This window comes from Hyperolius riggenbachi, chromosome 6 (genome assembly GCF_040937935.1).
Source record: "Hyperolius riggenbachi isolate aHypRig1 chromosome 6, aHypRig1.pri, whole genome shotgun sequence".
Classification (NCBI taxonomy): Eukaryota; Metazoa; Chordata; class Amphibia; order Anura; family Hyperoliidae; genus Hyperolius; species Hyperolius riggenbachi.
The window spans coordinates 329,577,984-329,686,618 of record NC_090651.1 but is presented as its reverse complement, the minus strand read 5'-3'; the positions used below and the strand labels follow the sequence as shown (position 1 = coordinate 329,686,618).

The window sequence follows — 108,635 nt, the reverse complement described above, 5'->3', positions numbered from 1 at the left end:
CAAAATGCACTCAGATTGGCTGCAGTTGTGCCATTAAAATGCAGTCAGAGTGGCCGCAGATTTGCCCACAAAATGCACTCAGATTGGCCACAGTTGTGCCCACAAAATGCAGTCAGAGTGGCCGCAGATTTGCCCACAAAATACACTCAGATTGGCCACAGTTGTGCCCACAAAATGCAGTCAGAGTGGCCGCAGATTTGCCCACAAAATGCCCTCACATTGGCCGCAGTTGTGCCCACAAAATGCACTCAGATTGGCCACAGTTGTGCCCACAAAATGCACTCAGATTGGCTGCAGTTGTGCCCACAAAATGCACTCAGATTGGCCGCAGTTGTGCCCACAAAATGCACTCAGACTGGCTGCAGTTGTGCCCACAAAATGCAGTCAGAGTGGCCGCAGATTTGCCCGCAAAATGCACTCAGATTGGCCACAGTTGTGCCCACAAAATGCAGTAAGAGTGGCCGCAGATTTGCCCACAAAATGCACTCAGATTGGCCGCAGTTGTGCCCACAAAATGCACTCAGATTTGCCGCAGTTGTGCCCACAAAATGCACTCAGATTGGCCGCAGTTGTGCCCACAAAATGCACTCAGATTGGCCGCAGTTGTGCCCACAAAATGCACTCAGATTGGCCGCAGTTGTGCCCACAAAATGCAGTCAGAGTGGCCCCAGATTTGCCCACAAAATTCACTCAGATTGGCCGCAGATTTGCCCACAAAATGCACTCAGATGTGCCCACAAAATGCACTGATTGGCCGTAGTTGTGCCCACAAAATGCACTCAGATTGGCCGCAGAGCTAAAATATTTACACACCCCCGCCCCCTCGTTGCCCCCCTTGTTGTCCCCCGTGCTGCCGCCTGTTTTCAAAACTCTTTCCCCCATGCTGCGGCCTATAAATATTTACAGCCTCCCCCCTCTTTTGTTCCCCGTGCTACCGCCTCTAATTCAGCTCAGATTGGCAGCGGAGGGCAGGAGATCGGAGCCAGTCAGACCGGCGCATAGCAGCGGTGAATTTGAATGGAGGACGTGACATCATCGGTCACGTCCAGCACTTAAAGTCCCCCGTGCGGCTGCCATGCGCTGGTGTGGCTGGTTCCTATCTTCTGCCGCCGCCGATCTGGGGTGTTAGAGGCGGCAGCACGGGGGACAAAGAGGGGGAGGCTGTAAATATTTATAGGCCGCAGCATGGGGGAAAGGGTTTAAAAAAAAAAAAGTTGCGCTGCCACAGCATGGAGCAGGCAGCAGGGGGCCGCAGCAGGAGGCCTGGTGGGCCGGATGCTGCCCGCGGGCCGCCAGTTGGACAGCACTGCTCTACATGAATGCCTTAGTGGATTTTGAGCAGTGTTTATGTTCGTTGTCTTGTTGAAAGATCCAGCCCTGGCGCAGTTTCAGCTTTGTCACTGATTCCTGGATATTGGTCTCCAAAATCTGCTGATATAATGAGTGGAATCCATGTGTCCCTCAACTTTGACAATATTCCCAGTCCCTGCCCTGGCCACACAGCCCCACAGCATGATGGAACCACCACCATATTTTACTGTAGGTAGCAGGTGTTTATCTTGAAATGCTGTGTTGTTTTTCCTCCATGCATAACTCCCCTTGTTATGCCCAAATAACTAAATTTTAGTTCAGCAGTCCACAGCACCTTATTCCAAAATTAAGCTGGCTTGTCCAAATGTGCTTTAGCATACCTCAAGTGGCTCTGTTTGTGCTGTGGGCGGAGAAAAGGCTTCCTTTGCATTCAGAATCTTCTTGTGTAAAGTGCGCCGAATGGTTGAATGATGCACAGTGACTCCATCTGCAGCAAGATGATGTTGTAGGTCTTTGGTGCTGGTCTGTGAGTTGACTCTGACTGTTCTTACCATTCGTCGCTTCTGTTTATCCGAGATTTCTCTTGGTCTGCCACTTCGAGCTTTAACTTGAACTGAGCCAGTGGTCTTCTATTTCCTCAATATGTTCCTAACTGTGGAAACAGACAGCTGAAATCTCTGAGACAGCTTTCTGTATCCTTCCCCTAAACTATGATGGTGAACAATCTTTGTCTTCAGGTCACTTGAGAGCAGGGATGCTCAAATCCGATCCGGATGAAATCTGGATAGTTGTGATCCGGTTTTCATTCGGTTAAAATTAAATCACCTGTGTGGGCTGGGCGGGGGATTTAATCTTACCTATCATGACGTCTTCTTCGTCCATCCCTCGGCACCTCCCACGATGCGGTCCAATCCGGCGTCACGCGACTATACACTTTCTCCTTCAACCCAGAAGGAGGAAGTGTTTATAGTCACGTGACGCCGGATTGGACCGCATCGTGGGAGGTGCCGAGGGACGGACGAAGAAGACGTCATGATAGGTAAGATTAAACCCCCCGCCCAGCCCGCACAGGTGATTTAATTTTAACCGGATGAAATCCGGATCACAACTATCTGGATTTCATCTGGATCGGATTTGAGCATCCCTCCTTGAGAGTTGTTTTGAGACCCCCATGTTGCTACTCTTCAGAGAAATTTAAAAGAGGAGGGAAACTTACAATTGACCCCCTTAAATACTCTTTCTTATAATTGGATTCCCCTGTGTATGTAGGTCAGGGGTCACTGAGCTTACCAAGGCAATTTGAGTTCAAATAATTAGTTCTAAAGGTTTTGGAATCAATGAAATGACAACAGTGCCCAAATTTATGCACCTGTCTAATTTTATTTAAACAATTATTGCACACTTTCTGTAAATCAAATAAACTTCATTTCACTTCTCAAATATCATTGTGTGTCTCCTATATGATATAATTAACTGACAATTTTTATTGTAACAACTAACGATTTATACAGGAAAATCATGACGATCAACAACGTTGCCCAAACTTTCGCATCCCACTGTACTACTTTCAGTAACAGCTAAATTACCTCTGCAACGGAGAGCATCTGACGTCACGGCGGATTCCGCCGCCGCCTCCTCGGCATCGCTTCCCACCAGGTCAGGTCTTTCCAGAGTCCATCAAAGCAGGGCAGCACTCGCGCGCACCAGGAGACAGGACCTTTATGCTTTGAGGAGGCGGGTCAGCTGACCTGCTGGTCAGCTGACAGGGCTGGGCTGACTTTTGGCACTGATTGGCTGGAATCTGCTGGGCGGAACTTGTGAATGCTCTGTCTGTATTTAAGACCTAAACTGTCAGTGCATCTTTGTCTGCTGTTGCTGAAACTTTGCAGTTAAGCTCTCAGACCTTAGTCAGATCCCAGTGTGCTTTGATCCAGCAGGAACCCGGGGATTTCACACATAGCTAGGAATTGTTTGATAGCTATAATTATAATCTGATATTATTGCCTTTATGTGTATGAACCTTGCCGGAACTTCTGACTATCCTTTGCCTCACGATTCTGTACCTTGCCTATCTGTCTTGTTGCCGACCCCGGCCCGACCTCGATTCTGTTCTTGCCTTCTGATTCTGTACTTCCACATATCTGATTGCTGCCGACCTAGGCTACCCTCTGACTACGTTTCTGTTTACTGATTTTGTACTGCGACCTGACCGATCAGTTACCGACCCTGCCTGGGAGTGCTCCTGAGCTACTGTGCACCTAAACACGTGTGATCACCTTTATTAAAATACTGACATTGCTGTACTCACTACTGTTGATATTTCTGCATTATTGGTGATTCTGCAGATCACCACATAATCAGATATAGTTTTCTGTATTATTGGTGATACTGCAGATCACCAAATAATCAAAACTCTGTCACTTGCTGACACTAACCGTTACAACTACACATACAAATCATTATATCATAAGTTTATTTTCACTTCAGATTCCCTGTAAAGCCTGACTTCACGACATACATTCATTTAGCTTTGGATGGTGTACAAGTGTTTCCTGTCTTCACATACATTCATTATCTTCTCCTTTTTATACAACAAGAAATAATTCCATTATTATTTTGATTTCTTCGATGAGTTGAGCTGCAGCGTATCCCTGCGTACAGCCAGCATTCTGAGTAGAGAGATGACAGGAAGATGAGGCCTCCGCTGGCACAGGATGTAGTGTGAGAACAGCTGCTACACACACTGAACTATCATCCACTCTCTGACCTCTCACCTTACAGGCCTGGGAAGAGACCAACCTCTAGCTCTGCTCTGCTCTGGAAGAACTACTAGTGTGAGATTCACAAATCATATGTTTTTTTCACCTAATCTCTTCACATTTTGCTGAAACATTTTACTGAAAGAATTGTTTTGGCATGATACGTTATTATTTGATTGGGAACTAAATAAAAAAAGCCTTTATAAAGAGAAATGATTTATTATGGCATAAGCATTATATTTATTTTTGTTGTAGGTGCTTGTTGTTTGTTTATATCTCTCATTTTGTTTTCACGCTCAATTAATACCCACAAAATCCCCAGGTCAAATTTCGGGGCTCCTTCCTGGAAGAGGCAGAGCTTTGGGCAGTAGCTCCGCTTCTACTCGCATCAATCTGCGCAGATCTCGGCCTCCACCCGCCCCTCTCAGTCCTCTTTCACTGAGAGGGGTGGGGAGAGGCGGAGAATGACGCAACTGGAGGCAGAGCTACAGCGCAAAGCTCTGCCTCCCCGGGCTGCAAAAACCATGACTTGGAAAGCCATGGAATTTTGCCCCGGGATTTCAGGGGTATTAATTGAGCATTCAACTGCAGGGATTCAGCTATGGCATTACGGCTAAAGAGGACTGTCAAGTAAAAACAGATATTTTTGGAGGCTTCAGACTCTCTTTAAGACACGCAGAAAGATGTAGTTTTATCATTCAGACCATGCTGATCCTTTCTATCATCATTCGTTTTTCTTCATTTTAACATTTGAAAATAAGAAATATAGTCCAATTTAGAGGATGGGAATAAAGTTCAGTCAATTAAACACATTTTTCAGTAGAAAAAATGCATACATTACACAGATCGGTACATCCGTCCTGAAAGAGGGACATATGAGGAGGAAAGAGGGTCAGATGGATTTGGTTCTTAAAGAGGAACTCCAGTGAAAATAATGTAATAAAAAAGTGCTTAATTTTTACTTATGTATAAATGATTTAGTCAGTGTTTGCCCATTGTAAACAAAATTAAATCCCTGATTTACCTTCTGACATTTATTACATGGTGACATTTTTACTGCAGGCAGGTGATGTAGCTGCTGCTTGCTTTTTGGCAGTTGGAAACACCTGTAAACAGCTATTTCCCACAATGCAACGAGGTTCACAGACAGGAAACTGCCAGGAGTACCACGGTCCTCAGAGTTTCCTGTGGGAGGGGTTTCACCACAATATCAGCCATATATAGCCCCCTGATGATCTGTTTGTGAAAAGGAAAAGATTTCTCATGGGAAAGGCGGTATCAGCTACTGATTGGGATGAAGTTCAATTCTTGTTCACGGTTTCTCTTTAAAGAGGGACTGTCCGTCCAAAAAGAAAGGCAGTTGGGAGCTTTGATACAGCGCAGAATAAGCTTATGACTGTTATTATCTGTTAATTATTATTAATGTAATTATGCATTCAGTTGGTCTATGTCACTGTCTAAATAAGCATACAAACATTCGCTAGATGGAACACTTTCAAGAATTGAGCATGTGTACAGGTGTCCCCCAAGCTTGCATAAAGGTCCAGAACACCGCACAAAACTCTTTGGATCTGATGGCCCATGCAAATCGATGGACTGTATCTTTTTAACGCACAAAAACAAAATGATGGCGTACTTCTTTATAAGGCCTGGTCGATCCCCAGCTTTCATAATCAGTCCAAATGTCCCAAACTCCTCCGTAGTCTACACTTTATGTGGCGCATCTCCACGTTATTTTTTTTTTCAAACAATAAGAATTAACAATTCAAGGATATATCATCGTAACAAAATGTCAGGGACAATGTTGAAAATCAATCCGTCCACACTGCAAAATCATTGGTACAGCCTACAATGGCCTCAATGTCAGATATATTTTATTGATTGTTTTTTTAAAGAATTTTACAGTTGTTTGTGTAGCAAATAATAAAAAAAAACCATAATAATTTGTGCTTGCTTACATAAAAACAAAAAACACAGAGAACGGAAATACATGACATAACTGTTGGGCTCCAGGCCCACAACCATAATAAACATACTCGTAAACAAGTAGTCACAATTCCCTGCAGCCTGCTAAGTACAGAGATATAAGAGGTAACTGAGCAATGAAGCATTCTGACAGTAAGGACAAGTTCAAATAATGAGGTTGATTCACTAACATAATAGCGCAAGTAACCTTCTGTTACTCACGCTATTTAATCAGTCTGCAGGCTACACCTGCTACTGCCAGTAGCCTACTGGCAGCATAGCACGTAATTAACATCACTCACCGAAGCACATGCTATACTGCTGTAGTGCAGTTACTTTACGCCCACTCCACTTGTCCCGCCCTTAGCCCCTGCGAGTCTGGTCACTTAAAAGGACGTTGATTCCCGCACTTTAATTGGCCCAATAGGCTGCCTTTCACTTGACATCACTTGACACGCAGCCTATTGGGCCAATCAAAGTGCGGGGATCAAGTACTTTGAAGTGACTGGACCCGCATGGGCTCAGGGCAGAGCGAGTATAGTGGGCATAAAGTAACTAGCGCTCGCTATGCAGCACTAAAGCAGTGAGTGATGTTAATTACGTGTGCTATGCGTAGCATGCGGACTGATTAAATAGAGTGTTTGTGAATCAACCCCTATATGTGTTGCTGTGCGCTGTTTTACTGCACGTAAAGGCAGTTGTATTTGCATGTTTAGATCTCTGTGTGATGTCAGCAGTCATTGGGGGCCACCTGTATACATGGTACATTTTCAGTTGCGATAGCCCCTCCCCCCTGCACACACACCAAAAAAGACCAAAAACCTGTTTAGCCCTCAGTCATTCACAAAGGTATGTCATTACTTCCACCTATTCCCACATATAGTAATAATTTTAGTAAACATTAAGAAAATAGTTTAATAAAAAATGGCCACAACCCCCACTACCTACCCCACCCATCATAAAATAAATATTGTGGTCCCTCATCTTAATACAAGTCTCTGTCCAATTCCAACCAATTTTGGGCTTTCTGTAAATCTTGAATGAAGTTTCCACAACTGTCTGTCTGGTAGAAATGCATCGGAGCTCCCACAAAAGATTATTTGGCTCTTCGTCAGGTATCATCTCAAACCAAAATCTACTGTACATAATAATTTAACTCAACAGTATCTAGCAGTTTTGTGCCTTCAATGCATTTCAATTGAACAGCACTACAGCTGGCAGGAACATTGCTAGCTCGTGACCCCCCAGTGATGGTGGAGACAATTTGAATTTCTACATAAACATAATTCCTAGAAATTTAGTTTTTTTTGTACAGCTTTTGTGAATAGAAAAGGTGCTTGAAATAAGAGGGATGAGGAGGCTGCCATATTTATTCCCTTGTAAACAATGCAGATTGCCTGGCTGCCCTGCTGATCTCTTTGGCTGCAGTAGTCTCTGAATCATACAGCTGAAACAAGCATGCAGCTTATCCAGTCAGACTTCAGTCAAAGCACCTGATCTGCATGCTTGTTCAAGGTCTATGGCTTGATAGAGCAGAGTGTTCTGTACACGCAGTTAGGCACCGGGTATAACAAGTGAGAACTCTTTACTGAAGAAAAGTACAGAGATAAATCGTACACAACCATCAGGTAATGCACCTTACTTAGAACAGAGAGGAACACAGGAAAAAATACAGGAAATCACAATACCATAGAGAGCATTGCAGCACTGTGCATACACAGTGACATCTTTTGGTTGCTTTACTATACTGCAGTTGAAGTAATGTTGCTAAATCCAACATGTAGCTAAGAGTATTCGAGGCAGAGGATTAGCAGGATAGCTATGCAAGTTACATTGCTTACAAGGAAATAAACATGCCAGCTTGCATATCCCTCTCAGTTTAGGTGTGCTTTAAGCTTTCTCTCAATGGGCTTGATTCCAGTGCTGCTCATCCAATATTCGGATATCCGAGTTACCCAGATAATCCGAACTTTTTCCACTATCCGAATCGGATTCAGATTCCGGATACCTGCACAAAATCCGAATAGCGCTATCCGAGTTAATGCGGTTAGCTATCGGAAATCCGGAATCCGGTCGGATACTAGGGTCGGATATCCGAATCCGGGTACTGTAACCATGGAGATGACGTCCATGACGTCATTGAGCCAAACAGAGGGCTCCCAGCCTAAGCCCAAGCAACCAATCACAGAGGGGAACTCTGGCCAGCCCCTCCTGTATATAAAGTGGCGGCCGTGATGAGAAAATCATCCTTGCTTGTGACTGCTCACTGAGAGACATCTCCAGTGCTGTTTGGCTAAGCAAGTGCATTATCACACTGTTAAACAGTTTTTGAGTGGAAACACCTTCACTACACTACTGTTATATTGTGTTATAGTTAGCTAGCCTGTGTAATTTGTCAGTGTCAGTCAGTCAGACTTTGAGCTGCAGCATCTGCTAGTTAGGTCCTGTGTCTGTGTGTGTGCTGTGCACAGTACATGCCTCCTGCTGCTGGCCTGCTATTAGCCTTAGCTAGCTACAGTATAGGTAGGATTACTGTGTTATATTGTGTAGTTACTGCAGTGCTAGTTAGTTGTTAGAGAGAGTAGTACTGTGTAGCTACTACAGATTACTGCAGTGCTGGTGTGCTGTTGAGCAGTGTCAGTGTGTCTTCTTCTACTCTGCTGTCTGTCACTCTTTGCTGATTTTATTCAAAGTCCAAGCCCAATATTAGTAAAGTACATGTACCCCACATCATCTGTAACATCACATATCTTGTGCTATGTCTGGCACTGGCAGCCGGAGGGAGGGTCAACAAGGCCAAGACGAGAGGGAGAAACATTGCGGCCTCCGCCAGCAGTTCTGTCGCGTCAGTCTCCATTCCGCCACTTGCCACTGACCGCCCACCTGTTAGGGAGAGTCACGCTGCAGAGATGCAGCAGCGTGTATCGGCCATTTTCAAGCAGGGTCGGCGGCACAAATTGGAGGAGAAAGACGCCGCGCCTGTGATGCAGCTGATGGTGGATGAGCAGGCCACCACCAGCTCTACAAAAGACATTCTGTGCGCAATGGGCTTTGGGGAAGAGTCAGTGACAGTGGTTGTTGGGGGGGGAGTCCGTCCATGATGTGTCAGCAGAAGAGGAGTTTGGGGCAGGGTCATCATCCCAGCAGTTGTTCAAGGAGGGGAAGTATGATGTTGATGATGAGATGAAGGACCAGGACTACCATCAACAGGAGGGGGATGTCAGCTCTGAGGAGGAGGATGCGTCAGTGGGTCTGGCACGGAGGATCACCATTGCAGGGACTGGCAGGAGCAGCAGTGGGCATGGAATGCGTGACCCACAGCCTGCTGTTTCATCTGCCACTACTACCACCAGCCGCACCACTCAATCCCAGGCCCCAACCACCACAGGGAGAAAATCAGCAGCAGCATCCCATTCTGGGCGTAAGGGAAAATTGCAATCCACAATCTGGCAGTTTTTTCATCTGCACTCACTGGAAAGCCAGTTTGTGATGTGTTATGTGTGCCATGTGAAGCTGATCAGGAGGTGTAACCCCTCCAACTATGGCATCTCCAGCTTCATCAACCATCTGGCCAAAAAGCACAAACATGAGCACGAGGCATTCAAGAGGCTGAAGGAAGCTGGTGCTGGCCCTTGCAGTGGTCAGAGCACCATAACCCCCTTTGCCACTCCTGCCGACACTGAGGCCTGTTCAGGCAGCCAGTCCTCCTCAGTGGTATCCTCTGCTCCCTCCTCAGCTTCCTGTGCAAGCCAAAAATGCCACCAGACCCTGCTAAGCGAGTCCTTCGTGGTCAGGTCTCAGCCTCCCGGCAGCCGTCGCATACGCCAGCTGAACGGCTTGCTTACACAGGCCATGTCCTCCCAGCTCCTCCCGTACTCGTTTGTGCAGGAGGGAATTCAGATGTGTGCGCTCCTGCAGTGTGCAGCACCGGATTGGCCAATCTGAAGCCGGCACTACGTCACACGCATGGCCATCCCAGCACTGCACCAGTTTGTAAAGGCCAACGTGGAACGTGGGCTTGATCCTGCGGTGGGTGAGCGGGTCCATGTGACAATGGACTCATGGTCAAGCCAGTTCAGGAAAGGCTGCTATCTGTCCTTCACCGCACACTGGGTCAGTTTGGTGGTAGTGGGTGAGGAGGGGACAGCAGCATCGGGCACAGCAGCAGCATCATCATCACCCCAGTGGGTGGTGCCATCCCGCAGTAGGGTCAGGGGAAGTGCAGCAGGTTCCAGCTCTGATCCGGTTCCATCCTCAGGCAAACCCACCACCAAACACCCCAGCCTCTGCAGCAGCAGAAGGCCCACCACTGCCAAGTGCTGCTGGAGATGGTCAGCCTGGGGAAGAACAGGCTGACGGCAGACCACGTCCTGGCCATACTTCGAGAGCAAGAGAGGAGTTGGCTGACCCCCAGAGGCCTGAAAGTCGGAGAGGTGGTGTCCGACAATGGGGCCAACCTGGTTGCTGCCATCCACCGGGGAAACCTCACCCACATCACCTGTCTGGCCCTGGTCATGAACGTGGTGGTGCATAAATTCCTGCGCACCTACCAGGGGATGGACACTCTTTTGGGAGCGGCAAGGAAAACTTTGGGTCATTTTCGCTGCCCAGCGTCCCTGGAAGCCGTGCAGCTGGAGATGATCCTCCCACAGCACCGGCTCATGATAGACGTTCCAACACGCTGGAATTCCACCCTAGCAATGTTGGAGCGTCTGGATGAACAGAAGCGGGCTGTCAACCAGTACCTGTCCAAAGCCATCATGGACGCCACCTTGTCTGGGACCGGCACCACCCACCTCCCAGACATCATGCTCAGTGCTGAGTGGGGAAAAATGCAGCTGGTGTGCTTGGTGCTGGCATCCTTTCTGGAGGCCACCAACATGGTCAGCCAGGACCGTGAGTCACTGTGTGAGTGGGTGACCATTGAGTGCATGCTGGACAAGGCCCTCTATACTCTGCTGGAAGTGGGAGAGGCAGCCTTGATCCAGCAGGAGCAGCAGCCACCTGCACAGTCCACCTCTGTGCAGCAGGAGGAGGAGGTTGAGGAGGACTTGCAGTTTGAGGAGTTGGAGGTCCCTGACCATGAAGATGAGGGGGCACAGCAGAGTGCAGCTGCAGTGGTGCAGGGGTGGAGAGAGCAGGAGAAGGCTCAAGAGTCAGAGGAGGAGGACAGCAGTGTTATCTCAGGGGGGTGCCTAAGATGATGTGTCAACAGAGATGACGTCCCTGTTCCCCATGGCAGCGCACATGCTGCAGTACCTGCGCAGTGACCCAAGGGTGAAGCAGATGCGTGCTCAGGAGGACACCTGGATCTCCCTGATGCTAGACCCATGGCTGAAGGGGAAGCTGGCTCAGTTCCTGCCTGTAAGAGGAGACCCTGTGCACCGAATGAGGGACTTGCAGTGGATTCTGGTTCAGCGCTTGGAGGAAGCCTTCCCCAAGCCTCCCACCTCCCCCCCCTGCTGTCACAGTCCATCCAGCACAGCAGCAGGTGCCTGCATCCAGCAGCAGCAGGCGCCCAACAAACCTGCTGTCTCTGACAAAGGCGCTCTTTGTTTTTGTTTTTGCCAAGAGGGGGAAATGAAGTGGCTGAGTGGGAATCACTATGCCTGCCTTACCACCACCCTTTACCACCACAACCTCCTGGCTCCGTCTTCAGTAATAAGACTGGTTCAAATTTTTTTTACAGCCGTGGTAGCAACACTAGGTGCCCTGGTGTTTATCTTAACACAATTGCTGTGTAATTTTTTGGAGGTGTCTAGGCTGATAACTGTGCTGTCCCAGTTGTGGGGAGGCCCCAACTGTGGCAGTACGACCGCTTCCTGGAACCTCTCCTTTTTAATGTTTTACCTGTGCCGTGGTACCAACACTAGATGCCATGGTGATTATCTTAACACAATTGCTGTGTACGTTTTTGGAGGTGTCTGGGCTGATAACTGTGCTGTCCCAGTTGTGCGGTTGGACTTTGGACACAATGTGGGCTGCACGACCGCTGTCTGGAACCTAGTCCTGATGTTAATTAACAGCCAATCAATTAGTGTTTCCCTTTAAAAAAAACATAATGCTACATGCCTTATTTACCATAAAAAACTTTTAGAAACAATTTAAAGGCCATTTCCGTTTTTTTATTCGGATATCCGAATCTGGGCGGATATCTCCGATACTGGATCCGAATATCCGATTCTATTCGGATACCAAAAAGTTCGAATTTGGATATCTGATTTGGATCGGATTTCTGGGTATCCGGATCCAAATTCAATTCGGATTTTGAAAAGGAGTATCCGAGCAGCACTGCTTGATTCACAAAGCAGTGATAACTGTTATCACGCTGTGAAAAGTGCTTTGTGCGAAATTCAGCGTGAAAACGGTTATCGAGCGAAAAATTCACGTCACCTGGATTTTCGCATGTTAACGTTCCATGTTCGTGCGATACATTTGCGTTATCGCACGAATACGAACATTAACACGCAAAAATTTGCGCTATCGTGTGAACTTTTGTGCGCGTTAACCGTTAAGCACTTTTTCACAGCCGTGATAACAGTTATCACTGCTTTGGGAATCAATCCCCATGTGTTCTATCTTTTTCATTTTTTTTCCCCAACCATGATGCAAATTGCAACCCACCTAACAGGCGGCTGAGGAAGCACATTATGATTTGTTAAGGTCATTCTAACAGAGTTGTGTTAGTAAAAAAAAAAATCACTTTTTATTGTGAATTTTGCTTTTCTTAAAAACAATTCTTTGTTCATGAATATTGGTATGCTGTTTTTATGACTCCTTAAGCTAAGGCAAACAATGTTTTTTTGTAACCAGTGCTACAATTACTGGGTTTCCGAAAACATGACAAATGTCCAGATGTGTTCTGAATTTAAAGGACTATATATAGAGGCAAACTCTAGGAATGTTTAGGATGCAGGGAATAAGGTTTGTATGTTTTCTGTTTTGGGCTGTCACAGCTACAATTTCTATAAACCACTATCTGTTCCTGTTAGTGTTGGCAATGTTCCTCAATAGCATCTTGTGGGTAGTCTTTCCCACATTCTGCTTAGGCCGCACTGTCTAAAGTAGATGAGGATTAGGGATGAGCGAACCTGCCACGGCCATATTTTCCAAACCAGTTAACATATCCCACAGTGTTATGGGGAGTTTGCTTACCAAATTTGAAAATCCTATTGCGGCAGCAGACTTGGCTATGGGTAAATGGCTGGGGTGAGGGGAAATGGGGCTGAAGAGTAAAACAGACTTTTGGGTTGTATATACTAATGTCATGGTGCAGGCATTGGGGCAGAGGGCAAGCAGGCATGTTGGCGAGGACAAGTCAGAAAGTAGATCGATGACCAGGTTTCCATCTGGATTTATGAAAACTTGCTTATTTATTAAAGCACCATAGTAAAAAAATGGACAACATTTCAGCCCAGCCAAACTCTACCAAGTGCACTTGATAAAAGTCTGGCTAGATGTTGTGCAGTTTGTTATTTGCATAAAGCCAGGGGAGACCCAGTCATCTTCTAATTTGTATAGTACTTTGCACCATGGTGGATCCAGATGCAGGCTGGTGGACTTCCTGGTATAAATTGGCATCAGTTGACGGATCAAGACACCCTTGGACTTTGTAGAGGACAAGCCATAAGCCAGAGCGCTAATAGGACACAATGCCTGGACAGGTGAGTTAAATAAACTCACCCACCACTCTGCCATGCTTCTCTGAATTAGGAGAGGGCAGAGTGGATGGGGAGCCCCTCAATCTCCTCACTCAGGACAGGTGCACAGGCAGACCATATGGAGAGCTTTTGAGGGTGCTTTTTATGAACTTTGATGATGAGAGGCAAACCATCACATTCCCAAGGGATCCGAAGTTTGCCGGACTGGATGCTCATGTTGAATGGGGAATGGTATCTATGTGCACATACGTATGGCTATAGTCTACAGTCAAATTGTATGCAGCGCAACACAGTCCTGCTATATGGGGGAAGCAGTGTCCCCCTCACCATCCAATGGTACAACAGTTTGTCAGTTAGTTCTTCTATGACGATCTTTTAGCTTGGTTCACACCTCCACCACACCAAATATTGGAAAGGGATTCACCCTTTGCTAAGACCACCAATTATTATTATTATTATTTATAGATTTATACAGCGCCAACATATTACACAGCGCTGTGCAATAAATAGGATTACAGACAATGATAACAGGGGTGACAGAACAATACAGGTAATAGACAATAGATACAACAATACAGGTAATAGCAATAAGATACACAACACAATGCAGATAGTAGTACAGTCTCAGTCACGCCTTGTGGTTATTTCCGGGTACCCCCGACCTCTACGACCTTAGGCTTTCTGTCCCCACCGTTGTCCGTGCGACTAATTAAGTGGTCTCAGCTGCTTGATTAGCACCCAGGGATGAGCAGAAACTATGCCAGTGCGAATTTACGCATCGTAGTTCGCATCCACTCATCGTAGTTCGTAAGCGTAGTTTCAAAACTACGCTTACGAATTTACGCGTAGTGAAGTACTGCTACGCATAGCTTATGCCCACTACATGTAGTTAACAAGTCTATTGCGTAGTGAACTACGAATGTGTTACTCACGGCTAATTTTCCGCGTACGATTGTATGCTTACAAAAGTACGCATTGGAAAGGGGAATGTACGCATAGAAGAGTTCCTGAGGGGAGCGATTAAGGAGCCGCATAAGCAACCGCATACACTATGCTTCATACTACACGTAATGACGTATTTTAACACGTAGTCTACGAAATGCATATGAAGCGAAAATTTGATTTCGAAGCCGTAGTTTGGCGAATCGTAATTGCGTAAAACTATGCGTACTTCCAGCGTAGCAAAGTTGGCTGACTACGACCATCCCTGTTAGTACCTCCAAATAAAAAACTCCTCATAGGCATAGCATAATACTGTTTGAACAATAAAACTTTAAAATGTATTGCACTTACAATATCCTTCCATAAAATTCCAGCATTCCAGCATGAGTTTTATAACGGGCTCTCCCCCATATCGGTGGCCTCCGGAGGGCTCTCTCGATCAGCGTAGCTGCAATGAATGGCTGCCGCTTGTGTCGCACCGTGTTAGCCCGCCTGTATCCACACTCCACGCCGTTGCATAGGGTCCCCTCCGGAGGCCACCGATACGGGGGAGAGCCCATTATAAAACTCATGCTGGAATTTTATGGAAGGATATTATAAGTGCAATAAATTTTAAAGGTTTAATTGTTCAAACAGTATTATGCTATGAGGAGTTCTTTATTTGGAGGTACTAATCAAGCAGCTGAGGCCTCTTAATTAGTCGCACAGACAACGGTGGGGACAAAGAGCCTAAGGTCGTAGAGGTCGGGGGTGACCTAGGAATAACCCCAAGGCATGACTAAGACCTAATTGGTGGTCTTAGCAAAGGGTGAGTCCCTTTCCAATATTTGGTGTGGTGGAGGTGTGAACCAAGCTAAAAGATCGCCATAGAAGAGCTAACTGACAAACTGTTGTACCATTGGATGGTAAGGGGGACACTGCTTCCCCCATATAATAGGACTGTGTTGCACTGCATACAATTTGACTGTTTCTGCAATATTAATATATGATATATAATTTTGATTACATTTGCGCATCCCAATCGATTATTATAGTCACTTATCTAGTTTGATGATACAGATTAGAGCAGTCAACAATATGGAAAGTGAATGGTTACTATGATCAGTTTACACATGGCACTTTACAGCATAAATTAAGATTGTTAATACAATTAGAAGGCTCAGTTTGAGGAAAACATTAAGTAGCTTTTTGTTGTTTTTGAATAACGGTTGTTTTTGTTTTGTTCTCCAGATCGAGGTGCAGGTTAACTACAGAGCAGATCTTTGTAGGCAGAACAGCTTGGATGTACAATGGTTTTCAGTGCAGATCCTGTAAAAGAGAGACAGATATTGTTATAGCTTTGTGAATTCTACTGTCCTGAAATTTTGTATATTTCTCTTATGTGACATTTAAAGTGGACCCAAATTAAAAATACAAGATTTCAGAAATAAAATCTATTTTCTAAATTATAATAATAAATAGCAGCCTTTTTTCATCTGCATGATGACAAATATAAAATATTTTACATTTATTAGAGGAACCCCTCCCTTCCTTTCATATTGCCGTGACAGAATCCGGCAGACTGGTGAAGTAGGTAGTGTCCAGCAAAGGAGGAATTGCTAATGGCTGCCACCTGTATATCCCTAGTTATGAAAAGAGAAGGGTGTAAAGCATGCACTGAATTGCTCATAGGCTTGAAGGAGTGTTCATTTATTTTTGTATGTGTCAGAGTGGTTAAAGAGTAACTGTCAGGCTGCAGAAGCTAATTTAAACCTCTATTCTCCTGTGTTAAACAGTTTAGAAGGAAGCCAAAAAGGCATTAGTGAAGATAAAAATCTCTCTTACCTTTGATGTGTGCTTATCAGAAAAGCTGTTAGACCCAAGCAGGACGCAAGCCGCATACTATACTGCAAAGCATTCTGGGGCCCTCCCCTCGGCTGCTAATGAGACGTTACAGCAGCTTGTAATCAGTCCAGCGCGTAGCACTGATAAATCTCCGGGCAGAGTACACTGCAGGAGTCAGCTATTGTTCCTAGCCACATGGCTCATTAATATTCACTGCACACTGTGTTATTCAGTACGAGCTTTTCTGTGATCAGGAAGCAGGCAGGACATGACGACACATTTGACAGAAAAACATGGAGCCTGCCATGAGCTGTCAGGAGCATCTATCTCTGCATATACTATATACAAATTCTGTGAAATCCAAACGTGGACAGTGAAATGCATATGTAATGTAAGTACAGCCTATATTTAGCTACTGATATATGTGTTTATTTTCTCTGAGACCTTATACCTAACAGCTCCTCTTTAAACTAAATATTTTGAATTAAAAAAATGTTTGGTTTGGGTCCATTTAATAACACCATATATTGGTAGCTATAACACCTATTATGAGTAACAAGAAACACAAGAAAATGAGGAATCCGGCTGCTATCCTGATTTCTCCTAGTCTACGTTCTGCCATCATTAAAAGTGGTTAAAAAAAAAGGAATTCAAAGAAACACAATTTTTGTAGAAGTTAACAGCAGTGGTGCTCAGATACCCCGAATCACAAATTATAGTGATCATGAATTCGACTTCTCCCACTTATGAACTGACTCGTGATTACGATCACGAGTAGAAAGGGATATCCGACTTGAGTGCGGTTTTGAGTCGAGTAACCGCATGTAATCACAAGTCACAAGTGGTATTCGTGATTAAAAACCTGCCGACTTTAACGGTTAATAGCAACATACAGTACATGCTAGAAACACCAAATTTGCCAGATATGTTAAGAAGGACAGTGGGAACAAGAGGAAAAAATACTTCAAAAATAATACATTTAAATGCGGTAAATACAATAACTGTTTTTTTTCTTTGAAACTTTAAAGAGAACCCGAGGTGTGTTTAAAGAATGTTATCTGCATACAGAGGCTGGATCTGCCTATACAGCCCAGCCTCTGTTGCTATCCCAAACTCCACTAAGGTCCCCCTGCACTCTGCAATCCCTCATAAATCCCAGCCATGCTGTGAGGCTGTGTTTACATCTGTAGTGTCAGTCTCAGCTGCTCCCCCGCCTCCTGCATAGCTCCGGTCCCTGCCCCCGTCCCTTCCCTCCAATCAGCAGGGAGGGAAGGGATGCAGGCGGGGACTGGAGTTCTGCAGGAGGCGGGGAGAGCAGCAGACTGACACTATAGAGATAAACACAGCCAGCTCTGACAAGCTGTTTGTCAGCAGCGTGGCTGTGATTTATGAGGGATTGCAGAGTGCAGGGGGACCTTAGGGGGGTTTGGGATAGCAACAGAGGCTGGGCTGTATAGGCAGATCCAGCCTCTGTATGCAGATAACATTCTTCAAACCCACCTCGGGTTCTCTTTAAAATCGATTTTCTCAAAAACTATAATACATATCTGGCAAATTTGGTGTTTCTAGCATGTAAAGGGGCTTTGCTATTAACCGCTAAAGTCGGCGGGTTTTTAATCACGAATACCGACTAGCAGGAGTGACTCGTGATCAGGAGTCGGGTAACGAGTGCAATCACAAGCGATCGAGAGCTGATCACTAATGCCGATTATGACCTCGTGATTGCAAAAAGTGGCTCGTGATCACGACCTCGTGATGAGCATCCCTGGTTAACAGACCTGCATGCTCTTATACAATCAGCTTCTTTAGTGACATAACAGGTAAATGTTCTACAGTATTCAGGCTCTCAAGGCAATGAGTGACCACAGATGAATAACTGTAATTCTAAGAGTAGGGGCTTGTGTTTGGATGTGTGCCAGTGGTTTGGACTTGGTGCCACATTTTATTCATGTGGTTCAGTTTGACTGATGTTTTGTTTTAATTGTTGACCATTTTAGTGTTTGTCCTCCATCATTGTCTCAACCTCAAGCTTTCTTTCAATGAAGCCCCCTGTCCCTGATGCCCACCTGTATTCTTACAGTTTGCACACCTCTGTGGAAAGCACATAAGCCCATCTTCCAGATACAAATAAGCTGCCGTGATGTATGGATGGATGTATATTCTGTGTGTATATATATATATATATATATATATATATATATATATATATATATATATATATATACTAGCTGACCCGCGGCGTAGCATACGCCGCATAAGAGGGTAGAGGGCAAGAAGGGGGTATTGGGCACAGCGGTGGGGAGGGGGATTGGACCCCCCCCTCAACTGGGTCCCCCATATGTGCTCTACCTCCAGCTTAAGCTCAGCAGGAACCCCCCCCCCCTCACCTGGGTCCCCCATGTGCACTCCCCCTCCAGCTTAAGCTCAGCAGGAACCCCCCCTCACCTTGGTCCCCCCGCCACTATTAGTAAGAGGCAGCGGGCGGGGATGACTCACCTCTACCGTATTCCATCATGCGTTCCACTGTCGTCACTTCCTGCAATGCCGCACACTGTATTGGTGTAATTTGACTTTTTAAAACAGAAGGAAATCTGCAATCTGCAATAAGTCAGCTATAAGTGAACATTTGTGGTTACCCACAATGCACTGCTACTAAATATGAAAATTACCCCTTTTCCCCCTTGGTAAGCCAAATAGACATTCCAGAGCTGCTGGTGTATAGCAAGCATATAGCTTTAAATTTTACACAGTCATATCAAACCCACATGTAGACAGCCTGTTTTAGACTTTTGGTCCTCATCAGTACATGGTAGGGATTGATACAGATGTATGCGATAGGGCTTGGACCAATACAACAGAGTAACCAAGCAGCTCAGAGTGACCCAAACCACTCGTAATGTATAGGGGGATAAAAGGGACCAAAAAGACCTCCTACTAAAAAAAGCAAAGCTTGGTGTAATTTGCCTTCCTAAAACAGAAAGAAATATGCAATTATTCAGCTATAAGTGAACATTTGTGGTCACCCACAATGCACTGCTACTAAATATGCAAATAATTTCTTTTTCCCCTTAGTAAGCATCCAGAACCACTGGTGTATAGCAAGCATATAGCTTTAAATTTTACACAGTCATATCAAACCCACATGTAGACAGCCTATTTCAGACTTTTGTTCCTCATCAGTACATGGCAGGAATTGATACAGCTGTAGGAGATAGGGCTTGGACCAATACAACAGAGTAACCAAGCAGCTCAGGGTGACCCAAACCACTCGGAATGTATAGGTGGATAAAAGGGACCAAAAAGACCTCCTACTAAAAAAAATCAAAGCTTGGTGTAATTTGCCTTCTTAAAGGACTTCCGAGGCCAAAATCTGCCCTCAAAACGTAAAAAAAAGTTTACTACCTGCATAACTTTGTAAGGCAAGGAGGACGCCGTCCACACCCTCCGTGCCGTTCCGCCTGGTCCCCTCTGCTCAATAGCCCCCCGAAAGGCTGCGACCCCATGGTCCGGGTTGGTATCTGCAGCCTGCATAAAGATGGCCGCTGGAGCTGGCCACGGCTACGCAGTCCGCATAGCCGCTACTGCGGCTACGCAGCTCTAGGGCCAACCCCCGATCCACGTAACAGGCAGCGTGGATCGGAGGGTTGGCCCTAGAGCTGCGCAGCCGTGGCCAGCTCCGGCGGCCATCTTTATGCAGGCTGCAGATACCGACCCGGACCGTGGGGTCGCAGTCTTTAGGGGGGCTATTGAGCAGAGGGGACCAGGCGGAATGGCACAGAGGGTGCGGACGGCAGCCTTCGTGCCTTACAAAGTTGTGCAGGTAGTTAACTTTTTTTTACGTTTTGGGGGCAGATTTTGGCCTCAGAAGTCCTTTAAAACAGAAGAAACTCTGCAATAATTCAGCTGTAAGTGAACATTTGTGATTACCCACAATGCACCACTACTAAATATGCAAATTATTCTTTTTCACCGTTAGTAAGCCAAGCAAGCCTATAGCTTTAAGACTTACACGGACATATCAAACCCACGTGCGACAGCCTATTTCAGACCTTTGGTTCTCATCAGTACATAGCAGGGATTGATATGGCTGTATGAGATAGGGCTTGGACCAGTACAACAGAGTAACCAAGCAGCTCAGGGTGACCCAAACTACTAAGAATGTATAGCGGGATAAAATAGACCAAAAATCCCTCCTACTAAAAAAAAGCAAAGCTTGGTGTAAATTTCCTTCTCAAAACTGAAGCAAATCTGCAATAATTCCGCTATAAGTGAACATTTGTGGTTACCCACAATGCACTGCTACTGAATATGCAAATTATCCCTCTTTGCCCTTGGTTTGATGTGGCACTACATCTTCTTGCTTGGACCAGCCCCTTCTTCTTGCTTGAACCGGCCCTGGGGGCTGGGCGCTACTTCTTCTTCTTGTTTGAAGGTTGAGGCACTTACTCTATTATATATATATATATATATATATATATATATATATATATATATATATATATATATATATATATATATATATATTCCTGTAATTTTGCTGTTACAACCTCCATTTCCCCATTTGTGATTGGGCTACCAAAGAGGTCTGTTTCAGTCCATTGGGGAGCCCCTGTGGTTTATTATGCTTTTGTTGGGGCTCCCATTCATATTGCAGCTCTTGTCTACAGTGGCAGCAGTGGTGACTTGGGATGCTCGGGTAGTATTTTTTAAAACCCGAATTGATACGGATCCGGGTACCCAGATATCTGGATCTGATTCGGATATCCGGATCCGACCGCATTATCTACGGATACCCGACCTATTCAGGTATCCGAATAGAAAAAACGGAAGTGCCCTTTAAATAGCTTTAAAAAGGGTTTTTAGGGTAAATGATGCTTGTAGTTTTTTTTAAAGGGAAACACTAATTTATTATTTGGTGGACATAAAAACAAAAAAAAGCCTGTAAATTATAAACAACAGGATAGGTTCTAGACAGCGGTCGACAGTCGTGCAGCCCACATTGTGTCCAAAGTCTAATCGCACAACTGGGACATGACAGTTTTCAACCCAGACACCTCCAAAAAATGACACCGCAATCGTGTTTTGGGTTAAATATAGGTGGTGGTATCAGCAGCAGTGGCCTGTGGCACCGTGGCGGTGGGAGCCAGCGCCAGCTTGCTTCAGCCTCTTGAACTCTTTTTTGGCCATATGGATGATGAAGCTGGAGGTGCCATACTTGTAGGGGCCACAGCCTCTGCTCATCTGTAGTTTGCACACATTGCATATGGCAACCTTGCTGTCCAATGAGGGCAGAGTGAAAAACCGCCAGATTGGCGAGGTGAAGATTCCCCTGCGGCCTGAATGGGATGCTGCTGCTTTTCTCCCTGTGGCAGTTGGGGGTTGAGTGGTGCGGCTGGTGCTAGCGGCAGAAGGATGCGGGTCCCGCATTCCACGGCCACTGTCTGCAATGCTGATCCTCCGTGCCAAACCCACCGACGCATCCTCCTCCTCAGAGCCAGAGCTGACATCCCCATCCTTCATCCCATCATCAACATCATACCCCCCCTCCTCAAAACCCAGAACATCCTCCTCAAACTCCTTGCAGCTAACAGCCCTGAGTTCAATCGTGGCGCCTGGAGCGAAAAGCTCGCTGACTGAGGCTGGGCTGCCTGCTGGGGTAGACACTGACACGGCATACCTTCTGAGGGTGGCCGTAATGTTGCTCCCAGTCCTCTTGCCCTTGCTGCCCCTCCCCCGGCTGCCGGTGCCAGCAGACATAGTACAACTTATACATGATGATGTCACCAGATGATGTGGGGTACTTTTACTTTAATAAAATCGGGGTTGAACTTTAAATCAAATCAGCACAGAGTGACAGACCGTAGAGTAGAGGACAGACAGTGCACACTATCTGTCTAACTGTCACACTGACAATGCTCAGCACAGCAGCAATGCAGTAATCTGTAGTAAGCTAACACAGTACTACTCTCTAACAACTAACTGCAGTACTAACTATACAATACAATAACACAGTAATCCTACTCCCTAACCTATACTGTCCTGCTGGCCTGCACAGCACACACAGACACAGCCAGGCCATAACTGAGTGAATAAAATCAAACAATTACACTAGCTAGCTAAAAAAAAACAATAGAACAATAGTGTAGTGAAGGTGTTTAGCACTCAAAGCTTTAAGGTGCGTACACACGCCGGACTGGAGGCAACGACGGGTCCATCGTTACCTCCCGCTGGGTGGGCGTGCCAACGACAGTCTGGCGTGTGTACGCACTGTCGGCGGACTGATACGGCTGCTTCTGAGCGATCCGCCGGGCGGATCGCTCAGAAGCAGCCGTATCAGTCCGCCGACAGTGCGTACACACGCCGGACTGTCGTTGGCACGCCCACCCAGCGGGAGGTAACGACGGACCCGTCGTTGCCTCCAGTCCGGCGTGTGTACGCACCTTTAGGTTTATCACTGTATACAGGCAGCACTTGCTAATCCAACAGCACTGGAGCAAGTCTGTCAGTGACCAGCCAGCCAACCACAACAGCAGGGCCGATCTGTCTCATCATGCCAGCCCTCCTTATTATACAGGGGGGCTGGCCAGGGTTCCCTTCTGTGATTGGGTGCTAGGGCTTAGTCTGGGAGCCCTCAGATTGGCTCAATGAGGTCGAGGGGGGGGGGGGTGGCTGTCCAGAGTTCCCCTCTGTGATTGGTTGCCAGGGCTTCTGCTGGGAGGCCTCTGATTGGCTCAATGACATCATCTCCTTAGTTACAGTACCCGGATCCGGATATCCGCGGATATCCGGGTTATGCGGCCAGATATCCGCATAGAGCTATCCGGATTTGGCCCCAGGTATCCGGAATCCGGATCCGACCGGATAGCGGAAAAATGGTCGGATGCCCGTGTTACCCGGGTATCCGGATGAGCATCCCTGGTGGTGACCCAATCAGTAGCAGTGATGTGACAGATGAAGGCACAAGGTGACAGGAGAAGGCAGAAGTTGTAGGTGACAGTTGAAGGAAAAAGGTGAAGGTGAGAAGGTGAGAGAAGAAGGCAGAAGTAACGGATAACGGCAGAAGAAAGTGACAGATACAGAAGAAATACATTAACGTATATGGCTAACCTGATTTTTGGTAAATATAACTGTTTTCTGCATTACCAAATGCGGTAATGCTTTGTGAATTGAGGCCACTGTCCATTCTCATTTGCTTTAATTGTTTCTGTTGGCTTTCACAGCGTATGCAGTGTCCAGAAAAATTGTGCATGTCAGCACTTTGTGGTCTGATTGCTGGAATGGATCCAACAGATCTGTTGAAAATGTGCAAGTGTGATCTAATCCTATACATAACGGAACAGAACCGTTGGAACATCCATTTCTACCTTTTGTGAAATCAACAAAATCAATTGTCAATTTTCAAAATAAGTTTGAACCAAGCCTTACACATCTTCTACTTTATTGACACATGCATTATAAACCGTGTGGATCCATTTCTGCTGCACTTCTTTCAATGTGTCCTCACCATGCCTCCCGTATGTCACCCATAATCACATTGGCTCTCAACACACATTGTCCCAAAATCAGACGGGTGGCACAAAAATCTGCAGCATAAAATAGCACTATCACAAATTTCACTTTGTGTACTCACGGATTTAGGTAGAGTCCCAGTCTAACAATCCATCAATCTGAAAAGGAAAAAAACAAATAAGACATAAAATAGCATTAACCACTTGAGGACCACAGTGGTAAACCCCCCTAAAGACCAAGCACATTTTTACTAAAATGGACACTGCAGCTTTAAGGCCAAGCTGCAGGGCCACACAACACAGCACACGAGTGATTTCTCCCCCCCCCCCCCCCTTTTCACTAACTTTTAGGTACCTCTTCAATTGTATAATGCTAAAAGTGTACCCGAGACTAGTGATGCTCAAATCCAGATCCAGGAGATACCCGGATAGTTGCTATCCGGATATCTCCCAGTAAACCTGTGCGGGGTGGGCGGGGGGGGGGTCAATCTTACCTGTCTGACGTCTTCTTCATCCGTCCCTGGCGCCTCCCTTGATGCGGTCCACGTGCATCACGTGACTACAAACACTTCCTCCTTCAACCCGGAAGGAGGAAGTGTTTGTAGTCACGTGACCGCCGCGTGAAACGCATCATGGGAGGCGCCATGGACGAACGAATAAAACGTCAGACGGATAAGATTGACCCCCCCCGCCCACCCTGCACAGGAGATATCCGGATAGCAATTAACCGGGGGTCTCCCGGATCCGGATTTGAGCATCACTTTGAGCATCCGGATTTGAGCATCACTTTGAGCATCATTTGACCTCCTCCTAGTGTTTCTCATACTGCTGTTATTTTAACATATGTACATGTACCAACCACATATCAACTATGTATGTATCTGTATTTACTCTATTCAATGTCATGACTGTACAGTGTCTTGTATTTCTTATGTATATTTGTTCCCCATTATTTGTTTGTACTATGTACAGCGCTACGGAAGATGTTGGCGCTATATAAATAAAAATAAATAAATAATAATAATCACTGCCTGAGACCAATAGGTATAAAAGTTTTATACATACCTGGGGCTTCCTTCATCCCCCTCCGCACCGATCGCTCCCATACCGTCTTCCTCCGCCTCCTCATTCTCCCAGTAGAAACCCCATAAGTTTGGGTTGGTCAGTCGGCGCATGTGCACTGTGGCTGCGTGCGCCCCCGTCTCGCTCTGGTGGCTGGAAGCATTCTGTGGCAGGTTGCGCGCACAAGGCTAGGCTGCAGATGTGCAGTATGCCCTGACTAGCCAAGCTATTGCTTCTTCTTCCCGGGAGAACGAGAAGAAGGAGGAAGACGGCATGGCAGTGATCTGTGCGTAGGGGGCTGGAGGAAGTCCCAGATAAGTATAAAACTTTTATACCTATTCATCTCAGGTTTCCTTTAAAAGTTATTTTAAAGAGAATATAAAAATTATCTCCTAGGAGATAACTCAGAAGAAATATGGGCCTTACTATCATAATATATGTGATTAATTACCAACTTACTTAAGTAAAATTTCTTTATTAGAAAGAATCCTCCAACTCCGATAAGGGCCACTCCAGCTAGTACTCCTATCACAATGCCAGCTATGGCTCCACCACTTAGTCCACCAGAAGAACCTGCAGAGTTGTAATACACAAGAACACAAATGAATATCATAAAACCCCCTCTTTAGCAGAACTTTAAGCTATTATAAACAGGCAGTCTTTTGATGGGGATAGTTATTCCTCAGTGTGGAAGCATGAGGAAGAGATGTCATAGGAGTTCAAAAGAGCACTCGTGTTTATCCAGAACCACTAGAAGGGGCTATGAGGGGCTCAAGGGAACCAAAAGCTGTCTCACTTAAAAAAAAACATGCTTTATATAAATGTGCCTCCTTAAAACAAGTGGTAGTTTTAGGTAACACAACTCTTGCACCTGTTAATGGCTTTAGCGCTTTCTCAACTGTGTTTTGGTGCTTGTAGCATGTATGGTGGCTTTGCTATTAACATTAAAGGAAAATCCCGATCATGGCAAAAATCGAGTCGAATTCGTAAGTCCATTTCAAATCCGGATCAAAATCACGACTTATCCGGATTTTGATTCCGCCGTGGCCGAATTTGGTGGAATCCGTGATCGGGGGTATCCGAGCATCACTAGAGCTCGCTGGTTGCACAGAATTTTTTTTTTTTATTAGTCCCAGTGCACTGGCAACATTATGATCTTGTCATATTTTGTGACATAACAGGTTCACTTTACATTGAAAACTTTAACCCAGTAGCCTGTAGTGCAAACTGATATTCAACTAGAGACCTTCTCCTTGTTCGGACTATTTTGAGCAAAGGTGTAACTACTAAAACGTCATAGTGAACACTGAAACTTTGAAAGGGCCCTCCGGTGGTCACACCTCCTCCTCCAGTTGTTACATCCACAGCCTGGCCACATTTGTCAAGAGTCATATTACAAGTGAGGCCACTATGATCCCCTCTCATAGCAGTGTGACCATTATGGCTCCATTCACTTATATAAGTGGGGCCACCATATCCCCTTCCCATAGCAAAGCATCTACTATAGCACCCTCCACCCATAATGTGTAGCCACCATAATCCTTTCCCATAATAGGGCACTCACCATGGGCATCTCCACCCATAACAAGTATGGCCACCATCATCCCTTGCCATAACAGAGCACCCACCATGGTTCCCTCCACCCATAATAAGATGTAGCCATTCACAATCCCTTCTCATAACAGTGCATTCACCATGGCCATCCCCACCCACAATGCATTTGACCACAATAATCCCTTCCTATAAAAGTGCACCAGCCATGGCCCTCTCCACCCATAACAACTGTGGCCACTGTAATCCCTTCCCATAACAGTTCACCCACCATAAGGCACTGTAGGTATGTGCCTACAGGCGCCTGATGATGGAGAGGCGGCTCCCCACCCCCATGTGCCTCCCTTCCTATGCAGAGTTCCGACAGGAGTGTAGAGGTTACTCACCTGGGTCTCGGCATTCCACTGATGAGATCCCCGGTTAGTCAGGCACCTCAACTACTTAATACTGAAGGTATCTTTGGCTACCTAATGCGAAAGGATACCTGTAGCTAGTTATGAGAGGCAAGGGACGTAAGAGAGAAGGGACAGCTGGGGCAGCCAGTATGCTTGCAGTGCGTTTCGGCGGGGGTTTGTAGATTCAGGAAGGGCAAAGTCTAGGGCACCAGGACATACGTGCCTATAGGCTCCAATTATGTAAATCCGGGCCTGGCGGCTACCATCGTCCTTTCCCATAACAGAGCAACCACCATGGTTCCCTCCACCCATAAGAAGATGTAGCAATCATAATCCCTTCTCATAACAGTTCACTCACCATGGCCATCTCCACCCATAACAAGTGTGACCACCATAATCCATCCACATTTTAGAGCAAACCAAATAATGCATTAACTCACCTTTTGATATAACTTGAAGACGAAATATAAAGCTTGTGCTTCCAATGACATTCCTGGCTCTGCACTCATAGGTACCATCTTCACTGCTTGTCACATTGGAGATGCGTAGAGTAGATTGAGAACCACTAGATTCCACTTCAAACTTTCCATCAGTTGGGTTGATAGGGTTAAGGTTAGGATTATGACGGTACCAGCCGAACTGAGGAAGGAGAATGTTCTGAGCCAAGCTCACTGTCATGGCTGCATTGTTTCCTTCTGTCACTGATGATACTACAGTACCACTGTGAGTCGTAGATTTTGGACGCTCTAAAAGAAGAACATGAGAAGAAATTTACCAGTTCAACCCTTAGTAAGGCCCCAAACAAAGATTGAGTAACCCCCTCCCCACATACAAACATACACACCCACCAGCAAATTCACCACCCAGTGCCCCCGAGCCGACTGTCACCCCATAACCACCCCCCAATTTTCCCTCAACTCTTCTGTGGTCCCTGGGGCCCTGCATGATAGCAGCATTGTACCGCAGCAGTCCCGACTGCTCCATTCTGCTGCCAATCTACTTCCTGCTGCCTGCCTCATGTGACTATGCACATGGTATTTGTACCATGTGAATATGCACAAGAGGCAGGCAGCAGGATGAAGACAGGGAACAGGATGGAACAGCCTTGACAGGTGAAATGCAATGTGCTGGCAGCGGGGGTACAAAAGCACTCCCCGGGGAGCACAGAGGGGTTAAGGGAGAGGTTGAGGGACCAGCAGTGCTAGAAGGCCCTGGGCAGCCAGTATGCTTGCAGTGCGTTTCGGCGGGGGTTTGTAGATTCAGGGAGGGCAAAGTCTAGGGCGCCAGGACATACGTGCCTATAGGCTCCAATTATGTAAATCCGGGCCTGACGGCTACCATCATCCTTTCCAATAACAGACATTGCATCCCATAACATTGCACCAGTTTCCTTAAAGAAAACCTGAACTGAAAATTCAAATTCAAAATAAACATACACAAGTCATACTTACCTCCTGTGTAGTCTACTCCTCAATCTCGTTTTCCTCTCCTGCGTCCTGTTTATCCACTGTGATCAATGGAATTCTCTGTCCTCCGTTTTGAAAATGGCCATTACCCCCTAACAGCTTTCTGGTCAGCACACAGTTAAACTGTAACATCGCCCACTTGAGCCATAGGGAAACATGGACACATCAGTTCTCCTCTCAGCTGTAACTGGCAGCCACTGATATATCTGATAGCAACTGATCTATTTCAGTTCTGACAAAATGTTGTCAGAACTGGAAGGGATCATTGTCAGAAGAAAATGGTGAGCTTCTGAGAGGAACTGATAGCAAGGTAACTATGTAATGTTCTTTTGAAGTTACCTCATGTGTTTATTTGAAAAAAATTTACTCAGTACAGGCTCCCTTTAATGAGAGTGATGGCCCTGTTGGTAACGTAATTTGCAAGTGTGTTGTGTACCTGACGTAGGTGTCGTTAAGGTTACAGTGCACTGCCTGCTTATTGTGAATTAACCTCATCATCAGTTACAGCTAACATCACAAATATACATGATGGTGATCTAACAGATCTGTTAAGGAGTAAATTAGCAATTTCTCACCAAAGTTGGTTTGGCACTCGGACTTCCTGCCCTCTTGGTCTCCTCGGCAGATCATCTGTGGCTGTTGCACCTCAGTGCCGGTTGTCACAGTTCTTGTTACAGAATTCTGTCCGCTGTTTGTTGTGCCATTAAATATCAGGTCAATGTTTGCTGCAGGATTCCCTCCTGCCCAGGAACAATTAAATCGCACGGAATCACTAAAGGCTTCTGTCCCACAGGTGATGACTGAAGTGACCGGAAACCCTGGAAAGATATATTGCTATGAAAAAGTATTTGTCCCCTTCCCAATTTCTTTTCTGTTTTCTGTTCCATGTTTTTCATACCTATATGTTTCAAATCATCTGACCAATGTAAATGTTAGACAAAGATAATCCAAGATACCACAACATTCAGTTTTCAAGTGAGATTGTATTTCTTAAAGAGGAACTGTCGCGGAAATCTTAAAATTTAAAACACATGCAAATAAGAAGTACATTTCTCCCAGAGTAAAATGAACAACTAATTACTTTTCTCCTATGTTGCTGTCACTTACAGTAGGCAGTAGAAATCTGAAATTACCAACAGGTTTTGGGTTAGTCCATCCCTTCATGGGGGATTCTCAGCATGGCCTTTATTCTTTATAAAGACATTCTCTGAAAATTATTGATACAAAGATGCTGGCCAGCCTCCCCGCTGTACACTATTTTGGCAGTCGGATGGAGCAAGTGCCATTCACCAAGTGCTTATAAAAATAAAGAAAACCCTGAGAACCCCTCTATGAGAGAATGGGCTAGTCCAAAATCTATTGGTAATGTCAGATTTCTACAACCTACTGTAATTGACAGCAACATAAGAGAAAAGTAAGTTATGGCTCATTCTACTCTGGGAGAAATGTACTTCTTATTTGTATGTGTTTTAAATTTTAAGATTTTTGCGACAGTTCCACTTTAAGGAAAATATCCAGACTTATCATTTTACCATTAAAGTGAACCCGAGGTGAAAATAAACTGATGAGATAAACAATTGTATTTATCCTCCTACTTAGTTTCTTTAGATATCCTATGGTTTTATTTTATATTTGCACATTTACAAAGTAAATTGAATGTTTTGTTGTATCTGCTCAGTGGCAGACTTTTAAGTGTCCCTGAGTAAAAATACATGAACTATTGACCTTATTTTATCTCTCTCCAGTTGAATTCGGCCAGGAAAACTTACTTTTATGGCTGTAATTACTGTATACAATATGGCTGTAATAACTGTATGACTGTACAGTGGGTTGCAAAAGAATTCGGCCCCCTTGAAGTTTTCCACATTTTGTCATATTACTGCCACAAACATGAATCAATTTGATTGGAATTCCACATGAAAAAGCAACACAAAGTGGTGTACACATGAGAAGTGGAATGAAAATCATACATGATTCCAAACATTTTTTACAAATAAATAACTGCAAAGTGGAGTGTGCATAATTATTCGGCCCCCTTTGATCTGAGTGCAGTCAGTTGCCTATAGGCATTGCCTGATGAGCGCTAATGACTAAATACAGTGCACCTGTGTGTAATCTAATGTCAGTACAAATACAGCTGCTCTGTGAGGGCCTCAGAGGTTGTCTAAGAGAATATTGGGAGCAACAACACCGTGAAGTCCAAAGAACACACAAGACAGGTCAGGGATCAAGTTTTTGAGAAATTTAAAGCAGGCTTAGGCTACAAAAAGATTTCCAAAGCCTTGAACATCCCACGGACCACTGTTCAAGCGATCATTCAGAAATGGAAGGAGTATGGCACAACTGTAAACCTACCAAGACAAGGCCATCCACCTAAACTCACAGGCCGAACAAGGAGAGCGCTGATCAGAAATGCAGTCAAGAGGCCCATGGTGACTCTGGACGAGCTGCAGAGATCTACAGCTCAGGTGGGAGACTCTGTCCATAGGACAACTATTAGTCATGCACTGTACAAAGTTGGCCTTTATGGAAGAGTGGTAAGAAGAAAGGCATTGTTAACAGAAAGCATAAGAAGTCCAGTTTGCCACAAGCCATGTGGGAGACACAGCAACCATGTGGAAGAAGGTGCTCTGGTCAGATGAGACTGAAATGGAACTTTTTGGCCAAAATGCAAAACGCTATGTGTGGCAGAAAACTAACACTGCACATCACTCTGAACACACCATCCCCACTGTCAAATATGGTGGTGGTAGCATCATGCTTGGGGGTGCATCTCTTCAGCAGAAACAGGGAAGCTGGTCAGAGTTGATGGGAAGATGGATGGAGCCAAATACAGGGCAAACTTGGAAGAAAACCTCTTGGAGACTGCAAAAGATTTGAGACTGGGGTGGAGGTTTACATTCCAGCAGGACAATGACACTAAGCATAAAGCCAGGGCAACAATGAAATGGTTTAAAACAAAACATATCTATGTGTTAGAGTGGCCCAGTCAAAGTCCAGATCTAAATCCAATCGAGAATCTGTGGCAAGATCTGAAAACTGCTGTTCACAAACGCTGTCCATCTAATCTGACTGAGCTGGAGCTGTTTTGCAAAGAAGAATGGGCAAGGATTTCAGTCTGTAGATGTGCAAAGCTGGTAGAGACATACCCTAAAAGACTGGCAGCTGTAATTGCAGCAAAAGGTGGTGTAACGATCGGTGTCAGAACCAGAGAGAGAATCTGATCCTTGGCGATCCGCAGTATCCCCAAGAATACAGATATACCCGATTATTGAGGATCTGCGGAATCGTCAATAATCAGATATGTCTAACCTCTAGACACCAGGGAGAGTGTAAGTGTTTGGTGCAACAGTAACAACTCTGAGTAAAGACCACCAGAGGAGCTGGCGGCCTATACTCCCGAGGAATTCACCCCTGAGCGGTGGGTGATATTCCTGTAGCCTGTGGACCCCTGAGCGAGGGACCAAGGCTGGGACGCAGGAAGCCCTGCTGCTAATATGTAAGGCTTTGCCCTGAACTGGGCTAACGTAACACAGTAATAACACAACCTAGTCTGGGTGTGAGGTCCGTATTCACAACACCCTGGAACTAGTCTGGAATATAACATAAATGATAATACAGTTCCCTAGTCTTGGGTGTGAGGTCCGTATTCACAACACCCTGGAACTAGTCTGGAGCATAACATAAATGATAATACAGTTCCCTAGTCTTGGGTGTGAGGTCCGTATTCACAACACCCTGGAACTAGTCTAGAGAATACACAGAAGATACACAGTATTCCTAGTCTGGGGTGTGAGGGCCTTGATCTCAACACCCTGGAACTGGTCTAACAAATAATACCATTCAATTAATACTTTAAGCTATCAAGAATCTGACTCAGTGTGGATTCCCAGCTCCAGCCGGTTCTGGCACACTGTCGGGTCTAGCTAAGGTCTGAGTGCCTTCACGCAAGTGTTAGCAATGGCAGACAACCAGCAACTGACAAGCAGCAGAATATATAGTTGCTGGACTCTGCTGCCCCGCCCGAACCATTCAGCCAATCATGAGTCCTACAGGAGTCATCTGACCTTCCTGATCAGCTGACACTTCCCCTGCTGGTATAAAGGTCCTGCATTCAGGCCCGCGTGTGCATAGCTCTCCATCTGTCTAGGTGCACTAACAGACCCAGCCACACCAAGCACACGCCGCCGCATGCAAGCACCCGCTCTGCTGTCAGGACATGCTGCGGCTTTTCCGCATTCCACCATATTACCAGACACGTGTCCATGCGTGCAAACCGCCGCTTTGGACGCGGAATCAGCCGCCTCGTTCTTGGCATATGCGGCGGCTTTTCCGCGTTTTCTCACAGGTGGTTCTACAAAGTATTGACTCAGGGGGCTGAATAATTATGCACACCCCACTTTGCAGTTATTGATTTGTAAAAAATGTTTGGAATCATGTATGATTTTCGTTCCACTTCTCACATGTACACCACTTTGTTTTGGTCTTTCACATGGAATTCCAATAAAATTGATTCATGTTTGTGGCAGTAATGTGCCAAAGTGTGGAAAACTTCAAGGGGGCCGAATACTTTTGCAACCCACTGTAATTACTACATTCCCGACAAGGTACCCATAAGACAGAAGCATTCACTTCCATGCCCAAAGATTAATTCTTTCAGGGCTCGTTCACACTAGGGGGGTTTTCGGCCTTTTTTCAAGCAAGGTGATTTTAAAATTTTATTTTATTTAATTTGTGCAATGATTCCCTATGAGAAGGTTCATATCAGCGCAGTTTATGCGCTGTGCATGCAGCAAAGCTGGTGCCTGTACCATTTTGGGGGCGATTTTGCCTCAAAGGAAGGTATAGGAAAAACCCAAACGCTCACAAAATCGCTTTGTTCAGCAATTGTGTTCGCGTTTTTAAGAATAAATACATTGTATTTATTCTTTTCTGGGTCAAAGAGATCACTTCCTGATTTGCGTCAGGGAGTGAATTACAAATCAGCTCTGGAAAAGTGCTTAGAAAAGCGCTTTTACCAGAAACGCAGCGCGCAGTGGAGAGCCGAAGGGTGGGGGGGATGGGGGGAAGCACACAAAAATGCAAAAGACTTGAGTTTGCGTTTTCGTTTTCAGTTGTGAATGAGGCCTCAGGCAGCAAAATAAAACAAGTACAGTAAAACAGCCTGGTTATTAATATGTTTAGCCCTCTACATACACCTGTTTATCTCATCATGTCACATGTTTTCTCGGATGACTATAAATGCCCGGAGAAACCCCCCCCTCCCCCCCTTAAATATATGAAAGCCATACTCAACAGAATCTCTGGAGACCGTCAGGGATTTGCACATGGAGCTGTAGTGCTGCAAACTAAGAGCAGTTGGCACCAAGTTCCTTCATGCGCTTTATCCACTGCTGTAATCACAATACCTCAAATCAAATGCAAAACCCACTGGACACCTTAATAGTTTATTAGCAGGAATATTTAACATATGTGTTTAGCATTAAATGTGGAAATCTTCAAATATGATGTTTTTGGTTTTTTTAGTAAAAACAAAATATTGCATTTTTTTGTGTGCTGCACCTGGTTTAGTGATCAGACTGGAATGCCGCTCTTCTGTTGCAGCAGACAAGTCATTGACATTACATGAATGCATCATGTGTTTTATTCCCATCCATGAACTCCCCCACAGACAGTTTTTAGAACTATTTTAAAAGAATCCACGCCCCAACCCCTCCTACTGGTGATGTGCTTTGATACTGGGAGTGTTGTTACAGGGGCTTGGCAGAGAGTGCACATAATTCATGTGTTACACGTGAAGATGCAAACACTGCCTTCCCCCATGTGGCCGCAGTTCAGCAGCCAAATGAATAGGAGCCCATGTTAGCTGCTGCGCTATGTGCTATTGTTTGTGAATATGCGCGAGATGTGAGCCAGCATCTCAGAGGGCAAGGGGTGAGGTCATATACTGTGTGAGTGGAGCTTAACATTATACACATCTCTTTTCTTTTTGTTTTCAGTTTAGATTTACTTTAAAGGAAGTCCAGGGGAAGGGCAAAGCAATAAGTCAAATTTGTCCTGAGAACAGAGGGCAGGTAGGTACCCTGTCTTTAGTAAAATTGGGCACGAAGCCCAAGAGGTAAATTTGGCACTGCCATTGGACACAATGCAATTTACGCACAAACTGGGTAATCTGGTGACTGTCTGCTGAGGACTTCGTCCACAGATTGACTATAGGATAGCAGAACTCCGGACAGAGGCAATGCTTTAGCGATGGGTGCTTGGCCTGACTCTCCTGCTGATCCTGTGTCTCTAATACTTTTAGCCACAGCCCCTCAACAAGCATGCAGACCAGGTGCTCTGACTGAAGTCAGACTGGATTAGCTGCATGCTTGTTTCAAGTGTGTGATTCAGCCACTACTGCAACCGAAGAGATCAGTAGGACTGCCAGGCAACTTGTATTGTTCAAAAGGAAACATCCATATCCCTCTCAGTTTAGGAGGTTACTCACCTCGGTAGGGGGAAGCCTCAGGGTCCCAATGAGGCTTCCCCCTCCGCTGTAGCTGCAGGCAGTCCAGCGCTGGCTCCCCGAAGTGTCCCGCAATCTGGGCTTGACAAGCTTGACAAGGCTAATATATTTACCTTCCCGACTCCAGCGGGGGCGCTGTTGCAGCTCTCCGCACGGAGATAGGCAGAAATAGCCGATCTCTGTCGGGTCCGCTCTACTACGCAGGCGCAGGAGACTTGCGCCTGCCCAGTAGAGCGACTGACAGCGATCGGCTATTTCCGCCTATCTCCGAGCGGAAAGCCGATACTGCGCCTGCGCTGGAGTCGGGAAGGTAAATATTTACATCCCCAGGAGCTTTTTCGCCACCTTTGTGGGGCGGAGGAGGACGGGGGAAGCCTCGATAGGATCCGGAGGTTTCCCCACCCGAGGTTTGTACCCCCCCAGGGGAACTTTTTCTCATTACAGGTTTTCTTTAAAGGAATACTGTAGGGGGTCGGGGGAAAATGAGTTGAACTTACCCGGGGCTTGTAATGGTCCCCTGCAGACGTCCTGTGCCCACACTGCCACTCACCGAAGCTCTGACCCCGCCTCCGGTTCACTTCTGGAATTTCAGACTTTAGTCTGAAAACCACTGCGCCTGCATTGCCGTGTCCTTGATCCCACTGATGTCACCAGGAGCGTACTGCACAGGCCCAGTATGGTCTGTGCCTGTGCAGTACGCTCCTGGTGACATCAGCAGTAGCGAGGACACGGCAACGCAGGCGCAGTGGTTTACAGACTTTAAAGTCTGAAATCCAGAAGTGAACCGGAGGCGGGGCCGGAGCATTGGTGAGTGGCTGCGCGGGCACAGGATGTCTGCAGGGGACCATTAGAAGCCCCGGGTAAGTTTAACTCATTTTACCCCGACCCCCCTACAGTATTCCTTTAAGCAAAGGATAAGTAATGTGATTGTTTGGTATCGCCTTGGCCCACCAGCTTCCCTGTTTTCATACAATACAATGTGAATATCCTGAACATACTTATTCCCATCATTTACTCAGATCATTTTATTGTAAAGTAAGAATTAGTTAGTATCTGATACTTACAGGCTAAGTTCAGGCTCACGGCATTGCTGAACTCAGTGGTTGAGCTGTTGAAGGCCTCACACGTAAAGTTCCCGGTGTCATTCCTAAAGATGGGGCTGATGGTCAGAGTGGAGTTTGCTTTGGAGAGATCCCCAGTAATCTGATAGCGGCTTTCTTCAGGTAATGCCTCTCCTTCCAATTCCCAGAAATAACCGGCATCAGCAATCTGTGTTCTGCAGAACAGCGCCACCGAATCCTGCCCCTCCCAGAGCAGTCCTGTCGTGTTACTGCTCAGTGTTGTCGTCCCAGAGGCTGGAAATACAAATCAAGAAGCAAACTTAAATAAGAAAAATCTCCAAGATTCAAACAACAGTAAGAACTTCAAGAGGCACTTTGATAAAAAAAACCTGTAAAATGTGAAATGCATTTTGTACGCAAATGTTTTTAGATGCGCAGTACATTTGTACCAGAATAAAATGTGCTGTAAGGGCTCGTTCTCACTTGAGTGGGAATCGTGCGACTCCCGCTCAAGGCAAACCGCTAGCGTTTTTTTAAAAACCGCTACAACATGTAACACTATGGCAGTGTTCTCACTGCCACGTTTGCGGTTAGCATTAACCGCAAATATGTTACATGCAGCGGTTTGCCGGCGATTAGCGATAGTGATTAGCATGCATAGCACCGATAATCACCATCGCTCCAAAACCGCCGCAGTGTCCAGTTATTTTTCCACGCTAATGGAGGAAAAAATCACTCCCGTGGTTTTAGATGTGAACGGACCCTTAATCACTTTCAAATAAGAGGCAAGCCAGTGCCAAAGGGGGAATGTGATTATTATTGTTTTTTGCATTTTTTTTTTATTGTCTTTTTTTTGTGGTGTGTCTTCTTTACATGTTTTTTTTAAGCAGTTTATGCACTTGGGAGGCGGGGTTTGGGGTGTGGGTGGGAGCCGTTTTGGTTAGACCTCAGGAAGGGAGTTTGTGTGTGGGGGGCGGTTAAGGTAGAGCTCCCACTGTCCCTCTTTTGGAGGGACAGTACCTCTTTGGGAACCCATTACCCCCGTCCCTCTTTCTTCCTCATTTGTCCCTCTTTCAGGACTAATGTACAGATCTGTGTGTGTACATATATGTATTTTTCTACTGAGAAATGTGTTTAATTAACTCTAAACTTTATTCCTATCCTTTTAATTTATATTTTTCTTATTTTCAAATGATAATATGAAGGAAATTGAACAAGGATAGAAAGGATCTGTGTGGTTTGAATGGCAAAACAACATATTTATCTGATAAAAATCTTTATGGTATACATGACTACGGGTGTGCCGGGGGCATGATTAGGGGTGCGGCAGGGTCGTGGCTTAAGTGTCCCTCTTTCTTATTCAAAAAAATAGAGAGGTATGGTTAAGGTTAAGCATCAGGAAGGCGGTTTGTGCTGGGATGGTGGGGGTGGGGGTTGGTTAAGGTTAAGCATCAGGAAGGCGGTTTGTGCTGGGATGTGGGGGGTGGTTAAAGACAAGTTAAGCATCAGGAAGGCAGTTTGTGCTGGGATGTGGGAGGGGGGTGGGTGGTTAAGGTTAAGCATCAGGAAGGCGGTTTGTGCTGGGATGTGGGGGGTGGTTAAGGTTAAGCATCAGGAAGGCGGTTTGTGCTGGGATGTGGGGGGTGGTTAAGGTTAAGCATCAGGATGGCGGTTTGTGCTGGGATGTGGGGGGTGGTTAAGGTTAAGCATCAGGAAGGCGGTTTGTGCTGGGATGTGGGGGGTGGTTAAAGTTAAGCATCAGAAAGGTGGTTTGTGCTGGGATGTGGGAGGGGGGTGGTGGTTAAGGTTAAGCATCAGGAAGGCGGTTTGTGCTGGGATGTGGGAGGTGGTTAAGGTTAAGCATCAGGAAGGCGGCTTGTGCTGGGATGTAGGGGGTGGTGGTTAAGGGTAAGCATCAGGAAGGCAGTTTGTGCTGGGATGTGGGGAGGGGGGGTGGTTAAGGGTAAGCATCAGGAGGGGGGGTTGAGCAGGCGGTAGAAGGTTAAGTCTAGGTGCCAGGAAGGAGGCTTGTGCGAGGGGGGGAGGGTTAGGTTTAGGAGTCAGGAAGGGTGCTTGTGCAAGGGGGGGAGGGGCGGGTTGTATTAGGGGGGGGGCAGTTAAGGGTTGGCACCAGGGAGGAGGGTTCTGTATGAGGGTAGGGTTAGGTTTTGATGTAGTACAATATTGTTAACATTTATCAATATTCTACTATCAGCAATTTCCCTGCGCCCGAGTTTCCCCTACACCTGTTTTTCTGTATGTAGAAGGAGAGAGATGAAGCGCCGGCACTGCTGTAAGTCACGTTTTATTTAGGTCAGCAAAACATCAAAGTGCGTATACATGCAGGCATGAAGACATAATTGTGAAGACGTAATTGTGAAGACACGTACCCCTTGGTGGATGATGGTGGCGTGCTGGTGGGTGCAGAGGGAGGAAGAGCCTGACGGCCGTTTCGCGCTATGCGCTTCTACGGAGGCTGCAAATGAGGATATGGGACACGCAGCTTAAATACATTTACTAGGCGGCGTGCGGCGTTCTACCGCTGAATGTCCCGCCCCTCTATCATCACTGGTCCTTCCGCCTCGGCTGCGTACAGCGGAAGCAGCTCGAGGCGGATGACGTCAGGTATTCCCCAGCGACGGTGGCCCGAATAGGGAAACACTTAGATTAGGTTTCCCAGGCAACAAATGTATCTCGGGCCACCCCGTCATCCGGGAAGTTATACTGCCATCATGTGGCATGTTTTGTAATTGCAGCTTCATAGACGACCATACGTGCAAAGTGTGACACATGGACAGAGGGCATCATGTGATGAGCAAGTATGTGCTAAAACCATGTAAAAAATTTGGGACTCTGAATGGGCCCTATAAAGTGCAAAATTAGTGCATGGATAAATATGTGAACAATATGTAGCAACCACAAATTGTGTGTATGGGATAAGGCCATGAGACATGCAAAACTGGGATCATGGCAAGGAGGTGCTAAAAACATCCATATTTGTGTGTGATGCACCCTGCACATATGGCTGTGAACAAACCTGAAGTGATGATTAAAATTGGGGAGAGGGGAAAAAAAAAGAAAATTAATTTAATTAAAAACAACAACCAATCTGGAACGGCTATTTGGAGGAAAACAGGAGGGGGAGAGAAAAGGGAGAAAAATTACCCAGTGTTCTGGACAATATATCCTCATCATATTTGTATCTTTAAATTATATCTTAGAAGCAGGGAGTGGCCATTTTTTGTCAGGGAGTAGGCAGACATATATGTAACTCCTCTGTAGGGGTATTATTAACATTCAATGTGTTCAAAAAGACAGAGATAGACTATAGCTAAGGGCTCATGAATGCACATGGCCCACAATTATCATATCTGTGGGTCCAAAAAACATGCAAGGTCCGTGTGATCATTCATGCCCAGGGGGCCCATCGCATCAGACTGTAATATTATCCGTGCTTCTTCTCTCTTTAGAATTCTTTCCCTGTTGCCTCCACGTCTCGGGGGCAACACATGTTTCAAACCGGCAAAAGTCAATTTTGTGGGGTCCCCCTGATGGACTTCTCTAATATGGGTAATGACCCGAGTGGAGCCTTTGCCTGATTCAATAGAATGGAAATGCTCACGATATCTCCTTGTGAGTGGCCTCGTGGTCTCTCCTATATAGAATCTGCCACAGGGGCACCACAACGCATATACTACAAACGACGTTTGACACGTGATGAATTCCCGGGTGAAGCGCGAGAGGGGACCCACTTGATGTCGGGAGCCAGTGGCCATAAACTCGCACGACACGCACCTACCACACCGGTGGTTTCCCTGTGGCAGATGGTCACTTAACCAGTTCCCGTTCTTTTGCGAGATAAACTCGCTCCTAGTGACTCTGGATCCAATTGTTGGGGCCCTCCTATATGTGGTTGCTACATATTGTTCACATATTTATCCATGCACTAATTTTGCACTTTATAGGGCCCATTCAGAGTCCCAAATTTTTTACATGGTTTTAGCACATACTTGCTCATCACATGATGCCCTCTGTCCATGTGTCACACTTTGCACGTATGGTCGTCTATGAAGCTGCAATTACAAAACATGCCACATGATGGCAGTATAACTTCCCGGATGACGGGGTGGCCCGAGATACATTTGTTGCCTGGGAAACCTAATCTAAGTGTTTCCCTATTCGGGCCACCGTCGCTGGGGAATACCTGACGTCATCCGCCTCGAGCTGCTTCCGCTGTACGCAGCCGAGGCGGAAGGACCAGTGATGATAGAGGGGCGGGACATTCAGCGGTAGAACGCCGCACGCCGCCTAGTAAATGTATTTAAGCTGCGTGTCCCATATCCTCATTTGCAGCCTCCGTAGAAGCGCATAGCGCGAAACGGCCGTCAGGCTCTTCCTCCCTCTGCACCCACCAGCACGCCACCATCATCCACCAAGGGGTACGTGTCTTCACAATTACGTCTTCACAATTATGTCTTCATGCCTGCATGTATACGCACTTTGATGTTTTGCTGACCTAAATAAAACGTGACTTACAGCAGTGCCGGCGCTTCATCTCTCTCCTTCTACATACGGACTCTCTGATGCCTGAGCACGCATGTTGTCACCAGACTGTACCTGACTGTGTGGTATGAGCTGCCTCCCCCTCTCCCTCCATCCCAATAGAAGTTTGTTGTCTGCAGTGCCATCGTTTTAGCATTTCCTTCTTTGCAACCAGTTTTTCTGTGATTGCCCCATTTCCACCTCAAATACTCATGCTGAGCAAGCATTTCCTAGCCACCCCCAAAAAAATATAGTTAGACAGCATAAGATTCAGGACACCATAATAGCCACTCTATACCCTGACTATCAGGGTCCAGCGCTAGAGGATCATCACTTCCAAAACATAAAAAAAAAAAAAAAAAAAAAAAAAATATGTTCCTGTGAAGCTTATGAGAAACTCATAAATTGCAACTGATGCAACTCCTGATCTTATTACCTCCATCATGTTTAAATTGTTATTTGTTCCTTTGTACTGACTTGTTTTTAGCTCTGAATTGTTTTTAACTCTGCCCTTCATTATTCAGGAACTTTTTGTTTTGTTTTTTTGTTTTTTTTAGCCTAGTTTGAAGGCATGTCCGGATTTACATCACAGGAGCCTATAGGCACAGATGTACTCGCACCCTAGATAGAGATGGCTGGAACCTCAGATTTTGGGTTCGCAGATCGTGGACGCGAGTTTCCGCAATAGTTTGAGTTCGCGCAAACCAGGCGAACCGCCATAGACTTCAATGAGCAGGTGAATTTTAAAACCTACAAATACTTTTTCTGGCCACAAAAGTGATAGAAAAGTTGTTTTAAGGGGTCTAACACCTGGAGGGGGGCATTCCAGAGTGGGATACACGCTAAAAGTCCCGGGGAAAAGTATGTATTTGACGCAGAGCAGGGTTATAATCCCTAAAGGGCAGAAATCACATTGCATTCCTAAATTGGAGGCATAAAGTGTTTTAAAACATCTTGCATGTGTAGACATGGATCAGGTAGTGTACTGTAAGTAGTGTACTGCTTCACACTGACAGACCAAACTCACTGTTTAACGCACCGCCGCAAACAGCCGCAAAGGGTTGTCATTAGTTGATCTCAGGACATAAATGTGTGTAATACCTGCCGACGAGTGCTGACCTGTATGGTGCCATAAAGAACTTGTGCTGTGTACAAACACCTGTGCCTTCTCAAATTGTGAATGTGAAAGCAATCAGTAATCCAACAAAACTGAGAAGCATCGCACAGAAAATTTAACTGCAGTTAAATTGCAAGCTTGAAGGAGAGCTGTGGGGAGTGGACAATCGTTCCCCTGAAAAATCTGATGGTGATCAGAATGGATCTACCATGTTGCCGGCCGGAATTTCACGTCCAGTGACAGGCTTTGTGGGGCCAACATAAATTCTTTCCTGACGCACTGATACTTCTGTGTAATCTTTCAGCGGCCACGTCAGGATAGTATGAATGGCTGGCTTGAAGCTGTACCATGTGGCAGCTCTCCAGAAGTACTACAAGGTAAATCCTGTGCTGCCAGAGGAGATTGTGGTGTACCAAGATGGAGTGGGGAGTGGACGTTATTTATTCCCCTGAAAAATCTGATGGTGATCGGAATGGATGTACCATGATGCCGGCCGGAATTTCACATTCAGTGACAGGCTTTGTGAGACCAACATAAATTCTTTCCTGAACCACTGAAACTTTGGGGTGGCAATTCAGCTTTTACATCAGGATATTATGAATGGCTTGAAGCTTTCCCTTATGGCAGCTCTCCTCTCCAGAAGTACTACAAGGGAAATCATGCGCTGCCAGAGAAGATTGTAGTATACCGAGATCATGGATTGTCAGATGGACAGCTCAGCACAGTTCAGAATTGTGAGATCCCGCAGTTACAGACCTGCTTTTGTACTTTTGAAACGTATTCCCCTCGCATAATTGTCATTGTAGTGCAGAAAAGGATCAGCACCAATCTGTACTGCTCCGTATCCGTAGCATTTGTCACAGGACAGAAATGACATTGCATTCCTAAACTGGAGGCATAAAGTGCTTTAAAGCATCTTGCGTGTGTATACATGGATAAGGTAGTGTAAGTGGTGTACTGCTTCACACTGACAGATCCAACTCACTGTTTAACACAGTGCAAACAGCTGTTTGTGTAGTGATGGCCGTGCTGGTGCACATGTTGGCGAGAGTGCAGGCGATGACGGTTTTCCAGCCCATATGGTCGGACTGAGGTAGCTCAATGACAGAACAACAGTGACTGTCCAGCTGATCGAATTTGGTCTGTCCAAAATGCAGCAACAACCTTATTATCTTGGGTGTGCCCACAACACACTCATATACCCATCGGTCATTGCTTCATTGTGATACACAAGCCCCTTCACCGCGGCAAGGTAACGATCATGAAGGGGAATTGACACATGTACATGTCTTTTGTTTTGTTATTGTTGCAGCCCCAGTGCAGCCAGAAAAATTAGACATGTACACACATAAGAAAAAATATTATTATTGTTGGTAGAGGCCATTCAGGAATCCACCTGGAGTCCTGGACCCTGTTGGTGGTGGCGGAGAAGGCAGTCAAGCGGCCTGCAGGCAGAGATGCTGTGTGGGGACTGACTTAGTCTTCGGGCTGAGGCGAGGCGTTGGACTAAGGAAAGTCTGCATGTCATGTGACATCACCATCAGATCGCTAGAGCATCCTGTCCTTGCCTGCGTGGACATGGGAGGAGGAGGATTACTGGCACCTTTTTTCCATTGTGCTGTGACATCACCCTTAAACACACTGTAAACCATACTTGCCAGCTTGTTGTGCAAGTGCTGCTTCCTTTCTGCCTTCTGGTAATTTGGTAACATCTCCACCACTTTGTGCTTATACCGAGAGTCTAGTAGCGTTGCCACCCAGTACAGGTCATTCGCCTTGAGTTTTTTTATACTGGGGTCCCTGAATAGGCTGGACAGCATGAAAGCCCCTATCTGCACAAGGTTGGATGCCGACCTACTAGTCATCTCCTCTTGCTCTTCCTCAGTGATGTCAGGTAAGTTCTCCTCCTCCCCTCAGCCACGAACAAAACCATGGCAAAAAGTGAGCAGCACAAGCCCCCTGCTATGACTGCTGCGGTTGTTCTTCCGCTTCCTCCACAAAGTCACCTTCCTCCTCTGACTCCTCTTCCCCAGAAGACTCTTCCTCCTCCCACATCCTCTTTGTTGTCGACAAATCTGGTTCTGCTGATGATGGTTCCCACTCTTCCTCCTCTTCCTGTTCATGCTCCTCTACAGCTTGATCCACCACTCTACGTACGGCACGCTCAGGAATAAAGCGTATGGGATCAGGTCGCTGATGTCGCCTTAAGTGCGACTCACCAGGTTTGTCACCTCCTCAAATGGACGCATGAGCCTGCAGGCATTACGCATGAGTGTCCAGTACCTCGTGAAGAAAATCCCCAGCTCCCCAGAGCCTGCTCTAGCACCCTAGCTGTACAGATACTCATTTGACGGCTTTCTCCTGTTGTAGCAGGCGGTAAAACATGAGGAACGTTGTATTCCAGTGAGTCAGGCTATCGCAAATCAAGCGCCTCACTGGCAAGTTCTTTTTCTGCTGAATATCGGAGGAGTGCGCCATGGCCGTGTAGAAACGCTTGAAATACCCACACACCTTACTGGACTGCTTTCAAACCTCCTGTAAGCCTGGGAACTTCCACACAAATCTTTGAATTATAAGATTCAGCACATGTGCCGTGCAGGGCACATGTGGCAACCTACCCAAACTCAAAGCTGAAATTAGATATCTTCCGTTGTCACACACCACTCTCCAGTTGGTGCGGGGTCAGCCACTGATCCACTTGTTTGTTCAGAGCGGCCAGAAGTGCTGGTCCAGTGTGACTCTTGGCTTTGAGGCAAGACATGTACAAGATGGCGTGGCACCGTCGTGCCTGGCATGTGGAATAGGTCCTGGGGAGCTGGGGGTGTGCAGTTGTAGAGGAGAGCGCAGCAGTAGAGTAGCACAGTCGAGGAGGAGGACGACAGCGAAGGGGATGTAGGGGGAGGAGTAGGAGGAGAAGGAAAGGAGGTGGCAGCAGGCCTGCCTGCAAGCCGTGGAGGTGTCACCAGTAAGGCTGCTGCACAGCCACGTATTCCCTGCTTGCCAGCGGTCACCAGGTTGACCCAATGTGCCGTATAAGTAATATATCTGCCCTGACTGTGCTTTGCAGACCAGGCATCCATGGTCAGATGGACACTTGACCCAATGTTTTGTGCCAGAGATGACCCCACTCTCCTTTCAACATCACAGTACAGTTTGGGCATCACCTTTTTTGAAAAATAATTGTGACCTGGTATCTTCCACTGTGGTGTCCCAATTGCCACAATTTTTCAGAAGGCCTCAGAGTCCACCATCTTTTATGGTAACAGCTGGCGAGCTAACAGTTCCGCCAAGCCAGCTGTCAGATGCCGGGCAAGGGGCTGACTGGCAGACATTGGCTTCTTCCGCTAAAAGATTTCCCTCACGGACACCTGGCTGCTGCTGTGGGCAGAGGAGTAGGAGTCGCCCAAGGTGAGAGGCGGAGTGGAGGAGGTTAGCTGTGATTGTGAAGGTGCAAGGGAGAAAGCGGCTGAAAATGATGCACCTGAAGGAGGAAGAGGAGAAGGAGGGTGGCTTTGCTTTTGTGTGCTGCTTTTCCTCAGGTGGTCTTGCCATTGCAGTTTGTGCCTTTTCTGCATGTGCCTTCGTAAGGCAGTTGTCCCTACGTGAGTGTTGGCCTTTCCACGGCTCAATTTTTGGTGGCAGAGAGTACAGATGGCATTGCTCTGATCTTTGGCAGACACACAAAAATGTCCACACTGCGGTGATGGCACTATGGTGGCATCAGCAGCTAACGTTGAAGGGCATGTTGGCTGGCTGTCCATAGGTGGCAACACATGGCGACGGACACTGCCACCAGCTGTTTCTGATGAAGAGCTCCCCCTGCTTCTTTCAGCAACTCGTCTCCTCCTACTCCTCTCTGACTCCCCCTCTGAACTGTCCCCCTGTTCATCTCCTATCTTGGGAACCCACGTGACATCCATGACAGTATCATCATAATAATCCTCCCCAGCTTCGCTTGTATCAGACACCTCCAAAACTGCACCAACAGCAGGTACTTCATCATCCTCCTCCTCACACCTTACGTCCATAGTGCTGCGTAACATTTGAGATGGTGTAACTTGCTTAGCACCTTCATCTTGTTGTAACAATAATGGCTGTGAATCAGTGAATTCCCCACCAAATAACTCCTGCGAAGTGTCAAATGTAGCGGATGTGGTACTTGGAGTAGCGCTGGTGGCTGCGGAAGTTGAGGTGTTCTGTGTTAAATAGTCAAGCACGTCCTGACAATCTTGGGAGTTGATGGGATGTGCCTTCTGAGCACTGCACTTTGGTCCAGGGCTGCACGAAATCACATCAGCACGACCTCGAACAGACCTGCCCGGTGGCCTGCCTTTGGGTCTACCTCTGCCTGTTTTGTCCACATCGGGGGGGGGGGGGGGGGGGGGGGTGAAGTGAAAGGTATCCACTGACTTGACTAATACAATGTGCAGTCACACAGGTGCAGTGAAAGATATGCAGTGACTGGTATTACAATACAATGGGCTCGATTCACAAAGTGGTGATAACCCAGTTAAAGAATTTAGGCGTGATAACCATTTTATCATGCCTAAACTCAGTTTAGGCATGATGGGCTTGATTCACAAAAGAGTGCTAACTGTTAGCATGGCCCTTGTTGGACAAATTTTCGCGTCTGTGTGCAATTAAACGGTTTCACGCACAAACGTGAATTTTCGCACAAAAATTCACGCGGAAACGGCCGTGCTAAAATTTAGCACTCTTTTGTGAATCAAGCCTGATAAGTTTAGGCATGATAAGTTTAGGCATGATAAGTTTAGGCGTGATAAGTTTAGGCGTGCTAAGTTTAGATAAGTTTAGATCGCAAAGTCCCGCGCGCAAAGCAGCGCCATTAAACTCTATGAGACGTTTCGCGCACCAGACTTCGCTTGCGCAAAACTTTTGATCAGCTGTGCACTGCGGTGCTAACCCAGTTGGAGCTATAGTTATCATGCCTAAACTTATCATGCCTAAACTTATCACGCCTAAACTTATCACGCCTAAACTTTTCATGCCTAAACTTATCATCCCTAAACTGAGTTTAGGCATGTTAAGGGGCATTTCACCAGCGTGCTAACAGTTTGCACCGCTTTGTGAAACAGGTGCAGTTAACAGGTATGCATGGACTGGTATATTAAACAGCGTGCGGTCAAACAGGTGCAGTGAACAGGTATGCAGTGATTGGTATTACAAATGTATTGCTGTCACACACACACACACAGGTACCATGAACTGGTGCTGTGACTGGTGGTATATAATAACACTGCGTGTGCTCACGTAGGTAGGAGCACTGCACACAGGTAGGTATGCAGTGATTGGTATTGCAAATGTGCAGCTGTAACACACACAGGTACCATCAACAGGGGCAGCGACTGGTGGTATATAAAACTGTATGCGCTCACGTAGGTAGGTGCACTGCACACAGGTAGGTATGCAGTAATTGGTATTACAAATGTGCAGCTGTCACACACAGAGGTACCGTGAACAGGTGCAGCGACTGGTGGTATAAAAAACTGCGTGTGCTGATGTAGGTAGGTAGGTGCACTGAACAGGTGGGTATGAAATGATTGGTATTACAAATGTGCAGCTGTCACACACACAGGTGGTCACTGAATGTGCTGGGCCTGGCAGTGGCACAGTAGGAATTACCAAGGGGCCAAGGTCCAACAGCTGCGACTGACTGACAGGGTTGTATATGCAACACAAGTGTCTGTGGGACACACACACACACAAAAAAATAGATCACCAGAACAACATTAGCTCTCAAAAGAGCTGTTGAGGAGTGCTTTTTAGCAATAAGGATCAGCAAGGAGCAAGCTAACAAGCCTAACACACAAGCGCCTAACTAAGCTTTCCCTATGTCAGTAGCAGGTTCTCTCCCTTCTCTAATTACTGCAGCCACTTGAGTGAGTGAAATGGCTGATGCTGCCTGCGTTTTATAAGGGGGGGCTCCAGGATGGAGTGTAGCCTGATTGGCTACCCTGTGTCTGCTGACTGTGATGTAGAGGACCAAAGTTGACCCTAATGATGTAGTATAGGGGACAGGTTAAACTCGCATATAGTTCGCGGTTCACCGCGAACGCGAACCACTGAAGTTTGCGTGTTCGCGTTCGCCGGCGAACCGGTTTGGGCCATCTCTAATTAGCTCTGTGGAAAGCCAAATTCTGATTGGAAAATTGGCAGAAATTTCCGCCCATCCATAGTTTACACTTCAAAAAAAAAAAAACCCTGATGTTAGTGATTTCAGCATTTATTAAAATCACTGTGATAAATGGTCAACCAAAGGCAGCCACATTGATTGTAGATGCTAAATTATAGATTAATGTGGTTTCTGATACGGTAATTTGAGAGTTACCATTAACCTTTTAGGGCTCTTTCACACCAAGGCGTTGCATTTTAGGGGACGTTAAAGTCGCATAACGTGCCCCTAACACAACGCATGGTGGTGTTGAAGTTGGACGTCAGATTGAGCCACGTTATGCGGCTCTTGATGCGTCCGTGATGCGTACTTTTTGACGCATGCGGATAGAACGAAAACGGCGCATGCGTCAAAAGACTGTGGAGACCACGTGATCGGAACACTCCACATCACGTGGTCCCGCCAGCCAATTGTTGCACAAAGCGGTCACTCCAGGAACTAAACAGCACAGTGCAGTGGATATTAATTAGCCATGTGGCTAGGCACAATAGCGGACTCTCCCCTCCTCCTCTCCTGCACTGAAAATTAACAGACATTACTGAGCATGTGCAAACAGTCTAACGCGGCTAAAACCGCATTTAACGCACAGCATGCTGCACTTTCATTGAACGTGCAGCGTTACACTGTAACGCAATGTGGGCACTGTGAACAGCCCATTGATTTTTCATTACTGTGAGTTGGGCTGCGTTACAGGCTGCTCTAACGTGCGCCTGTAACGTCCCACTGTGAAAGCAGCCTTAACCTTCAATTTAACTTCTGGCCTGCTGGAAGTGCTCCAGGCCAAATTACTTTAGGAAATTACATTTTATTTCTTATGCGTGATATTTCCTTGCTATCAAGTAGCACACTTAGACAGGGCACACGTATGCTAAAATTGCATGCATTTTGATACATTGGGTTCACAAAATTAGTTAGCACGCCTAAAAGCCCTTTAGCACGCCTAAAGCCCTTTATGATGCGCAAAGTTTTGCGCGCTAAGGTAGCGCGCGAAAAGCTTAAGCGCTGCATGGTGTGCACAAAAACGTTGCACCGGGTGCGACTAAAATGACGTACTGGGTTCGCCTGAAACGTCGCACGGTGCGCCATTTTGGGCGCAACCGGTGCAAAGGGTTAGACGCACCTAGTGAGACATTTTAGTCGCTCCCAGTGCGACATTTTCGCACGCACTGCGCAGCGTCAGGGGCGTCGCTAGCCCCAAAGATCAGTGGGACGTGTCCCTGATCTATTCTGGGTTGCCCTGGATGTCCTTCAGGCAGAGTAGAGGCACCACAGCACCCAGCATGGCACTACACAGTACCCAGGTGCCCAAAGATCAGTGGGACGTGTCCCTGATCTATTCTGGGTTGCCCTGGATGTCCTTCAGGCAGAGTAGAGGCACCACAGCACCCAGCATGGCACTACACAGTACCCAGGTGCCCCATAAAGGCACCATAACACCCAGCATGACAGCATAGAACTAGAGTTGGGCCGAACGGTTCGCCTGCGAACGGTTCCATGCGAACTTCAGTGGTTCGCGATCGCGGCCCGCAGGCGAACTTTTGCGGAAGTTCGGTTCGCCCCATAATACACCATGAGGGTCAACTTTGACCCTCTACATCACAGTCAGCAGGCCCAATGTAGCCAATTAGGCTACACTAGCCCCTGGAGCCACTCCCCCCCCTAATAAAAGGCAGGCAGCGGCGGCCATTACGCTCACTCGTGTGCCTGCGTTAGTGAGAGTAGGGCGAGCTGCTGCAGACTGTCTCTCATAGGGAAAGATTAGTTAGGCTTAGCTTGTTCCTGGCTGCATACCTGTTCTGTGAACCCACCACTGCATACCTGTACTGTGAACCCACCACTGCATACCTGTTCAGTGAACCCACCACTGCATACCTGTTCAGTGAACCCACCACTGCATACCTGTTCAGTGAACCCACCACTGCATACCTGTTCTGTGAACCCACCACTGCATACCTGTACTGTGAACCCACCACTGCATACCTGCTCTGTGAACCCACCACTGCATACCTGTTCAGTGAACCTGCCACTGCATACCTGTTCTGTGAACCCACCACTGCATACCTGTACTGTGAACCCACCACTGCATACCTGTTCTGTGAACCCACCACTGCATACCTGTACTGTGAACCCACCACTGCATACCTGCTCTGTGAACCCACCACTGCATACCTGTTCTGTGAACCCACCACTGCATACCTGTACTGTGAACCCACCACTGCATACCTGTACTGTGAACCCACCACTGCATACCTGTTCAGTGAACCCACCACTGCATACCTGTTCAGTGAACCCACCACTGCATACCTGTTCAGTGAACCCACCACTGCATACCTGTTCTGTGAACCCACCACTGCATACCTGTACTGTAAACCCACCACTGCATACCTGTTCTGTGAACCCACCACTGCATACCTGTTCAGTGAACCTGCCACTGCATACCTGTTCTGTGAACCCACCACTGCATGCCTGTACTGTGAACCCACCACTGCATACCTGTACTGTGAACCCACCACTGCATACCTGTTCAGTGAACCCACCACTGCATACCTGTTCAGTGAACCCACCACTGCATACCTGTTCAGTGAACCTGCCACTGCATACCTGTTCTGTGAACCCACCACTGCATACCTGTTCTGTAAACCCACCACTGCATACCTGTACTGTGAACCCACCACTGCATACCTGTTCAGTGAACCCACCACTGCATACCTGTTCAGTGAACCCACCACTGCATACCTGTTCAATGAACCTGCCACTGTATACCTGTTCTGTTCAGTGAACCCGCCACTGTATACCTGTTCAGTGAACCTGCCACTGCATACCTGTTCTGTGAACCCACCACTGCATACCTGTTCTGTTCAGTGAACCCGCCACTGTATTCCTGTTCAGTGAACCCGCCACTGCATACCTGTTGTGTTCAGTGAACCCACCACTGTATACCTGTTCAGTGAACCTGCCACTGCATACCTGTACTGTTCAGTGAACCCGCCACTGCATACCTGTTCTGTTCAGTGAACCCGCCACTGTATACCTGTTCAGTGAACCTGCCACTGCATACCTGTTCTGTGAACCCATCACTGCATACCTGTTCTGTTCAGTAAACCCGCCACTGCATACCTGTTCTGTTCAGTGAACCCGCCACTGTATTCCTGTTCAGTGAACCCGCCACTGCATACCTGTTCTGTGAACCCACCACTGCATACCTGTTCTGTTCAGTGAACCCGCCACTGTATTCCTGTTCAGTGAACCCGCCACTGCATACCTGTTGTGTTCAGTGAACCCGCCACTGTATACCTGGTCAGTGAACCTGCCACTGCATACCTGTACTGTTCAGTGAACCCGCCACTGCATACCTGTTCTGTTCAGTGAACCCGCCACTGTATACCTGTTCTGTTCAGTGAACCCGCCACTGTATACCTGTTCAGTGAACCTGCCACTGCATACCTGTTCTGTGAACTCACCACTGTATACCTGTTCTGTTGAGTGAACCCGCCACTGTATACCTGTTCAGTGAACCTGCCACTGCATACCTGTTCTGTGAACCCACCACTGCATACCTGTTCTGTTCAGTAAACCCGCCACTGCATACCTGTTCTGTTCAGTGAACCCGCCACTGTATTCCTGTTCAGTGAACCCGCCACTGCATACCTGTTCTGTGAACCCACCACTGCATATCTGTACTGTTCAGTGAACCCGCCACTGCATACCTGTTCTGTTCAGTGAACCCGCCACTGTATTCCTGTTCAGTGAACCCGCCACTGCATACCTGTTCTGTGAACCCACCACTGCATACCTGTTCTGTTCAGTGAACCCGCCACTGTATACCTGTTCTGTTCAGTGAACCCGCCACTGTATACCTGTTCAGTGAACTTGCCACTGCATACCTGTTCTGTGAACCCACCACTGCATACCTGTTCTGTTCAGTGAACCCGCCACTGCATACCTGTTCTGTTCAGTGAACCGGCCACTGTATTCCTGTTCAGTGAACCGGCCACTGCATACCTGTTGTGTTCAGTGAACCCGCCACTGTATACCTGTTCTGTCATTCAGCTACATCAGCCAGGCGACCATATGGGCTGTAAAGCCACCAAAACCTGCACTCTCGCCATGGTGCGCACCAGTCCAGCACGGCCGTCGCTACACAAACAGCTGTTTGCGGTGCGTTACACGGTGAGTTTGGTGTGTCAGTGTGAAGCAGTACCTTAATTACACTACCTGGTTGATGTATACACATGTAAGATGTTTTAAAGCACTTTAGGCCTGTCATTTAGCATTCAATGTGATTTCTGCCCTTAAAACGCTGCTTTGCATCAAATCCAGATTTTTCCCGGGGACTTTTGGCATGTATCCCACTCCTCCACCTGGGGTCCAGGTGTTAGACCCCTTGAAACATCTTTTCCATCACTTTTGTGGCCAGCATAATTTTTTTTTTCAAAGTTCGCATCCCCATTGAAGTCTATTGCGGTTCGCGAACTTTTCGGCGAACCGAACTTTCCGCGAAGGTTCGCGAACCCGGTTCGCGAACCGAAAATCGGAGGTTCGGCCCTACTCTACATAGAACCCAGCATGGCACCACAGCAGACAGCAATGGTGGGTATGATAGGTGCTATGGTGCCTCTATGCGGGCATATTGGGTGCTTTGATGCCATGCTAGGTGCTGAGATGCCTTTATGTGGGCATGCAGGAAGCTATGGTTGGGAGGTTTGCGAGATCATGGGAGGGGGTCCACTAGAAGGTCAGGGAATGCTATGGGGGGGGGGGGGGGGAGGCAGCCTGCCCAGCAGAAAGCCAGACCAGCCAGTACAGAAGCCAGGTAACTCTGCCTTAGTTTAAAGGACAACTGTAGCAAGAGGAATATGGAGGCTGCCATATTTACTTTTTAGCTATAGACCCTGAACAAGCATGCAGCAGATCAGGTGTTTCTGACAGTCATATCTGATGAGATTAGCTGCATGCTTGTTTCTGGTGTGATTCAGACACTACTGCAGCCAAAAAGATCAGCAGAGCTGCTAGACAACTGTTATTGTTAAAAAGCAAATCAATATGGCAGCCTCCCTATTCTTCTCACTACAGCTGTCCTTTAAGTGACACTGCCTATTTATGTGATATGCTGCATTCTTTTTTTTTTTTTTTGTATTAATTGGAGAAGGGGCTTCACCCAACATTTTGCTGGGCCGGCCTACTCAGACCACTGTTAAGTTCATGTAAATGTGGCTCCACCCATGACCACACCCACATCCCGGAGCATGGCCACACCCATTTTTCAAGCTGGAGGGCCCAAAAGTGCACCGGATCCCTGAGGATCCTAGCAACAGCCCTGTGCAGCGCTAAACTTTGCGTAGGGCCGGCCCGCTCATGAGGCGGGGTGAAATGTTTGCCTAAGGCGGCACTTCTTGGGGGGCGGCAACCGCCCATCCGTGGGTGCGGGAGGCCGGCCGCCGAGCTGGAGGGGTAGCGGGCAGGAAGGGGGGATTGGGCCTAGCGGTGGGTCCCCTGATCTGCGCTCCACCTCCAGCTTTAAATAGCTCCATAGCTGCCTATAGTAAGAGGGACGGGTGGGGACCACTCACCTCTTCCGGTGCCAGCGTGAGCTCCACTGACGTCGCTTCCTGCAACGCCGCCCACTTACAATTCAGTGGGCAAGTGTGCTAAATGCCCCAATGTTATGTACGTGGGAGAAACTGGACAAACTCTGCACAAACGAATGAAGGGTGGCTTCAAAACGTCAAATGATCGATTAATAGCAGAAACAAAATGTATAAATTGGTTCAAAGCAGTGGAGAAGGGTTTGAATAAAGACAACAACTTTTTATATTGGTATGAGGCTCATGATATTTGAACTTTCTCAGCCATTCTAGCTGAACTTGTGAACTAAGAATTTACGATACCTCTGGGTCAATCCTAATCCCAGGTCTGTGAGCAGGGAGTAAACAAGGATCCTTTTCTTAGCTAGCAACCTCTAACCCCATTTAGATGGTCTGTTTGAATTAAGGCACCTTAATGACATGTATTTATGCTTGAAAAAAATATCTGTTTCCCCTTTGATGTAACATGTATATAGCTGTCTGTACCACCAGCCTGCAAACTAACAGGATATAAGCCCGACGAAGGCTGCAAGGCCGAAAGCTTGCTTATTTTTATTCATTTTTAGTTAGCCAATAAATGGTATCATCCTGATTTAAAACTTCTTGCTTTTACTGATGGCTAACACGGTACAATACCCTACTACTACTATATTGTATAAAAAGGTTACATATAGGTCTGACAAATACAGCACTATATTTCATTGCAGTACCCATCCTACAAACTTTGTATTACTATTAACCCTTTGGGGACTGGCCACCTAACCCCCCCTTAAGGACCAGACAAATTTGTATGTGGGGGGGCACTTGAGGGGGTCAGGCAGCCCGATCCCCTCTGTGGCTAGCTGGGTTGTGTGTCCTCTGTGTGGCCAGGTGTCCCCCCTGTATGCAGCAGCATTTACTCACCTCCCAGGCTCCAGTGATGAGCCGCAGTGGACCCCTCTGCTCCGGCCGGCATCTCTGCTTGTACTGCCGCTCAGTTCTGGGTCGCGGCTTTATGACGTCATCAAGCCAGGACAAGGCACTGACGTTGTAACCCGATTCAAACGTTAGCACCAGGCCCTGGCTGAGGGGAATCCACCAGACGCTGACTCAGATAAAATTATAAAAGTTTTATTTGCGACCTAACGGTGGTCACTGTCAGCTTAAATCAACCTGTAACACTTCAACAACCCAATACCCCTCCCTTGCACATCACGGGTCAAAATACACAATCCCAAGTCTTAACAGCTGGTGCACCGGTAAATGCGGCAGAATGAAAAGGTTAAGTTACATAAAAATTATATAAGATATTTTAGCTACAAAGGTCTTCTTGTACAATAATCAATCACTTTACAGCATGTTATCTTACAGTACCATTGTTGGGGCGTGGGCTGGGGAAAGAGGATGGTCTACTGAGCAATTTCAGTTCCTAAACAGTTCTCAGTCCCTTGCAACCAAGTCCAAGCTATATTGCTCAGCACAACCTTGGGGGAACTCGTGACAGTTCTTAAGATGGTACTGTATAGTAGCACAGTTTGTTGGTTAATCCCAAAAGGATGTTCACCTTGCTCAAAGATCTCTTAGACTCTTTACCCTTGATAATATCTCACCACAAACCCACTTTACTCTGAACACACCTGTCTGGATAGGGCCTCCCTGTCACGGAAGAGCCGTAAGACCAGAAAACGTTATGTTTAACAAGATGTTATGTCCAGGGATGGTCGTAGTCAGCCAACTTCGCTATGCTGGGACTACGCGTATTTTTACGCAAATACGCTTCGCAATCAACGGCTATGTAATCAGAAACTTCACTACGTTTGTATTTCATAGACTACGGGCTCGATTCACAAAGCGGTGATAACTCAGTTATCACGCCTAAAAGACTTTAGGCGTGATAACCTTTGCACTAGCAAAGTTATCACCGCTTTGTGCTCTAACTCGCGCGAAGCGAACGCGTGCGCGCAAAGTCCCATAGGGCTTAATGGGAGCTTCGCGTGAAGTGCCGGGTGCTGCTTGCGCGCGCAAAACTTTGCGCGCGGAAAATTCGCGCGAGTTTCTTCTTATCATGCCTAAACTGAGTTTAGGCGTGATAAAGGGGTTTTCACTCGCGTGCAAACACTTTGCACCGCTTTGTGAATCAGGCCCTACATGTTAAATTACGCAAGGTTTGCGTAGTGCGAAGCGTAGTTTATGCGACTGCTTATGCCCTTATGCAGAAAAATTTCTGCAATAATCTTCAACCTATTTGCAAATATAAACTAATATAAGCATACATTCCACCTTCCAATGCGGAATTGTATGCGTCTAAAAGGGCTATAATATTTCTGCGCATGCGCAATGATCCATATAGATGCAGTTACCACACGCGTAGTTGACTTCGCAATACATACGTCAACTACGCGTAGCGGGCGAAGCTTCGCTTAGCGGGACTACGAGTACGCGGAGATGCGTACGTGTAGTTCTTAAACTTTGTCTGCGAACTACGATGCGTAGTTGCGTACTACGACGCGTAGATTCATGCTGGCGTAGTTTATGAGCAACCCTGGTTATGTCTAGGGGGTCTTCTTTTGGAAATCTAGCTTTCATAGCTGCTACAAGAAGTCTGTTCATGAAGCCTTTTGCCTGTGACTTGTTAATTAGCCAGAGGTGTGAAATCCTAGCTGGAATCCTGGTGTAAAACTCAAAGGTTGTTCTAGCTGGTCAAGCTTAGATGATTGTCATTTAATTGACTCCAAAACCTTTAGAACTAATTATTGGAACTCAAATTGGCTTGGTAAGCTCAGTGACCCCCTGGCCTATATACACAGGTGAATCCAATTATGAGAAAGAGTATTTAAGGGGGCCATTTGTAAGTTTCCCTCCTCTTTTAATTTTCTCTGAAGAGTAACAACATGGGGGTCTCAAAACAGCTCTCAAATGACCTGAAGACAAAGATTGTTCACCATCATGGTTTAGGGGAAGGATACAGAAAGCTGTCTCAGAGATTTCAGCTGTCTGTTTCCACAGTTAGGAACATATTAAAGTGAACCGAGCATCATTTTTAACACCCAGGGCAGCTCTATAGCAAATTAAAAATGCATTCTAAAAATGTGCTTTATTATTAAAAAAAACTTTAATTTCACCTAATTTTTTTACATCTAAGGGTTAAATTGTCCGTCCGCAAAGGACCTGCGGTCCCTGAGCAGGAGATGGTGGAAGACAGATAAGAAATCACCTCTTTAGACTTAATTGACCACAAACAAACCCCCATTGTACTTCAAACAGAAAACATCAGTTACAGTTGAACAATTTCACACCTAGCCTGGCTAATAGCAGTTGTAAAATAGCAGGGGAGTGAGCTTCTGAACAATGGCAGCCCTTGCAGCTATTTGAAGCCAAGAGCTGCTTGGATCCCTTTAAGGAAATGGAAAACCAGAGGCTCAGTTCAAGTTAAGGCTCGAAGTGGCAGACCAAGAACAATTTCAGATAGACAGAAGCGACAAATGGTGAGAACAGTCAAAATCAACCCACAGACCAGCACCAAAGGCCTACAACATAATTTTGCTGCAGATAGAGTCACTGTGCATTGTTCAACCATTTGGCGCACTTTACACAAGGAGAGGCTGTATGTGAGAGTTATGCAGAGGAAGCCAAGAGCACAAACAGAGCCGCTTGTGGTGTGCTAAAGCTCATTTGGACAAGCCAGCTTCTTTTTGGAATAAGGTGCTGTGGACTGATGAGTTATATTGGCATAACAAGGGGCGTTATGCATGGAGGAAAAGGAACACAGCATTCCAAGAAAAACATCCGCTACCTACAATAAAATATGGTGGTGTTTCCATCATGTTATGAGGCTGTGTGGCCAGTGCAGGGACTGGGAATCTTGTCAAAGTTGAGGGACGCATGGATTCCACTCAGTATCAGCAGATTCTGGAGACCAATGTCCAGGAATCAGTGACAAAGCTGAAGCTGCGCCGAGGCTGGATCTTTCAAAAAGACAACGACCCTAAACACTGCTCAAAATCCACTAAGGCATTCATGCAGAGGAACAAGTACAACATTCTGGAATGGCCATCTCAGTCCCCAGACCTGAATATAATTGAAAATCTGTGGTGTGAGTTAGAGAGAGCTGTCCATGCTTGGAAGCCATCAAACCTGAATGAAATGACGGGGCCTGATTCACAAAGCGGTGCTAACAGTTAGCATGCTGGTGAAAAGCCCTTTATCATGCCTAAACTCAGTTTAGGCATGATAAGTTTAGGTGTGATAAGTTTAGGCATGATAAGTTTAGGTGTGATAAGTTTAGGCATGATAAGTTTAGGCGTGATAAGTTTGGGCGTGATAAGTTTAAGCGCCAACTGGGTTAGCACCGCAGTGCACAGCTGATCAAAAGTTTTGTGCTAGCAAAGTCTGGTGCACCTTGAATAAAGTTTAATGGCGCTGTTTTGCGTGCGGGACTTTGCAAGCGATCTAAACTTATCTAAACTTATCACGCCTAAACTTCTCACACCTAAACTTATCACGCCTAAACTTGTCACACCTAAACTTATCACGCCTAAACTTATCACGCCTAAACTGGCTTTTCACCAGCGTGGTGCAATGGTTATCATGCCTAAAGTCTCTAACTGGGTTAGCACCGCTTTGTGAATCGAATATGTTTTGTAAAGAGGAATGGTCCAAAATACCTTCAACCAGAATTCAGACTCTCATTGGAACCTACAGGAAGCGTTTAGAGCCTGTAATTTCTGCAAAAGGAGGATCTACTAAATATTGATTTCATTTCTTCTTTTTGGTGCCCAAATTTCTGCACCTGCCTAATTTTGTTTAAACAATTATTACACACGTTCTGTAAATCCAATAAATTTCATTTCACTTCTCAAATATCACTGTGTGTGTCTCCTATATGATATGTTTAACTGACATTTTTTATCGTAACAACCAACAATTTATACAGGAAAATCGATTGACGATTAACAAGGTTGCCCAAACTTTCGCACCCCACTGTATATATTCCCATTCCCAATTTTTCTGCCTGCAATTGAATGTGGCATTTCTGTATGTGTGTATTTTTTACTATTTAGCCACTAAATGTGCCCCCCCCCCCACCACACACACACACACACACACACACACACACACACACACACACACACACACACACACACACACACACACACACACACACACACACACACCACACACACACACACACACACAAACACACACACACACACACACTTTATTCCTCCTGTGTACTGTGAACAGTCTACAGGAAGGGGTGGGTGTATGTTTTACTTTCACTTTTGTCAATGACCACCAAGCATCTCATTGATGCCGGTGATAACTGATCACAGGCATTTTGATTGGGGAATGGGAAATGTGTTCCCAATAAACTATCAGTGTACTAACTCACACAGTGGCGATCACGGTGCGGTACGTATATATCTATGCCCCTGGGACTTTAGATGAAGTCCTACGGAGTGTAGATATACTACTGCAGGAACACTAAGTAGTTGAAGCACACCTGAGCTGACGCTACATCTATGCCAACGTGTGTACTGTAGTTTAGGATCCTTCTACTTACCTCTTCTCTGTTTTGGATGAGGTTGTCTTGATTGCAGTACCCTGTCCCTGTTTGTGGCTCTGACTACAGCCAGTCGCACAGAGGACAAAAAAACAGGGAATGCTCTGTTCTCGTGCTCCTTGTATTTTTGTCCTCCGGAACAGATGTGCAGAGCAGCCGAGGCCGGGAGTGTTATGGGTATGCATATTTGATGCTCATACATGAGTGTCATTTCTGAAGTATGCATGACCAGAATGCTATCACCTGCAGTGCATCCAGGCAGGAGTGCAAAATTACAGGGAGTGGAGCATACACTGCCTCTTTGTCGAATGGGGGGCAGAGCAGCAAAACAGAGGGGAGCCCATTCAAACCGGTAATGTCTAGTCAGGGTGTGTGTGTGTGTGTGTGTGTGTGTGTGTGTGTGTGTGTGTGGGGGGGTGATATCAGGCCTTAGGCGCTGGGAAGAACAATTCCGGCCCTGTCTGCAGAGCTCCCTTTACTTCTGTAAATGTTGCAGGATAAGCGGGCCAGCCGCCTCCTTCTGCATCTATGGAATAAGAAAGAGGACAAAAAGCGCAGACTGTGCCTGGTGTTGAAAATGACACAGTACAGTTGCACTTGAACTTAATTTATTGCACATAATAAAAACAATCCTGACCTGGGTTCCGGCTGATTAGTCTACAGGCTGGCTGTGTGACTGGGCATGGGGAAATACATATTCATGAAAATTTCATAAAGGGGATCTACCAGAAGCGGTAGAAATTGACAAACTGAGTACCTACTATATTTTTTGGAATATAGGATGCACTTTAATTCCCCCAAAAATGGGGAGTAAAGTCCCTGAAACTTATATGTCAAAGACAGGGAGTCCCCAAATTACAATCACCGCTTATTCCCCACATCATCAGAGACTCCCTGCCTTGTCCCCCTGTGTGGTCGTCCAGTCCCCTCCCCCCCATCTCCTCCACTCCCCTTTGCAAAAATAATTAGCGTTAGCGTGGATCACCTCACCAGCTATTCCTGTTCTCTCCGCACAGACATCTTCTCTCATGCACGGCTCCCCTAGTGACGTATTCTGCTGATGACATGATTAGAGGTCTGTGCTAACCACTGTAATCGCTGGTGAGGTAAGCCGTGCTGCTAAGTGCTTTTACACAGAGTGAATGGAGGAGACCAGTGGGGGGGGAGTGGAGAACCACACAGGGGGACAAGAGGAGGCACAGGGGGACTGGAGGATAACACAGAGGTCCGAGGAGCAGGAGGGGACATAGGGGGACACATAGGATGATCGGAGGACCACAGAGAGGAACAGGAGGGGACACAGGGGGACATAAGAGGACACACAGGGGGCAAATGAGGCCACAGTTTGACACACAGGAGGATACAGGGAGGACACAGGGGGGGACACATGAGGCGCAAAGGAGGACATAGGTGGGCAGAAGGGGACACACAGGTGGAGAAAAGGAGGACAGAAGGGGATACATGGTGGACAGAAAGGGACACAGGAGGACAAGGATTAGTCATGAACATGTACAAGACGTAGATGGTATTTGCCCTGTAAACCTAGGTGTGTCTTATATTCCGTACCATCTTATATTTTGAAGAATACAGTAACTTTAAGCGCTGGAGAATATTTCTTGCTATTCACTCACATTCTATTTGCTTGGCAGATTGTCCATAGTTGCGCTAAGCCGTATTGTTCTTATTCCAACTAGAGTATAGTGTCCATACATGCCAGACTGTCAAGCCAGTGGAACCGCCCAGTATACAAGCTGCTGATTGTGCTCCAATCCCACAGTGCACTATTCACTGATGTTACAACTAACACATACGCTGTTATATTGTGCAGAATATTAATGCAAAGTAAAAAAAAAACTTTCTCTTTCAAATACAGATAAAAGCTAACTTTCAAAACCTTTTCCTGGCTTAAAAGTATAAAGAAACTAACACTGTTTTGTAATTAGAACATTGGCATCTAAAATGGTTTGTATAACTGGTCTACCCACCTGTGGACATCAGCCAAGTGACCCAGAAGCAGCAAAGCCATTTGCAATGCATTTCTCTTTCGCCAATCAGTCTGTCTATACAGGAAGTGTGGGAACGCTTGACTGGGTGATCTTTGACACTGTCATTTATGACATTTCACACCCTTATCTGTTCATTAACCTAAGCTTTCTTAAACCCTGCAGTGACTGGAGTCATTATGCCGTCATCCCAATGACCATAACAATTTAAAAAAGCAAACATGAACTGAGAATGTAAAACAATTATGATTTTAACTTTCACTAATTGATGAAATGGTTTTACATAAAAATATCGCCTGGAAATCAACAGCCATATTTAATTTATCAATTGAGGAAAAACAAAAGTTTGCTTTCTTAAAACAGAAAGAATTTGCGATAATTCAGGTTGGAGTGAGCTTGAGATGTCTCCCAGTGCATCACTGCTGAATATATGCAAATAACCATTGTTACCCTTAGAAGCTAAACACACCTCCAGAACCCCTGGAATGCAATGATGTGTCAATTTGTTAATTTGTACAGAGCCATAATAATCCAACATGCATACAGACTGTTTCGGATTGTTTGATCCTCATCATCAGTGCATGGCATGGATTAATTTGGCTCTATGAAGTAGGTCTTGTAACACTGAGAGGTACAGACTAACCAGCAAGCTCATGGTGAACACATATAAACACTAAATAATAATAATAATTCTGCACACACGTTACACTTACAAGCGGTGCAGGGAGAGTTACCATTTTGTATGTTTAATGCTCTCTCCGCTTTCTATATATGGTTGCTTAAATTTCTATGCAAATTAGTTTGTATTATATTATTATTATTTTTTTTATTTTTTTTTTGCACTTTTAGGTAGGAAGTAAAAAATTACTCCCTTTACTTATTTAAAAGATGGGAATTGAAGTCATTGGGATATGAGCGATAACGACTTTTCACCTGCTCTGAGTAGGTGAAAAGTTTTCACCCATGTTTAACGGGAAGTGTCTTAACAGGAGTTGCATAAGGAAAAATGTACTCACTTGGCTATGAAATTGCCCAAGCGAGTTTTTTAGCGCCTATTCAGGTGATACTTAGATTTAAATTAGGCCACAGTCCCGTCGCCTAATTTTAGAACTGACCAGGGTTACAGATGAGGAAGTGATCAGTCAGCGTGGAGCGGCCGGTAACGAGATTTAGAGGTCGCAAGATGTATCTTGCAAGCCCAGCCAAGGGCAGGGTTACAGCTTCAGCTTGAAGATCTATTAAGGAACTGCATATGAACTCTATGGGCCTGATTCACAAAGCGGTGCAAACACTTTACACGCCTGTGAAAAGCCCTTTATCACGCCTAAACTTAGTTTAGGCGTGATCTGAAGGAATTCGCGCGAACTCCCGCGCGCAAAGTTTTGCGTGCGCAGCACACCGTGCTTCGCGTGCAGCGCACCGTGCTTCGCGCAAAGCGCCCATTAAACCCTATGGGACTTTGCGTGTGCACGTGCGCGTTTGCGCGCGCAAAACTTTGATAGTGCAAAGGTTATCACGCCTAAAGTCTTTTAGGCGTGATAACTGAGTTATCACCGCTTTGTGAATCAGGCCCTATGTGTTTTCTATGAAGAACTTTGTGATATTTTGTTGTAGGTTCTAATATAAAGGTGCAGCGCTGTTTGTGAGAGTTTTAATTTGCATATATTTGAATTTTAGAAAGCGCACCACCAGGCACTGAGCCCTTAATTTGAATATTTTAGAATATTTTAGTATATGCCAGCGCTGTGTTATTGTATTTAGAATTTCTAAAGAATGCTTTCAGCACTTGAATGCACTTTCAGCACATTGTTGAATCAATGCCATGTAGAATTAAGGCAGTTCTGAAGGCGAAAGGGGGTCAAACACTGTATTAGTATGGTGTTCCTAATAATCCTTTAGGTGAGTGTACAACTGGCCAGTGTATGCTGCAGGAGTGGTGGGGAATGTAGTTGCAAGGGCTGAAGCTTCACCCAGAGTGAAACCAACCACCTTCTCCCCCCACTAGTATTACTCTCCACACCCAGTTGCACCCAATAGCACCCATTGTGTCACTGTTCCTCTCTCCTTCTGAACCCAGTGTTTGACCGTCCCTCCCACCCTTCCAGCACCCAGTGGGGAGAACATTTATTGTATATATGTCTGAGGTAAGATTTGCTGCATTTTTTATACTGTATATATGGGGTAATGTATGTGCATTTTGTATGTTGGAGGTAACGCTTGCTGCATTTCACGTGTTTGCTGCATTTCACGTGTGGAAACAAAGTAAAGTTTGCTGCATTTAACATGTGTGTGTGATAACATTTGCCACATCTCATCTGTGGGAGGAAACGATTGCTGCATTTTAACGTGTGGGAGGTAACATTTGCCACATTGATGTTTTGATGGTCATAGTGGCTGCATTTGTGACCTTGGGGTTATTGTTGCAGAATTTGGCATTTTGGGAACTCATAATTACTAAATGGTACTGAATGAAACAAAAGAAATACAATGACCAGAAAATGTATATATTTTGTTGGCCACTTTATTAGGCATGTCTTGAATTTGATCCTATTTTGCCTTCAGAACTGCCTTAACCACTTGACCACTGAGGACCAGAGCAATTTTAACTTGTCAGCACTCCTCCCATTCTTTCGCCAATAACTTAAAGAGACACTGAAGCGAAAAAATATATGATATAGTGAATTGGTTGTGTACTATGAATAATTACTAGAAGATTAGCAGCAAAGAAAATATTCTCATTTTTTTATTTTCAGGTATATAGTGTTTTTTTTCTAACATTGCATCATTCTATAATATGTGCAGATTACACAACACTCAGCATTCAAAATGATTCTTTCAGAGCAATCTGTGAACTAATGACCTCTCCTCTGGCAGAGAAAAAGACATTTGTTTACTTAAAGTTGAGATAATAAAAGTCAGAAGACAGCCCTCTCCACGACTTTGAAAGTCGTAGAGCTTAATGGCTTTTTTGCATAGAAATAACAACTGGAGTTTCTTAACTCTTCCTGTACTGGAAACAATTAGACTGATGTATCTGATCTTAATGTTTTATTTCTTAGCTGTACTACACATACAAATCATAATATCATAATTTTTTTTTCGCTTCAGTGTCTCTTTAATCCCTACTAATCACAACAAAATGATCTATATCTTGTTTTTTTTGCCACCAATTAGGCGTTCTTTGTAAGGTACATTATGCTAAGTATTATTTTATTTTAAATGCATTTTAATTGGAATAATAAGAAAAAAATTGAAAAAAATCATTATTTCTTCGTTTTTGGCCATTATAGTGTTAAAATAAAACATTCTACTGTGGATAAAAGCCACACATTTTATTTGCACATTTGTCTCGGTTATTGCAATGTATAAAAATATTCCCTAGTACAATGTATGGTGACAATATTGTATTTGGAAATAAAGGTGCATTTTTTCAGTTTTACGTCCATCACTAATTACAAGCCCGTAAATAAAAAATTAACAGTAAAATACCCTCTTGACATAAATTTTTAAAAAGTTCAGTCCCTAAGGTAAGGTAACTACTTATGTATTTTTTTATGTACATTTCTTTTCCTATACAAAAAAAAAGTTTGGGTACTATGGGAGGGTGTGGGAGGGAAATAGTTAATTATAAAAGTCAGTTTTGGGATTTTTATTACATAAGGGTGCTTTCACAGTGGGACATTAAAGTCCCACGTTAGAGCAGCCTGTAACACAGCCCACCGCACAGTAATGAAAAATCAATGTGCTGTTCAGAGTGCCCACGTTGCGTTACATTGCGCTACAAGTTGAATGAAAGTGCAGCATGCTGTATGTTATACTGGGCTTTAGCTGCGTTAGACTGCTTGCACATGCTCAGTGACTAGCCACATGGCTAATTAATATTCACTGCACTGTGGTGACGTAACCTGGACTCGTAGTGTTGTCCCGATCATGAATGAATCGTTCATTTGATCTTTTTTGTGAGTCGAATCATCCGGATCATCACAATGAACGATTCGGTTCACAGTGGATGTCTGTCTGGAAGAAACAGGAACACACAGAATGTACAGTGCAGGGAAAGTCCTGTCCTACTAGTCATTTCACCCCCAGTCTGCTTCCCTAGTAAAATGATTCGAATGAATCGGTTCAAAGATCCGGATCTCTTCAATGATCTGATTCGAATCATCCAAATCCTTGAAAAGATCCGGACTTCCCATCACTATCCTGGAGCGGCTGTTCTATCAGTATAGATAGAAGGAAAACAGCACACCAAGAGCTACATAACGCGGCTCAATCTGACGTCCAACTTCAACACCACCATGCGTTGCGTTAGGGGCATGTTATGCGACCTTAACGTCCCCTAAAACGCAACGTCTTGGTGTGAAAGAGGCCTAAAAGTGGATTTTGGTGTAATTTACTATTTGGCCACAAGACGTCCTCAGTCATTATTTCCGATTCTCGTAAGAAAGTACGAGAATCAGAAGTAATGTGTGGCACTGTAACATTTGGAAGATATAATGAATGCAGGTATCTCATAGACGCCGGCGTTCATTGATTCGGGGACTTAGTTTAATGAATGGGAACTGCATTCCCATTCATTCATCTCTCTGCTAACGGGCGACAATGGGTGCGCATGCTGCCATGCACGCAGGAGCGCGCGCCCACCCACCGCTGAAGACTTATATTCACGGCCCTAGTACTTCAAGTGAAGTTTTGCAGGACCGTGAATATGCTGCACAAGATGCATTAAGTAGTTAATTTTTCATGGCATTCCTCAAAGATTTTGGTCCATATTATCCATATTAGTATTGCATGATGCATTCATGATGCGAATCTCCCATTCCACCACATTATGGGGAAAACGTTTTTTTCTTATGTGTGTTTAGGGAACGTTGCCTAATTATCTATTTAGGGTCACTTTACCCAACTGTGTTTTGGGAGGAAACTCAGGCTCACTGCCTTTGAATTACACTGTTATGTTACAGGTAGCTCTGCCCATATCCTGCAATGACCATGCCCATTTTTCACCACCTCTTTGTCTCTAAAATTCAGTGGTGCTCAGCAGAGCTCGAATATTCAAGTAGCTCGAATATTCGAGCTCTTTTCCAGCTATTCGAGCTCGGTATTCGAGCTCCGAATAGCTGTAGCTATTCGAATGGGCTATTCGAGTACACTCGAATAGCCCATTCACTATTCGAGCTATTCGAGCAAAACGGCGCTATTCGAGCTCGGTACCGAGCATAGATTGATGTCCTTAGAGCCAATCAGAGGGCTCCCAGGCCCTCTGACGGCAGCCAATCACAGAGGGGGACCCTGGCCAGCCCCTACCCTATAAATAGCGGCCGCCATGTTAGGTTTCTCCGTGCTTGCCTGAGACTTGTACAGAGAGAGAGTTGCTCCTTTGTGCTTTGGCTTAGCAAGAGCTCTATTGTGGTCATTTACCTAGCGTTTTTGCTCACATACACCTCCTATACACACCTATATTGTTGTTAGTTAGTTAGACATTGTATTTTAGTTAGTAGCTTTTGTGTTACATAGAGACAGGCCAGCTGCTGCAGGCTTACAGCTTTAGGCCTCAGGGCCTTGCCTGTGTGGGCAGCTGTCCTCCTGTCCTCTGTTTATTTCTCTCTATTCTATACCAGTATTTCTGCTGTCCTTTACTACTGATTGTATTAGTATTGTAGTTATATACTGTAACTGTACTAGGACACTCACTGTCACTGTTCATAGGCTACTAGCTGCTCCTGCGTGTGTGCACTCACTTTCTGTGTACACACTACACACACTCTATTTCCTTCTGATAACTGATTGATTATTGTAATTGATTATTGTAATTAGTTAGTTGTACTTACTGTTACTACTTACTGTACTAGGAGTCTAGGACACTCAGTCACTGTTCATAGGCTACTAGCTCCTGCGTGTGTGCACTCACTGTCTGTGTACACACTACACACACTCTATTTCCTTCTGATAACTGATTGATTGTTGTAATTAGTTAGCTGTACTTACTGTTACTACTTACTGTACTAGGAGTCTAGGACACTCAGTCACTGTTCATAGGCTACTAGCTCCTGCGTGTGTGCACTCACTGTCTGTGTACACACACTACACACACTCTATTTCCTTCTGATAACTGATTGATTATTGTAATTAGTTAGTTGTTTGTACTTACTGTTACTACTTACTCTTACTGTACTAGGAGTCTAGGACACTCAGTCACTGTTCATAGGCTACTAGCTCCTGCGTGTGTGCACTCACTGTCTGTGTACACACACTACACACACTCTATTTCCTTCTGATAACTGATTGATTATTGTAATTAGTTAGTTGTTTGTACTTACTGTTACTACTTACTCTTACTGTACTAGGAGTCTAGGACACTCAGTCACTGTTCATAGGCTACTAGCTCCTGCGTGTGTGCACTCACTGTCTGTGTACACACACTACACACACTCTATTTCCTTCTGATAACTGATTGCTTATTGTAATTAGTTAGTTGTACTTACTGTTACTACTTACTCTTACTGTACTAGGAGTCTAGGACACTCAGTCACTGTTCATAGGCTACTAGCTCCTGCGTGTGTGCACTCACTGTCTGTGTACACACACTACACACACTCTATTTCCTTCTGATTACTGATTGATTATTGTAATTAGTTAGTTGTACTTACTGACTGTTACTACTTACTTACTTACTGTACTAGGGACACTCACTCAGTCACTGTTCATAGGCTAGCTCCTGCGCGTGTTTGCGCGTGCGTGCACTCACTGTCTGTAGTGTACACACACTAAATTTACTTGTGATTACTACTGATTATTGTAACTGCTAGTTGTACTTCCTGACTGTTACTACTTACTTACTGTACTAGGGACACTCACTCAGTCACCTCACCCACCAACCCACTCCATTAAAGTACCCCACTTTTCACCCGCCCTTTTAAAAAACTTTTGTCTATACGCCCAAAACATCGAAGATGTCTGGAAGTGGCAGCCAGCGCGGTTTGGGCAAGGGGAAGGGCAGCAAGGGAATCAGGAGGAGAGGGAGCAGCATTGTGGCAGGCCGCGGCCGCGCCACCATGCACAGTTCCGCAGCAGCAGCAGCATCGTCAGTGGCTAACATTCCTCCCATACAGAGGCGTATCTGGGTAATATTGCGCCTATGGCAAACAATGAAATTGCGCCCCCTGCCCCCCAAGCGCCCTTCTTTAAGAAAATAAAAAAGCTACTTGGGGCTTTGCAGGGCTGGGTGCTTTGCTGGGCGTTTGGCTTTGCTGGGCTGGGTGCTTTGCTGGGCGCTTTGCAGGGCTGGGGGATTTGCTGGGCACTTTGCTTTGCTGGGCTGGGTGCTTTGCTGGGCGCTTTGCTTTGCAGGGCTGGGGGATTTGCTGGACGCTTTGCAGGGCTGGGGGATTTGCTGGCCGCTTTGCTTTGCAGGGCTGGGGGATTTGCTGGCCGCTTTGCTTTGCAGGGCTGGGGGATTTGCTGGGCGCTTTGCTTTGCAGGGCTGGGTGCTTTGCTGGGCGCTTTGTTTCGGAGGGCTGGGCGCTTTGCTTTAAAGGGCTGAGTGCTTTTCTGGGCGCTTTGCTTTGCAGGGCTGGGTGCTTTGTTGGGCGCTTTGCTTTGCTGGGCGCTTTGCTTTGCAGGGCTGGAGGCTTTGCTGGGCGCTTTGCTTTTCAGGGCTGGGTGCTTTGCTGGGCGCTTTGCTTTGCAGGGCTGGGTGCTTTGCTGGGCACTTTGTTTTGGAGGGCTGGGTGCTTTGCTGGGCGCTTTGCTTTGCAGGGCTGGGGGATTTGCTGGACGCTTTGCAGGGCTGGGGGATTTGCTGGACACTTTGCAGGGCTGGGGGATTTGCTGGCCGCTTTGCTTTGCAGGGCTGGGGGATTTGCTGGCCGCTTTGCTTTGCAGGGCTGGGGGATTTGCTGGCCGCTTTGCTTTGCAGGGCTGGGGGATTTGCTGGGCACTTTGCTTTGCAGGGCTGGGTGCTTTGCTGGGCGCTTTGCTTTGCAGGGCTGGGTGCTTTGCTGGGCACTTTGTTTTGGAGGGCTGGGTGCTTTGCTGGGCGCTTTGTTTTGCAGGGCTGGGGGATTTGCTGGGCGCTTTGCTTTGCAGGGCTGGGGGATTTGCTGGGCACTTTGCTTTGCAGGGCTGGGGGATTTGCTGGGCACTTCGCTTTGCAGGGCTGGGGGATTTGCTGGGCGCTTTGGTTTGCAGGGCTGGGTGCTTTGCTGGGCGCTTTGTTTTGGAGGGCTGGGTGCTTTGCTGGGCGCTTTGTTTTGGAGGGCTGGGCGCTTTGCTTTAAAGGGCTGAGTGCTTTTCTGGGCGCTTTGCTTTGCAGGGCTGGGTGCTTTGTTGGGCGCTTTGCTTTGCTGGGCGCTTTGCTTTGCAGGGCTGGAGCCTTTGCTGGGCGCTTTGCTTTGCAGGGCTGGGGGATTTGCTGGACGCTTTGCAGGGCTGGGTGCTTTGCTGGACACTTTGCAGGGCTGGGGGATTTGCTGGCCGCTTTGCTTTGCAGGGCTGGGGGATTTGCTGGCCGCTTTGCTTTGCAGGGCTGGGGGATTTGCTGGGCACTTTGCTTTGCAGGGCTGGGTGCTTTGCTGGGCGCTTTGCTTTGCAGGGCTGGGTGCTTTGTTGGGCGCTTTGCTTTGCAGGGCTGGAGGCTTTGCTGGGCGCTTTGCTTTGCAGGGCTGGGTGCTTTGCAGGGCTGGGTGCTTTGCAGGGTTGGGTGCTTTGCAGGGCTGGGGGCTCCCGGCTCTGTACTATACTACATTAACCACAACACCTATTTAACTACCACCAGAGTCCTTCAGGACTGGTATCCTATTCCTTTTACTTTGGTGGTTAGTGGACAGTGGTGAATGATCAATCACTTATTTTTACCTTAAATGAGATCAGACGTGATCTGATCTTTGCTGGACCTTTTCCCGCCTAGCTGCTGCTTCTCAGTCAATGTGCGGTGCACACATGGTGTCACCTGACCACCCAGCACATGCAGCTACATCCACGCACTGTTTCCTCCTCCTCTCTCCCCTCCCACCTCCATCACGTATGTGGCCAATCAGGAGGGGGATCGGAGATACAAGGCAGCGAGTGGCACTGATGTTGCTATGGCAACCAGAGACGCTGCGGGGATGTGTGTCCCCGCAGCGTATCTGGTCACCATAGTAACGTCGGCCCCGCTTGCTGCCTTGTATGCCCGATCCCCCTCTTGAGTCCTGATTGGCCGCATCCGTGATGGAGGTGGGAGGGGAGGCTGAGGGAGGAAACAGTGCATAGCCCTAAATGTAGCTGCATGCGCCGGGCGGCTAGGTGACACACGGGGGCGCTGCACATCGAGCTGCCTGTCCCAGTGAGTGCCGCACACAGTCCTTCGGCCACTCCTCTCCTTCAGCGGGCACCGGGCGGGCCGCGGGCGGGATGCATAGACAATGGCGCTGGCGATGAGCCAGCTACTGCGCTGAGGGAGGTGATTAATTGCTTTCTGGGGATGTGCCCCCCCCCAGGTGAGTGACAAAGGGCGCCCATGGCAGGTGCTCTATGTGCACCCCTATAGATACGCCTCTGCTCCCATAGCCACTGGCCGTGGACGCCTTGGGCGCCGCCCAGCAGGAGCATCTGCAACTCACGCTGCAGAGACACAGCAGCAGCAGCGTGTAGCACCTGCTCCGATTTTCCTCCAGCCGGGTCGGAAACGTCCCATTGAGGAAAAGCATGCAGACACTGTGGTGCAACTCATGACGGAGGATGAGCAGCCCGCCATCAGCTCTGCATCCGAGGCCTCCACCCTCACCACCACCACCCCTGTTCGCAGCAGCCGCCCAGCAGGGTCTGGGGAGGAGGCCAGTTCACCGTCACAAGTTGGCGACCTGTCACTCAGCAGTATTTTTACCCCAGGCACCATCAGGGTATTGTCTGCTGTTGTTGGCGATTTTGAGGAGGAGATGCTGATGGGCACTTTGGGGGATGAGGGATTGGACAGCAAGACTGTGGCGACAGTCAAGCAGCCCATCCATGCATCAGGAGAGGAGTTTGGGGGGTCATCATCCCAGCAGGACATGTTTCAGGAGGGGGAGGATGATGATGACCCGGTGACAGTCAGAGACTGGGTGCCACCACCTCCAGGGGATGTCGTCCTCAGCAGCTCTGAGGAGGAGGAGGAGGATGCTCTTGTGGGCCTTGCAAGGAGGCGCATCATTGCAAGCATTGGCAGCAGTAGGCAGGTCCCACAGCCTGCTGGTGTCTCAGGCTCAGCAGCAGCAGCAGCAGCATCTGCCAGTACCACCACCAGCCGCACCCAAGCCCCCCAAGCCCCCCCCCAACCACGACAGGGAGACAGGCAGCAGCGCTTCCATGCCGTAGGGGGATGTCTCTGTCACCAATCTGGCGATATTTCACCATGCCCACTGTGTACAGCAAGTACGCCACTTGCAACCACTGTCAGCGGAAGTTGAGCAGAGGTGCAGACCCCTTAAAGTTCAGCACCAGCTCGCTCATCAACCACCTTGCTGCGAAACATTTCCACCAGCATGAGGAGTTCCAGAGGCTGAAGGCATCTGGTGCTGGCAGTGGCACCACACCCATCACTGCACAGCCTTCAGCAGCAGCAGCAACAGCAGCCACCCGCCCTCCTGCTCCTCCAGCAGCACCAGCAGGAGTGCGGAAACGCACTGCTCCTCCCCCCTCTGCAACTCCTGCCGCCGACACTGAGGCCTGTTCTGGCAGCCAGTCCTCAGTGGCCTCCTCCGCTGTGTCTGCTGATTCCCGTGCCAGCAAAAGGCCACGCCAGAGCCTTTTGAGCGAGTCCTTCCAGGGGGTGGTTAGGGCTCTGCCTCCCAGCAGCCGTCGCGTGCGGCAGCTGAACGGCTTGCTGGCACGGGCCATGTGCTCCCAACTCCTGCCGTACACGCTCGTGCAGGAGGGGAGCGACATTCGTGCGCTGCTTGCTTGCGCAGCCCCAGACTGGCAGCTCCCCAGCAGACACTTTTTCTCCTGCAAGGCCATTCCTGCACTGCACCGCTTTGTGATGGCCAATGTGGAGCGAGGGCTGGAGCACGCGGTTGGTGAAAGGGTCCACGTCACCATGGACTCCTGGAGCAGCCGCTTCGGGACAGGCCGCTACCTGTCCTTCACTGTCCACTGGGTCAGCTTGGTGGAAGGGGGTGAGGATGGGAGAGCAGCAGCGGGCACAGCAGCAGCAGCAACACAGTGGGTGGTGCCACCCCGCAGGGTCAGGGGAACTGCAGCAGGTTCCTCCGATCCTCTGCCATCCTCCGGCACACCTGGCCAAACCCCCCGCCTCAGCAGCAGCGTGAAGGCCCGCCACTGCCAAGCGCTGCTGCACTTGGTCAGCCTTGGGAAGACCAAGCTGACGGCAACCCATGTGTTGGCCAAACTCCAGGAGCAGGAGAGGATTTGGCTGACCCCCAGAGGCCTCAGAGTCGGAGAGGTGGTGGCCGACAATGGGGCCAATCTGGTTGCCGCAATAGACAGGGGAAACCTGACCCACATCCCCTGTCTTGCCCACGTGCTGAACCTGGTGGTGCAGAAGTTCTTGCGCACCTACCAGGGGATGGGCGAACTGCTGGAAACGGCAAGGAACGTTGTGCGTCACTTCCGGCGCTCGGCTGCAGCCTGTGCGAGCCTGGAAGACGTGCAAAAGGAGCTGGATCTGCCACGCCATCGGCTGATCCTCCGACTCGCTGGAACTCCACCCTGGCGATGTTGGAGCGTCTGGTTGAACAGAAGCACGCTGTCAACCAGTACCTTGCCCTGGCCACTGTTTCCGCCGCTCAGAGAAGGGACAAGACCAGCAACATCCCGTCCATCGTCCCCGATGATGACTGGAGGCACATGCAGCAGGTGTGCTTAGTGCTGGCTCCCTTTCTGCAGGCCACTAACATGGTGAGCAGGGACCATGCTATGGTCTGCGAGTGGGTTCCCCTGGTTTGTCTGCTGAACAGGGCCCTCGATGCTTTGCTGGAACAGGGAGCGGCAGCCTTGGACCAGCAGGAGCGGCAAGCAGCTGCACAGTCCACCTCTGAGGGGGAGGAGGAGGAGGACTTGGTGGAGGTCCCTGACCTTGCTGGTGATGAGGGGGAGCAGCACAGTGCAGCTGAGTTGGTGCGGGGGTGGAGAGAGGATGAGGCTGACGAGGCAGAGGAGGAGGATGAGGACAGCAGCACTGCCGTCGATGTGCCAGCAGACGTGGCCCGCCTCTTCCCAATGGCAGCGCACATGCTGACGTGCCTGCGCAGAGACCCCAGGGTGATCCAGATGAAGCAGAGGGAGGACATCTGGATCAGCGTGATGTTGGACCCACGCCTCAAGGGGAAGTTGAGCCAGTTCCTGCCGCCTGCAGGAGGAGACCCAGCGCAACAAATAAGGAGCTTGCAGCAGGCCCTTGTTGAGCGCTTGGAGGAAGCCTTCCCCCAGCCTTCCACCCCCACTGTCCAGCAGCCAGCACAGAGGCAGCAGCAGGTGCCTGCATCCAGCAGCAAGCGCCCCACAGACCTGCTGTCTCTCAGCCACGAGCTCTACAGGACTGTAGAGGCTCCGGCAGCAGTGACTAGAGAGGAGGTGCATGCAGCAGCATCCTCCACCGGTCACAGCCAGCGCCTGACCCGCATGGTGGCTGACTACATGGGGTCCTACAGCGGGCTTGACAGCGATGCCCCTGTTGATCCCATGGAGTATTGGGTCAAGCGCCTGGAGATCTGGAGCGAGCTGGCGCAGTACGCCCTGGAAGTGCTGTCCTGCCCCCCTTCCAGCGTGCTGTCCGAGCGCTGCTTCAGTACAGCTGGTGGTGTGGTCACCGAGAAACGCTCACGTCTGTCTCACAAGTCTGTGGACAGACTGACGTTTCTCAAGATGAACCAGGCGTGGGTGGAAGGCGAGTTCCTGGCCCCTGTTGTCGGCGAGAGGGGGACATGAACTGGCTAAGAACCATCGTTAATGTGCCTTACCACCCTTTACCACCTCCTGGCTCCTGCTCACTAAGCCAGCCTGGTTCACTTTGACTATTACGTCGCCTGCAGCCACACATTTTACACCTACAGTGGGCTGCTGTGTACTGCCCTTCTGCTGTCTGTCTCTGTTTCCCACTGCCAGGGTACACAGATTTACCTTCTGCTGCCACTCTGCCACCAGCTATTACGTCAAACAATAGCTATATATCTGTGTAATTTGTTTTACAAACAAAACCAAAAAACCATAAAAAAAAAAAAAAAAAAAGGTTTAATTTTTCTGAGGTGCCCGGGTTGAAAACTGTGTTGTCCCAGTTGTGTATTGGACACGATGTGGGCTGCACGACCGCTGTCTGGGACCTCCTGTTGTGTTCATTTACGGCCTGGTATCACCGCTAGGTACCAGGGCTATTATGTCACGCTGCCTGCCTGCTGCCACACTCACACTACTCCTCCATTCCTCCTGCTGCTGCTGTCTGTCTGTGTTTCCCACTGCCAGGGTACACAGAATTACCTTCTGCTGCCAGTCTGCCACCAGCTATTACGTCAAACAATAGCTGCACACATAATTACTCCTCCATTCCTCCTGCTGCTGCTGCTGTCTGTCTGTCTGTGTTTCCCAACGCCAGGGTACACAGATTTACCTTCTGCTGCCACTCTGCCACCAGCTATTACGTCAAAAAATAGCTATATCTGTGTAATTGGTTGTAAAACCAAAACTACAAAACCATTACAAAAAAAAAGGTTTAATTTTTCTGAGGTGCCCGGGTTGAAAACTGTGTTGTCCCAGTTGTGTATTGGACACGATGTGGGCTGCACGACCGCTGTCTGGGACCTCCTGTTGTGTTCATTTACGGCCTGGTATCACCGCTAGGTACCAGGGCTATTATGTCACGCTGCCTACCTGCTGCCACACTCACACTACTCCTCCATTCCTCCTGCTGCTGCTGCTGTCTGTCTGTGTTTCCCACTGCCAGGGTACACAGAATTAGCTTCTGCTGCCACTCTGCCACCAGCTATTACGTCAAACAATAGCTGCTCACATTACTTCTCCATTCCTCCTCCTGCTGCTGCTGCTGTCTGTCTGTGTTTCCCACTGCCAGGGTACACAGATTTACCTTCTGCTGCCACTCTGCCACCAGCTATTACGTCAAACAATAGCTGCACACATAATTACTCCTCCATTCCTCCTGCTGCTGCTGCTGTCTGTCTGTGTTTCCCACTGCCAGGGTACACAGATTTACCTTCTGCTGCCACTCTGCCACCAGCTATTACGTCAAAAAATAGCTATATCTGTGTAATTTGTTGTAAAAACAAAACAAAAAAAAAACCCCAAAAAAAGGTTTAATTTTTCTGAGGTGCCCGGGTTGAAAACTGTGTTGTCCCAGTTGTGTATTGGACACAATGTGGGCTGCACGACCGCTGTCTGGGACCTCCTGCCTGCTGTGTTTATTTACAGCCCTGGTATCACCGCTAGGTACCAGGGCTATTATGTCACGCTGCCTGCCTCATTGACTGCCTGCTGCCACACACTCATCCTCCTCCTCCTGCTGCTGAATTTACCTCCTGCTGTCTGTGTGTTTCCACTGCCAGGGAGCACATACAATGGCGCTTCCAACATGCGTGCGCCACCAGCTATTTGTTACGCTCAAAAATAGCTGCATTTCTTTAAAAAAAAAAATTTGAAAAGAGAAATAAGTGAAGAAGAAGACGATATAGAAGAAGATGAAGAAGATGAAGAAGAAGAAGATGAAGAAGAAGAAGAAGAAGAAGAAGAAGAAGAAGAAGAAGAAGAAGAAGAAGAAGAAGAAGAAGAAGAAGAAGGAGAAGAAGATGAAGATGAAGAAGAAGAAGATGAAGAAGATGAAGAAGATGAAGATGAAGAAGATGAAGAAGATGAAGAAGAAGAAGATGAAGAAGAAGAAGATGAAGATGAAGATGAAGAAGAAGAAGAAGATGAAGAAGATGAAGAAGATGAAGAAGAAGAAGAAGATGAAGAAGAAGAAGATGAAGATGAAGATGAAGAAGAAGATGAAGAAGATGAAGAAGATGAAGAAGAAGAAGATGAAGAAGAAGATGAAGAAGAAGAAGAAGATGAAGAAGATGAAGAAGATGAAGAAGAAGATGAAGAAAATGAAGAAGATGAAGATGAAGAAGAAGATGAAGAAGAAGATGAAGAAAATGAAGAAGATGAAGATGAAGAAGATGAAGAAGATGAAGAAGATGAAGAAGAAGAAGATGAAGAAGATGAAGAAGAAGAAGATGAAGAAGATGAAGAAGATGAAGAAGATGAAGAAGAAGAAGATGAAGAAGATGAAGAAGAAGAAGATGAAGAAGATGAAGAAGATGAAGAAGAAGATGAAGAAGATGAAGAAGATGAAGAAAAAGAAGATGAAGAAGAAGAAGATGATGATGAAGAAGATGAAGAAGATGAAGAAGAAGACAATATAAAAGAAGAAGAAGATATAGAAGAAGATATAGAAGAAGAAGATATAGAAGAAGAAGATATAGAAGAAGAAGAAGAAGAAGATATAGAAGATAAAGAAGAAGAAGAAGAAGTATATACAGTACTGAACAAATTTCTGGACACAACTTCTCTTTTCAACTTTTTTTTTTTAAAGGAACATCCCCACATAATCACTTGCTGTTGTTACTTGGAAAAAAAGAGGTTTCTTGCATCATTCACCCTCAAAACAAGTGTTGGAAGCTATTTAAGGCCATTTTGAATAGTCAGCTCGAATAATGAGCTCGAATACCGACTCGAATAGTGAGCTCGAATTCCGAGGTCGAATCGAATAGTAAAAATTATTCGACTCGAATATTCGACTGACCTCGAATAATTTACTATTCGAATTCGACCTAACTCGAATTTTGAAAAGGGGTATTTGAGCACCACTGCTAAAATTTTGCCGCAACACACTTAGTGCCCCCCCCCCCCCCGCCTCGACCGTCCCCTCACAAAAAAAAATGGGGGGGGGGGGGGGGCTGTAAATAATCAGCACTGTGTGTCAAATACTTTAGGTACACCACTGTGTATACCAGCTGTTGCATGGGTTGAACACACCAAAGTTTGATGCTGAAGTTTTGAGGGCTCTGGATCAAAAACTAGTTCTGCAGCCATAGTCACTTACACAAATGCTGGTTCGATCAGCCAGAAAATTAAAATAAAAAAATATTACTTTATGTTACTTCACCTTTTTGCATTCATGCAATTAAATCAATAAGCATTAATGTTTAAAGTAACCCTGTAGTGAAAGGGATATGAAGGTTGCTATTTATTTTCATAAAAAATATGGAAATTGCCTAGCAGTCCTATGGATCCTTCATCTTTAGGACGTTTTAGCTGTATACTTGTTTAAGGTGTGAGATTCAGACACTACTGTGGCTAAAGAGATCAGCACGCTACCAGGCAATTGGCATTCTTTCAAAGAAAATAAATATGTCCGCCTCCATATCCCTCTCAATAGAAGGTAGAACAGTCAATGATCTTCAATTCACTGTGTAGGGATGCAGAAAACATATTGTGCACATTTCGGAATAGCTTGGAGGAGGCATGATGAATCACTTTGTGGACCTGTGAAAAATTAAGGGAAATGATGTGTGACTGCTTTGTACATTACACTATACAGGAAAAAGAACAGATTCAGTTTTACTTGTGTAACATCTAGCAGTAGAGCAAATGGCCATAGTGATGTAGCAAACATCAAATTTTCATTTCGCAAATGCGAATTTACCGCAACTGTTCACAAATCAGCAGTTCACGTATGGCTCCATAGACTACAGGGATGGTCATAGCCAGCCAACTTCGCTACGCTGGAAATACGCGTAGTTTTACGCAATTACGCTTCTCCAAACTACGGCTTCGAAAACAAATATTCGCTTCGTATGCATTTCGTAGAATACGCGTTAAAATACGCAATTACGCGTAGTGCGAAGCGTATTGTATGCGGATACTTATGCCCGTATGCAGAAAATTGTACGCATTAATTTCTTTAGAAATGCATATACTGGGAACCCTTCTATGCGTACATTCCCCTTTCCAGTGCGTAAATTTGTATGCATACAATCGCATGCGGAAAATTAGACGCGAGTAACGCATTCGTAGTTCACTACGCAATACACATGTTAACTACGCATAGTGGGCGTAAGCTACGCGTAGCGGTACTACGCTACGCGTAAATTCGTAAGCGTAGATTTGAAACTTCGCCTATGAACTACGATGCGTAGATGCGAACTACGATGCGTAAATTCACACTGGCGTAGTTTCTGCTCATCCCTGATAGACTATAATGGCAGGCAAATGGCCACCAACTTAAGTGGTAAATACCAAAGAAACTCCATATTTGCAAGGTATATTACGGGACAGTGGGAACAAAAGGGAAAAAATTCAAAAAGACCTTATAGTTTTTGAGAAAATTGATTTTAAAGTTCTTGTGCTGAGTGTGAGTAATGGGTTAATGGCCGACTAATTTAGCGATTAATAGCAAAGCCCCCGAAAGTGCTAGAAACACCATATTTGCAGGGTATGTTAAGGAGGACAGTGGAAACAAAAGGAAAAAATGTTTCAAAAAGACCTTATAGTTTTGGAGAAAATCAATTTTAAAGTTACGATAGGAAAAAATTATGCATTTAAATGCGGTAAATGACAGATAAAGTAACAACCTAACGATATTGTAAATTTACATATATCAAATGAAAGAGCAGTGAATTTCTTGACGGGGTTTCCAGGGGGTCATAAGGACCCCTGGAAACCTTGTGGAAGTGGCAACGCTTTGGCCAGGGATCGCTATACAGCCGCAATATGGTTGTATAAGGATCCCTGACAACTTTACTTATTTTTTGGAACACTTTTTTTTTTGTTCAATGTGGGAAATATAAAAAAAAATGATGTGGGTTCCCACCTCCCGAGCCTCTTTAACCCCTTATCCCCATGCAGGATGGAAAAGCCAGAATGCAGAGCCCCGGCCGAGTGCGGATTTGCACCCTGAGCTATACCAGCCTGCATGGTTCATGGTATGCGAGGGATCTGGGGGAGAGGGGTGACCAATCGCCCCCAGAGATCTGCCTCACCTCTGGTGCCCCAGAAAGAGGTGGGGCCAACGACACCCAGGCCGACGTTTCCGCTAACGATTTCCGCATTCCGATGCAGATTTTCCGCCGACTTTAACATTGATTTTCTCAAAAACTACAAGGTCTTTTTGAAATATTTTTTCCCTCTTGTTCCCACTTGTCTGCTTAACATTCCCTGAAAATTTGGTGTTTCTAGCACCTATGGGGGCTTTGCTATTAACCCCTAAATTTGGTGTAGCATAGCAGTTCCAATGCGAATTTTCGCTGTAATTTTTGCCAACTTTAACATTGATTTCAGGCCCTGGATTTACCTCACAGGAGCCTATAGGCTCAGATGTCCTGGCACCCTAGACTTCGCCCTTTATGAACCTACAAACCCCCACAAACTGCACCATAGCTGTGTTGGCTGTCACAGCTATCACTTCTTGCAGACCAAAGCAGACATCCATGGGTTACCACAACCAAAAAACCTCGTGTGAGTGGTCTACAGGGTGATGATCGGTGGAGGTGCGGGAGCCAGGGCACTAAGTGGATCCGGCGACGGCCGTTTCGCGTCTAAACAGACGCTTGGTCACGCTGCGTACCACTGTCAGACCACTCACACGAGGTTTTTTGGTTGTGGTAACCCATGGATGTCTGCTTTGGTCTGCAATAAACGACAATTGGATGGAAGGTGCCCGGATTTCCTTTCTTTTTCTTCAGTGATATCTCTGCATAGTGGTCTGTCTTCTCTGTAGAGCAAACATCCAGGCAGCAAGACACAGGTAACCTAGATGATGTGGTGAGGTTTTTCTGCTTTCTGCTACGCATACACGGAAGCTCATTTTGCAGGGAGTGCCACTCCAAAATTCCCCGCTTTTTCTTCCTTTTACGCACAGCTATCACTTCTCCCTTACTTTCCTTATCTGTCATAGGTAGCTACAGGTGCCCTTTAGTATTAGGAGGCCAGAAGTATCCTCAATATTAAGTAGCTAGAGGTGCCCCCAAGTATTAGATATCTAGAGGTGTCCCTGACTGAAGGGAGATGTCAATGGAATGCCGAGAGCAGGGTGAGTAGCCTCTCATTTACACTGTGCTCAGGACTCTGCATGGGGAAAAAGTGAGCGCTTGGGGAGGGAAGTGAGCTGCCTTTCCATCAGCAGGCGCCTGTAGGCACGTGCCTACAGTGCCTTATGGTAAATCCGGCCCTGACTGATTTTCTCAAAAACTACAAGGTCTTTTTGAAATATTTTTTTCCTTTTGTTCCCACTTGTCTGCTTAACATTTTCTGAAAATTTGGTGTTTCTAACACCTATGGGGGCTTTGCTATTAACCTCTAAAGTCGGCATCATACCGCATATCGGTAATGCAAATATTCTGCATTCTACATTACAGTCAACAGTAGCCAACTTTGGCGGTTAATAGTAAAGTCCCCGTAGATTCTACAAACACCAAATTTTCAGGGTATGTTAAGCAAAAATGTGAAAACAAGAGGGAAAAAAACATTTCAAAAAGACCTTGTAGTTTTTGAGAAAAATCGATGTTAAAATCAGCAGAAATTACCGCGAAAATCCGCATTGGAACCGCTATGTGGGATGATGCCGAATTTAGAGGTTAATAGCAAAGCCCCCATAGGTGCTAAAAACACCACATTTTCAGGGAATGTTAAGCAGAAAAGTAGGAACAAGAGGGAAAAAATCTTTCAAAAAGACCTTGTAGTTTTTGATAAAATTTATGTTAAAGTCTGTGAAAATTTCTGCGAAAATTTCAGCGAAAATCCGCCTACCACACTTGCATTACCGATTTCTAAATTTTGATGCGGAAATGCAATTTCCGATCGGAAATGTGGAAATTGCATTTCTGCGGAGTCCAAACGAGCATCCCTACCCGCTATGTATTTGATTGTCTGCCATTAACAGTGTAAAAATGGCAGCAATTTAAATATTTCCCTTGAAAACCAACAGGTGAATTTTGATTGGCTACCATCCACTTTTCTGAATATTAATCCCAGTTACCCAGTGACCAACTGTGCCATATTTGAGAACCCTACCATTAACAGAATGGCTGAAATCAATGAAAAAAATGTGATTGGCTGTTTGTGGCTCCACCCCCTCAATTTGAACTTGAACCCCCAGTCACCCACTGACCGATTGTACCAGGTTTACGGTCTCTGCCATTAACAGTGTAAAAATGGCAGCAATTTAAATATTTCCCTTGAAACCCAATAGGTGAATTTTGATTGGCTACCATCCACTTTTCTGAATATTAATCCCAGTTACCCAGTGACCAACTGTGCCATATTTGAGAACCCTACCATTAACAGAATGGCTGAAATCAATGAAAAAAATGTGATTGGCTATTTGTGCCTCCGCCCCCTCAATTTGAACTTGAACCCCCAGTCACCCAATGACCGATTGTACCAGGTTTATGGTCTCTGCCATTAACAGTGTAAGAATGGCAGCAATTTAAATATTCCCCTTCAAAACCAATAGGTGAATTTTGGTAGGCTGTTGTAGGCTCCACCCACTTTCCTGAACATTAATCCCAGTCACACAGTGAGCAAGTGTGCCAAGTTTGAGAATCCTTCCTTTAATAGCATATGAATGGCTAGTTGGCTACAGTTTACATTATTACACAGTATATACCAAGTTTCGTTGAAATCGGTCATAGGCATTTTCGAGGCACGCACGCACGCACGCACACACACACACACACACACACACACACACGCACGCACGCACGCACGCACGCACGCACGCACGCACGCACGCACGCACGCACGCACGCACGCACGCACGCACGCACGCACGCTCGCACGCACACACACACACACACACACGATTGCCCTTCTACTTTGGTAGACAACAAGAGCAATCCATCTTCTAAGTTTGTCCTATTCACCACTTTGGTTGGACTTTGTGCTCTGCATTTCAAGATAAGTGTGATCAGAGAATAAGTATAAAATATTGTAATATAAAATAAGATAACATATTAACTCCTAGAGTAGATATGCGTATTTGATTGTAAAACTATATAAATAGAACCACAATCAACACAAAATAATAGCCTTATAGTCACATATGAGTTTATAAGGAATCAGTTAACCATGTTTGTAGTTCAGGTAATATTGTATTGTCACTCTCTTTCCATTACCACTTTTCCTTATGGACGGTCCCTTTGCTAGCCGTAGCGTTCTGAACAAAGCAGGTAAAAACTTAAAAACAGCACTGCCTCAAGTGGCAATGTTAAAAGCCACAATTACCGGCTATAAATGGTAATTTGGGCTCCAGGAGGCACCCGAGGTTTATAGACGCTATTTAAAGATTATAGTCACTTGTAGCCTCTTGTAGGCACTTATAGCCGCTATTTACCGTTTATTATTGTGGCTTTTAACATTGCCGCCTCTGCCTGCTGGCTATATTGGCAGGACCAAATACATTTAGCATTGCCAAAGTAAAACATTAGCGTTAGCATGAGAGGGGATGATTCTGGGATTATAGGCATGGGAGGGGGTATATGGGGTCAGGGGAGGACTGGCCAGGGGGGAAGGGGGGAGATTTCCCCCCAGGCTGTCTCTTATTTGATGATTTAGGGCTGGTGCAGGGTCTGCTGCATTTAGTTTTTCTTGTAAAAGGCAATGTGCAACACTAGGCTGGCTGAGGGAAATAAAAGAGCAATTACAGGGCAATTAAAGGGCGGGTAAGCTGGTAAATGTACACAGCATGATGCAGAGCAGAGGCTTGCCTGCAGGGTCCATAGAAAAAAACTGTCTGCTATCTCACCATCATAGCTCCCAAATGTCCCTCTTTTGAAGAGACAGTCCCTCTTTGGACATAAGTGTGTGTGTGTGTGTTGGGGGGGGGGGGGGGGCTTGGGGAATTAAGGTGGCCATACATCTGTCGACTCGGCAATCAATGTTTTGATAATTACTATCCAATTGGATGAAAATCGATGATTTGACTGATTTCGGGTGGAAAATGGTTGAATCTGAGACGCTGGAAAATTCTCGACAGTCCCCTTACAAAAAAAATTGGGGGGGGGGGGGGGGCTGTAAATAATCAGCACTGTGTGTCAAATACTTTAGGTACACCACTGTGTATACCAGCTGATGCATGGGTTGAACACACCAAAGTTTGATGCTGAAGTTTTGAGGGCTCTGGATCAAAAACTAGTTCTGCAGCCATAGTCACTTACACAAATGCTGGTTCGATCAGCCTGAAAATTAAAATAAAAAGATATTACTTTATGTTACTTCACCTTTTTGCATTCATGCAATTAAATCAATAAGCATTAATGTTTAAAGTAACCCTGTAGTGGAAGGGATATGAAGGTTATTTATTTTCATTAAAAATATGGAAATTGCCTAGCAGTCCTATGGATCCTTTATCTTTAGGACGTTTTAGCTGTATGCTTGTTTAAGGTGTGGGATTCAGACACTACTGCGGCTAAAGAGATCAGCACGCTACCAGGCAATTGGCATTCTTTCATAGAAAATAAATATGTCCGCCTCCATATCCATCTCAATAGAAGGTAGAACAGTCAATGATCTTCAATTCCCTGTGTAATGATGCAGAAAACATATTGTGCACATTTCGGAATAGCTTGGAGGAGGCATGATGAATCACTTTGTGGACCTGTGAAAAATTAAGGAAAATGATGTGTGACTGCTTTGTACATTACACTATACAGAAAAAATAACAGATTCAGTTTTACTTGTGTAACATCTAGTAGTAGAGCAAATGGCCATAGTGATGTAGCAAACATTAAATTTTCATTTCGCAAATGCGAATTTACCGCAACTGTTCACAAATCAGCAGTTCACGTATGGCTCCATAGACTATAATGGCAGGCAAATGGCCATCAACTTAAGTGGTAAATACCAAAGAAACTCCATATTTGCAAGGTATATTACGGGACAGTGGGAACAAAAGGGAAAGAATTCAAAAAGACCTTATCGTTTTTGAGAAAATTGATTTTAAAGTTCTTGTGCTGAGTGTGAGTAATGGGTTAATGGCCGACTAATTTAGCGATTAATAGCAAAGCCCCCGACCATATTTGCAGGGTATGTTAAGGAGGACAGTGGAAGCAAAAGGAAAAAATGTTTCAAAAAGACCTTATAGTTTTGGAGAAAATCAATTTTAAAGTTACGATAGGAAAAAATTATACATTTAAATGCGGTAAATGACAGATAAAGTAACAACCTAACGATATTGTAAATTTACATATATCAAATGAAAGAGCAGTGAATTTCTTGACGGGGTTTCCAGGGGGTCATAAGGACCCCTGGAAACCTTGTGGAAGTGGCAACGCTTTGGCCAGGGATCGCTATACAGCCGCAATATGGTTGTATAAGGATCCCTGACAACTTTACTTATTTTTTGGAACACTTTTTTTTTTGTTCAATGTGGGAAATATAAAAAAATGATGTGGGTTCCCACCTCCCGAGCCTCTTTAACCCCTTATCCCCATGCAGGATGGAAAAGCCAGAATGCAGAGCCCCGGCCGAGTGCGGATTTGCACCCTGAGCTATACCAGCCTGCATGGTTCATGGTATACAAGGGCTCTGGGGGAGAGGGGTGACCAATCGCCCCCAGAGATCTTCCTCACCTCTGGTGCCCCAGAAAGAGGTGGGGCCAACGACACCCAGGCCGACGTTTCCGCTAACGATTTCCGCATTCCGATGCAGAGTTTCCGCCGACTTTAACATTGATTTTCTCAAAAACTATAAGGTCTTTTTGAAATATTTTTTCCCTCTTGTTCCCACTTGTCTGCTTAACATTCCCTGAAAATTTGGTGTTTCTAGCACCTATGGGGGCTTTGCTATTAACCCCTAAATTCGGTGTAGCATAGCAGTTCCAATGCGAATTTTCGCTGTAATTTTTGCCAACTTTAACATTGATTTCAGGCCCGGATTTACCTTACAGGAGCCTATAGGCACAGATGTCCTGGCACCCTAGATTTCACCCTTTATGAACCTACAAACCCCCACAAACTGCACCATAGCTGTGTTGGCTGTCCCAGCTATCACTTCTCCCTTACTTTCCTTATCTGTCAGGTGCCCCTTAGTATTAGGAGGCCAGAAGTACCCTCAATATTAAGCAGCTAGAGGTGCCCCCAAGTATTAGATATCTAGAGGTGTCCCTGACTGAAGGGAGATGTCAATGGAATGCCGAGAGCAGGGTGAGTAGCCTCTCATTTACACTGTGCTCAGGACTCTGCATGGGGAAAAAGTGAGCGCTTGGGGAGGGAAGTGAGCTGCCTTTCTATCATCATGCGGCTGAAGGCACGTGCCTACAGTGCCTTATGGTCAATCCAGCCCTGACTGATTTTCTCAAAAACTGCAAGGTCTTTTTGAAATATTTTTTTCCTTTTGTTCCCACTTGTCTGCTTAACATTTTCTGAAAATTTGGTGTTTCTAACACCTATGGGGGCTTTGCTATTAACTTCTAAAGTCGGCATCATACCGCATATCGGTAATGCAAATTTTCTGCATTTTACATTACAGTCAACAGCAGCCAACTTTGGCGGTTAATAGTAAAGTCCCCGTAGATTCTACAAACACCAAATTTTCAAGGTATGTTAAGCAGAAATGTGAAAACAAGAGGAAAAAAAATATTTCAAAAAGACCTTATAGTTTTTGAGAAAAATCGATGTTAAAATCGACAGAAATTATCCTGAAAATCCGCATTGGAACCGCTATGTGGGATGATGCCGAATTTAGAGGTTAATAGCAAAGCCCCCATAGGTGCTAAAGACACCACATTTTCAGGGAATGTTAAGCAGAAAAGTAGGAACAAGAGGGAAAAAAAAGACCTTGTAGTTTTTGATAAAATTTATGTTAGTCTGTGAAAATTTCAGCGAAAATTTCAGCGAAAATCCGCCTACCACGCTTGCATTACCGATTTCTAAATTTTGATGCGGAAATGCAATTTCCGATCGGAAATGCGGAAATTGCATTTCTGCGGAGTCCAAACGAGCATCCCTACCCGCTATGTATTTGATTGTCTGCCATTAACAGTGTAAAAATGGCAGCAATTTAAATATTTCCCTTGAAAACCAATAGGTGAATTTTGATTGGCTACCATCCACTTTTCTGAATATTAATCCCAGTTACCCGGTGACCAACTGTGCCATATTTGAGAACCCTACCACTAACAGAATGGCTGAAATCAATGAAAAAAATGTGATTGGCTGTTTGTGCCTCCGCCCCCTCAATTTGAACTTGAACCCCCAGTCACCCAATGACCGATTGTACCAGGTTTATGGTCTCTGCCATTAACAGTGTAAGAATGGCAGCAATTTAAATATTCCCCTTCAAAACCAATAGGTGAATTTTGGTAGGCTGTTGTAGGCTCCACCCACTTTCCTGAACATTAATCCCAGTCACACAGTGAGCAAGTGTGCCAAGTTTGAGAATCCTTCCTTTAATAGCATATGAATGGCTAGTTGGCTACAGTTTACATTATTACACAGTATATACCAAGTTTCGTTGAAATCGGTCATAGGCATTTTCGAGGCACGCACGCACACACACACACACACACACGCACGCACGCACGCACGCACGCACTCGCACGCACACACACACACACACGCACGCACGCACTCGCACGCACGCACGCACGCACGCACACACACGGTTGCCCTTCTACTTTGGTAGACAACAAGAGCAATCCATCTTCTAAGTTTGTCCTATTCACCACTTTGGTTGGACTTTGTGCTCTGCATTTCAAGATAAGTGTGATCAGAGAATAAGTATAAAATATTGTAATATAAAATAAGATAACATATTAACTCCTAGAGTAGATATGTGTATTTGATTGTAAAACTATATAAATATAACAACAATCAACACAAAATAATAGCCTTATAGTCACATATGAGTTTATAAGGAATCAGTTAACCATGTTTGTAGTTCAGGTAATATTGTAATGTCACTCTCTTTCCATTACCCCTTTTCCTTATGGATGGTCTCTTTGCTAGCCGTAGCGTTCTGAACAAAGCAGGTAAAAACTTAAAAACAGCACTGCCTCAAGTGGCAATGTTAAAAGCTACAATTACCGGCTATAAATGGTAATTTGGGCTCCAGGAGGCACCCGAGGTTTATAGACGCTATTTAAAGATTATAGTCACTTGTAGCCTCTTGTAGGCACTTATAGCCGCTATTTACCGTTTATTATTGTGGCTTTTAACATTGCCGCCTCTGCCTGCTGGCTATATTGGCAGGACCAAATACATTTAGCATTGCCAAAGTAAAACATTAGCGTTAGCATGAGAGGGGATGATTCTGGGATTATAGGCATGGGAGGGGGTATATGGGGTCAGGGGAGGACTGGCCAGGGGGGAAGGGGGGAGATTTCCCCCCAGGCTGCCTCTTATTTGATGATTTAGGGCTGGTGCAGGGTCTGCTGCATTTAGTTTTTCTTGTAAAAGGCAATGTGCAACACTAGGCTGGCTGAGGGAAATAAAAGAGCAATTACAGGGCAATTAAAGGGCGGGTAAGCTGGTAAATGTACACAGCCTGATGCAGAGCAGAGGCTTGCCTGCAGGGTCCATAGAAAAAAAACTGTCTGCTATCTCACCATCATAGCTCCCAAATGTCCCTCTTTTGAAGGGACAGTCCCTCTTTGGACATAAGTGTGTGTGTGTGGGTGTGGGGGGGGGGGGGGCTTGGGGAATTAAGGTGGCCATACATCTGTCAACTCGGCAATCAATGTTTTGATAATTACTATCCAATTGGATGAAAATCGATGATTTGACTGATTTCGGGTGGAAAATGGTTGAATCTGAGACGCTGGAAAATTTCAGGCTGATATGGTTGATCGGTTGCCCATCGGTAACGGCTTGCGATAATCACAAACAACGGACATGATGGAAATCCCTGGCTGTCATCCCTCCAAATGTTTTATGTGACCCCCAATGCCTGTGTAATTATAGTTTACCTGTCACGCTGTCCTGAAAGTGTCCTTGCTGTATTTCTGCATGGGCTCCCCATGTGAGTACCGGCATATAGAAAGTGGGGCGCTTGGTGATGCCTTTTGGGCTGAGGCTGCCATGAACACGGGCCTCTAGTTTGTGTTTTCCCCCCAGGCCAAAAGGTCCCAGTCCTCCCCTGTATGGGGTATATAGTGCATAGGTGTTGGGAGGGTATAGCGGGCAGTATAAGGATTATACAGTCCATGGGGCAGGCAGAAAAAAATCGGGCCACTATAGCAACGTTGTTTTCTCTCGCCCCAGTAGGATGTAGAGTCTCCTCCCCTAATCTGTGGAGGTGAAATCTGTAATGTGGGTGGCAAGTCTCTGGAAGTGGGTGGTCCTCACAGGTGCGTATTTGCTGTGGTGTCGTAGGAAGTGGGCCTCATACCTCAGAGCATCCTGGTCAGACTGCCTGCACAGTCTTTCCTCCTGGGGCTTCCATGTCTGTCTGTGCCACCCTGTCTCTATCTCTAGGCTGTGGGAACTTAGAAGGTACAGGCTTAGAGTGTGTCTTGGTAGTGACATAGCCTGGCCATTATGTACTCTCTCTGCAGTGAATGGTAGGCGGTGAGTTTCTGGGAGTTCTTTATGTCACTGCTCTATTCCTCTAGGTATCACGTTTTGCAGCTTTCTATAGTCCCTTTTATTTGGGCTTTTGTCTGGCTGTGTTCGGGATCCTGGCTGGTCTGGCTGCTGGCACTTTGCTTCAGGGCATGTGGTGTGGCCATATGTAAAGCTTTATGGTGGTAGGTGGTGACAGCACCCTCTGCTAGATAGTCAGCCATAGTGGGAGTCTGCCTAGCTCTGCCCTGCAAGACAAGTTTGAAGTGCTGTGATGGATTTGGAGAAGATACTTGCAGAACTCTAGATGCAAGAGTTCTATTGAGCTGGAGTCCTATTTTGATTGGTCAGGGTAGGTGACTGGGCCCCATACTTCACTGCCATAGAGCAAGATTGGGGTGATGATACTGTGTCAAATATTTTTACCCAGACTCTAACCGTGGTTTTAGGTGGTTCAGTTGGACAGTTGCCTTTTGATAGCAAGCTTTTTATTTCAGGGCCTCTACTGCTGGCTTGAAGTTTCCTAACTGGTTGACATCCAGCCCCAGGTAAGTGTACCTGTTAGGGGTCTGGTCACCAGTAAGAGAGTAAGAGGGCTTTTCTTGGGCCAATATGGTTCTAGGTTTCCCTGAATGAGTTGTCCTGGAAGTACCCTCCAGCTGTCGGAATTTGTGGGAGATGTGGCTCTCTTTTTTCCATCTGAGGGCACCATTGTATTCTGGGGAGGACTGGGACCTTTTGGCCTGGGGGGACAACACAAACTAGAGGCCCGTTTCACGGCATCCCCAGCCCAAAGCCATATCTTTCTTGTGTGCAAATCTTCAAATTGTGATCACACACACACACACACACACACACACACACACACACACACACACACACACACACACACACACACACACACACACACACACACACACACACACACACACACACACACACACACACACACACACACACACACACACACACACACACACACACACACACACACACACACACACACACACACACACACACACTGTACCTGATGCCTAACCCTATTTCTCCGCACAATCTACCTGTCTGTGTCTGATGCCTAACCCTAAAGGAGTTATCAGGCTTTTTTTTTTGCTACTTACCCAGGGCTCGTCCAGCCCCAAGCTCCCAGCATGTCCCTTGCCGCAGCTCTGCAGTCAGCTGTTCGCTGCCGCTGCCTCCCAGCCCCCGGCGATGACGTCAGGCCGACTGCGCCTGTGCGAGCGGCGCTGTCAAACACCGCCACATGGACCAGAGCGTACTGTGCAGATGCAGAACTACTGCACCTGCGCAGTACACACCGGTCAACGTGGCGGTGATTGACAGTGCTGCTCGCACAGGCGCAGTACAGGCCGACATCCAGGTCGGACTGGTGCCATCGCCGGGGACTGGGAGGCAGCGGCAGCGAATGGCTGACTGCAGAGCTGCGGCGAGGGACATGCTGGGAGCGTGGGGCTGGAGGAAGCCCGGGTAAGTAGCACTTATTTCATTAAAAATGCCTGATAACTCCTTTAAACAACCCCCCCCCCCCCCCCCCCCCCACACACACACACACACACACAAACCTACCTACCTGGTGATGCCTAACCTCACTCCTGCCCACCCACCATACAAACTACCCTACCCCCCCCCCCTCCAACTACCTGTTTGACAGTGCCTAACTGCCTGCCTCCCCCCTCCCCTGCCGCCAATCACACCACAAGAAGAAAAAACGTTCCCCCTCAGGCCAGGGTCAGAATGGGGATGATTATCACACACAAAAAAAACTCAGAGGGCACTGGCCTGGGCAGAGAATTGAATTTGACAACAGTAGCAGGCAGGCAGCAAAGTGTGAGTAACTCAGTGACAAGAAGGGAGAAGAAGTACAGAAACAAAATTTATAAAAACCACCTTCTCCTCTGGCAACCTGGTCCCGACCTCCTCTATCCTCCTGTCTCCTCAGTCCTACACCTCCTCCTCCTCCACAGCAGCAAGCAGCTATAGGTGGCATCTCCGACTCCCAGCCCCCAGAGTGTCCGACTCCTCCAGCCAGGACAGCCAGCCAGCCACTCGTAGCCGCAGCTCCAGGCCCCCAGCACAGAAAGCTGAAGAGTGATACAGCTCACTCCGACGACACCTCAGGCACAGCAGCACAGGGGAGGACTGTGTCCGACTCCTCCAGCCAGCCACTCGTAGCAGCAGCTCCAGGCCCCCAGCCCCTCCAGCACAGAAAGCTGAAGAGTGAGACAGCTCACTCCGATGACACCGCAGGCACAGCAGCACGTTGCGGGCAGCAATGGCTCCAGGCGAGGGGCGGAGTCAAGCAGGGTCAACCCACCTGGCCGGAGAGGACCTAAGCTATTTGTGTCCTTGTGCCGCTCACATCCACCGCAGGCACAGCCACGCACAAGGGCACACCATGGCCGGCCGCCTCAGCCCCTTCTTTGATTGGATACTTCAACTTGCCGGGAAATATTGCGTGAGGTTGCGATCCCCACTGCGAACCTGTCACCTGTGGTATGTCTGCGGCCGCTGCGTATAGCAGCGGCCGGCCCTAATTACTTAAGATTCGGGCAGCCCGGGGGGCAATTGCCCCCCGTCCCCCTGGGCCAGTCCTCCCCTGAATTTGTATTGCCTCTGTATGTGGTCATGGGCTTGTTGTTGGGGTCTCTGTGCTTTCAGTTGGAGGCTGCTCTTAAAGAATTATGTAGGGCCATCCATTCTGCTTGAAGATGGCCCTATTCACTTGCTCCTCGCTAAAGAAAAAAAGCAGTATGCAGTCCATAGAGTTTAATTGAAGCCACCCATCACTGTTGTTGAGACCTATGTCCCACTGGCAGGCATACATGTACTAAAGGGGAACTTAGGATAACCACACAAGGCATCTGCACCCGTGCAAATGAAAATTGGGTGTGCTAGGGTCAGTAACAATGTATACCCAGAACCAGAAAAGAAACCCTATATCAAGCATCACTCCATGATGAGTACAATATACAAAAAGATCTTTATTGAACAATGATCCATCATTAGGTTATTTGTATGGGGGGAGAAAAAAAAAACCCAACAAATTAAAAGCAATTAAAACATCCCATAAAAGGTCTACATCATAATACACCTTGTGTAATGCACATATACAGGTATATCCAAATGATTAGACAGCACTGAGAGTTCTATATAGAGCTCCCAGCCTGTTATGAACCCAGGTTCCGTATACCTTATAAAGTGCAATGCAAGTGTCTCATTAGATAATCAAAACCAAGAGAAAGGGAATAACCATGTGCAAAATGATAACAAAACATAAATATTGAGTGCAGTCTCCAAACATATCAAAATACATATTATAAAACATGTTAATAACCATGCGCTAGTGATTCAATGATTCCACGCTTGTGGAATACATGTCAAGGTGCAAAACCATGAAATCTATCTAATAAGGCTATGTGCCTGAACTAATAGCAGGCAGTGAATGATGGTCTCTCCTCTAATTGATAAAGCAGGGTTGCGCCCGCGTAACTAGTGGGGCTGCCAGATGGGACTCCTGTCTCTCCATCACACCTTCTCCTTCTCCTACCTCATCTACCTCATCACTCCTGGCTAAGTATATGCTTCTCTGCTTGCACCATTTTGTGGGTTGCTGCACTGTTATAACAGGCTGGGAGCTCTATATAGAACTCTCAGTGCTGTCTAATCATCTGGATATATATGTGTATTATACAAAATGACAGGTATATTATGATGGAGACCTTTTATGGGATGTTTTAATTGCTTTTAATTTGTTCAATAAAGATCTTTTTGTATATTGTACTTATCATGGAGTGGCGCTTGATAAAGGGTTTCTTTTCTGGTTCAGGGTATAAAGGGAAGCTTAGGTGAAAAAAAGCAGTTTAACTTACCTGAGGCTTCTCCCACCCACCCCCAGCAGTCCTACTGTGCTCTCACTGTCATTTCACAACCCTCTAGTTAGCAACAGCTCCCCTCTAAAAGATGGACAGTTGTGTACAGTTGTGGGCTGCTGCACATATGCTAACCAGGGATTCACACTGTAATTGGTAGTTGCTTGCTAGGGACTACCACACCACACAGTTCTTCAGCACCAGCAGCCTGAATGAATTGCTGCACCCAAGCGGTCCGACACTCTCACAGCCTGGCAGACATCTCAAATCAGACTAAAGACACCTCAAGCTTTAAGGAATTTATTTGGCAAATAAAGGCATACAGGTGTGTACATCAGTTATCTTCGTTACCTCAGCAAAGCAATACATCTCTAGTGGTTCATCTTAAAGCATCTCATGGCGCTTGAGCTAATCCTTGTGAATAACTCAGGTTCCTCTTAAAAACAACTATGCACTAAGACAGGTACTACAGCATGCACGTATATGAATAAAGATACAGGAAGTTTAAGGAAGTTGGAAGAAGTTAGAAGTAGTTAGAAGTGCTTTTTCTTGGCCGGCAGTCTATTATAAACAGTCAGCCAAGGGTTAACTCTGCATCCCACCCCTAGGAGTTGGAGTCCACTGTCCAGCACATGCTAGGCCTGCAATTGGCTGGTCAGTGCATGTCATGGTGTGACAGGCACAGTCCTTACTGCACGTGCCCCGTGACCTATACCAGAATGTTTGTTCCTCAGGGGATTGTTTTTCTCTGAGGAACATCTCAACACTTCTGTTTACCCCTCTACTACCTGAATGTCAGCACATTTGAGCTGATAAGTTGCTCTCTGGCCTTCTGGAACACAAACAAAGGGCTTGGTTCACAAAAGGGTGATAACTGAGTTATCACGCCTAAAAGATTTGCATGTGCAAACTAGGGTGCTAAGTAGTTTGCACTCTAGTGCAAACTAGGGTGCAAACTAGGGTGCAAACTACTTAGCACCCTAGTTTGCATGTGCAAAACTTTTAGGAGTGATAACTGAGTTTTTAGGCGTGATAACTGAGTTATCACGCTTTTGTGAATCAAGCCCAAAGTGTTTCTCTAAACCCTCAGAAGCACTACTGGACAAAAAAAAAGTGATAGGGATCAAAAAACAACTGTAATACACATAAATAAACAAGCAGCGTCTGACATTAGGACAGGAAGTCAACACTGCAAACCCAGCTGACCAGGTAATAAAATAATGAACAATGCAAACATAGTTTATGTGCAATGCAGACTACTTTGTATATTGCAGTTATGGTCTATCCTACACAATTTGCATTAGTAAAACTAGAGCTTTAAGCAACTGATAATATAGTGGATGTGAAGGAAAGGAGAAATGCTGCCGCTATCTGTATGGTATATAACGAGGGAACACAGCTGGCGAAATAAGGATAACAGCATCTTGGCATGGACCTCATGTTCTCACACTTAAGAAGAAGCTGCATTCTCAGCATCCTAGAGGAAAACAATAGAGTAATTAGCAAATGAGCAAGAAAATAACATTAGCCGTAGTGATGGGAAACAACAACAGTAACAGCAAATAACAGCAATAGTCATTTAGGCCTGGTTCACACAGACACTTGACGGGTGGTAAACAATGGACGCGTGATCGTCATTTAAGTGATGCCCATTTAAATGAATGGTCAGCACCGTTTACCGTTTTTTACCTGCCATTTACTATCATTTGCGCAAACACCACATTTCGATCCCGATTTTTTCCGTCCTCTGACGCAATCCTGGGCACAACAGGTTGTTTCTAGGGATCAATCTGAAAATAGCGCCTGCGAATAACGGTGCACAATGTTGCCGCTAATCCTTTTGTCGCTTATCGCTATTTAACATTAAAGCCTTATCGTTATTTATCATTAAAGCCTTATCGTTATTTAGCGTTAAAGCGGAATATAACCCTGCATTTCAAATTTGCTCTAAAACATTATTTACAGTATATTATATGCAACCAGCATTTTTTTTTACTAGACCAGCATTGGAAGGGTTACACAGGGCTTTAAAGTTCCTGGAGATTTCTGCAGACGCATCCGAAGCTGAAATAGATACATTTTGTTTACATAAATGTATCTAAGTGTTGAATGTTACACACTTTGGCTGTCCTCCAGCTCAGTCAGAGAGAGTGAGTCACATTCAACACTTAGATACATTTATGTAAACAAAATGTAACTATCTGAGCTTCGGATGCGTCTGCAGAAATCTCCAGGAACTTTAAAGCCCTGTGTAACCCTTCCAATGCTGGTCTAGTAAAAAAAAATGCTGGTTGCATATAATATACTGTAAATAATGTTTTAGAGCAAAGTTGAAATGCAGGGTTATATTCCGCTTTAACACACAGAACCCTCTCTGTACCTATCCCTAACCCCTAACCCCCCCTGGTTGTGCCTAACCGTGGTGCCTAACCCTAACCACCCCCCTGGTGGTGCCTAACTCTAACCACCCCCCTGGTGGTGCCTAACCCTAACCACCCCCCTGGTGGTGCCTAACCCTAACCACCCCCCTGGTGGTGCCTAACCCTAACCACCTGCCTAGTGGTGCCTAACCCTAAGACCCACCTGGTGGTGCCTAACCCTAAGACCCCCCTGGTGGTACCTAACCCTAACCACCCCCCTGGTGGTGCCTAACCCTAACCACCCTACTGGTGGTGCCTAACCCTAACCAGCCCCCTGGAGGTGCCTAACCCTAAGCACCCCCCCTGGTGGTGCCTAACCCTAAGACCTCCCTGGTGGTGCCTAACCCTAAATCTCCCCTGGAGGTCCCTAACCCTAACCTTGACAGTGTTACATTAACCGCCCTGCCGTTCTAAAAATGTGCTGCGCACGGCAGGGAGGGTGTTTTTTGCATTTTTTTTTCTTTTTAGCATGTAGCTAGCCTAGTGCTAGCTACATGCTTCCCCCCTCCCTGCGGCGTCCCTTCGTACGTGCCGATCGCCGCCGGTGCATATGCCCATCCGGAAATCCCGTTCTGAACGGGATTTCCATGAGGGCTTCCCCCGTCGCCATGGCGACGGGCGCGATGACTTCATCGACGTCGTGACGTCAGAGGGAGTCCCGATCCGCCCCTCAGCGCTGCCTGGCACTGATTGACCAGGCAGCGCATGGGTCTCGAGGGGGGCACCCTCTGATGTGGTGGGTAGCAGCGAATCGGCGCGGAGCGGTGGCGATCGTAAGTAACATGCAGCTAGCAAAGTGCTAGCTGCGTGTATTAAAAAATAAATTATGCAAATCGGCCCACCAGGGCCTGAGGAATCCTCCGCGGCGGGTTACCCCGAGCTGAGCTCGGGATAACCGGCAAGGAGGTTAAATCCATTCACCGTTTTGCCGTTAAATAACTTCTGCAGTTTGGCTTATGTAGGTTAGCTATTGATAAATAACGTTACTGTGCGCAATAACTTCTGCTGTTTGGCATATGAACGGTGCGATTGATAAACAACGTTACTGTGTGCCGTTTTTCTACTTTTTTCCCTGTGCGCCATTATTATGCAGTACTAACGATAAATAGCGATAAGCGTATCTTTTTAATGCGGTGCCATTTTTATGCATAGGCGCTGTGCGCCATTATTCACTGATCCGGTTTCTAGAATTGTTTACTGCCGAAAAAACACCAAATGCTTTTCTGCATGCTTGCAGAAAAGCATTTAAACAGGATACCATATATTTAACATAAGAGCCAGCGTTTAGTGCGACCAGCGTAACCTCTTGGGACATGCACGGCCAGTTTAAGGTGCCCCGGGGCAAGCTTGAGTGGGGGGCCCTACCTATCCCTCCTCCTATCATCGTCATTATCCCACTGTTCCCCCTGCATGTGTAGCTGCATAAACTAATCATCCGTCTTGGCGGGCAGCGGCTGCACCGTCTGTGCACTCAGCCTTGCTGTCTGCCTCTTCTCTATGACCTGATGCGTGTTTACACATAACACGCGCCGAGTCATAGAGAAGAGACAGACAGCATGGCTAAGAGTGCACGCAGGGTGCAGCCGCCACCTGCCAGGACAGGTATGTAATTACTGCAGCTACACATGCAGGGTACCATGGGAGCAGTGTGAGGAGAGCAGTATTTGGCAGATTCAGGCAGGGGGCCCCTGCAGAGGCCATGGGACAATTGACCACTTTGCCCTTATGGCAGCACCCATCCCATGTTCAAGGCCAGCTCTGCACTTTGTGCCACCTGAGGCAAGGCCAAACACCTACTCCCCCTTCCCAAGAAGTGCAACTAGTATGTCTACCACATAACTCATAGTGCGGGTAGATTCTGTACGCCCCTCTCACACACTGCAACAGACAATATAATTGTAACCCAATGTGACCCAATGCGATTATATTTATGTTGTGTGCTTTCAATGTGGTGCATGGACTACAATAAACCATCAGTTTACCATACAGCATGCTCTGCGTTCCCGGGCCAATGCGGGTGGTCACGGTTGCGGTGCAAGCATAAATCTATGGTTTGTATGCTCCACTGTCTGTGTTTGTCTGTGTGTCTTTATTACTGTTGCATTGCGATCCTTAGTTTTATCATGCACACTTGCACAGTGTAACAAGTTTAGTGTGAAAGTGCATATAGCCTGTGCAGCTTCCTGATACTCTGCCAAATATGGGGATGGACCTGGCCTAACTACAATTTGCATACAATAATTTTGCTCCACCAGACTTTCAGCTGATAAATGTCATGCTTTATGACATCCTTTACAAAAGTGGGCTTTACAGAACCAAAAACACAAAGTTTTGGGTGGGGTGACCTGTGTCAGGTCTGACACTTGACAAAGTACACACTGTCCAAATCATATTAAACTGCATTAAACTAAGGATTTACAAATTTTACATTAGCTTAGATGGCACTTTATTGTACAGTATATAAGCCAGGTGCTACTTGGTGTTATAGCGCCTCCCTGGAATAAGCGCTAGAGTAGAGTAAACACGGTTCTTCTGTGATGCTGCTTAGAACCACCTCAATCCACATAAGAATCTGTGATTCTTCCAGAACATGTCCTGTTTGTACTGCGCTATCACAGCGTGATCACACGCACTGGTTGAAACATATGCGCGTATTAGCGGTGCTGCAATAAGAGACTGGTTCTCACATGAAGGACTGTGATTCCATTAGTCACGCTGTTTTTCCAACAATTGAAATCCCCTGAGTCCCTGGCCAAGGACAGTGTATGTATGAGTGTGGAGTGAGGTATGCATGGAGCGCTCCTCTTGAAGCTGGCATTGTTTTTAGGGGGGAGGGAGTTGGGTATGGGGGTTTTTCTACGTACTTTGGAATAATAAATTGATATGCACTGTGAGAAGTTGATTCCTAGAATTTGGATATAGCAACTGGGACAAAAACTCTTGCCTTGTGATGTGTGTGTGATGTGTGATTAAGGCTTCTTTCCCACCAGGACGTTGCATTTTAGGGGACGTTATAGGTCGCATAACGTGCCCCTAACGCAACGCCTGGTGGTGTTGGAGCAGGATGCTACCTAAAGCTGCGTTATGCAGCTGTTGATGCGCCTTTTTGGTGCTATGGGATGCGGAGACCACGTGATCCGCCAGCCAATCACCGCACAGAGCGGCCGCTCCAGGAAGTAAACACTGCACTTCACAGTGCAGTGAATATTAATTAGCCATGTGGTTGGCCGCGGAGGAGGAGGGTAGACCTCCTCCTCCAACATTACTGAGTATGTGTAAACAGTCTAACGTGGCTTAGCCACGTATAACGTACAGCATGCAGCACTTTCTTTAAACGTGCTGCGTTGCGATGTAACGCAACGTGGGCACTGTGAACAGCCCATTGATTTTTCATTGCTGTGCGGTGGGCTGCGTTACAGGCTGCTCTAACGTGCGCCTGTAACGTCCCACTGTGAAAGCAGCCTAAAACTCCTTGCCTTGCAATGCTGTAGTTTATGTCTTCGTTCCCAGTATATGTCTACACAGAGTTTCTATGTTCTCCTGGTGGTTTATTTATTTTTACTTTTTCCTAGATTCACAAGATAAATATAACAAAAGGTACATTGCATTTTTGTCCCAATTAGTTATTACATAGTTACATAATTTGGATGAGTTCACTTACCGGAATTTGTAATTTTTCATCTGCAGATGGTTGTTCTGCCTATAGAAAAATAAAAAATATAATACTGTTTATTTATACAGTATATATAAGACTTAAAATCTAACAGAAGAATCTAACAGAAAATTGTATGGTGTATTCCCAGCATTACACTGCTACCTAAAACCTTAACTGGAACCACAGCCAACATTTTTGTCATTAGTCTTCAATAAAGCCAGAACATTTAAGTTTAAAGGGACTCAGAGCTGAATAAACTAAAAAGATTTATACATACCTGGGGCTTCCTCCAGCCCCATCCGCTTGGATTGCTCCCATGCCGCCATCCTCCGTTGCCCGCAGCTTCGGGAACCGGGTCCCCGCGCTTCCGTCGGCTCTAGTCTGACCTAAGAGAAGTGCGCTCTTTCCGTATCTCATCAGCAGCTGCTGGAGAGATAGGTAGAGGGCGCACTTCTCCTGCGTAGACTGAAGCCGACTGACGGGAGTGCGGGGACCCGGTTCCGGAAGCTGCGGGCAACGGAGGATGGCGGCATGGGAGCGATTTGAGCGGATGGGGCTGGAGGAAGCCCCAGGTATGTATAAATCTTCTTAGTTCATTCAGCTCTTGTACACGTTAAACCATTTTTGTTTGTGTCAGAGGCGGCCTTAGAGTACGCAGGGCCTGGGGCAAGTGTCATATGTGGGGCCTAGAGGCACAGATATGCTGTGGATACACACATAAATGCTGCATATGCACGCGCGCACACACACACACAAACACATCCACACAGATATGCTGTGGAAACACGCACACACTGTAGAAACACACACACTCTGTATAGGTTAGATTGGTAGGTTCCTGCTGTATAGATTATATAGGTAGGTGCCCCAATATAGGTTAGATATGTAGGTGTCCCCAGTATAGGTTAGGTAGGTAGATGTCTCCAGTATAGGTTAGATAGGTAGGTGTCCGCAGTATAGGTTAGATAGGTACCTCCAGTATAGGTTAGATAGGTAGGTGCCCAGAGTATAGGTTAGATAGGTAAGTGCCTCCAGTGTAGGGTAGATAGGTAGGTGTCCGCAGTATACGTTAGATAGGTATATGCCTCCAGTATGGGTTAGATAGGTATGTGCCTCCAGTATGGGTTAGATAGGTATGTGCCTACAGTATATGTTAGATAGGCAGGTGCAGGGCCGGGCCGAGGCATAGGCTGGAGAGGCTCCAGCCTCAGGGCGCAGTGTAAGAGGGGGCGCAGAATTCATTCAGCTGTCATTCCTAATTGTGTTTGAAACAGAAAGAAATATGAAAAGGGGATACATGGCATACATGGCATGGGATACATGGCAGTGACTGCAAGCCAAATAACTACATATTAAGGTGTTGGGGAGGTTGTGGGCCCTGTGGCGCCTCTTAGTCTAATAGCAATCAGTGTGTGATGGCTGGGGTGGCAGGGATGGAGGGGCGCACTTTGGGGTCTTAGCCTTGGGTGCCGGAGGACCTTGTCCCAGCTCTGCGCAGGTGCCTCCAGTGTGGGTTACATAGGTAGGTACCTCCAGTGTAGGTTAAATAGGTAGGTGCCCGAGTAAAGGTTAGATAGGTAGGTGCCCTGCAGCGGCGGGGGGAGTGGACATAGTAATTACAACTCACCTTTCTTCTGCAAGTCCCCCACAGCCTCCATATCCTTCCTGTCCTGGCATTTGTCGCATTGGTAACAACACCTCCTGTGATGATATGTGGTCATGTCATCACAGGGGGCGCTGTTACCAATGCAACGGATGCGGTAGGATTAAGGAGATAGAGGCTGTGGGGGATTGGCGGAAGGAAGGTGAGTTGTAACTAGTATTGTCACACTTGCCCCCCACTCCCCCCCACAAAGGCCACCTCTGGTTTGTGTTTGCCTTGTGTTTTAGGAAATTTCTCCTCCTATGTCCTGTCCTTGTGATGGTGTCGCTGAAAACAGGAAGAGAAGTGAATTCAGTCACTTGGGACCAAAGACAGTAATAAAAAAAACTCTTCCATTGCACAAGCTTTCAGTGTACCGGGCTGAGAGACATTAACAGCAGCAGCATTAATACTCACCTGCCGTGTCAACCGTGGGCTCCCTTTCAGTCCTTGTGGCCGGCTCCATCGTCCTGTGTTGAGCTTCGGTAAATAGGCCAGTCGTAGCCAATCATGCTTTTCTGGGCATGGGTGTGTATCTAGGGATAACAGCGCCTATGGGAAGAACTGAAATTGCGCACCCACCCCCCAAGATGTTGAAAATACTACTATGGAGCAGCACTATATGATGCATGCACAGTTATTTTTTGGGAAATGACGGTGCTTAAAGTGAACCAGAGACGAAGCACCCTCATGTATTTTACCATGGAAATCAGTGGGAACATTAGAGAAAACACTTACCATGCTCTCTGTTCCATCCTCACTGCTAAAAGTGTCTGTTATCTAGCTGAGATAAGAATCCCGGACTGAGCATTGAGTCTGGCTTTGCTATAATGACTCAGCTATAATGATTCCTGAGCAAAGCCAGCAGGGGGCAGGCTTGGACTTGAAGACAGCAAAGAACACAGTCTCAGCTATAATTATTCTGTAGCAAAGCCAGACCGACTGCTTAGTCGGGATTCTTATCTTAGAGGTGATAACAGGCAAATTAAACAGAGAACAATGTAACAAAGAGCAGATTAGGTGTTTACTGTCATGTTCCCACTGATTTATAAGGTAAAATACATGAGGTTGCTTCATCTCTGGTTCTCTTTAAGTATGTGTTGAGCAGCATGGGGTAACGTGCCGAGCAGCATAGGGGCAGGAAAACCTGTTATTGCACGGGCGAGAGGCGCCGATGTTGCTATGGCGACCAGAGACGCTACATCCCCGCAGCATCTCTGGTGCCTATAGCAATGTTGGCGCCACTCGCTGACTTGTATCTCCAATTGGCTGCATACGTAATGGAGGTGGGAGGGGAGACTCACTAGGAGGAAACAGTGAGTGGATGTAACTGGCACCAGGCGGTTAGGTGACACACGGGAGGTGCTGCATGGCAGGTCACAGCAGCAGTCACTTTGCCTCTCCTCTACTTCTGCGGGCGGCTGGCGTGTACAATAGTGCTTGCTTACTGGGGATGCGCCCCCTCCAGGTAAGTGACAAAGGGGCGCCTATGGCAGGTGCCCTATGTGTACCCCTCCAAATACGCCTCTGGTCGCGCCCTGTATCCAAGAGCATTTAGTGCCTATGGGACACGCCGGGAATGCATGCACAGTGGGTCACGACTGGCCAATTTACCAGAGGTCACCAAGTGGCATATATGTAAAAACAGCACCAGAAAATGTGGGCACAGGGTGAAGCCGAAAAATGGCTTACAATGCTTCTGCAAAAGTCCTGGCAGCGTGAATTGCTACCTCCCCTTCAGATAGAATTAACTCCTTAATTTGAGCTGCTTTAGATCACATGACTACCTGTTTAAGCTGAACATTTTAAAGCAGAAGTCTTATTTCACATGAAAAGTTAACATCATTAATGTCATAATTAAAATACTAGCAAAAAGCCCACCTGTTTAGTAACGGGCACTTTGCAATTGGCACATACCATCCACAGCCGTACGTGTGCACTACCATGTCTCATGCAGGTGTGCACTACCTGCGCCTATCCATAACCCACACGCGTGGGCCTGACCGCCTGCAGATTAGATGGTACATTTGGAATTGTTTCTTGGGGTATGAGGGCATGCTGGTAAACCTCTTAATTGCAGCTCTTTATAACCGTACTTATAATGCTCGTCAGCAGAAAATAATAGTAGCAGTAGGGTATTGTACTGTGTTAGCCATCAGTAAAAGCAAGAAGTTTTAAATCAGGGTGATACTATTTATTGGCTAACTAAAAAGAATAAGAATAAGCAAGCTTTCAGCTTTGCAGTATACAGCCTGCAAGTGTACAGGATTGTAAGCCCGACGAAGGCTGCAAAGCTGAAAGCTCACTTATTCTTATTCTTTTTAGTTAGCCAATAAATAGTATCATCCTGATTTAAAACTTCTAGCAGAAAAATAAGAAATGGAATAGAGTGTCATGCAAATCTGATGTTCAGCTTCATTTGTATAATAGCCAGCCAAGTGCTCATAACAGGCAAATAGCCTGATCTGCATGCAGACAGAACAATATGTCCCTAGTTCTTCAACATTACTGAGAAGACAGCATTAGCAGCAGTCACTATGCCTCCAATAGATGAATAGCACTTTATGTAACGCATACTATACTGCAGCCATTTCAACCATCTTATGCTTCTAATTCACATTTCAGTAAGGCTAGGTGGTATCCAATAAGTGTGACACTATCATATAGGGTTAGCTACAGTTGAATTTCTTTACATTTTATTCTACAGATAATTTTTTGTAATCCTGTGAGCAGAATTTTACCATGTAAAGCAAAAAACTTTAATTACTCAACAAATGTAAAATCAATTGGCAAGCAAAAAAACATTGGCATTTAAAGAATGTTGTTATGGTAAGTTTCCTGTCTAGGTGGGGTGGCTGCTACATACAGATGTCAGAAGGCATGGAGTTCTGGCAGATTGCGCACACACGTGTTATGTGTAATGGTAGGAATACACGGGTCGACCGGTGGCTCGACCCCCACCGCATGTCCGCGCGAGTCCGCTCGTTCCCGCAGCCGCACGGATCGATTGCCACTTGGATCGATTGCCGCGGGGATCGAGCGTGGTATCGATCCGCCGCATGATTGGACCTGTCAGAGATTATCAATCGAGCCATCAGTGGCTCGATTGATAAGGGGGCATCGAGCTGTGTATGCCCAGCATTACAGCGTAAGCAGTGGTGCCATAAGGCATTAGTATGAGTGCGTGAATTGGGAGTCTTTTTCTGCATGCTTGCTGTTTTGCGTATGTGAATGCACAAGTGGTGTGTGCATGTTAGCGTGTGCATGCTGCGGGTGACACATTCGCACCAAATGTACCATTCTCCAGTGCTGCTATATTACAGCTTGTTGGAGTGCGTACTCATGTGACCTGATCTAGAATCTGTCTGCTCCTTGTTTTGATGTTAATACTGACCTACCTTGGCCTGTCTGACTTCCAAACCTGTTGCTGACTTTTTCTAGGTACGAGTACCTGAATGGTTGCCAAATTCTGCTTGTCTGAGGATCCGATTTGCTGCCACCCATTACTTGTCTGAGAGCCTGACCTGTTACCGACCTTTGCCACTCTGAGAGCCCAATCCATTTCCAAACTTCTGCCTGCTATTGAACTTACTTGGTGCCTGAGTCCTTGCAATTCCAGACTCAGCCTGTTGAAGCGCTTCAGTTACTTCTTGGTCACATGCCAAGGAGTCATGCCATTGGTTTTGCAAGCACTCCAGCCCCGCATTAACTGGTGGTCCCAGTACCCACTTCACGGCCCACAGTTGAAGCCACAAGAATCACTGTCCAGCAGAGACTCCATCCCTTGGGCAACAGTTAAGGCAGAAACTATTTAAACACATTGCTAACCTCCAGGCTAGTGATGCATTCTGTTGCTATCTCTGACAGCATGGCACACCCCAGATCAGGTGGAGTGAGTACTAGAACAATGCCCTCGGCATGTGCTTGGCCAAATCGATCCAATAAGATGATTGACAACTTCCATATTCAGGTGGGTTGGAGGTACTGTACACACTAGTTTCTTGGCAGTGGAGGACCCAATAGGCCTTCTATACAAGGCTTAAGGTTTGATATTCAATGAGTGAAATAATTACAGTATTTTTAATTGCACAGACCAGATCATGAAGAAAGATTATTAAATGATATATCTGACTTTAAACCTTAATTATCACATTTGTAAAATGTAGTGACTTGATACCCTTGTTATACCCAAAAAAAATAAAAAGAAAAAAAAGAAAATGACATATGGTTACCAACCCAAGTGCAAACTAGAGCACTGTCTCCATTGCACGAGTTAAAATGGTAAGCCTGTTGGATCAAACAGGTGTAGGAACATATGCTGACACCTGTTTATATTTCTGCCTCAGCAATTCTGTAAGGTGTTAGAGGATCTTACTTTCAATTCTTCTTCGTAGAAACTTTCAAAAGTACTACACGGATCTTCAACCTTAGGTTCTTTAGCACCTGCAGAGCATAAGTCACTCCATAAAAATAACAATAAAACAAACATGTAGTGGTAAAGTGGAATTTAAAATATATACACTTGGAAGACAGCTATATAGACAGGAGTTAGCAAGATTGTATAAATGGACATAAGGAAAGGTGGACCTCCAGGACTACTGAGCTTAACATATTTTAGACTTGGGATGGACATACAGTAACTACAACTCCATTATACCTTCCCTTTTAATAAAAGCATTAAAAGGACCCTGAGCAGAGTTGTAAATTGAAATTAGGCATTTGCCTGGGACTTCCTACAGCCCACGAGGTCCCTGGGCATCCTCTGGGCTGCCTCCGTTAGGCTGGCAACTTTGGCTTCGATAAGTACGGAGAAGGTTTTGAATACCATTGTGCCTTCCGGGTCCACGGTTCGTTACATCGTTCCTGTGCTGCCCCGCATTGAAGTTATATGACCGGCTGTGTCTTCAGCACTCCTCAGACAGCTATCAGAAGTCCTTGCGTACCTGAGTAGTTCCTAATAGGGATGGTTGGAAAATGCTGATATCCAATGAAAATCCAATTTCCACAAATGCCAACTACCGAATCCGCTGCATATCAATGGGAAGCCGATTTCTGACTTTCTGCAAAAAGTGTTGTCTTTTACAGAATCCGTAATATTGTTTGTGTGTCCCAACACTTTACAGTACAGTATACTTCCGAATACTCAAACTAGCTAAATATGTTCGAGTCGGAAGTATTGGACCAATCAGAGAATGCTGAATTATTTCCTCAGAAATTGGATTACCGGATTCATTTTAGACCAATCACAAGACCCGGATACTACCAAGTTTTTTCAAGTCTTGTGATTGACTTAAAATTTCTGAGTTATTTTGATTTCTGTGGTAAATCACCACATTCTCTGATTGGTCCAATACTACTGAGTATTTCCGAATTCCGAGTCCTGTGATTGGCCTAAAAACGGAATTTGTAAATGCTCGGTAGTATAGGACCAATCAGAGAATGCAGTGATTTACCGCACAAATCAGAATAACTAGGACATTTTAAGCCTATCACAAGACTCCAACAAAAACTTGGAAGCATCCGAGTCTTGTGATTGGTCTAAAATTACCTCGGTAATCCAATTTCCAAGGAAAAAAGTCTGCATTCTCTGATTGGTCCAATGCTTCTGAGTTCTGTGATTGGCCTAAAATTTCCTAGTTGTGGTAAGGAGGCATTCTGATGGATTTCCATTTTCCAAAAAGCAATTTCTGATTTATCCAACAATATTCTTAAATAAAACTGCTGTCTCATGCACTTACAAATTTCACTTTAATATTAGTCCTGGCTGCATGTTTGTCGCATAACAACAATTAAAAACCACACACAGTGATTGGTTGCCAAGATATCTACGCTCCAGCATTCGATTATACAATCAATAAGGAGATATCTCGGCAACCAATCACAGTGTGTGTGGTGTTCGGGTGGTGGTTGAGGACCATATTGATCCGAGTTGCGCTTGGTGTTTTTAGCAGTAGGCTTAGGCTGGGCGATCACACCTTGCAGAAGACTGGATCAGGTCCCTTTATAGATAGAGCACGCATATCCTGGCCAGGTACTAATGTTTTTAACTGTGTGTGGTTTTTCATTGTTATTATGCGACAAACATGCAGCCAAGGCTAATATTAAAGTGAAATTTGTAAGTGCATGAGACAGCAGTCTTATTTAAGAATCATGTTGGCTATATAGAGTTTAATCTGCTGGCTCCTTGCAAATCAAGTAGCACTACTTACATTTTTAAAGGGGCGGCTCTCCTTTTCATTTTTTGTGAATGCAATTTCTGATTTCCGATTACTGTTGGGGAAAGCCGATTTCCAATCAGAAAACTGGAAATCGCCATTCCCCTATCCCTAGTTCCAAAGATCAGTGCATGGGAGAGCCCGAACTTGCGTGAGCGCAGTACGGATGCACTCGTCTTTGGAACTACTTGGGGATGCAAGTAGTTCCGATGGCTGTCCAAAGAGTGGTGAAAAGCGATTCAGCCTAGCAAGTTGAATAACTTCAAAGGAAGACGTCAGCAAGGCTTTGTGTACAGAGGCGCCAGAGTAGAATAAAAACGTTTAAAAACCGTCTAAAAGAGGGGGATGTTCAGGTGGACTTACCTCCCTCAAAAATATAAAACTCAATTGAGTCACAATATATCAATACAAACATTTTATTGACCTCCACTTAGTGCAACGCGTTTCGCAGGTGTGGTCCTGCTTCATCAGGCAAACAGGAGTATAACTATAAAACAAACAGAAATATATACAAACTTAATGACCCATAGAATTAGCTTAAAATAAAGGCGCAGTTTAAAAACATGAGAAGACATGATAAAATTGTAACATTTTTGGTCGCAGTATAGTAAAAACTCGCTCTGTCTAAAAATTGCATCTAATTGATCATAAAATATGCAAAAGAATCCAAAGTGTACACAAAAGTTAATAAACATCCATAGTTGTCAATTGATATGCTAAAGTTCATCAGCTTCTAGATTAAAGGATAGTCAGTTTAGTAAGTATAAAATATATTAATATTTTATGGCCCTAGAGCTTACTTGCAAGAAGAATTACTAACAGTCTAAACTGATATAATAAAATTCAGCACCTCAGCAAGAGTGACTTACCTCAATGGGTCTAGATGCAGAAGTGAGCGCCTCTGTGTAGATGTGCGAGTGGGCTCTGCTTATATAGGGAGTGTGGTTGCACTAATTGATCCTAATGCACCAATCAAAATCTGCCATGTCAGCAAGGCGTGCCAATTTGGGTGCACCTGGAAGTGGTCATGAGGCAGGGACGCATACATGGACATCAAGGCAGCATGGTGGTATAGTCGTTAGCACTCTCGCCTTGCAAGTGCTGGGTCCCTGGTTTGAATCCCAGCCAAGTCAACATCTGCAAGGTTTTTTGGTTATATTATATTAAGTCTCATTAATTATAGTAGTAGATGAACTCTGTGAATGGGCAGTATCTATGTAAGGACTAGTCACTGGTATTCATTGTTTGAAAAAAAAAAATACACGCACGCACACGCACACATACATATATATATACATATATATACACATATATATATACACATACATTCAAACCAGGGACCCAGCACTTGCAAGGCGAGAGTGCTAACCACTATACCACCATGCTGCCTTGATGTCCATGTATGCGTTCCTGCCTCATGACCACTTCCAGGTGCACCCAAATTGGCACGCCTTGCTGACATGGCAGATTTTGATTGGTGCATTAGGATCAATTAGTGAAACCACACTCCCTATATAAGCAGAGCCCACTCGCACATCTACACAGAGGCGCTCACTTCTGCATCTAGACCCATTGAGGTAAGTCACTCTTGCTGAGGTGCTGAATTTTATTATATCAGTTTAGACTGTTAGTAATTCTTCTTGCAAGTAAGCTCTAGGGCCATAAAATATTAATATATTTTATACTTACTAAACTGACTATCCTTTAATCTAGAAGCTGATGAACTTTAGCATATCAATTGACAACTATGGATGTTTATTAACTTTTGTGTACACTTTGGATTCTTTTGCATATTTTATGATCAATTAGATGCAATTTTTAGACAGAGCGAGTTTTTACTACACTGCGACCAAAAATGTTACAATTTTATCATGTCTTCTCATGTTTTTAAACTGCGCCTTTATTTTAAGCTAATTCTATGGGTCATTATGTTTGTATATATTTCTGTTTGTTTTATAGTTATACTCCTGTTTGCCTGATGAAGCAGGACCACACCTGCGAAACGCGTTGCACTAAGTGGAGTTCAATAAAATTTTTGTATTGATATATTGTGACTCAATTGAGTTTTATATTTTTGAGGGAGGTAAGTCCACCTGAACATCCCCCTCTTTTAGACGGTTTTTAAACGTTTTTATTCTACTCTGGCGCCTCTGTACACAAAGCCTTGCTGAAATCTTGAGTCCACCCTCGGTGGAGGGGTGCTACCCCATTTCCTATCTACAGAGAGCGACATCTTAAAAACCTGAGTGGGGTCAGATTCTAATACTCCCCACCTGCACTTGAAGTGGTTGCCT

The 108,635-nt window shown here is 46.1% G+C and overlaps 1 protein-coding gene across 1 annotated transcript; it reads right to left on the bottom strand.

The window, feature by feature from the left end:
- Nucleotides 1–15,800: 15,800 nt before the first annotated feature.
- Nucleotides 15,801–61,034, bottom strand: LOC137521756 (carcinoembryonic antigen-related cell adhesion molecule 1-like). The gene is made up of 7 exons (XM_068241439.1): nt 60,978–61,034; nt 36,017–36,307; nt 29,020–29,262; nt 27,419–27,724; nt 25,492–25,605; nt 24,093–24,129; nt 15,801–15,946 (listed from the first exon to the last, which is right to left on the bottom strand). Exons 1-6 carry the CDS (start codon nt 61,027–61,029, stop codon nt 24,125–24,127), a joined length of 1,011 nt encoding a protein of 336 aa, XP_068097540.1. The 5' UTR covers nt 61,030–61,034; the 3' UTR covers nt 15,801–15,946; nt 24,093–24,124.
- Between the last annotated feature and the right edge of the window lie 47,601 nt (nt 61,035–108,635).

Bases quoted from the DNA above. Each gene is read 5' to 3' on its own strand.
- LOC137521756 (XM_068241439.1), bottom strand. From the start codon at position 61,029: ATGCATTGCAAATGGCTTTGCTGCTTCTGGGTCACTTGGCTGATGTCC. The intron at 29,263-36,016 runs GTAAGTATCAGA...ATATCTTTCCAG, and splicing joins CGTGAGCCTGAACTTAGCCT to GGTTTCCGGTCACTTCAGTC. The intron at 27,725-29,019 runs GTGAGAAATTGC...TTCTTCTTTTAG, and splicing joins CGAGTGCCAAACCAACTTTG to AGCGTCCAAAATCTACGACT.